This window comes from Anabas testudineus, chromosome 12 (assembly GCF_900324465.2).
Source record: "Anabas testudineus chromosome 12, fAnaTes1.2, whole genome shotgun sequence".
Taxonomy (NCBI): Eukaryota; Metazoa; Chordata; class Actinopteri; order Anabantiformes; family Anabantidae; genus Anabas; species Anabas testudineus.
The window spans coordinates 14,346,816-14,490,994 of NC_046621.1; the positions used below are offsets into that span (position 1 = coordinate 14,346,816).

Here is a 144,179-nt window from a genome sequence, read left to right on the forward strand (position 1 = left end):
CAAGTATTTTTGAGGAAACGAAAGCGTGGTCCTTTAAAATCCCAACATCCTTTTTTTTTTTGCCCTTTGGGTTTTGTATGATTTAACCAAATAAAATAATTTCGCATTACGTTAGCTATAGAGGTTCTGGACATTTTTCAACTTTGAACAGAGCCCCCTCTGTGCTGATGGCTTCATATTTAGCAGACATTATGCAATGGTTTGATTTTTCTTCACTTCAGGTTTCATATCACTTTCCATCTGTTCAAAGTTATAACACGTCATGAAGCTGAAAAGCTTCTCACGGGACCAGAAAGGCCCCAAGGATCTCACCGACTGTCGAAAAGGGGAGAAAAATAACTAGGAGCTAGTTTAAGATGTGCTTTAGAGGCAATCAATAAAATGTTAAAATCCATCTTACACTGCAGTGGGAGCCAGCAATATGAAGCTAACATAGGGATAATATGCTGGTTTTTCTTAGTGTCTGGCTTTACGGCTCAGACAGGTGCACAGAGAGTTGGATCAATACTGAAAACCCCACGACGTGAGCAATGATTGCTTTATACTGCATGATTGTGTTCTGTGCTCGTATGATGATGTAGTGTCTCGCGGGCCCTGCTACAGCCTCTTTATATGTTATGAGCTTTAAGTGTAATACAAGCATTCTCAATCACAAAGCCACAAAGTAGGCTAACTGCCTCTCTCATTACCATCTTCATTCATTTAATCTGGGTTAATGAATCCTGCAATTGATCCTTACTGGGAGAGAAATGAGCACCCAATGAACCCTGGGGAAATTGATCAGCCATCTACAGACTAGTGAGCTGATAAATCACTGAGCTGCACAAACTGCTGTGACGATCCTTTAGATGTAATGGCATTACACGATAATGTCCTAATTAAAGCTGCCGGCACTATAGACCATATGTAACACACATTGTTTTGATGTTAAACATGGGATGTAATTCCTTGTAGACACAGTTTCTCAGATTAGTAATAACCCAGCATGAAGAACCAGATTGTGAGTGGTTATATGACAACATAGCAACATAAAAACATCCTTGTTGATGTTTTATGCTTTTGCTGATTGTCTGAAATTCCCTCTTCACCTCTGCACACATAAAACATTTCTCAGCTCCTATTGATAGCAACATCCATTTTATTTTCCTGTGCTGCCTGATAGGAAATACCCGGACGTACCGACAAGACCACAGTGTGAACCACACGATGCAGAGCCCCTAAATCACTGCCTGTTAAGATGAAAGCCTGTAGGATGTAGACTTGGGGCTGTAAACACATCAATCCCTAAACTGCCCGTTGGCCTTAACAAACACCAGTTTAAAGTTAAATGGGGTTGCAGCTCCCTCCAGTGTAAAATGATGGACAGCAGTGAAGATTTTGTTACTAAAAACTGCTTGGAAACACGGCATCAACACAAATGCCCAATGCAGCCTTAAAACAAGTCAGATGGATACAAATTCCCCAGTAATAATATTTTGTGTTATGGTTGTGCTTGCTTTTCTGCACAATTCAAGTCAGAGATATAAAACAAACTGCTTTAGCAATATAAATATATTTTTTTATTTTGAAAGGCTGTGCTCATTTTATCATCTTCATTTTGGATTTCCTCTACTGGATATTGTCCTCCTGTCCAATTGATTTGACCCATTGTATCTTGCTGGAGGGTTTGGGATTTTCATAAATTGCCTCTGATTGGAAAAGAAGAAGGCCCTACAGCTAGAGGGGCTAACTGGAGACTGGAGAAACACGTTTACTGCCGCCAAGGTTAGTCTGTAACCCCATTTAATAAAGTGGCTATGTCAGTGGCCTTGCATTTACTCGTCTGTACACGCTGGAACATTTGGTTTTAATATGGTTCACAACAAAAAGATTAAAAATATTCTGTTCACCCGTGTTGGTGGGCAGTTTTCAATACAATACAGGAACAAACCTCAATTTATTTTTAACGACTGCAGGGAAATAGTTTCACTGTAAGCCATAACATTATAAATTAAACACCCTGCTTTACTACAGTGAATATATAAAATGTTATATGGAGGTGTTTTGAATATTTTATCCACCTCATTAATATCAGACGATAGATTTCTCAGTTTCAGATGATTTAATTATTAATTATTAAAAAAATTTAAGCCACATGAACTACAACCTGTAAAAGATTAATTAAGTTAAACCAACACAGCTCTGAACATTCCAACCTTCATGAACACAGGATTAATCGCAAGACCTTTGTATTGGGATTACTGTATTAAGGGACCTGATAAGAAAGAAAATGTTACTTATGTAATTCTAACTGAAATATTGTGATTAAATATGGACATTATGTGCTGTGTGTTCCTTTTTAGCTATATCAGACATTTAACTTCCTACCATGGTGAAAATATTAAATGCATTAATTGCGTCAAGACCTGTTTAATACATAGATATGTAATTTATAATTTATATGTAATTTATTTCTTTACTGTCCCCTTGACTGCACAGCTCTACTGTCCAATGGTACTTCAATTTACAAGTAAATATATATACCTAAAACATAATCAGACATATCCCTAATATTAACACATTCAAAATGGGGTGGAGTTTGGAGCAGGAGAAGTGGTCTGTGCCTAGACATTATATTCTAATGTGCAGAAAGTTGCATTAATCTGCATGTATGCACTGTTACATGCAGTATGAAGTATACTGTCTGGTTAATGCAAAGGATCTTACCTGAGAAATGAGTTGCCCTTTAAAGGTTGCTACCACAACCATGTCACAACTCCAACAAGGAGCTAAAGAAGCTTTTAAACTCACTTAACGCTTCATCAGATTAAGAAGGATCTGGTTGTGCCGTCGGCGCTTCGCCTGCTGGCTTAGAGAACGCCGATCCTTGAGAATGTGATGACATTTGTCATGTTGCACTGACATTTTTAAAACTGCCATGGTGGCAATAAACTGAGATGTGAAGTCATGTGACCAAAATAACCTTTTCTATACAAGTTCTTTTTATACTGACATTTTAATAGATCTTAGGATCAAGAGATGGGGAGGGCAGGGGTCTATTTGGCACTTTCACACCATGCATGGGAAAATGGTGAGTTCTAAACTGCTTGGAAACTAAGGCTGATTGTGAAATACCAAAAATCAATTATCCTACAAGGCAACGCAGGAATGTACAGGGCAAAACAAACAAACAAACAAAAAAAATGTTATAATTGCAAAACCAAGGTTTTAATTATATTAACACTCAAATGAATATGAGTCATGAAATACTTTAAAAAGGTTGATTACGTGCAACAGTTCAAGGCAAAAAAAAAAGAAAAAGCATAGGTCAACAAAGGCCTAACAATCTAATAATATGCAGGCAAATTAATGTAATAAATTAAAAGGGTTTAATGTCATTAAGATTACAGCAAACCAATAATGCTATAGAAAACGCAGGGGAGAAAAATACAATTTTTGCATTTTAGGACTCCCCGCCATTAAAAAACAAATAAATCAACTCAAATTGTCTTTAGTAGAGTACGCAGTGCTCTAAATGTCATTCACTATTCATACCTTTTATTGTTAGTGTTTTGGAAGATTCCTGTTCATCTGCTTTCCATGTTTTTTTTTCTTGTCGTGTAAGTCCTGGGCAGGTTATGGAAACATTTGGCATGTAGTCTTGGATTGGATTTTTTTTTCTTCCAGATTGCATTTCGCAGAGTCTTTGCAGCAAAGTAAACATATGCACCAACAACAAATAAGACAAGAAAATGAAAGAGGCACGTAGGGCATTTCTCAAACGACAAATTTGTTCTTGGTGGTTGACCCGCTTTTGGTAGCTGTGTCGGCGTGGGATTGGTAGCCAATGGTCATCTTCATGGGAAGCCCCAGGCGCTCCTTGTAAACTCTCCTGTTCAGGAGAGGAATGATAGCATAAAGAGGAGGCACAGAATAGTCAGAACCTGTAAAGATACTGAAGACCTGGCTCACCCTATGTGTGTTACAGCCTCACGGTTCTCATAGTCTGATGTCCAGACGGCTATTTTATCTCCTTTTGTGCGGATGTTGACCACGGCTCCACAGACATCATCGCTGTAGTCGTCAAAGGCCTCTCCGACTAAGCACAGGAGCTGATCATGGGATGGAGAGGAAGAAAAGCTGTCGTCATACCATGATGATTCACATCTTAGACGTTAAATTTAACTGCAAATCCTCAATACTCACACAAAAGAGGAAGGCCAAAGACATTCTTAGCTTTGTCACTCATTTCTCTGATACATCAGCCTTTCATTCGGGTTTACTAAAACCTTTTTCAGGTTACGCTGTCATTTCAGTTAACTTTTGTTTTCTCTGTACAAATATAATAATCAAAAGATCCACTCAGAACATCAGCTAAGTGAAAACTGTTGAAACTCACTGAGTGGTGGAACAGGTTATTAGCAAACTATAAGCAAGGAAAAGTAACAAAAATGATTCTGATACAAAAGAATCTTTTGTGTCAGTCAGTGAAAACCATGTGGATCAAAGAAGCAGCATGAATCCTTTCTTGCTCACCTGTTGGTGGGCTGCCCTGCAAAGCAGTGTTCATGCTGTATTCACGCAGTGGGAACACGCAATCAAAGAACAAGGAAAACTGGTGGCCAACTCGAGTGCTACCAGTGTCGTCACACCAGCTAAATACCCTGATTTACCTGCGTGTGTTGTGTTATTTATTGGCAGTCATTTAACACCAAGTGAAAGCAGATTCAATCAGTGTATACATCCTAGGAAACTAGGAAACTGATTATATTCGCGTTGATTTTAGATTTAATTTTGATTGAGCAGCCAGTGGTTGTGCATTTTGAGTCACACTGCCAACAGTTTGCTTATCTGTCTGTACTTCTTTCCTCCGAGCGGGAGATATCTATGTCAGAATATGTTCAGACATCTCCACATCGACTGACAGCTTGTTTAGTTGATATGATGTGAATAATCTTTTTTTTTTAGAATTCTTTCCATAATGCATTTTGTGAGTGGATCTCTGAGTGAAACAACAACAAAGACATTCATGCAGGTCCAGCATCAGGACTGAGCATCACCCTCCACGACAAGATGACTTTGGGACTCAAGAACTACTCATTTGATCTGTTCCCAGCCCAACATACACTGTGTCAAAAGTTTGGGATCACTTGCAAATGTCTTACATTTTCATGCAATTCAAAAACAATTTTATCCATTTCACAAACAATTAAAATGAATCAGATGATTTTTAAAGAATGATCTACATTTCTGCACAAAGGGATAGTCCTCTGCATCAATCTCATGGTGTGGCTGCTAATTCAAGTTAATCATTTTATAAGGCTAATTGATCATGAGAAAACCCTTTTGCAATTGTATTGCACAGTGGATAACCTTTGTACTAATGTAGCAAACAAGAGAGCATGGCGTTCTACAGTATATGTTAGATTAGTATCTGAACATCAGCAGTTGTTTGTTTACAGGTTCCGATAGTTACCAATAGCCAGAAACAAAGAACTGTCATTAGAGACCCGTCAGTGTATTGTTGTTCTTAGAATAGAAGGTTACTCAATGCTAGAAATTGTGCAAAAACTTACAATTTCTTATAATTCTGTTAACTATGCCCTTCAGAGAGAAGCACAAACTGACCCTGAAAAGGACAGTAAAGGAGTGGGAGGCCCTAATGCACAACTGTACAAGAAGACAAATACCCAAGAGTGTGTAGTTTAGGACAAAGACGCCTCACAGGTCCTCAACTGGCAGCTGCACTAAATAGCCAAACACCAGTGTCAGCATCAGCAGTGAGGAGGAGACTTCAGGATGCCGGACTTCAAGAAAAATCTCAGACTGACCAATAAACCAATAAAAACAAAAGACTGAGATGGGCAAAGGAGCAAAGACATTGGACACTGGAAAACTGGAAGAAGATGTCTACAGATGAGTCTAAGTTTGAGGTCTTCGGATAAAACAGAGGGAAATTTGTGAGCCGCAGAACAAATGAAAAGATGCTGGAACTGTATATATTATACAATACCTCGACATGGTCTGGGGGTGCTTTGGATGTGATAAAATAGGAGATCTATACAGAGTGGAAGGGACCTTGAGGAAAGAAAGCTATCACAAGATTTTGCACGCCAAGCCATACATAGTGGACAGCACCTGATTGGGGTCAATTTCATCCTAAAACACGATAATGACCCAAATAGTGTAGAAGAATAAGGAGTCAGTCGGAATTCAGACAGCAATGTGTGGCCAGCACAGTCTCCATATGTGAACTGTATTAAGCTGTTGTGGGACCAGCTTGACCGTATGGTAGGGAGGAAGACTCCATCAAGCCAATCAATCTTGTGGGAGATGCTCCAGGAAGCATGGGGTGAAATCTCATCAGATTATTTTAAAATATCCACAGCTCTAATGCTTAAGGTCTGCCAGGATGTAATTGCTGTAAAAGTTTATCTTGTTTTTTTTTTGATGAAGGCAAAGTTTGAAGAACACATTCATCATTTCAATCAAAATCATTATTTCCAACTCTGACAATTTCGGCATGTCCTGTTCTTTTCCTATATTTCATATTCAGACTAATTTCATGTGTTTCCATAGAAAACAATAACATTTTTAAGTCACCTTAAAACTTTGAGCGGTAGTGTACGACATGTTCAACAATTAGTACCGAAGTCACTTAAAGAGAAAGTGGCCTCTTATATATTCGGCAGCTCACTGACAATTCATAACTTGCTAGATGTCTGGGTCAATTACAGTGACCTTGAGAGCAGCACAGGAGTTCCCCACGACAAGGTAAGGGGTGCAGACTTATCTACAAAGAAACTAGTATTCAGTTGCTTTCGTTTGACTGTGCTCTGAACTCATCAGCTCAGCACACATTTAAGGCACATTTTCTTATAATAGAAGAAGATTTTATGATTTTTTAATAGAAGATTTTGTTGTGCAAAAAGACGATGAGAACATTACAACAATGCAGTCTGTGGCTCACTAATATCAGGTGTGTAACAAATAATGATTGTAAGTGGAACAACTAATTACGGCTGCTGATGCGTAATAAAAATACTACTTTTGGGAAGAGGTCCAAGCGGGGATTAATCTTATCAGTCGCATGAGTAACAACTCTGAACAGGATAAAAGAGCAGCAGCCACAGACAAAACCTACAGTTTCCAGCCAGAAGCGGTCCAGGTCTAATCTCCTCTGCTGCTTGGTGAGTGTGATGAGCCAGCGCCCGCCACGCTTGTTCCTCTCGTCCTCCCACATGGGTTCAATGCCATCCTGCAGCAATAGTTCAAATTGTCAATACTCACTGCAAACCATTGCACCACAACTTTGAAACTGCCATTTCAAGTGAGCTTTAAACAGGATTTCAACATTGACTGGAAGTAAAAAAAAAAAAAAAACAAGTTCTAACTTTTAAATAATCACAGTGGAAATTTTTGTGCAGCTTAATAGGTAGGAAAAAAACTCAATGCGTTTAAATATCATTGTTAAATATCCGATGTCAAATGTAAAATCTGTAAAACTAGCCTGCATTAGCTAGTGTTTCCCACTGTTAATGGTAAACACACTAATAATAAAAAACAGGCCTATTTGATTACTGCATTTTCTATTTATTGTCACCTCTCTTAAACACACAAAGCTGTATAATTAGTGGCTGCTAACAGCATCCTATCATTCCACTTACTGAAATGGGCCACCCACATTTCTCATTTTCTATTATCACATCTGGTTATATCAGCTCTTTTGAGCTGCTCAGCGCTGAGTTAGTACAGACAGGCTTAGGCAGAGGAGAATCCTACCTACCTCTGTCTTCCTTTGCCCCCCAGTAACTTTACATCAACAGCTCAGTTTGATGTTCTGTTTTCAGTTTTATTTGAATCTGTTGTCATAAAAATCTTGCAATCTGGCTTTATTGGTAAGGTGGTGATAAACTTCTTTTTACTGCGTTTTCAATTCAACACCAATTACAAGAATCAATCTGAAGCTGAAATGTGAAAGACCACAGTTTCTCAAATAAACACAATGGATTGTCCTAGAGAATGACTCAATATAATAAAAAAATGAATAAGGCAAATGTTTTGTTATTGTGATATTTTATGTTAATTTGAATAGGAACTTCAAATTCGATAGATAGAATTTTACAGCTACTAACATGGTTATTTTAGTTTCCCTGCATCAACATCACAAAGGGATGAGAGAAAACTGTTAAATAAACATGAAATACAGCAATTGTGAGCGCTGGGACTCTGGAGAAGATACCAATGTGCCAAAGTGACAAAACCCTGATTTTAACAATCCTTCAATGTGCATTTTCACTCCTCACTCCCTGCGTATTACTGGTAAATAAATCAAACCTACCTTAAAAAGAGAGTAATCACAGCCTGACATGAGGTTGCTTGACAACTGGATATGGTTGTAGAGACTAAATGGAAGAGAGGAAAGCCAGCTGTTCAAACAATATACAGTCATAATAGTTTACTGCTTCAGTCACTCCATGAAAGCACAAAAACAAAACAAAAGACCCATAGATTTATTGCTCCTTACGCCCAGAAGTCTTCCACTGTATCGAATTTAGAGATGAGTCGCAGGTTGGCCTGCCATGTTTTACTCTTGTCATTCTTGAAGAACCACAGAGACCATCTGTTGGGTGAAAACAGAAAAGAAGGGAATTTGCATAAATGTAACATGCCCCAAATTAAACACGAAGTAAACAAAAGTAACCCGAAGCCACCAAGTTTCAGAACAAAGTGGTGACGGATGGATGCACCTGAATGAAACACTATATTCTAGCTTAAGAACCATATCCCATCTGTGAAACATGTTAGTGGCAGTATTATGATTTAGATCCGCTTTGTTTGTTGTCGCTGAAGTAACAGTCCATCCTAACCTCACTGTCTTCAAGACCTTCTCTGTCAGATCTCTGTCATCAGATCAGTGGTTCAGGTTCCTTGCTACCACATGAGGGTATCATGATTGGATATAAAAATACTCAGTCTTTGAAAGCAAAAGTGGCTTGAGAGAAAATTCACAGAAGACTCTGTGAGAGACACAGGTGATAGACATAGAAAACATATGTAACATCTCTTCCTAAGTGAATTGGCCTTAAGCTGTACAAGCAAATTCTACAGGAAAATGTCAAGGTACCCAACTGTGAAGGAGAAAGTGGATCATACAGCAAGACAACGACCCTAAACACACAAGTCGTCCCACCAAAGGTTAATGCAGAGGAAATGTAACGTTTTGGAATAACAGAGTCAAAGTCCCGACCTTTAGCCTATAGAAATGCTCTGGAAAGAAGCTCAAGTTGTTCTGTAAAGAGGAATGGGCTAAAACTCCTCCAAGCAGATGTGCAGAGCTGATAAACAGTTACTCTAAAAATGTTTAACTCAAGTGATTGCTGCACAAGGCTTCACATACATTTACAAAACTCAAATATTTAAGACTGGATCATTTTCCACAATACAGTGAATAAGTAAGTCTATTTTTTTTATCTCTTTGTTTAACTGGGGTTCTTTTATCTATTTTTAGGACTTGGGATCACATTTTAGATCGTATGCATGCAGAAACATTTATGTGCCACTGTACATGCACATAACATATATAGAGTGTCTGTGTATTCCTCGATAACGTGTCCCATATAACATTTGAATGTTTCACTATAGGCATTAATCTAGAATATGGCAGCGCCTCATTAGAGGATCTCTACTCTGTGCTGCTTTGGCCTTCTAATACATGCTAAGATATACACATGCACCCCATCATCTTGTAGAGACATACAAGTATATGTGAGTCAAGAAAAGCAAAATAAACAGTGAGGCATCAATAAAGTGTTTAAGGCTCAACTTTTCTTTTAGCTGACTGGGTTTCTGTTGAATTTGGCTTTTGTATTTGACCTTTTTGGACATAAATATCGGTGTGGAATTTAAATATACATAAAATATTCATTCGTTGCTTATTGGTATTCAGCACCTAAGGGAGGTGGAACCTATTGGAGTATGGATTCAGAGGAAAAACAGGACAGGTCATCAGACATTCTCAGACTATCACAGTGTTACTGTGAGTAAATAAAAAAATCCACCAAGTCCACCAAGCTGCAACTGTTTGGACTGTGAGAGAAAATCTACTTGACCAAATAAAGAACATTAAAACACAGAGGTAACCACTGAACAACATATATCATAAACTTATGTTACACATAATATCATAGCTGCTTGGTCAAGTCTCCTCTTAGACCTTCATACTGATTTTCATATAAATTAACTTTAAACACATTTGACTTGCGAGAAAAGGAAAAAAAAGTGTTTTAATTTTGTGCCTTTATGTGTTTCACATGTTATTGTTAATCTTGTGCTGTGAACAAACAATTAGGGAAATTGTGCTGCTTCCTCTGCATGACCATGGCATCATTTCTCGTGAGTGGTCAACCTTATCTCACTTTCACTTCCATTTGAGTTGGTCCCATTCAGCTGCATAAAAAGAGTTTCACTGGACCCCTTATACTATGTCTGGAGATCAAACAATTTTAATCAACAGCCTTTTCTTTGAGGCTGATGATGTTTTTCCAGTGTCACATTCATACCCACACTCACATCTGGGAGCAACTACACTGGCAGTAATTAGATACCAGAATAACTGAATTTCATGTGTGAAAAGGGCACATTTCTTTATGTGCAACTTAGTTGGTTGAGCAAATAAATAATGTTCATATCTGTTTCACTTGACACTCTGTGTCAGTCAGAACCCAGCGGATTTATCAGAAAAGCCAAGACAATACATGTCTACTGGCAGCATTAGATGAAATATCTTTTGGTTTTAAAATTTAAACAACACATTTGAATATACAGTATCACGTTTAAGTTTCTTACGTTTTAAACAATTGACAGATTGATCAATCAATGAAAGCAAAAAATGTGAACCATGGCCATTTCTGCTATAGTAAGGATAAAAAATAAACTTTAAATATGCCAAGTTTGTCTCCTTGCTCAAGGAAACAAACCTGTAGTATGAGGCACGCCTCAGGTTCTGCAGTACTGACATGAATCATTCTTGGAGTTGATGCCACAGAGTAAATATGATTATACACTGGTTTAAAGCATGTCCTGTGGACATCTACATCAGAGTGAAACATTCGAGTGAAATATTAGATCCAATACTCTCTTGCTTGCCTTTATAAACCGGCTATGTGAAATAAAATGTAAACTGCAGAGCCTAACTTGTTCTGGAGGGGGTGTTTGATGTAGGCCTCTGGGCTCACAATCTCCAGGCTAGTCTCCTCAGCTCCATCTTCATCAGGATGGGTCGGACTTGGATTGGTTTCCTAAAACAGGAGTTGGGTAGAAGTGAGACATTATTATTATTATTATTATTATTTCCAATGCAAATGATCACGGATTTTAGTGCAGGTCTAACTGGAGAAATGATCTTTTAACAGTGACCTAATGCCTACTGTCCTTTCTAATGACTAAATTAAGTTTTACTGTGAAGTGAAGTTAGACTTTAACCAGATAGCATCATCTCTGCTGCTGCTTGTGTCGCTTATGGACAAACACTTCTGTGTCTTTCCCAATATGACTGATGATGATGATGATGATGATGATGAACACCACATAACTTCCATCCATGTATCTACAATAGTTGTTGCAGAGTTACACACCAGGTATAACACGACCTTAGGACAACGAACCAGACATATGGAGACAACTTTGAGTTCGGCGTGTGGCGTTATGTCCAACAGCAGATAACGTTAGTGTTCAGTCGAGATAAGGACTCTAGCGGTTTCACTCCAGTCTCATTTAACACTTATTATAACCACTAAAACAGCCACCGTCACTTCACGTAGTTGGAGGTCAGCTAAGAGCGCCGTCCACGCATTTTGACAGCTGAAATACTAGATGCAATACAAACTTCTTCTTGTCTAGGATGACTTATTCCACACGACGGACTTTCTAATAGTCTCAAATGAACATATGCGTTCTTCTCCGACATGTACTTTAACAAACAAGCTGAGCGGCGGCACGGTGAGTCATTAGCTCGGCTCTCTGCTGCTGAACTGTAACGTCAGCCTTAAAGTTGGGAGATGTCCACACACAAGCTTTGCGCTTTGGGTCGTGGCACACTAGACGAACTTAAAACTGGCCCAAAGCCACACGTGTGATAACAACGGCGGTACATTTGCGCTTTAACACTAATGTTAAAAATGAAACCTAAACTTCTGCTATGGTCTCGCCCACTAATTAAAGCAAGAAGTTCCCGAAATGTGTTGATGTGCTCTTTGAAGAAAGTGCTCACCGGTTCGGCGGTCGCCATCTTACAAATCTCTGTTAGGAAATTGTTCCTGTTGATTGGACCGAGACGTACAACGTGACGTCCCCGCTGCGCACATGCGCCGTGTGCCGCCGCTGGCTGGCTGCTTCTCGGCGACTCCACCCCCTCTGCTGCAGACGAAGGCATGGCGAGCACCGAGGCCAGGAGGGAGTGTGAGACAGAGGGCTGCAGCAGAGATGCCAAGCTTCAGTGTCCCACATGTATCAAGCTTGGCATTCAAGGCTCCTTTTTCTGTTCACAGGTACTGCTGCTTTGTTCTGCTCGTGTGATGTATTTATGGGCTGGAGCCGGGCACCTGGGGCCCTGTGTCTTTTCACGAGGCTGCTAACTGTCAAGCTAGCTAGATGTGTAGATGTGTATGTGCTTGGTAAACCGCTAATAACGCAGTAGCTTAACTTTAACAAATAGTGTTAGACTGTGTAAATCTATGTAGATTACTCAGGGTGAATAATGCAGTCAGTGACTGTAAGTGATACTGCCTCTCTAACAGCAACTTAGGCCCTGTGACAACGTTTAGCTGGCTAACTGCTGGCTAGTTAGCTAAAGTGAATGATGTGACGTGCCTGGTCTAAATGAAGAAGCCACTGTAAAAGGTTAATGTGCTGACAGGTCAGAGCTGTGAATGAAATCGTGTATATCATGTAGGGTTAGGAACTCTCCCAAAGCAACAGGCTGCAAGTAGTGATACTTGAGCTGTAAAGTACTACAGAGTTAATAGTGCGTGACAGATCACTTGGTGCCACGATGTTAAAGTCTCACCACGGTGTTTTCTTTCCTACGAAACCAAACCCCACTCACAAATGTGTCGGTTTAAAGATGAACTGCTTCTGGACAAGACTGCATACTTTGACTATTAATAGAAACCGCTCCCCACTTAGTAAGTTGCATAAAAACCTTTAATAATCCTAGAGAGAAATCGTTGCTTTTACTAGCCTACTTAATGGGGGTTGTAGCAAGACTTGATATTGTTGATTGTGGGAAGTTTGTGGCTGATAAAAGGCCAATAAAGCATTAAATAAAAAAACACTGCACGTCTGCCAGGAGGCCTCTTTCAGTAGATCCAACACAGTGTTTTTTGAGCTAAACACTTTAGATATAGTTGTGATGGGTCACAGCTTTTGTGAATGCCATGGTATTGAATCCTACAGGTCTTTGCTGTGATTTGCAGTTTTGGCTATTCAACTTGACCGTGCTTTCTGTCTCTGCCGTCTTATTAAGGCGCATACCACAACAACAAATTCGATGACTAGTTAAGTGTACTTTGGAGCATAAATGTCTACTGCATCAAAAATGATGTGTCTCGCTGTACTTTTTCATTTAGAGATTTTCTTTGTGTTTTGCATTTGCAGGAATGTTTCAAAGGAAGCTGGGCATCTCACAAGTTGCTGCACAAAAAAGCAAGTAGGTGTCGCAGACATTAAGCTCTTTTGGACTCATTCACATTTCGCTATATAAAATTTAATGTTACAGATGAACAAGTTGAGGTTTTAGAAGCTACTGCACCACAAAATGTTCTTTTGAAAGAATTTATGAAGAAGAGTAGACAATAACCTGTGAACTGACACAAAATGTACCAGATGCATTAGAGACCGTACTGTCTTTTGTCAGAGGAGGACAAGAACCAGAATGAATCCACAAACTGTGTGGAGAAGGATGTCAACACAGACCCATGGCCGGGCTACCGCTACACAGGAAAACTACATCCTCATTACCCATTAGTAAGTTATCATTGATCAAAGAAACTGTTATTTTGCTATTTATGATTTATTGAACAGAAAAATCAAAAGGCCACATTTTTGTCTACAACTGATTTGCAGATTCTTGTCACCATTTTTCATATCAAAAATGTACTAACTTGACAACATCTCAATATATTGACTTTTTTAATGTTTACCTATGAATCAATGTTTGGTAAGTCAGATGCTCCTTTGTGACACAGATCAGCACTGTATTCACTTGTAGGGTTGTCAGTTTTTTTCAGAGGCTTTGGATATTGCTTTAACTCTGTCAAGCTGATGATACGTGCTGGTTCAAATTTGTTAACTATTAATTACCTCATAAAAAGAATGGTGGACAATTTTGGGGAAAAAAGAGACGGACAGATAAAACAGAGGATTAGGAAATGTCATGTTGCGCCTTGCTTTAAGTCTTTTCTTACATAAGAGCTGAACTGTGTGAATTCCCTGATGTGACACGACATCTTCTTGACCCTTGGTGTAGACTCCTATGAGGCCAGTGCCCAGTGACATCCAAAGACCGGACTATGCTGATCATTCCAGAGGTAACCATGCATTCTTCTCACAGTTTATCTTTTGTTGATCATGTTGACTCATTCTTTACATGGATAGCTTAGCTTCTTTTAAATTCAGATGTTATTGAGTTGTCTCTTCTCTGAGAAATTCTGTATATTTTGGGATCATCACCTGAAACACAGTGCCAGTGCACCTGTTTGCAGGCTTCATTCTTTGTGTCATTTTGTGTCAGTAAAGACCGTCTTGCATGGTCAAGGTACTGTTGGCCAGTGCAACAATTTACAGAATAAAAATCACAGTTTTAATTACCTTTTTATTTTTAAAAAAGCCTTCGGACAAACCTACATTTTTGGCTTTAGTAGCTGCAGAAATCATCAGTATTATGTTTATTTATTACTGTGATCTGCAATGAGTACAGACTGTTAATAGTGATTTAAACTTTTTGAGCTCAGGCTTGTTGTGTGTAATTGATGGATAAGCAGATTTGAAAAACTGCTTTCCAGTGAACACTCTGCTTTACTTTGGGGAAAAGTGTTGAAAACCTAATTTAAATGACTTATGAGCTCCATAGAAATTCAGGTGATTATACATTATCTGTAACAGACACCTGTAGAAGATGCAGGCTTTTTTGAGAGTCAATTGACGAGATAACCATAACACCGCTGAGCTACAGTAACTTGATTGTTAGATTACGATTATGTTAGTTACCTTAGTCAGTGACGGCTTGGATTTGATAACGCAACAGTGCCTGTCTCACTGTGTTCCAATAATCTGGACAATGTGCTCATCCATGCATGTGTTTTATATACTTTTTGCATGACTACACAGATGAGGTGATATGTCTTGGGCTATTGGTTAGAGACCTCTCCAACAGCAGAATAGTCTAGGTATCACTAAAGACAGGTGTCGTAGCATTGGAAGGTGAAAACTAGTTGTTACTAAGTTCAGGTTTAAATGCTGCTTTATCACTAGTTTATTCTTCATTTGGCCTAGTTGAACATGTTATTTTACAGCAAGCCTGTTTTAATAATAGTTTTATTCTGAAAAGCAAACAAAGTTAAGACTACAGATGAAATGTATGATGAAATGTGTCATTATTAACAATCAGCAGTCTACAAATGAGCATTTGAATCATTATGTGGTTTTTAATCTGTAGTAAGATGCAGAGGGTAATGCTACTTTCATTAGAGCTTGTTTGAGTCAGTATTACACCTAAGTATACTACTTAATTGTGCTTATTAAACATTGATTTCTGAGTGAGTCATACACAAGTACATATAAATGCATGCAATTACTCGGTTGCTCTTTTGGTATTTTAATTATTGAATTGTATGAAGGTAGCTACATCCAGGATGACATTTCTCTCAAAGCTTAAACCAGCATCGATTTTCTTTCTATTAAACAGCCCAATAATATCTCACGGAGATCTCTTTAAACCACTGGATTTGTCAACAGAAAACTGCCATAGATTTATTGCAGGTAAAAGTCAAGCTGCTGCCAGGTCTGCTGTCACATTGTGCTTTTTTTTTAAATGTCCACTGGGCTTCCTCTGTGTTAATTACCAGACACCCATAATTGTAGCCCGTCTTATTTACGTCTATGTCTCTGGGCAAGTCATTCATTGTGCAACCATGGCAACCCCGACATCCTTGTCATCTAACTGCATAGATCCATACTCAGGTAGTCATGGTTACGCTCTCCTTTCATTCTGCTGTGATGCTTGTTCAGAAGCACAATTGTTACAGGCTAACGTTTGTTAGCTGTTGTTGAGCTCAAGTGAGACTTGTGGTTTCATTTATTCCTTTGTGAAGCACATTGTTGACTATTAGCACTGTTACATCTATAATAGAATGAACTATACCATCACGAGAATATTATAATGTGCACGCTTTCTCATACTTCCCTGAGCAGCTGTGTCAAAGCGTAAGTAAGTGTGATTGATTGTTGTGCTCCGTTACTGTTGGCTCTTTGGGTCAGTAAGAGGGCTGTATTTGACTTCTACACAAATGTGTCTAAAGTCCGAGTTGCTAGGCAACTGATCATGTTCATCCAGCAGTCATCTTGTTAAGTTAATAAATTATAGATTAGCAAACTTTTGATGAGTCCAGTGCTTTGACTACGACATTTTCAAATACTGTCCAACATTAGAATCAGAGGTTTTTAAATTTAGAAATGGATTGTCAAGTTGCACGCATTGGCATCTGTGCTTACGTTTTTCTCTATAAAACAGTCCTGCACTGTTCCACTGAGTCGACAGTATCAGGTGTCATTAGAGTCAGGTGCTGATGCTGCAGTGTGTTCTCTGTAGGAAGAGCTTATTATCAGTGGCAGCGTAGCACTGCAAGACACTTTTAGGTATTTTGAGACATTGAAATTAAAGTTGCACATGGTAATAGCATTAAATGCATAAGCCAGTAGAAAATGGACTTTAATTAAACACTGTGATAATGATGTTATAATTGAAATGATGTTTACAAACTAAGCTTAGCCTTAGACTCTAGTTGTGGCTTTCTGCAAGCAGACTTGGCTTTGCTGTAGAGGGTAGACTTCTTGCTGGGGTTTGTATTGATTCATTAGTGAAGCTCAGTCTTCTCTCATCACTTGTACTCGTGGTCTGAAGTTGAATTAATTGTGTACTGTTTGACCTGTTGAAGCTGCCCGGAGTCAGACACCACAGAAGGTAAAACCTGATACTAAGGTTGGATACGGTGTCAGGCTTGATTTGATTGCCTTCACATAAAGTATCTACATGGTATACTCTAGCACTCAGTACTGGCTGAAATTGCAGCAGGTGCTGTGTAACCGCATGCAGCTAGATAAATGATTCAGCTTCAGTCACTTTTGCTGGAAAAACAACTGATTAGGGCGATGTAAATCCCAGCTGTGATGGTCTGAGATGATGCTGCGTCTGAAAATTGATAGACTTGCTACAGCTGCTTTTCAAGGTCCTGTTTGAGTGAGCACTTTGGCTTCGCTCATTATTGACGTGTGAATGATGCCAGTTGTCTGTCCTTGTTTCTGTCCCCACAGGGATGTCTGAGTCTGAGCAGTTTCTGAAGGGGACATCACAGATCAAGATCCTTTCTCCTGAGGACATCGAAGGCATGAGAGTAGTGTGCAGGGTAACAAAATAAACTGTCATTGTTGTTCGTGCCGTTGCCATGGTTTGCATCTGTAGTCTTCCATTAACTGCATTTTTGGTTTTGACGTGTATTTTATTTGCAGCTGGCACGAGAAGTCCTGGACATTGCAGCCATAATGGTAAAACCGGGTGTAACAACGGAAGAAATCGACCATGCTGTGCATGTGGTAAATACACACCCACCCACACGTATATTCATGGTCCACAGAGAGAGAGATTCTCTTTTAACAACTATTGGATAGATCGTTGGTACAGACATGCAACTTAGTATGAGTTATAGCAACTGTGGTGAGCTCTTCATCATCTTCTTCATTTAGTGCCATTAACAGGTCACCGTTTTAAATGTGTCCAATACTTTAGTCTATTAATCTGTACCTTCAAAACTAATGACACTGCCATCAGCCTCAGCTGTATTCAGTTAGTGTTTATTGCTAATTATCAAATATTAACACTCTAACACACCAAAGTCAGATTATAACCGTGTGAACAGTCCAACCCAGCATCAGCCATCTGTTTGCCTACATCACGTTGCTTTCCTGTGTCTCTTTAACCAACATGCTTTGATTGTTTAGGCCTGTATAGCAAGAAACTGCTACCCCTCCCCACTCAATTACTACAACTTCCCCAAATCCTGCTGCACATCTGTCAATGAAGTCATCTGTCATGGCATCCCGGACAGAAGACCCCTACAAGAAGGAGATATTCTCAACGGTATGATCAACACACTGGATTTATGATTTTTGGCCCTAGCCTCACCACTAGACATTTCTCGTGATAAATAATTATAGATTTAGTGTTGTAATTTTTGATCACCAAAAATAAACATGTTAAGCATTACAGAAACACACAACAACCTCTTTTCTAGTCATCTTTTATATTTCTGTTCCCTAGAAATCTCTCTAGCAAACTTAACCTGAGCTTTCTTTTTTTAAACACACACTGTCTGTGGCATATTTATTGGCATATTTTCAGTGTCTGTAGACTGTGGAATCCCTGAGGTAAGTTTGCATGTGTGGAAATGTTTTATTAAAGAGACTGGAAAGGAAAAAAAAGTTCTCCTTCATGACAAATGGTTGTACCAGCATCCTGAAATGGTATCAGCGGGAGTTTGGCCAATTTTAGCCTCTTTATGAATATTCCTGGGAAGGCGATGTCTTCCATCCACCACTCCCCTCAGAGCAACTGATGGAGTACTTGCCAACAACTCATCTCTCGCTGCATGCTCTGACAAGACAAATTGTTTCATTAACCTTTACCAGTGGGACTTTGCTAGTCAGACTCTCATCTCTCTGTTCCTCACCTTAAGTGGGAAGAGTCCCAGTTAGCTGACTAGCACTTGCAATTTCATCAGCACTTTGAAAAAGCAGGGTTTGTGTTTTTCGGCCCTGCAAGTGGGTCGATGTTTTGTGAAAGCTCATGTTCAACCACTACACATGCCTAAAACGTTATTAAATGTTTTAGGCATATCATTCAGAACCGTTCTTTCTTTGTGTTGTACATAATAGAATCTAGTTTGTCATGTAACATAATGACTCTGACATAATTCTCCATCTCTTACGCAGTGGACATCACTGTCTACCACAACGGTTTCCATGGCGATCTCAACGAAACCTTTTTTGTCGGAGAGGTGGATGAGGGAGCCAAGAAGCTGGTTCAGACCACATATGAATGCCTTATGCAAGCCATTGACTCTGGTAGGAACTGTAACTTTGTGCTCTCACATTTTACTGACTTGCACACACACTGCAGGGACTGTAGTCTCCCCACACTATCTAAAGTTTAATTATATTTGACTATTAAGACCTTTAAGTTACACAAAGATGTTGTTTCAAATGAATAAGTGATGTGTAGGGCTATATATTGACTTGAAGTAATGAGAAAATGCCATTCCACGTATTACTTCTTTTAAAACTAATAAAAGATTCCAGCATCAACCATCCAGTGTTAAACCAAGCACTCTGTTATTTCATGCTTTTTCTTACAGTGAAGCCTGGTGTTCGCTACAGAGAACTAGGTAACATCATCCAGAAGCACGCTCAGGCCAACGGCTTCTCTGTGGTGCGGAGCTACTGTGGCCACGGCATCCACAGGCTTTTCCACACTGCTCCCAATGTGCCACACTATGCCAGTAAGTAGTCACATGTCGTCCCCATCTTCAAAGTCTTCGATTTCTGAAACCATTCCCTAGCAACAGCCTGATTTCTGTATTTATTTATTTCCCAGAAAATAAAGCAGTTGGAGTTATGAAGCCTGGCCATGTGTTCACCATTGAGCCCATGATATGTGAAGGTAAGTGTAACTAGTGCTTTATAAATAATGAGAACAGCAGTAATTGTATTATAATTTGAATTGATGCAAATGTAACATAATTGCCCTAATTGAACATTTTGCAAAGTGCCAGCAACCACATAAAACATCACACTTAGAGGTAAGTCAATTAAACATGCAAAGGTGGCGTTAAAACTGAATTAGAAGGTAACAAGTCTGTCAAAAAACGGATCTTTTCAGCTTTCCCTTAGCGAGGAACATGCTCAATTTCTCCTTATGTAACTAAACCACCAGACAGTAAAACCACCAGGTGGTGTTAATGTTGTGGGCTTAAAGCAAAAATGCTGAATGGCCTAAACCTAAGTGGTGTATTTAGAGTCAAAAACAAGGTCATGTCAGGTCTCTTACAAAGAATGAGGATTTGATGGATAGAACTTAAATGATGTGTAATGCAGCAAACCATGCTGTAAAACGGTTCATTACTTTCATCAAGTAGACATTTAATAGCTCACAGCTATTCAGTAAGTCAATGCCAGACGCCAGGAGTGTTTGTTTACATAACTGTTTAATTGATGGTGTCTAAGCCAAAGCTGTGTGTGTGTGTATGTGTGTGTGTAATGTTTCAGGTGGCTGGCAAGACGAGACGTGGCCCGACGGCTGGACGGCTGTGACCCGAGACGGGAAGCGCTCGGCTCAGTTTGAACACACCCTGCTGGTGACGGAGACCGGCTGCGAGATCCTCACCCGCCGCCTTGAGAACGGACGTGCTCACTTTCTGAGCCAAATGTAGGCCAGACCAGAACGTACCAAGGACTGGACTTTCCAGACACACCCATCACCTCTGGGTTTCCCAGATGTACACACTCGCGCACACACGTCAAACAAGAGGCACCGCTCCTAGAGCTCCGTGTAACTGCAGCGCTCATTGTACTTTGAATTAAATATTGGTTCCTCAAACTAAATGGAAGTACTTGAATGTGTCTTATATCAAATGTGGATTGCTTTATTAGTGAATACTGTATCCTCTGAAGGAAACAAGAGTATTTATGAGATCTGGTTTAGTGGTTGGACCTGACCTCTGGGTCATATCACTCAGAGCTTTTAGTGGCCGGTTAGTTGTTGTCTAGTGTGTGGAGCTCAGGACAAATCCAACAACCATGCCGCTCTTGCTTCTCTTCTCTCGGCCCCTGCTAACTTTAGACTTAATTTGAGTTTAACAGAAATGGACTGAAATGAACCTGGAGAGTTACAGAAAACGGGGTCAACAAGTTGCACAAGCTCACCAGCAAACAAATTAAAATATTTGAGTTAAAAACAGAACAACAGGCTGAAATGTTGTTTTACTGTGGATAATTTAATTAAATTTGATCTTGTTACTGTAACTTTTACTACCTGATTTCTAATATGTAATGTAAGCAGTTATAGGCATTTATTTGTCAACTCCAAGTACTCTCCTCCAGTATTATAGTAAAACACAGTTGAGTGTGTATATATATACAAATGTATGTACAACTATAATACAAAATATAGGTTCATAGGCATTAAAATGAAAATAAAAACAACGTTTGGCAGCCTTGTTGGATTCTTTTTAGTCCAAATAATTTTTCTAAAGAATAATAATAGTACAATTGGCTATTTTAGAAACATTTGTAATGATATAGTATAGATGAAATGGATCAATACCATCCTCATATTTGTCAATTAAACATCAAGCTGGAGCTAGTAGATTACCTTACAGTAGTTCAGTCTTAGAATAAAGACAGTAAGAGAGACAGTGCTACATTTGCTGTGTCCAAAGAAAAGAAAAAAAGCTCAGTAGTTAAAATTATCGTGTCTCATTTGTTGATTTGCACAAAAACCAAAGTGGGACTGTGTGCACCATGAAATAGAGAAGATACAGTGTGGACATTTGAGTGTGCTGAGAATAAAAACATTAAGTTTGAAGCTGTTGGAGCGCTGAACTTGTTCATCCTGCTTTAAGGAACACTCCGTTAGTGTCATGTTTCCAATAGCCCTGGTGTAGCAAATTGAGCCTTAATGTGTGAATCTAGGAATTAAAACCTGCTGGATTTCTCAAGGCATGGTTAACTGGTGTCCCCCCACACCCCCTCTGCTTCCTCTCCTTCCCCACATGCCGTCAGTCACCATTTACCTTGATGCGGGGGATCTCCTGGTGTGAGCGGCACTCATTGTTTCTACATTTTCAGAGGACTGATGTGATCATAGTTTCTCTGCCATCTTTGTATTTCTGCTAATGGAGAAATAAATGACTCTTCTGTAGCTCTGTGTAGGTGAGTTTGTCCTTGAATACACTGCTGATGTAAATCCCAAAACAGATTTAATTCACCAGCCTTTTAAAGTTGGGAATCACTATGTGGGTATCTCTCTTTCTTAATGCATTTTTAAATTCAGTGGAGGATGGTGATAGTCTGAACTGAGTTTTAATTTTAGCATAGATTTTGTCTGTTTACTCCACAAACATCACTTCATTCAAAACGATGCCGGTGTAGTATTTAGTCTGCACTGACTAATACATGATAAAGGTATACAAAGTTGGTGTTACACTAGTTGTTTTGCCAAAGAAATTGTGGCTCAGTTCCACTAGTGCACAGCTGTGATTGAGCAGAAAATAATTACTCACTGAAACATTGTGACATAATCAGTGACCAAATTTGCTGTCATTTCAACTTGTCACAACAAACAAATACAAAAATTGTCTGAGTAAATTACACAGATTAGCGACACTGAAAATTACTTTTTCATCATGTGGCCAAAACCATGAAAGTAAAGCTACACCTTCAGCTTTGTCTAAGGACGTTTCTTATTATATGAAATTAGTTTAACAGTATGACTGAAAAGAAAAAAAAAGATTTAAAGGATTTTAAAATGTAACATTTAAATTTCTGCAAGTGGATAAACTTACTGCAACATGCTTCTATATTTTTGATGTTTTATTTTGTAGGCTAAGTGAGATTTCGAAGCCTCTGTTAGGAGTCTTAAAAATACTGTAATAACAAATTATGGCTGAAGTTCACTTAGTTTGACCACCGTTACCATTACAATATCCCCCCGTTTGCTCCAATGCGCTCATTTTGAAATTACAATAAATATGAGTGCAGAAAGCAGAAATAACTGAAAACGTGTGATTGGTTTGAAGGGTGAGCCTCTCAGAAGCTTTCAAAAAACAAATACAGTATCTCTGCTTAGTGGTGCACAGACTCTCTCACGCCTCCATCCATCCATCTGTTAGGATAAGAGCTGTTGAAATGTGGATGGTGACATTTTATTGCCTAACTATGAAGGGTATAGTCAGCCATTTGGAAGTGAAAACGAATTAATCCTGCTTGAAGACACATTTAGATTGAAAAGCGTCCTCCCCTTTTGGAACCCGTCACATCTCGTCCTCGCACCAAGTGCTGAAAACAGCTCTGTGCCCATTTGGGAGAAAAATCAAAGAATGTTGTGGGGCCTGTGTTTAAGCGGGCTACACTTCATCTGCGGTGTCTACAGCGAGCTGCTAAACAGTTTCATCGGTGTGTGGTGACTCAGCAAGTCCTTATTGATTATCAGCTTTCCACCACTGATGCCACTGCGCAGTTTGTGATTGTGCTGCCTTATTAGTCATTCAGTCTAGATCAAAGAATATTTCTGAATAATCTTGTGTTTGGATCCTCAGTGTTTCCTTCTCACATTGCTCTCGCTGTGTACGTGTGCTTCTTCGGGTGGGGAAGCTGATCAAAGACGCGTCTACGACATTGTTCAAATAAAACCGAGCCGAACAGGGAATCATGAGATTATTTATTACACTGAGCAGAGTAAACAGGAGGAATTCTTTGTTCCTTTCCTAGAAATGAAGGATGACACACAAATGCTAAAAGGGAAAAAATGGAATGAGAACGTGGATATCAGATTTTTCCAGGCTTAAAAATGCATTAATGACACAATCGGTACTTGTGTATGAAGAAAGGCCTCCTGTCTTACACCACTGAGGACATTTTAGCTTTGCCCTCAACAGAGGTCAGCGATGACGCATAAGGTCTAAAGCAAGAGGGACCCGAGGGCCCCGCTCACATTGACATAACAAACAAATGCAACATGTATCTCAAATCGTGGCTTACTGTTCCCCACTGGACATGAGATCAAAACCACTGGTAATCTCCTCAAAGGGCAGCGCGTGACTCCGAAATTCAAGCACTTTTACACCTCCAGCAAACTGTCGACACTCGTGGGAAAAGAATAAATTAACTTGTTTATGAAGGCGAGCAAAGCTGCGATGTGCATTTCTTCAGATGGTTGCAGGATATTATTTATTTACCGCTTTCAACACTATCTCCTGTGTCCTATCAGCAAAAGTAATGAAAGTGTTAACACATCACGAGCGTGCATTTCTGAATAAGTCAGCCTCCATTCTTATTAATAATAGAGCCTTGTATTATGAAGGTTAATGTGTTTTTATATGTGAAAAAGCAGGCGAAGTACACAGTTTATAGAAGTTACACAACTGAGCTTCCACCAAAGTGGGAAACTGGAGTATAGTTCTAAATCTACACCCACGTTTTTGTCAGTGCAGCGCTTGTATAATAGCCAGGCTTCAAGCCAGAAGGCCACAAAGCATTTCTTTTAGAAAATGAGTTTTACTTTGTGCATCGTGCACTCAAGCATGAGAGCTGCCTTCTGTAATTGTTACTGTACTGAATGGACCTCTGGTGACACAGTTTCATTTATTTGCTGTTAGCAGCTTTTGAGGCTTTGAGCTCTTCTCTTCTCCTCGTCTATGTATTCAAATGCTACCATTTCATGTCATTAACTGCTTTTCTCTCTCCCGTATTTGTGTTTCCTCCTTTCTTTCTCCCTCTCTCTGTACTTTTCTGCAGGTATCCTCGGCCTTAGAGCTGCAAATCTGGTCCTACCGACCTGCCCCCAACCGGTCGAGGCAGATGGCCGACCACCCTGAGCCTGGTTCTGCTGGAGGTTTCTTCCCTTCCTCTTCACTGTCGCACTAGTGCTGCTCAAGTGGAGTTGTTGGGTTTTCTATATAACTATGTTTATGGGTTTGTTTTGTAAACCTTAAACACTGCGACGTGCCTTGAGATGACATCTGTTGTGATTTGGTGCTTGATCCTGTTAGCACGCTAACATTAACACCACACACAAAGCAGCACACAGCTGAAGCTAAAGGGATCTGAAGTGCAATACAGATTTGTAGGAAAAAACAGTGACAAAACAGCTGAGGATCTTCAGATGCCAATTACGAGCGCAGTTCAAACATGAACAAACGTAACAGTTATCAGCACAACTTACAGCCGCTTGTGTTCTGGAGATATAAATAGTCTGTCAAACTATCAGCACAGACTAATCAGGACAGGAGAAGACAGGACATGGTGCTCCACATGATCTCATCAACTGCCTGATCACTGGGTTTGCATGAAATGCAGGAAATTAACACTGAATGTTTGCACGTACGCAGCACTATGCTCCTTTAAAATCCTTACATGCACTCACACACACACACAAACACACATCATAGTATGTAGAATAAACTAAAGAATAACGATAATGTTAACCAGTGGCATAAGAGAAGGCGGTTACAGGAAACAGGATCTGTCTCTAAGACTGTTTAATCCTCATGAACAAGCACTTAGGCAAATGTTAACAGACCCCCAAGAGACAAACAAAACTTTACAATGACTCTTTTTCTGTCTGTTATCGACTGTGTAAGAGCGCGACACAGGGACTGTTCACGTTCAGACTGCTGCAAAACCTTCCTCTATAAACTTTTCCTTTACTAGATAGATCCAGAGCAGACGAAGAGTCCTGCCAGACATAGCTGTGTTTATGTGTTGTACAGCGTCCAACTTTAACATAAATGCACAAATGGAAGGTACGGCCCATGCTGTTTCACGACCTCTTACTCCAAGTGTTACGTAAGATTATAGGTCTTATCAAAGTTTAGACCAATCACAAACAAGCTATAGGTGCTGTGTCTCAACCCATGCTGTTAAAATTGAGTTCCAGATAACTGTTGGACCTATATGTACATATATGCACAAATAAAGTGGCAAGAAAAAGTAAGAGATTTATTTCTGTATACATTTGTCTGAAAGTATGAACAAACACATGTTAACACACAAATCTCAAACTAAAACCCACACGTTCACAGTGTCGGTTGAAAAAGTATGAAGACCAGTAGTCTAATGATGTTTGTGATGATAGGGTGTGCAGAGAGGGCTTGACAGAGGCAATGGCTTACTCACTTGATTACTTTATCATTAGGTGTGCTGGACAGATGTTATACTAAGATTATGTGTGATACAGCAGCAGAGTAGTAGTCCTGAAATACTTTGGCATTGCAGAAAGCAACGCAGACGTCTTACTGGGAAACACGCAGGATCGTCCGGATGCTGCGGAACAAAGAGAGAAACCGAACTGAGCAGGCATGCCTTGTGAAATTGATGAAAGACGTGTGATGGAGGAAAATATCAAAGTGTAAATCCACCATTTTCCAGTCTTCATCAGCTCAATGGCGTCATTGATCTGGTCCAACGTCATTTCATGAGTGATGAACTCATCCAGCTTCACCTTCTTGTCCATGTAGGCTTTAACCATCCCAGGTACACCAACCTTACCCTTAAATCCTACCTCACAAAATTGCAAAATGAGAGCACAACATTTTTTTTTAAGAATACAACTCCATAGTCTAAGAATATTACAAAACATAAGCCCAAAGCCATTTGGTTGTCAGTTATTACCTCCAAAGAAGGAGCCCTTCCAGGTGCGTCCAGCAATGAGCTGAACAGGTCGGGCAGCAAAGTCATGCAAGTCTGTCCAGCCAACAATCACACTGACGCCCCAACCCTCCACACAAGACTCTAAGGCACTGCGCTTTATGTAGAAACAGCACAAAGTAAAGGACTTTGCAGGAGGTGTTAGAATTAGAGTTATTATTTTATAGGCTTAAATGACATCTGCCTCACCATGACTTCTACATTCCCGACACATTCCAGGGAGAAGTCCACTCCTCCATTCGTCATCTCAGCCAACACTTTGCTGATTGGTTTATCGTGATCTTTGGGGTTCACACAGTCGGTTGCACCAAACACCTTGGCCTTCTCAAACTTCTCTGGATTGATGTCAACAGCGATGATCCTCTTGGCTCCTGCAGCACTGCAACCCATGACTGCAGCCAAACCCACAGCTCCCAAGCCAAACACAGCACATGTGGAGCCTGGTTCAACCTATAGAGATAGAGACTCTGATCAACATGGCACTTTAAAACTGACTTTAAAACTGACAAACATGTAGGCAAAAGAAGTCTAATCCATGTCCCATTCTTTTGTTTTGGTGTAATGAAAATGGTGCAAGCTATCAATCAAACATACACACCTTAGCAGTATTGACTGCTGCTCCATAGCCAGTACATATCCCACAGCCGAGGAGAAAGACTTTATCCAGAGGAGAGGCGGGGTCGATCTTAGCTACAGCCATCTGGTTAACCACAGTGTACTCTGAGAAGGTGCTGGTTCCCACAAACTGCTGAATCTTCTTCCCCTTACAGGTAAACCTGGACTCTAAGGGTGCCATTGCACCAGAGCGATTATTATCCCTGAACAAGAGAATTATTTCATCATAAGAAAACCTGAAACTAAATGAAGATAGTTTCTATACTAAATGATTTAAAGATCTGATCTTTTCTGAGGTGTGACCAGACGTCAAAGACGTGTTCAATAAAACATTTGTGTCGAATGGGGCTATAACTTAAAGGAAAACCTCGGTGAGGAATTAAAAGATGAGGATGAAGAGAAGATAGAGCATGAGGCAGCAGATGCACTCTCACCATGCTCGCTCACACTGGTTGGTCTTAGGACTCTTACAGAAGCGACATTGTTCACACTGGGCCAGGAACAGAGGAATCACCTTGTCTCCTAAAAAACACAAAACAATGTTGCTGCGCGATTATTAGACTTTTAGAAACAAAAAATGGGACGAATGCAACAGATAAGATTCAGTTACTTCTAATCTCGGACGACATGGAACATGGCAGTAGTGAGGAGAAGATACACAAGAGCATGAGTTCATTCCTACAAACACATCATGCAAATGTCATTTTAAGCCAAATTAAAAGCATTTAATGACTGGATAGTGACGACCGAAACACTTTATGTACATTTTAAACATCACAGTATGTTTGCTCCCACTGACTGGCCATGAAATGATGTTAATCTACTCATGTCACTCGCAGAAAGTATGCAAATAGGTGTATTTCCTAAAAAGATGAACAGCTGAAAACTGACCTGGCTGAAATTCAGTGACTCCTGGCCCAACGCTCTCCACGATACCAGCTGCCTCGTGGCCGAGGACTGTTGGAAAGCCATCTTTATGCATGTTCTCAAAAAGTTGGTAGAGGTCTGAATGGCAAACCCCGGTTGCCACAATCTGCATCACAGATAATAACGAGAGAGCTCACTCACTTTTAATGTAACAATTCATCTGCAGTGCAGTAAAACACACCTGTGTATGTCTGAGGCTGTGCTTTCATGTCCGTCACTCACCTTGATGCGGACCTCATTGGCCTGAGGGGGGTCCACCTCAATCTCCTCAATCACCAAAGGCTTGTTGGGCTCCCAGGCCACTGCAGCCTTGCACTTGATGACCTGGAAATATAAAATGACCGTGTACAGATGCAGCACTTCAAATGTGCCACATTAATTGGTCACTTTTACCACTTTTACCACATTTGTGCAGCAGCATGTCGTCTGTTACAGTGTAACGTCTGTAGGGGGCGCTCAGCTTGCAAACTCAACTCGGGACAAGAGCGCACCGCGGACACGGGGTTGTTTTATCCTAAGACGCAGCGTCTTGACGCACACTGATCTCTATTTACAACAATCAGAGGAGCTCAGCAAAAGGTGAGATAGAGGAGGAGGGATTCAGAGAGAGAGATAGACGTGTTTGCAGGAAGTCATTTTTATGATCTCAGCGATCCAACGACATTTAAATCTGTTTCTTAGCTGCGTGACGTTTCTGCAGCCGTGTGCGGACCAGGCCAGAAACGCAGCGTGAGGGACGACGTGCACGCAGCGCCAATAAAACTGGAACAGCATGGGTTTCGAGGAGAAAAAGTGCCACTACTTATTCCTGAAAGTCATGAAAGTATGAGTGAAACAGATGGATTTTACATTGCCCTGATGTTTTTGTTACATGTGAAAATCATGATCACGCACGGTTTGTGCACTGCCCTCATTTCTGAATGTATCAAGTTACAGCAGAACATGAAATATGTCACCACTGTAAAGTTGCCCTTAATCCTACCTATTACATAACCACCACACACTCCATGTCATTAAAGAAAGTCTTTAGTGTGCATGTCCTGCAAACACACTCTGCACATGAAGGCAAACGTTTTTAGAATAAAGTGATTTTGTTGCATTGATTTTTGGCATTTTTGTTGATTCGAACAGACAATATCCGATAACCATGAAGACAGCACAAACACACGACAGAAAACGTCCCAGAATTTCAAGCGCTCACAGGTTGGATCTTACCTTTCCAGCTGTGGCCATTTTCCCTGTTACTGTGAGAGGACACAGGAGCTGAAACAAGGCTGCAGTTAAAGGACTGGACAGATGGGAGGAGACAGGAAATACTGAGCTTAAAGTTCAGATTTTACTGAAACCAAAGATAGGCAGGGTCTTGGTTAATTGTTTCCTACCCCTCCCCCACCCCCTCCTATCTGTACCCCTCGATCGTATCATGACCCTGTGCAGACCCCAGTATCTATGTGTAAAGAGACCACACCTGTACAGCGACTCCCTGATCAAGTTGGTCGTCTTACATCCACAGACTCACACTGTGTCCGTAAGTTCGTCAGATGCTGGTAAAACTATAAACAGCCCCCTCCAACAAACCTCTGAGTACAGCTTTGGGTTTTTTCTTTAATTGGAACTGAGGAATAAGATATATTTTTAAAAACACTCTCGAGTTCCCTGTTACTCAAACCTGAGCAGCAGGTGTGACGCGTGCAGATGCTGCACCTGATTGAAAGCATGCAGATGTACTTCTACATCAAATTATTTTTTATTTATAATTGAAACAAGCTACATGTCAAATTTCCTATTGAAATGAACATTAGAGACAGGCTTTACACCTGCAGTAACTGATTTTATTGGCCACTTTAGGGCAGCAGAAACTAAATGTGAACATTATCAACAAACATGAAGCATCTTCCTTTTGTGTTTCTGTTTTTAATTTGTTTTTAATTTGAAACCATTTTTGTCTTGGAAAGCATTTTATAAACTATACATGCAGGCCGTGGCACTACTTGTGCTTTTGCCTGCAGTCTTAAGACTTTCTCCCAGAAGATATTTGGACGTGCCACAGGAGGAAAAGCCCAGGTGTACATGATAAGTACCTGAAGGTACTGTAGTTGTTAAATGGGCGAGCAAAGCCAGAGCAGTCAGAGCACATGGCCTGAACAATACCTGCTTGTTATGGAGTGAACAGAAGGCCTTCTTAAAGACTTCTACACATCTGTTAAAGAACATTGCGATATGACTAACTTCACGTTGGAAGTACCTCTTTTGAGAAAAGGAGCAACTAAACCATAAACAGTAAAAACAAAATCAGGTTAAAGTGAACCTCTGAAGTGACCTGTGACCTTATTTTCCTTCTCCTCTGTCTCTCCCACTTTTGAGATTACATATGTTGTACAATGTCTCCTTGTGCTTGTTTAAAACTACAGAGGAATTTAAAACTGACAGAAAAGTATACAGCTACTTACACTGAAAGAGTTTCATGTATAATCCATAAACAAACTGATAACATGCTTTGGATAAATAGGGAAAAGGGAATAACAATACGTAGATTTAGGTGTGGAAAAGCAGAATTCAAGTATATTCTTACTTCTACTCTTTTCTTCTAAGTAAAAATGCAAGTCATCCCTGTATCCAGAAATCGCTTACGGTGCAAAGTACATCGGAGTTTTAGCCTCTAAATATCACCATGGATAAGCTTTTTATGTGAGACGCTGTAGATTATTAACTTTGATTAGACTGTCAGTCCCTCGATATCTGGTCCAAATTTAATGATTTAGTTGCAGCTCCACAATTCATTTGATCTTCAGCAATAAACCAATAAAGACTGAACACAAAGATGGAGAACTCCTGTGAAACAACCAGAATGAAGGTAAATGTGGTCGTACACCAGGTTTGTAACTGAAATACTGTTTGTTTTATGATGAAGGGATAGCAGTGGATAGTAGTGGATAGTAGTGCCACTACTCCACACAGAATCCACTCCTGGTCTAGTGCCTGCAAAGTTAAGCAAATATTGATATAAATGGGTTGATGTGTGTCTAAGTGTCTTAACTAACATGGTTTCACTAGCAGAATACTTTGGTTCCAGATTTGTTAATGTAAATTGTTGAAAAAAAAAAAAAAAGCCTACAACATCCAGATTAATTTCCACATGGAACACTTTGACATCTTTACAATGGAGTTATATTAAGACTTGACACGACTCTATCAATAACAATCTGCACGTACTCCACTGCATAGGACTGGTTCAAGGTCAGGCATTTATACTGAGCGTGAAATGTTGCATGAATATTGTGTTGAGATGCAGCATAACACAGGTCCAGGACATTAAGTGATCTTGGTTTCACTGAAGGGAACTCAGTGGTCTCATTGTGGTGAAACACTCAGGACGGTCCGGATGCTGCGGAGCAAAAGCAAAGCAGAAGTTAGAAGACCTTCACTGTCTGTTTCTTTATGCCTGCCGCTAGTTAGCATATCATAAATGTTGGAATTGTAGGAATATAAATACCATTCTCCACGCTTCATCAGTTCAAAGGCATCGTTGATCTGGTCCAGAGTCATGTTGTGAGTGATGAACTCATCCAGCTTCACCTTCTTGTCCAGGTAGGCTTTGACCATCTCAGGTATACCATCCTTACACTTAAAACCTGACAGCCAGAGGACAGGCAGAAGGAAAATGCAAAGATAGTCTCATCTAAACAGAATTTGCTGATCAATTGAACAGATGTAGGCTTTAACCAACTGTGGTACACCGTCCTTACACTTAAAACCTGACAGCCAGAGAACAGACTAGAATAAAAATAGTGCAAACACACTCTTATCCAGATAATATTGGTTGATGAAACATAGATCAAGCCTACAGTGAAGTCAGTCAGTGGACATGCTTATATTAGTCTGAGGGATGTCACCTCCAAGCAGGGAGCCCTTCCATGTGCGTCCAGCGATGAGCTGAACAGGTCGGGCAGCAAAGTCAGCGACATCTGTCCAGCCAACAATCACACTGACGCCCCAACCCTCCACACAGGACTCCAAGGCAGTGCGCTGAGGAAAGATGGGCTTCAATATTTACGTATAAATACTTTTGGTAACCACCAAGTCTAAATATTGTATAATGAGCCTTTACTGTTTGTAGAAAATCACATCAATCATTGTTTGTCAAGCTCTATATCTGCCTCACCATGACTTCTACATTCCCGACACATTCCAGGGAGAAGTCCACGCCTCCATTCGTCATCTCAGCCAGCACTTTGCTGATTGGTTTATCGTGATCTTTGGGGTTCACACACTCGGTTGCACCAAACACCTTGGCCTTCTCAAACTTCTCTGGATTGATGTCAACAGCAATGATCCTCTTGGCTCCTGCAGCACTGCAACCCATGACTGCAGCCAAACCCACAGCCCCCAGGCCAAACACAGCACATGTGGAGCCTGGTTCAACCTATAGAGATAGAGACTCTGATTAACATGTCACTGCAGCACTTCGTAATAATTAGTTTAGAAAACAAAATGAAACATACAGTATGAGCGTTTGTAGATCCACAGTACAGAGTTGTGTGTGATAGTAGGTGTTTGCCTGTTAGCCTCCATCACAGCAGATACTAGTCCACATAAATTCAGGGACTATTCCCTGTAGTCACTTACACACCTTAGCAGTATTAACTGCAGCCCCAAATCCAGTGCAGACCCCACATCCCAGAAGACAGACTTTGTCCAGAGGAGCAGCGGGGTCGATCTTAGCCAAAGCGATCTGGTTAACCACAGTGTACTCTGAGAATGTACTGGTTCCCACATATTGCAACACCTTCTTCCCCTTACAAGTCAACCTGGAGTCCGGTGATGCCAGCACGACGGAACTATGAGCAAGCCTGAACAACACAATGCATTCAAGAGATACTTTAGTGTGAAAATAAAATTGTGTATCGCGACTGTCCTACAAGAGGCAGAAACATTTACTGTAAATGTATTAGACAGTTTTGCAGGAACATGAAGAAAAGACTGAATATGAATAAAAAGGTAACAGCTCACCATCCTTTCTCACACTGGTTTGTCTTTGGACTCTTGCAGAAACGACATTCTCTACACTGGGGGTTGCACAGAGGGATAACTTTGTCTCCTGTAGGAGAGAAAACGATGTTTTAATGTCAAATAGGTTTTAGTCCAAGTTCAATTATTAAAATACAAAAACAGTCACCGTATAATGTGTCGTTTAAATGTTAAGGTTGAAAGCTTCAACTGACCTGGCTGAAATTCGGTGACTCCAGACCCAACACTCTCTACGATACCGGCTCCTTCGTGGCCAAGGACTATTGGAAATCCATCCTCTAACTCAAAAACGTGGTACAGGTCTGTGTGGCACACGGCCGTTGCCACAATCTACAACCAAAGTAGAAACCATACAGTGAAAACACTGATGCTTGCTTCTTTTGAACTACTGATTATTGTAAATCACCTGTTTACTTTGATGAACCTAGTGTGTTTGTCTGACCCTCCTAACAGGCTTTAAACATTAAAATGATCATTAGAAATCTGCTTGAACTCAACCACATTTAGGAACCTGGTCTTAATTTATCCACATTTGCCAACAATAAATCAATTTCTTTCCAAACATAATGCCACTATAACTTAAGGTCATAAAGACCACATTTATCCATCTACTGTTCCATACTGTAGCAGACATTATCCTAATTATGTTAATAAATAATATTTTATGATTTATTTGCACTGTTCTATGTTTCTGTCGGAAACCTCAGTGCAATACTTGACCCCACGTTCTCATTTCCTGTCGACTGAATTACTACTGATAACAGTCTCTTAACTGGTATAAATCAGAAGCCAATTTGCAGACTCAAGATGTGATGGGAGATCATAGGTCATAGGTCTCCCCAGTTTCTGAAAAACTGCAGACTGATAAACACTTCTTCACCTTTCTTATCATTGCATTCACTAACAACCGTCGCAGCAGTCTTGTCAGAGAACATCACAGTTCTTGCTGTGGTATCTTTACAGCTGCCGTAGCCTTGACCTGTACTCACATGCTGTATGTGTTTAAGTCTTTTTTTAGTTAATGGCCAGCCTTGCTCTTTGTTTGCAGCAGGTTTGTAACCACTTAACAGTTTTTTCTCAAATTCTGTAAAACAAACCTGTGTACATACAGTACTTCTGGATTGAGGACATCTCTCACCTTGATGCGGACCTCGTTGGCCTGGGGGGGAGCTACCTCAACCTCCTCAATCACCAAAGGCTTGTTGGGCTCCCAGGCCACAGCTGCCTTGCACTTGATAACCTGGAGGGCAATGACACCAGTGTGAAGTTGCACACAAACATAACTAGGGGTTGGTGTGGCTAAACTGTACCGGCAGAGGAAAGTATGAGAGGTTCATGACCTCTTTCTGAATCCCCTCAGCCACTCACTTAACCATTTGTGTGTACTGTATTTGTAATTTCCTTAACATCAAGCAGCACAGAATGTGCTCCAGATGTTGTCATCTCAATGAGTTTTATTTAAGATGGACTACTTTGACTTCAGTTGCTTCCTGCACGGCCCCTTTGGCCTCTGACTGTTGCCAATAATAACTGTTATGTAAAGCTGTCTGCATAGTTTCACAAGTAAAAGCAGGACAAGCGGTTTCTCATAGAGCCAAAGCACATGGAAGGAGAAAACAGAAAAAACTTAAACATCAAATACAAATTTTGTCTTTTATGATTAGACATTTTTGTTGTTCTAAAAGTAACGGGTTTGATTATAAGTATAGTTACATTAAAAGACTGTATATAAGAATGAAACATGCTTATAGTTGTAGTGCAGTCAGGTGGCAGCATTGTACTTAAACCACTGAATCACATGCTCAACATACATGTATATAAACTACACAATGCACATAAGTAATATACCTTAAACTTTGCATATGTGAAAAACTCATGTAAACACAATGCACCTATGGGTACTCCTGCTGCACAGTTGTATCTACAAGTAGTCTTACGTTGAACTATGTACCTACCTTACCAGCTGTGGACATTTTTTGCAGCAAAGTAGAGCATAGGAAAAATGATTGGTGAGTTGAGAAAGAAAGAGCTGTTGGACCTGAAGTTCAAATACCGCTGCAAGGAAGAAGCAATTGCGCAAACCTTTAGATAGGCAGTCCCTTCCGACAGTGGTGGAGCCAAGGATTGGTTGGAGGAGACATGCACCCACTGACTCCAATGATCAATCCACACAGGACAAAATGAGTGTGTTTAGGCTCATCTAAACCAAATCACCTGGTGTTTAACAGTATATGAAAACTAGTGTAACATGTGGAAGCATTTTGTGAGGGAGAAATCCTAGATTCCATTGAGGCAGAATAAAACACTCTGTCTGCCAACTTAAGCAAACACTGACATACTAGACTGCAATAGTAAATATGAATTCAAGAACACTTATGTCACAATAAGTACAGTGTAGTTTGGAATTTGGTAACATGATGCAGTTTTATAGACAATGGTGTAGCATTTTGAAAACTAGTAAAATCCTCAGAGAATCCTATAAGAACAGTGCTTCCATTGTCTTCTTCCTGGTCCTCTGTTGTTACATAACAGCACATTTTCTCTCAGAAGTACAATACATAAAACATAAAAAAGTGTATCATTCAAGTTTTACTACAGACTAAATTCCCTCCATATGGAAGACTACTCAGGTGCTCCTGTTTCATCATATCATCCTGATAGAGTTGTTGCTGACGGTGTCAAATCAAGTTCCCAGAAGTGTTCCACAGTGATCAGTGTTAGGCCCACTGCTTTTTACTTTACATATAAATAATGTTTATTCTACAACTCAGCTCTTGAATGCATGTTTTTATGCTGATGATACCATTTTGCATCTTGGGTGCCACAACTACTTAGTTGAGCTCACAGCTCATAATCATATCACCAGATCACAGGAGAGACTGGCTTAGCTAATAATGGTATGTACCTCACTACTGGAATGAGCTTCAACAGGGCTTAAAGACACTCATACTCTCACTTTTGATGACTGCTGAACTTTGCAGTGCATTAGTGCAGATACCTAAGGACATCAATATTGTAATAAGACCAGCTTCAAAAATCAAGACACATTCTTTTAATCAACTAAATAAATCAATGTAGTTCCTATGACATAAAACAACACATTCGTTTCACCATTTAATTTGGTCCAAACACTTACATACATACACACTGATCCACATGCATGTGTTATATATTGTGCATAATTTGAAAGGTTTCTTCTAAAGCAACACAGTGTTTTCATTGTGGTTTCAAGACCGTCCGAATGCTGCAAAGCAAAAACAAAACAGAAATTAGAAGACTTGCCCTTCCCATTTCTTTATGTATGCAGCTATAGTACTTAGCTTATCATAAATGGTGGAATTAGAGGTGGAATATAAATACCATTCTCCACGCTTCATCAGACCAATGGCATCGTTTATCTTGTCCAAAGTCATGGTGTGAGTGATGAACTCATCCAGCTTCACTTTCTTGTCCATGTAGGCTTTAACCAACTGTGGTACACCGTCCTTACACTTAAAACCTGACAGCCAGAGAACAGACTAGAATAAAAATAGTGCAAACACACTCTTATCCAGATAATATTGGTTGATGAAACATAGATCAAGCCTTTAGTGAAGTCAATCAGTGGCGATGGGCATATTAGTCCGAGACATCTCACCTCCAACCAGGGAGCCCTTCCATGTGCGCCCAGCGATGAGCTGAACGGGCCGGGCAGCAAAGTCGGCAAAGTCTGTCCAGCCAACAATCACACTGACGCCCCAACCCTCCACACAGGACTCCAGGGCAGTGCGCTGAGGAAAGATGGGTTTGATAATTAAATAACAATGGCAAAAAAAAAATCTAATATAATGAACCCTCGCGTGCAAATTCACATCAAATCCTCTCGTTTTTCCTACCATGACGTCTACATTCCCAATACATTCCAGGGAAAAGTCCACTCCTCCATTCGTCATCTCAGCCAGCACTTTGCTGATTGGTTTATCATAATCTTTGGGGTTCACACAGTCGGTTGCACCAAACACCTTGGCCTTCTCAAACTTCTTTGGATTGATGTCAATAGCGAAGATCCTCTTGGCTCCTGCAAACTTACAGCCCATGACTGCAGCCAGACCCACAGCTCCCAGGCCAAACACAGCACATGTGGAGCCTGGTTCCACCTACAGTGACAGAGACTGTGATGAACATGGTATTTTAGACTGGTCTTCACTGAGTACTAACAGTAGTTAATCCTGACTATGGAAGAACTAAGACAATATTTCAGAATGGTGCAACAAGAATCTTTTACAGCAGGTGTTAACCTACAACAATACATACTGAACTATCCCCAACAAGCATACCCACCTTAGCAGTGTTAACTGCAGCTCCAAATCCAGTGCAGACCCCACATCCCAGAAGACAGACTTTGTCCAGAGGAGCATCGGGGTCAATCTTAGCCAAAGCGATCTGGTCCATCACAGTGTATTCGGAGAAGGTGCTGGTTCTCAGATACTGCAACACCTTTTTCCCCTTACAGGTAAACCTGGAGTCTGGTAATGCTAACACCTCAACATTACGAGAAGTCCTGAATAACAGAATGCAATAAAATGATGGTTTAGCTTGAAGAAAGTTTCTGAAGAGGCTGAAACAAACATTTGTTAACATGACCAACATGTCTAATACAGAAATTCAAAGATTTGCTATCTAGAACATGATTTAGAAGAACAAGAGTGGAGGAAAATCAGTCAGCTTTTAAAATTGTGGAAAAAATTGTCTTAAAAGCCAATAAACTCATCCTGGGTCAGTGAAATAGCTAATTTAGAAAAGCAAAAAAAGACTGATTAAGAATGAACTTTGACTCACCATCCTTCCTCACACTGGTTGCTCTTTGGATTCTTGCAGAAGCGACATTTTCCACACTGGGGGGTGGACAAAGGGATAACTTTGTCCCCTATATGACAGAAATAATGTTTCTTCGTTAAATGAGTTCAAAGAAGTCTTTGATAGTGTTACAGTGAATCAACTGTGAAACTGATGGAGTTGAATGAAACAGATGGTCCTTTGTTCAACCTGTGTTAATATACACAAAATCCAAACAGGTTTCAGTGTATAAGGTGAGATTGTGTGATTTTATTGTGTGATTTCATTGTGTGATTTCTGTGTTTACATGTTGAGGTTGAAAGCTTCAACTGACCTGGCTGAAATTCAGTGACTCCAGGTCCAACACTCTCTACAATACCGGCTGCCTCGTGGCCAAGGACTATTGGGAAGCCCTCTTTTTTCACACATTCAAAAAGGTGGTGCAAGTCCGTGTGGCACACTGCAGTCGCCACAATCTACAACCAAGGTAGTAACAGAATGGTGCATAAGTACAGTAAGAAAACACTCATAGGAAGTTAAAATCTGAATATTGTGGCTCAGTAGTTTACATAGAGCTTCAAAAAAACGGATGTTCATTTATCCACATTCAGCAACTATAAACCAATGTCTAAACAGCCTTTTTCACAAAGTGATGGTCCTAAAGGTTCATCAAACTGAACTTCTAACTGTCTCAGCAGTAATCGATCGGTGTCGGTGTTACTGGGCAGACACGGTGTCTGCTTTTTTAGGATTTGTTGCTGTGCTGTAAGCACTCAAGCGTTTTCTGAAACGCATTGAAACCAACCTGTACGTGTACATGTATGTGTCTCGATTGTGGGTGTCTCTCACCTTGATGCGGACCTCGTTGGCCTGGGGTGGGGCCACCTCAATCTCTTCAATCACCAAAGGCTTGTTGGGCTCCCAGGCTACGGCTGCCTTGCACTTGATGACCTAAAGGGCAGTGACATCATGAAATTACCCAGCTTGGGATCCCAGGAAGTGCCACAAACTCTTCCTGACACCACTCAAGTAGCTAATAAATGATAATTCTGTACACAGCTGTATGCTCATACATCTACCTGATAAACATATAATGGATTTTAGATGTTATGTGATACATAGTTTGCACATATCAGCTACTACACACCTAAAAACACACAGCTGTTGCAAAACATGCATGAATTATGCTGTAACGTGCTGAGTACAACAGAGTAAAGTGTGAATGATAGTGTATACAAAGTTTGTTTATCTGAAAAGCACAAAGAAGTGAGATTGGGAGCTCTGTGTGTGTTTATTGTAGTTAACATTACTGTTCCTCAGCTCTAAATATCTGAGGGTTGAATATAGCACAGCTACAGCAGGCCATATGTGTGTCATGTGTTTACTGCTACTGCAGAGAAATAAATCACATACAAAGTTTTTCCCTGCTGGTGCATGTCAGCCTTGTTAATGCTGAACAACCCACAGCTATGTGTGAGAGGCCCAAACTGGAGTTATGTTTAACCAGCAGTCTTGTTTTACACAGTGGACGTGACGCAGCAGCTGCCACCACATTTAGGAGGTAGGGAGGCAAAACATATAGCGTTTGGGAGCGAAGAGAGAATTCAACTGAATCAGTGAAACTTTCATCTGGAATATCCAGAGCAGCTCTAACAGTGTATTCATGTAATACCCGATCCATTTGAATGCTAATGCCCTTTGAGGATGCCCTGCACACCTTTTAAGAATTTATAGGAAAGTGTTTAAGCTCAACTAAACTAAATAACTTGGTGTGTAACAGTATATGAAAACTAGTGTAACATGTGGAAGCACTTTGTGAGGGAGAAACTCTAGATTCCATTGAGGCAGAATAAAACACTCTGTCTGCCAACTTAAGCAAACACTGACATACTAGACTGCAATAGTAAATATGAATTCAAGAACACTTATGTCACAATAAGTACAGTGCAGTTTGGAATTTGGTAACATGATGCAGTTTTATAGACAACGGTGTAGCATTTTGAAAACTAGTAAAATCCCCAGAGAATCCTATAAGAACAGTGCTTCCATTGTCTTCTATCTAGTGCTGTTACATAACAGCACATTTTCTCTCAGAAGTACAATACATAAAACATAAAAAAGTGTTTCATTCAAGTTTTACTTCGACTAAATCTCCTCAGTATGGAAGACTGCGGGGCATTTATATCAACTAGCACATGTTCAGAGATTTGAAGCACCTCTTTGCATTTGCCATAAAAGAAAGAAAACTCTTAAGATTTTTCTGAACACATCATTTACTCAATTCTTTTATATGCTACATTGCTCTGACTGCTAGAAATGAGTAAAAGCCAGAACAAAGGTACAATGTTATTGTTCTTACGTGCTGAGTAAAACTGCATAAAGCCGGCTCACTAGCCACTGCTGGTTGCCAGTACAGTAGTTACGTAAAGCTGTCTGTATGGATTCACTGCATACTTTGACAGCCCATGGGCTATATGCATAATTTCATAGCTTATAGATCATTTCAGGAAATGCAACATCTCACTATGGCCGAGGATGGAGGAGGAAAGCAGATCCCCATGTTTTTTAACTTATTATTCTGGATTTCTGTAGCAGTAAAAATAACAAATTTACATTGATTCAGTGATTATAGTTAAATAATCCATGCATGTGCAGACAGGTTTACAGGTATTTTCCAGTATGTTCTCACTTAAACATACATGCAATGCACTCTAATCTAAAAACATCTTGTGATTACTCAAGAATCCCATAGTAAGCAAGTGTAGAAAAATATACAATGTCAAGTGTGAATGATAATGCCTATAAAGTTTGTTCTCAATCTGAAAAGCTCAATAAAACACATTTGCACATTTGAGCAGTTGTGTTTTAATGAGCTGTGCAGTTGCTTGTACAAGTGCTCCTAGTCTGAAATATGCACCTACCTTACCAGCTGTGGCCATTTTTGCTGCACAGATGTGTGAAAGAAAGTGAAAAATGAGAGATTAGTTGAGAAAGAAAGACCGGCTTGACCCGACGTCAGTACTGCTGCAAGGGAAAAGCAATTACATATAAATTCAAGTGGGCTGAGACTTATATGTTTTTTTCATTGCACTTTGTTCACAGTGGTAGAACTAAAGGGGGCCAACAGGGTGGAGCCATTTAGCCACTGATCCACCAGTTGGTTGTACAGCTGAGTTTTGCTGATGTGGGTTAAATCAAAGTCCCTCCTGGTTCAATTATTAGCAGAATGATGTTTTATTGATGAGTTTCAACTGTTGTGTTTGGTATGATTATTTAACCATTTAGTCACCAGTGAGGATTTGTGCATTAGGCCATCAAGAAAATCACTGTGAACAATGAACCTTACTTAAAAATCCCAACAGCTGCAGCAGCAGCAGCAGCTGTTTATTGTAAAGTAAGTATAGAAGCTAAACAAAAAAGAGCTGGGATTCAGGTACAAGTTGGACCTACTGAGAGGGAAGCTGGAATTCAATATAACCAACCAAAAAAGAAAGAGCTATTTTTTACCTGTTATGAAAATGCTAGTAAGGGATACGTGTAGGCAGTTGGATTGCCTCCCAGGCAAAGCAAGCACCTACACCTGGGACCCAGACCTTACCCAAGAGCTCTTAACATAGAGCTAGAAAACAGAGATACTGGGGATAATAAAGCATTTTTAGTCATATAAATGAAATCACCTGGTGTTTAACTGATACACTGACAGTACATTAGAGTAGAGTGCAAACAAACTTGTGGGGGACAAATCATGGATTCAGTCCTGGCAGAAAGAGATACACGCTGCCTGCCAAGCTAAGCAAACACTGAGATACTAAGCTGTGATCATAAATCTGAACTCAAGAGCAGTCGCACGATGCAATATGGAATTTAATGACTTGATCTAGACGGCTTCATAGATGCTTCTATTGGATGCAGTTTCCATGACATCCGGCACAATAAAAACCACAGCACATCTGTTTCAAACATTTATTGTGCTCCATGAACACGGACATGCAGATGAGTCTTACATTCACATAAAATCCACGGACACACAAAGACATATGTATTGGGCATAATCTGACAGATGTATTGATTTGATGCATTAGAATACGGAGCTGAGGTTCGGTCCAACACAGCTGCAGGTCCTTAAATGATCTTGGCTTTGTTGAAAGCACCACAATGTTTTCACTGTTGAGTAACACTCAAAACAGTGCGGATGCTGTTGGGGGAAAAACAAAAGAGAAATGAGAAGCCTTGTGCTCATTGATTCCTCGTGTTTGGATAGTTGCTAATTCATGAACAGTAAAATAGAATAATAAGAATATAAATACCATTCTCCACGCTTCATCATTTCAATGGCATTGTTGATCTGGTCCAGAGTCATGTTGTGAGTGATGAACTCATCCAGCTTCACCTTCTTGTCCAGGTAGGCTTTGACCATCTCAGGCACACCGTCCTTACTCTTAAAACCTGAAGCATAATCGAATCATATCAAATAACGTCACTACATACAATAAATGCATTGGTTGCGGGTCAACAAGGACGCCGGTCTCTCTGAAACCTGGATGAGCTTGACTAACCTTGTGTAATTGCTTTACTTCTGCCTTTTGTTCTTCCAAGTTTCTCTTGCTTGAAAACCACTTAACTCACTGTGCACACATGATATTTTGCCAATTCCCAGCAAGCAGTGAGTGGAAATACTTAGGTGGAACTGCTAACCACTTGATACAGTGCACGCTCATATCTACATCTGGCTTTAGTCTTTTAGAGGAGATAAATACAACTCATATTTGACCGACATGCATCTCACCTCCAAAGAAGGAGCCCTTCCAAGTGCGTCCACTGATGAGCTGAATGGGTCGTGCAGCAAAGTCATGCATGTCAGTCCAGCCAACCAGCACGCTGACACCCCAACCTTTCGTACAGGATTCCAAAGCACTGCGCTACATGTTGAAACAGGTTTTTAATCACAGTGGTTCAAAATGAAGCAAAAGTCTGTTTTGACAGATTCTTCTTTTTTTGATCCATTTTACATCAAGTCTTTACATGAATCTTTATATCTGCCTCACCATGACTCCCACATTCCCCACACATTCCAGGGAGAAGTCCACGCCTCCATTCGTCATCCCAGCCAGCACTTCGCTGATAGGTTTTTTGTGATCCTTGGGGTTCACATATTCAGTTGCACCAAACACCTTGGCCTTCTCAAACTTCTCTGGATTGATGTCAACAGCGATGATCCTCTTGGCTCCCGCAAACTTACAGCCCATGACTGCAGCCAAACCCACAGCCCCCAGGCCAAACACAGCACATGTGGAGCCTGGTTCAACCTATAGAGACACACTCCAGTTAATATGGCATTTTGTGAGTTTTTATTCAGTCGTAACTTCAGCAACATGTTGGACTAGACAATAGTCAGTCACACCTTAGCAGTATTGACTGCTGCTCCAAATCCAGTGCAGACCCCACATCCCAGAAGACAGACTTTATCCAGAGGAGCAGCGGGGTCGATCTTAGCCACAGCCATCTGGTTGATCACAGTGTACTGAGAGAAGGTGCTGGTTCCCATAAACTGCAGTATCTTTTTCCCCTTACAGGTAAACCTGGTGTCTGGCGTTGCCATCACATCATAATGATCTGCAGCCCTGAACAATGAATTACAGTGAAGTCACAAACTGCATCAACATTTATGCACCTAAAGTTGTGCCACAGACACGGTGTGAGTTAAAATGTACCTGAGTATTACTGAACAAACATGGGGTTAAACATGTGTTAGCATATTTTAAAATGTGGTTAATGTTCTGCTTTCGGCTAGAGTACTGATGGCTGCTGTACAGGCAGGTGGGAGTAATGCAATGGCTGGAAAACCCACAACATGATGAATGTTTCTCCTGGAAGAATGAAATTAGGAGCTAAGGCGACAATGTGCTCACCATCCTTTTTCACACTGGTTGGCCTTAGGATTCTTACAAAAGCGACATTCTCTACACTGGGAGACGAACAGAGGAATCACCTTGTCTCCTGGAATTCAAAAACAGGTTTTCAAATGTAAATCTGATCCGTTTTCTTTGCCTGGACTGAACACTGGTACACTTTTTATCGTAATCAAATTAGCTGGCATCTTGTAGAGATGAAAACCATTTGACTGAATGCCGAATGAAGCGGAGGTTGGAAACTTTAACTGGCCTGGCTGAAATTCAGTGACTCCAGGCCCGACGCTCTCCACGATGCCGGCTCCCTCGTGGCCGAGGACTGCTGGAAAGCCATCTTTGTGCATACTCTCAAACAGGTGGTACAGGTCCGTGTGGCACACACTGGTTGCCACAATCTGCACATAACACAATAAAAAAATCACTGACGGACGATTTATTTGAACAGGCTGATATTGTTGTGTCTTGGCGTTGTTTGTTTCTCACCTTGATGCGGACCTCGTTGGCCTGAGGTGGAGCCACCTCAATCTCCTCAATCACCAAAGGCTTGTTGGGCTCCCAGGCCACTGCTGCCTTGCATTTGATAACCTAGAGGATTAAATCTCACATCAGTGGGCACTGCCATAGGTAAACTACACCACAAGTGGTATCTGGAAAGGCGTAGCAGCATTATTGTAAAAACCTTCAAGCAGCCACTGAAGTAGCAAGTGAATTTTTATCGACCTGGCACAGTTTCAAAAATTATAAGAGTGCCTTTGTATTTTAATATGCGCTCTACATGTAGTTACTGTAGAGAACAGTGGTTTAAATGGTTCTGATACAGCTGCTACTGGAACAAGAAAACATCACATGGGAGGCAAGAGTGTAAAGTCCATAAAAAAATTATTTGACAGTCATAAATTTTATTACAAGTACGAGTATAATTTAATGTTAGTTTGTCAAATTAGTTATTACCAGGGGCACAATTGATTAAATAAGTTGCTGTCGCACTTGATGAATGAAGTAGTTAGACTCAAATGTTTGCATTTTTCTATTTAGTCATTTGTATCTTTCCACTGTAGTTGTGCAGTGCAATTTGTTTTTGGCCCACTACCCCAATCAGCTTTGCCAAAATCCACAGTTGCGCAAGTGACCGTCTGGATAGTTTCAAACGTTTGAGGATGTAATTTTAATAAAATCGTTTATGCACAGCAAAGCAAATAACAATTTGTGAGAACAATATATTCACACACAAACACGACATGCACATAAATCAGACAAACATTTTAAGAATTGAAAACAATTAAAATCTAGACATTAGGTGAGATGCATTACTTTGTTTTCTTACCTTCTGTTATTCTACCTAAAGCAAGACTCTGAAAACCTCACTGAATCTCATACATACCTTACCAACTGTGGCCATTTCTGCAGGAGATGAGAACTAAGAAATGCGAGAGGCGCTGAGAAAGAACAAAGTGCTGCAAGAGTGTCGAGAGAGGAGGAGAGAACGTGCAGAGACCCAGAGGTTTAAATGCTGCAAGATAAAAAAAAAAAAAAAAAGGTTATGCAAACATTCTGGGCAGGGACTTCTTTCCCGTTTCTACTTGAACGATAAAACTAGCTCAGAATGATAGAGCGAATCAAAAGAACAGTCTTTAAAAATGATCTATGAAATGCTTGGTTTTAATGTCATATATTGCCCCACTCCCAGTTTATTATGTACAAGGTATAGTCTTGTTGGGTGAAATATGGTAAAATCTTCCACTTTTAACCACTCAGCTAATCAACAATAGTGTCCTCACATGTAAAACGTGTTTTTTTTTTTTTTTTTGTATAATTTTCATGAAATGTGTCACAGCCCGACCTGAAGATGGCAGGCTACATTTGAGTTGTAACTAAATGTGCTTGGCTTACGTAACTAAAAAGATAAGACAAAGACAAATAGAGCAACCCAATCCAACAGCACGGAGGTCTGGCCGGCTGCCACCAGCTTTTACACAGAAGCCCGAACAGGTGATGTGACTCTCACTGATGACCCCGACTCCACCTACCGGAGCCCAGAGGGGGCATTTATCAACTGATCAGCATTTATCAACTGTTTTGTCTTTTTTTTTTTTTTTTTTAAAGATGAGGCTTCCAGTGAAGGCATGAATAGCTTTTATTGTTTTAAATATCCACTATAATCAACATGGGTGCAACTGTACATATTTACAATTTGCTGATATGTTGCAAAGAGGGCATCTTTCTATGTTTAAATGCATGGCGTGGATTATTTAACACACTCTGTGATGATTAGAAGTACTGCTGAAGACAAAATAGTAAAAGATGTCAAAACTATAAATTCATACTACCAAGTCCATTGGTACTATTGAAACTTTCTGACAATATTATCTGAAAATCAACTGCTTCAAAGGCACTATATCAGAAATAATGATGACGACCATCATTCTTAGGTTAACTCACAGTAAACAAAATATTCCAAACAGCTTCTTGTCAATATAAACTCTGTCTCTATCTTTCATAGTTTTATTTCACGTCCTCTTCTGTCAGCAAACCTTTTCCTGCATCTCTGTTCTAACTGGAGACACAGGCAGAATGAGATCGAGGATCGAATCCTTAAAAAATTCACAATAGGTCACCTGGTTATTAATTAATAAAGTGCCAATACTGCTGAGGGGAACTGTAGAGTAGCTCTGTAAAAATGTTTCTTTCAATATTTGTGTGCAAACAAAAAGACATTCTGTATTTAGTTGAATAACATTGGAACTCTTATAGAACATAGACAATCATTTGTGGTTCAGATTGAGACTTCTTTACAGTAAAGTAACCAAGTAAGTTTGTGTTAGATGAACATCTTACTTTCACAGTCAGCTGCCTTCATCAAGGAGTGTTACTGAGTCAAACCTCAGACAGACAGCACAACAAAAAGACAGGAGTTCAAACCAAACAGAAAAAAAAAAAAAACAGATTTGTTCGCAAAAAGAGAAGCAAGGCAAAAGTGCAATAATGCACATGTCAATATCCAAAACCATGCAAGCAAACACACACACACACACACACACACACACACACACACACACACACACACACACACACACACACACACACACACACACACACACACACACACACACACACACACACACACACACACACACCCAGTCACACACTCATTAAATTATTAAAGACTTCTGAGTCATATCACACTTTGTGATTTACAGTGCATCAGACAAAGCAATGAAGTTATCGCCAATAATCACCCAAGAGATACAGTGGTAAATAAGAAAATGCTGAATCAGCTAAGTTAGCTAAGTTCAAGTAATCCTTTAGATATGAGATAACATCTAAACTGCTTTCCTGAAGTGTAAAACCGGAGCTTACAGCTGAACTACACTGGGCAGATACTGGCTTTCTAGGAAAACGCCCACTTTTGCTTTCTGAAAGCGTGGTCCATAAAGACAGTCGTCCATAAACACCTTCTCACACAGTGTGATTGGAGTAGTGAGATTTAATTAAGCTCTAATTATGTTAAATTAGAGGGAATTCTAAATGCTAAAATGTCAATGTATGCAACACAATAATTCAAAATGATAATTCAATTAGTGCACAAAAAAGAGCCAATTAAATGTTTGGAATGACTAATTAGCTGTTGATGTACGAGTGCTACTTTACAGATGAGGGTTTTATTGTTTTGATTTAGATTAGAATGGATAAAGATATGCTTGATAAGGTTTTAGCATTTAGTGTTAAGTAGATAAGAATTGTTGGCGTTATGATAACGGGCCTAGTGTCATATACTCAGTTCCCATATTCACACTCACATTTGGCACAACTTAATTAAGACAACATAAGTTCTCAAGCTGTAGTTCATGAAAACATTATGCAAAGAAACTTAGTCATTATCTCACTGGACAAAACAGTTTGGAAATTAGGCTTATTTGCTTTCTTGTTGAGAGATAAATAATTGGCACAGGAAAAAGTCAATGTGCTTATCAGAGTAACTGTCTGCTGTACATCTCTGTACTGCTGAGTCCATGTTGATGAGGTACCACATTTAATTCTGTGGTTCTGTAGATTTAGCTGTGTAGAAGAACCAAGGTTGGAATGATAACTATGCCATGTGGTTAAAACGTTGACTGATTTAGAAATGTTTAAGCAACAATATGACCTCTCCCTGTTGACACGGGTAAAATTCTCAAGGTTAACAAAACAAATAATACAGATGGATGCTTGAACAAGGACAGTCTTTGTATTTCAGCCAGTTCATTTTTAAGTAATGTTCTTTAACAAACAGATGGGGTGAAGTGTTTTCTGCTTTCAGACTCATCTGAATTGTTCTGGACTAAAGATGGAGCTGCTTTTATTCCTTATTTTGATGGATATTTAAAATATATCTAACTTTACACTGTTTAAATTCACTGCAGAAGCTGATGTTTGTCCACAAACGTAACAAGGCTCAACATGACAAATGCTACAAGGACTACATACAGACATACCCACTCCACCCTAGCAATAAAAAAACAAACAAACAAGAGTAATAAAAAGAACAGATGAAGAAGCAGACATGCCGTTTTCAGTGTGTTCGTCTGAAGTTGTGCATGTTTTTATGTAAGGCAAAGTAGAATTAGATGACAGTCTTGAGTGTTTTTCTTTTGTTAGGTAGTTACACGGCAAGCTAGTGACATGGGGCACCTGTGCACATCTCATTCCTTGTGGAAGACTTGGGATCAATCTTGAACCGTGCTGTATTTTCTGGGGTTATTCTGGTTCACGCCACTTCAAGACAGGAGTGGTTCATCAGTCGTCAATGTCCTCATACACGTCATTGTCCAAGTGCCGCAGCAGAGAAGGCAGTTTTCTGTGTCTGGAGTACTTGAGTTGAAGAAGGTCCCCTACCTCACTGATGACGCTCAGAGCCTGTGGGGACATTTATACAATAAAACAAACTGTCAACATGAAGGGCAATACGCGGCTCCAGGAAATTTGAAGTTGCAACAAGCAAGGATTTTAATGGGGAAAAAAAAAAACACACCTGTCGTGTAAGATTAAATCGGAGTAGTGTTGAAACACCACCGACTTCAATGCTGCAGTTGTACCCAATTTTTCATTCCTATTACTTGGGTGTTAAAGTCACCAGTAGGACGCATGTTTTTACTGATATGTCATGTAAACAGCAGAAAGTGTTCCTTCTGCCTGAAACCATTTTAAAAAGAAGATATTCAGGATTTCTATGTAATGTAATTCACACTTTCTAAGTTTCAACTGGTTCAGCACTGTAGTCAACAATAGAAAATCACTGTGTGTACGGGTCCTTGGCTAGATTGAAACAAAGGACATGGCAGTTACGTCTATAAGTCTGCTCTTGCAGCAGATCTTCATCCATTCATATCTCCATTATTATCTTACCATTGACTATAGACATTTATGCAAATGCTTGCCAGACCACTTGGCCACAGAATCACACAGACTCCCAATGAAGTCCTTTTGTCTGTCTTCACTTCTTTAGGTTGGTTTGGACTGAGAGCTGACATTATGTTTAGTAGCAGGATATTGATGTGGTCAATGAAATGAAATGAAAGGTCTTTAGAAGGATAAAAATACAACAAGTGCAGTTTATATGTGCTGGGGCATGTGTGTGAATGACAAGATAAAACTGCACAAGCTCACAAGCAGATGAAAGAAACACAGAAATCAACATGACACATCAAAGTAAAAGAGAATGATACAGAGAGGAAGGCTAACAGAGGGAGATTTTAACATCATGACAGATAAAAGCACTAGAGCTCTACAATACTCCCACTCCCTGTCTCCTATTTTCCCTTTTCTTTTCACTTTTTTTCCCGAAGCACAAGAAAAATAATAGGACCCAAAAACAGCCCTTAATAGACAGCACTTCCTGGAGACACAGTCTGCGTCTGAGCCAACTTTGCCACAAGAGCACCCCAATTAGATAGGAAACGCACGTTGAACCACTGTGTGAGATGATCTAAACCTCATGTTAAAATGAGAGAAACACCGAGACAGGGGCTGGGAGAGGAAGAGCATGCAGGTCTACAGTGAGCTCGTTTCAGCAGAAGAGCCCTTGTTGAGATGAGTGGGCGGCTTTTTGATGTGTTACCAAGAGCAATCAAAGCTCTGCACTTACACAGACCAATTCAATGAGTAAAGGGGACGGTTAAAGTGGAGCGATGACCTCCAACACAGGGAATATAGTGCGGATACACTGGAAATTAACTTGCAGCTGACACTTGACTGTAGATTTTGAATGGAGTCAACAATCAACTGGACTTTTTCTGGCTCTCTTCATCCCAGGGTGACACGTCTTTTTTCTGGCCTCCAATTACCGACTGTTTTTCCACTTATTAGACTGCCCTCCTTCCCTGCAATGTCACCACAATCTCTTGGCTTAGTTTCAAACAACTTGAAGGTCGTTACACTATCTTGGAACAATCCTTTAAACTGTATAGCTCTTGATGGTAGCAGCTACTACAGAAATGAGCCTGCAGAGTGTTGAATATTTGGATTTGCACTCTACTCCACTGTGTGGACTCTGAGTCTAGTTAAAAAGCCTAATGTTGGGCAACTTTGATAAAATTCTGGTGTGTGCAATTAGTCAGAGCCCCCCTGAAACTATATTTAGCAAAGCACCAATGAGCTTAATGCTAAGTAAAGAAATTCTCACAACTCAGAGAACTTAACTGAAGTTTTTTGCTGAATATGGTTTCAGCAAGACTTTTCTCCTGCGTGGAGGTCTTTGTAAAAAGACAGATGAGACGCTGAACACAAGTTGTGTTCAGCATTCAGCAAGGAGCTGGAAAACTATACAGATTATAGAAAAAAAGAATTCATCAATTTGTCATTAAGAGACAAAAATTGAGTTACCCTGTCCAGCATGTCTTTTGTGTGTGCGGCTGAGATGCAGAACCGTGCCCGGGACTCGATGATAGGTGTAGCGGGGAAGCCCACGACCACCACCCCGATGTTCCTCTTCAACATCTCCCTGCCAAACGCTCTGGAGGAACATGTGAAGACAAAAATGATTAAAGGACAAGAACTTCTTATTGTCCTCGTTGATTAAAATGCTCCAGCTGGAGTTAGTGTATCATCTCTAAAGCCCGGTGCTCACCCTATCTTTGCAGGCATGTAGAGCATCATAGGTACAACAGGAGAGTCGTTGTTGCCGTAGGTGATGAAGCCCATTTCTCGAAGCCTCTTACGGAAATAGACCGTGTTGTCTGCCAGCTGTCGCACACGATCTCTGCCTGGTGACGGTGAGAAGAGATGTCGGAGACATGATAGCAAATGCAAAACATAAAAGCAATCATAAAGTTTGTTGTCCAGCACCTGCTACAACACTTAACTGTGAACATGTTGAACGTACAGTCTCTTGTTTATCTCAGGCATTTGTTCGTAACTGAATCATGCCGTATATTTTCTCACATGCTGATGTGTTATTAATGCAGCGTGTGGATATTTATAGAGCAGCACTGAAAGGCCTATATCTCTATCTGGTTTAAAAGTTTCATCAAAACACCAAAAAAACTCTGGATTGAAAATAAATGTATACCAAGTGTCAGCTAAACAAAGACTGCTCGCCCTCCATCGTGTTTTTTTGTTTTCCTTTTACCAGATTTGATATTTCTGGTTGGGAAAAAAAACAGAAAAGAAAAGGAATTATTTGGATTCGAGGTAATGATGCTTTGAAAAGATGAAAAACAAGGAAGTTTGACAAGCAGCTGAATACAATCGCAATTCATGAGACGAGTGTTACAGCATCCAGGCACATGGGAAGACGAGTTCTTAGTTTCGCTATAATGTTTCTCTTCTCCCACAGGAAATCACTTCACTGGGTTCTTTGAAAAGCAAGGTTTGCCTCAAACACAAGACTGCAAACTCTTTTTAGTGTGCATACAAATTTAGATTCACAGCTACCAACAGAAAGTTACTGGAGATAGCTGCAAAGACGTACCAGATTCACAGTGTTTTTCTGACCAGACAAATGATGTGAGTCTATGCTACGACAGAAATGTGTTCAAAGACAGCGCAAGGACTAAATAATAGCTCTCTAATAGTAAGAGCCTCAACCAATCCAAAGCCTGGCGATCCTTCACAACCATCCACTCATAAACAAGTTATCTTAGGTTTTAGATCGAGGTCAGATTTTCTTCAAATCAACATAAACATTTTGCAGGTGGACGACAGATACTATTAGCTCCTCTTCTTTACAGAATAACTTACAGCTGTGCTGTTGGATGCATCTTTGATTTTACTAGTTTGCACTGACACCTGGTGGCTAATAATGACCAATACAGCATCTATGATTAGCATGAAAAACACTGGTATTTAGCAAGTCCCAAATAAAAAACAACAACAAAAACAAAAACAAAAACACACAATATAAACTATAAAACACAAGCTGACTATATAGTACATTTATTAGTTTTATAAGAAAAAGCAGAAAAAAGTAGAAAAAAAAAAGTAGAAATGGCATTTAAATGAGTACCATTGTTCAGTTTTCATTTGAAAACATCAAGGGATGGTAAAGACATGCGAAAATATCAATATTGTGATAAACAGATGTAATTGTGAACTCACCTATCGTTGTGCCATCCTCTCCCATAATGCACTTCATAGAAGTGATGATTTGCTCCACCACAGGAGGAGACATAGAGGTGGCGTAGACAGCACTGTGGGAATTGCAGCGCAGGTACTCTATAAGCTCCTAAAGCCAGCAGATACACAGGAGATGTAAGGAGATACGCATAAACAATGCTGTTTTTATTACTCTTTAATCTCCACAGTCATGACTGATTTGGGACTGTTTGTAGCTGAGACTTGGTGAGGATTAGGACGGACTTACTTCTAGCTTTACTTGCTGATATGATATGAGTTGGTTAGTCAATAAAATTCCCCCAAAACATGACTGTAATACAAAATATACAGTCAGACGTATCTGGTTCATCCAGTATGGTGGATTTAGTACGAAGCAATCAAGATGTGATTTATGTGCACACTGTCTTCTTTGATTGTGTATGAATTCAACCATTTTGATGGACAGATCTCCAAATTCAGAGCTTGTAAGACAAACCAACAGAATTATGAATTAAATTGGCAGTTTTAATATTTGGTTGCAAATCCAGTGCAGCCAGTGAGTCTGGAACACACAGATATCACCAGATGCTAGGATTCTTCCCTGATGATGCTCTGGCAGGCATTTACGGCAGCTGTCTTCACTTCCTGTTTGTTCTGAGGGTGCTCTGCCTTTGGTTTTGCAAAGTTGAATGTTCTGCGGTAGCCAAGTCAATCGTCTGGCGCGAATCCAGTTAATCAAGCGCTGCATTTGCTGAAAGCTCAACTGAATGCAGAACGCCCCAAAAACACACAGGAGCTGTACACAGCTGCAGTAAAGGCCTGGCAGAGCATCACCAGGGAAGAAACCCAGCATCTAGTAATGCCTGTGGGTGTGTTCAGAGCCAAAATAAAGAACACTGTGACGCTGTCCAATTATATATGGACCCACTAGGCTAATACATGTAATGCTATGTGTTTTGTGTGCATTAAAGATGAGGAAAAATGTCATTCTGACAAAACTCAAAAGACTTCTCAGAGTTTTTTTTTTTCCAAATGTCAACATTCAATGTTTGCTGACACGCCGGTTAACACCCTATCCTGAAACATGCTTTGTTCATAAAAAAATAAAAAAAATAAAACAGAGCACGTGCTGAAGGTGGTGAGAGTACTGTGACACAAAGCCATTTCACATTTTCACTCTTTTTAAACTGCTCGCCTGCTCGGACTTACACATACATTCATATGTATATGCACTGTGTTTAAAACCTTATCAGTTGAGAGATGTCACCATCCTCTTAGCATTTCAAGTTGTTTATGTTATGAGGTCAGCGTCTCTGTGTTTTTAAAGTTGGTGTTAACATAGCGATGAATTGAACAGGGCTTATATGTCAGGAATGCAGCATACATCAACGGCAAGGCTGTGAATCCACATTGCTGGGATGACAGACGTCCTGTTGTCCCAGGACACTGAAGGCTCTGACGCTGATAAACTGTTTGCACTTACAGCATTCACAGTGGGATTCTGAACTGGAAAACTCCCTGCATCTTACGAGTTCAGGATGTTCTATGCTGCCACTGGTCTCTCATATGTGCACAGCTTGCCCAAACCAAATGAAAGAAAACAGTTCTTCATCCTCACCCGTTTCCCTGCGATGTATCCCCCAGCAGCTCCGAAGCTCTTGGTAAAGGTTCCCATCATGACATCCACATCGCTGGTGTCAAGGCCAAAGTAATCGACCACACCTCTTCCCCTTGGGCCCAGAGCCCCTATGCTGTGGGCCTCATCTAAATAAAGGTATGCCTGGTAGCGTTTCTTCAAGGCAATCACCTCTGGCAGGCGTACTATGCTTCCCTCCATGCTACAGGGAGGAAAAGGCAAAGTAGAATGTGTCAAAGCTAGTGTCATTTTTTTCCTGAAAACCCAGAAAATTTGAGCTAAAGAGAGCTAAAGCTGCCGGAGCCTGTCAAGCAGAGCGACCTTTATTTGACTAATGAGCTCAGATGTCATGTTAACATATGAAATATGATGGTAATAATGTTTACAATGTCACAGCAACTCGTAGCTGCAGAATATAGTGCACCACTGAACCGGGCAAAGAAAAGTAACCCATTAAAGTAGCTCCCTGTGTGTATGAACAGTAAGAGATAACCAAGCACTGAATCAGCTCTCTCAACCAGCAATCCAGTCCCAGAGGCGTTGACACTGCTGAACCTAGTGGAATCACATGAACCATCAATTGAAGATGTTAACTGCTTCTACTGGAAACCTGTTTTTGCTTGTGTTTGTGTGCATGCATGCTTTGTCTAGTTTCTAAACTAAAATTAAAAACAAGCTTAAAGTAAATCACTGGAATAAAAGTGAGAGCTTTTGTTTAGTATGCAACTTACTGAGTTTTCTATTTGTTGAAGTCAGTTGATTTATGACGTTTGACAACACCCTAAATCTGATCTGAAGTCAGGTAGTCGACATGTTGAGATCAGGAATGAAATCATGAGGACAACACCACTTTTTGCATGGTTTACAGTAACAAGAAATGCCATAAATACTCTAGACAGGCTACCTGTAAATGCCCTCCACCACTATAAGGATCTTCTTCCACGGTCTGTGCGTCCTGGGCTGCCCGTGAACTATGGCTTCGCTCAGCAGTTTCTCAAGGCTCTGCATATCTGAAAAGAAAATCAAGAGAGTGTCACACTCCAAACTACTGTTGTGGTACCAGAAGTGGTTGCACGAAACCTCTTGCAGCTGTTGTGAACTGGAAAGTTATTCAAAAGCAGTTTGAACATAATATGGAGAGGTTTGGAAGCTAATGGTTAGAACCAGCGTCCAAAAGAAGTAACTTTTTGACCCACTGGTCAAGGTGGCTGGTAGATTTTTTTATTGTGCCAGTTCTCAATTTTCAGAGTTCTATACTTAGTGTTTGTAAAACAAGCATGACCTACTCTCTAGTTGGTCTCTGAATACCTCACCCAAAAGCATACACAAAACAAAGATGATCTATATTCTGTATGTTCCATGAATGCCTCGCTTTTACAATATGCTTCTGGCAGGCAGAAGTAGACTAGATGCTACGCAGGGATATATTTAATGTATTGTAAAACCAGTGCACAAAGGCAAGAGAGTAAAGCACTTACAACAGGAAGAAATGAAATATGCAACATCCCACACCATTCACGCAAATGTTCAACCAACCTGATTGACAGGTCATGTTGCAAGCTTACCTTCTGTGCTTGTGTGTTTGTGTCAAATTCCAATACAAAAGACAGAAGAAAAGCAACGCCGGCATTGTCATTACTGTATTTCAGAAAACGGACACAACAGTGCCACGTGTGAATATTATGAGATATGTGTTAATGAAAACACGTTATAGCAGAAGAAGACACACTATACTTAATGAGAACATAACTTTTCAACAGCACACATGTTGACTTTTGCTCTGAGTAGATGTTACTCACACCATTAAAAAAGGCTTTTCTATCTGTTCTACATCTAGTTCAGGGTGACAGCATTCACAGTAGCTGACAGACTTAATATGAAACTGAAACACTTGGGTTGGTCAGGTTTTCCCAAAATACTCTACATTATTATCTAAAGACTACAACAGAGAGAGAGCATGGAGGAAAAAATTCCATCTACTGGAATGAAGACAAAGGCAAATCACTTCAACTGCGGGACTGGCAAACAGAAAGAGATACACTAATGCATGTGTACAGAGAAAATACATGCAGGTAGGAAATAAACTGGCAAGAGAACTTATTAGTCACTGACTCACTGTTGTGTTTGAAGACTCTGATGGTGGACCCGGAGAGTCTGGCTCCCAGTACCAGAGAGGCATGGTTCAGTTCATCACTCAATATCAGACAGCCCTGCAGGACATCAGACCAGCATGAACTGGCATAAATTATTCATACATGTGATTTGTTTTTAACTATTTGAAGTGGCAGATACTTTAGAATCACAAGTACACACCTCCTTAAAAATCACTTTATTGATTATGTTATTTTATAATTAAGCAAGACAACTCAACGACTACTCTGATGTAAAAAATGAAGCCCTTTTCACCAACAGGTCTGCATCATTTCACAAGAACAGCAGAGTTTAGAGCAGTAGTTCCACACGACACTGTTTCAACTCAACATAGTGAAGTATAAACTTTGCAAATGTCAGCAGCAACATGACAAAACTGAACTCCTCTGTACTTTTCACACTGACACACAGTCAGTGACAACAGGAAGCATGTTCTCCTGATATGAGGACAGAGGCTGGTTGTGTGTCTGTATCTGGTGCTAGTGGCGATCTGTTTGAGTGTGTAAGGGAAGTTGAGACTGAACTCAATGTTACACAAAAAAAGGCTGTGCTTAACACTGCAAAAACAAAAAAGCTAGGTAGTAAACTTATTCCATCTTTGGCAATTATACAGAGTTCACAGGCCAATACAAACATACATTTACGTAATATACAGAGAGGGAGAGAGGAACACAAAGGAAATAGTGCTGGGAGAACAGAAAGGAAATCTGCTGGGGTAATAAATAGGAAGTTAAAGAGTAGAGATAAGCACTGTATGCTGCAAGAACAACTCACAGCTCTACTGAGGTCACCTGTGGTCTTACCTTGCCAGCCAATGCTGGTATGTTCATGGAGTTGGTTGCAAACCCCATTCCGAATGCCATGGCTGACTCCACGCCTAGGAACCTAGCTACCACTTTCTCCATCTCCTCATGTCTGTCCAGGTTGCCTAAGGTGCAGACATGCAGGTTGTAGCTATACAGTACACACACACACACACATACCAGAAAATGTGACATTTTGGAAATGATGCTTATTTCTTTTCTTGATGACTTTCAGATGAGACATCCAGGTGTAAAAACAACCACTGGTGTTTTTATGTTGGATATTATTTGAATGTCTCTACAGTGGCTTTTTTGAATGTTGTCATCACTGAGACCAGTGGTGCCCGTTGACTGATTATTTATAACAATAACAGAGCCAGCTGAACTATAGCTTAATGTTAAGAAGAACTAATCACTTTGACTGATCCTCAGTAACACCACCAACAGAAGTAGCCACAATTTTCTCTGAATTACCTTAAATGAATGAATGTTTTAAAAAAAAGAAAGAAATATTAGGCTTTGCTTGTTTTTGGTTTTTATTTCAGTAGAATATTTCAAATGACTCAGGGAAATGGCCTAAACTAAAATGATGGTACCTTTAATCTAATATTCTGTTGCTTTTGTGAAAATCACTGCAAACGAGCAAATCCTGTAGTTTTCAATTAGATGTCTGCACTTTTCAGCAGGAAGTTTGGCTATTTTTGCCCTTATTTGAGAGTAAAGAGGCAGAGGTCAACTATAACATGGGAGAAGAGAGGTGAGCCCAACATGCAGCACCCTTCCTAATCAAACTGACCCTGATATTTCAGGGTTGAAAGCTGCTTCCTCCTGATTTCAGTAAAATTCACCTCAGGGCTCACTGAACGCCACCTCAGAATAGTCCAATGTTTAGTTCCTAGCCATACTGGGGTGCTTTTTTAAGATTCACCGCACCCAGCGCCACACGAAGTGAAGTAGACCCAAAACAGAGAGTGATACAAACAGGCCTTGATGTAGCCTGGCCATGGACTTCAGCTAATATTTATTTGGAAGTTGTCCTTGGCTCTTTGTCTACCATCTACACGATACTACTATTCTATTTGGGGTTGATGTTCTTCCTACTGCCACATCCAGGGGATAGGCTACAGTCCCATGGACCAAACATGTCTTAATATTTGCAACAGCAGTCAACCCACTATAATTTACTCTAACTCTCTTTGCTTTCTCAAAGTGACTGTTTTTCCCATTTAATAAGCTGAATGACTAATTACAAGATTGAAGACAAAACATATATAATATTAATAATATGGAATACATAACAACTTGTGTTTTCTTCTGTTTTTGTAGATGGGTACCAATGAATTCATTCACGTCAACATATGTTACACATGTTTAATTAAGTTCAAAGTATATTCAAAATTGTCATAAAGAAAACATGATATCTGCACTGCACTCAGAAGTTATCTGTGCTGTGCAACACTGAACAGACTGCTTTGTTTATGTTGATATATATATATATGTCACACTCCAGTGGCAGCAATACCTGTGGGGGTGTCTAATGTGTTTCAGTGTGTGTTTATACCAGTCTCCTGCCTCGTGCTTGCTACTCCGACACCGTACTTCATGGTGACCTCGGCTACAGAGTCAGCACATGGACCTGTATTCTCAGCGAACCCGAGGTAATTATATGAGCCCAAGTTAATCACATCCTGCACTACCCGACCTGTGTACCTGCATGGACAGGGAGAGAGATAATCACACAGGAAGTAATCAATACGAGGAAGTTAATGTTTTGTAGGCTTATTGACACCCTTAATAATAGTTATTGGTGCAGCTAATTAAAGACTAGATTGAAGTTGTGTGAAACGCTGGACAGCATGAAAGTCTTTTTTTCTCCAATTTTTCTTTTTCAATCTCAAGCGGGGCCGACCACGCTGTTTGTTGCAGCAGTCTCCTTTTGCAATGTGTCATGTCCGACTTCACACACTTCAGCGAACACCTTCCACTGCAGCTGCACTCCATCTTTCTCCAAACAGGAGTGAGGAGTCAACGTGACAAATGTTACGTGGGAGTGATGTTAACGCATAAACTTCAATCACGTTGTTCAGTATAAGGTTTCACTGGAACACAACCCAACATCACACTTAGGAGAAAATGTGAAAGCCCATAACAGAATTGATAGGACTGTCGCAGATGCTCCTTATTATGTCTATTTATTAGGATGTTATGAGCAGGTTATTTAACAATGTCAAAATAAACTTGTCAGAGGTCTCAGGTGGACAAATAATGTGAGGACCACACTCTTTCTTAGTTTGAAATACACACTAATACGATAGAACCACAATAAGCCAATACTGTAAATACTTATTATAATAATATAATAATTATTAGTTTAACTCATTCATTTTTCCTGTTTTTTCCATAGCAGAGACCAAATGCCTTAAATGGCCGATGACCACAGGAAGCAATTTCACACATATAAAAAAAGATCACTTCCACTCAGAGCCAGGTGCCTCTTTCACATTATATTATTGTGTTTTTATATATTGTCTATTGTGGCAGGTCTGACCAGTCTATGGCTGTGTAACCTTGCTCACTGTTTTTACAGACTAGTAACATTATCCAGTCCTTTGTCTAAAGTGAAATATGAACCTTTGTATTTGTGGGAGATAAGACTGTTAGCACAGTAAGTGGGGCATGAACCAAACTTCTCCTTTCTATTGACTCACTGTGGACTGCTGTCTGAATACATTGATGTTCATTCAAATCAATTTATATATATATATTTTACAGTCTTGAATAAAGGTATGTCTTGCTCACTTAAAGGTCCAGTTGTAGTCATGGGACTCTCGTTCTAATAAATCCATTTTGGCCCCAGGGACGCTGCATATCGGCCTGTTCCAGTTGTCCCTGATCCGCATGTAAAGATTCCTGGTGTAAAAGTTCTCAAAATCCTGGTAGAGTGGCACAAAGTCCTGAATAAATGGAGAAAACACAATGAAAGAGGTGCATAATCTTGAGTGTCTAAGATAGAAAGAATTCCACCATTAATCATGCATGTTTAAAGTTAGTGGAACTGCATGCCATTCATTCTTTTGAAAAGCTTAGCCAGAAAAGAATTTAATCTCGAGAAATATAATCTTTCCATTTTAACACATGCCTCAGGGAGCTGGATAATTTTCCTTGGTTCTTGGAGGAAGCATCCGTGGGATACGCTTGGGGTGACTTCCTCTAATGTACCCCAGTAACTTCCTTTCTTTAATATAACCAAATACTTAAAACAATGGACTTCTCTATCACACATTACATAACATGTGGAAAACAATCTGAGTAGTCAAGGAAATGTTCCAAATGTGCTGATAACTCTGCCACCATTAGGCAAAAATGCAAGAAAGTTTCATATAGTAGAAGGAAAAGCAAATTTAGCTATTAACTTCACTCAGCTCAAGACATACAATCTCTCAGCATCAAATGTGAGAGCATGTATCACGGCTTCTAGAGCTGGAAAGATTTGTGATTATGCACATAACACTTTGGTTCAACGTGGTTAACAAAACAGTAAATGGATCAGCCCTGTGTGTGCAGTTGCTATTACTATTGTGTTACTATAATGTTTCTACATTTAGTCATGTAATTAGAGTTCAGTCTACCAAATCAGTTCCATTTAACACCTGAAACACAATTATTCTCACGCCATTGTCCCTGTGCAGCCAAAACAGTGATGACATTCCAGTCATTATGAAAATAGTCCCTCAAATTACACAGCGTAGTTATTGTCGAGACAAGTGAAAGCTTTTCTAGACATGCCTGATGACGTGTGTATACTCATTCCTGAATTTATTGTGTTTATTGGTTGGGTATTTCACATTGTTCTGGTAAATGACTACATTTCGTCTGTGGCTTCTTTAACCTTTTGTTCCTCCTTCTCTGTGGCGATGTAGCACTTTTCGATCTTCCAGTGACGGAGATAGTCACGGAAGTAGCCGAAGATGGTCAGGATGCCATAACCCATGTAGGTGAGAACTGCCACCAGCATGGGCGTCTCCTCAAAAGACTCAATGAAGGGCCGGCTGTACAGGCTGTCATGAGGTGACGTTGCATAAACCTAAGCAATGTGGAAACAAGAACATTTACTGACACATCATTAAAGGGATTGCATATAAAAAAACACAATAATGTTGAACTACTGTGATCGGGACAGAACAACTGAAGTTTTTGTTTCTGATTTAAGTCAGTATTAATGTTCACTTGTCACAGTTTTAAACCAAGATTGATCGCTTTGTTCTTTTTTTGTTCCTATATTTCTGGTTCTTTTTTTCTTTTACATAAATCAAAACCGAAAGAACCCCAATTATTTTGTTTCTTGTGGATAGAAATGTTAAGGAACCCAAATGTTCAGGCTGCATTATCCTTGTTTGAGTCATTTTAACCAAACAATTTACATATTAGATTATGGCTTCTATATTTGGGCATGTAAACACAGTATTATGTTTGCCTTCGTGTTTGATAAATAGTGAAATGACATCATGTAGAAGAAAATGCAGAGCCTCTGTAAAGCATAGTGGCAAGAAAACAGTACAAGGTTACACCTTCTGTGTGTACACAAGACAGCCTATAAAAACACTTTCCTCAATAATGTTTAGCTGGAATAGTTTGGTATTTGGAATACTCTTTATGTAAAGTTATACCCTGATTTACTGTGATGACAACTCATTTCCCCTTTTTGGAAAATTTAAGTTTGCAGAAATGTCTGCGACTCACTTTAAGATGTATTGTAGATGTGGCCAAATAGTTTTAAGTTCCGGTGTAGACTTCACAGAAAAGACAACACTGTGTGACATAGGTGAACAAGGGAAGATCTGACTAACAAACACTGTAAGTGAAGACCTGGTTGTGCTAAATAAATTTGTATCACAGAACAAAGCCATCATGCACTTGTCTCTATGCTCATGACCATTACATGCTAGAAGTGATGCTTACCCACAATCTAACCACATAATGTGAGGGGATCTGCTAATTGGGCTGGTGACATAGCATGCATCCAAGGGTGGAAATATCATTAGCCTGTCTGGAAAAGGCTGGTTAACGGCACGCATGGACAGCTTTCAGTAAATGGATGCACTGTTTCAGTTTCTTCCTGAACATTCATTTACCACAGCTTCACTCCCAGTTCTAAAAGAGGGAAACTCGCTCCAACAAAATGGACATTTTCCAACATTTTCCTGCCAAACATTTGCAGCTTTAAAGCTTGCAGCCAATAGAAGATGAAACTGGAGAGGGTTTAATAGGTCAATCAGAGATGAATGAGGGTAGGGGTGGCCGATTAGAAGTATACAGTGAAACACACACTACTCTAAACAGCACTACCTACACTCAGCTGATAAAATATGAATGAAACCTGCAAAGTTATTGACATAATGAAGTTGTCTGATCAACTCCGATGTATCTACATTTTGAGATACTGTATGGTTATTTAAATAGACATGTTATAAGTCATATATTCGGCACAGATATAATGCACTGAACCGTCATGGAAATCAGTGCAATGTACTGTACAACAATCGGGACGACTGAGAGCAGTAGGAACCTCATTCACAAAGTTGGGATTTTAATGTATTCAAGATGCTGCCTGGACCGATTCTGATTATGCCGAATTAAAGGAGGTCTTGAAAAGATTCAGAGACACTTTCTGGTTCGCGTTTTTAGGTAGAAGATACCAGTAAGAATGAGCGAAAGGTAAATCTGAATGTTTTTTTTCAATGGAGTTTGACGTGTACTCTGTTTCGATGACAGCATGTCAGGTTTTAGCAGCAGGACCGGGTCATAACACTAATAATAACACGAACAGGTAATGTCAGTGGCAATGGCAGCAATTGCTGTGTCGCCACGGTTGTTTCGGGTACGTACGGCAGATGCTACCCTGCCTCTCCCCGTCCCATCCCGGGCCTCACCTCCTCCTCCTCCTCCTCCTCCTCCTCCTCGGCTTGGCAGCGGTGGAGACTCTTCACCAAACCGTTTCTCTCCGGTTTCAGTCCGTTTTCCAGCCGCTGACACGCTCCCCCGTTGGCTGATTGGGTCGCGGGGCTTTCAGTCATTGCTGCCCGGCGGTGGTGGAGCCGCGACGGCAACTTGCGTGTAGGAGCGCGGAGCGTGGCTGCGGTGCAAAGCGGCGACAGTGACCGAGCTGGGAGCGTTTTACAACCGCACTGCAAACTCTCCGTCTGACACATGCAACACTCGCACTCATCACACACACACACACACTCTCTCTCACACACACACACACACACACACACACACACACACACACACACACACACTGTGAAACCTGAAAATCCAGACTAATACCGGAAATCAGCACCTATCAATCAAACAAAGGGGGCGGTGCCTCATGAATAAGGCTCATTAAAATATAAAGTCATCACCAACATACTGACTGTTATATCCAAAGAATACACCGCTATTAGATATATTATTAGTTTTGACAACATTTCATATATACTGAAATAATGAAATTCACTAATCCGACAACATTATAGGAAAACCCACACACAAGAGTCCCAGAGGGTTAAAATAAGGGGTACTGGATCTTAATTTTCCATTTCAATTTGTCAGGTCCCGAACATGTGAACATACATTATGGGCTATATTGTGATATAAAAATATGAGCTACTCAGGAACTGCATGTCATTTTGCCATAGTGTGAAAACCCCTGTCTCACTCCTCCCTCTAGCGGGTTAATGTGCATCATTTAAAACAAAGACAAAAAAAACAAAACAAAAACAAACTAATTTTAGAGGTAGGGGCAACGTAGTCTCTCTTTAGTTGGGTTAAAACGTTTCTTTGCCTTCTTAGCACATGATGAAGCACAACAGGGTAGTAGCATTGAGAAGTTGGACAGATGTTTGCGCTGTGTCTACAGTACATTCAAAACCAAATGGCATGGTGAGAGACGGAAGCTTTTAAACAAGATTAGGCTTCAATTCAGTTATCATCTTTTAAATACAATTATCTGGTGGGCATAAAACCACAGTAATCCTGGTTTGTTTTGTTAGACCGTTTTGTTTGTCCGAGTGTAAGACGTGCGCATTTACGCAATGGCGACTCAATGCGCCTTCTGTACAATTCGTGCTGTCCGAGTTCAGATATAGTTTATTGCTATATACCAATAATAAATAAACCGATCAGATCTGTTTTGGTGCATTGTCTCTTACCCTCTTAACGTTAACTCTTCCTTTCGGCCCAACTTCTGTTTGGATCCGGGGTCTCCACACCATAGTCTCACTATGCTGTGCATTCTGATTTCCATTGATAACTGCACGTTACATGCGCCCATATTAGTCACTAATTGAAACACCAAATGAACATAACATTAAGTCAATTAAAAGAGATTCTGAACAGAGAGCAACTCAGCTTCTATGCGCACCATATAAAGGCGTTTTTCTTTTTGTGTCTTAAAGGACAAGATGAGCCCTCCTGTGGCGATCTTTTATCTGCTCCTCATCATGAAGGATGGCCTTGTAATTGGCAGCAAAGTACGCAGAACTGTTTTCTTCCAAGGTACAACATCATATATCATCCTGCAGATGATCAGAATGCAGCTGGCACTTTGAAGGGACATCCCATCTGAAATGAGACTGTCTCACTACATTGACATCTATCATCTCTATGTTCTGAACTATACATATGACTCCATAGAGACAATAAATTGCATGAAATAATATACATAGCAATAGTCTAACTATATAGCTGAATGCTGCATTAGTCCACATAGTGCTTAGACAGACACATTTGGAAAAGTAAGGAATAGAATACAGCAAAATTGTATTAAAACATAAATCAGAAACCTGTATTAACCTCCAGCCTCTTGTCCTCTCTCTCCATTAGATATGAACTTGAAGCAGTTCAGAGAGTCTGCCAGTCTGAGCTCTTTGACCATAAGAGATGATGTGGGCCAGCTGGTTGTCGGAGCCAGAGGGAAAGTGTTCACCCTCAGTTTGGAGGATATCACTAAAAAGACTAGTGAGGTAAGGCAGTTAGGATTGGCCAGGCTTTACAGGTTTAGGCATCATTGAATGTGCAGGACATAACCTATGAGTTTCACATACTGAAACATATAACTGAAACCCAAAGAGACATGGGGTACTACGTATCAGTATCTGTTCTTCATTATACTGACTTCATACATGACAACACTGAGGGAAAAACAATGAGGAAAGCACAGACAACCTTTCAGTAATTCTTAAAAGGTTTTTTTCATCTAAATTTTAATCCATTATCTTTTCTAGGTCAAATGGACAGTGAGCTCACGAGAGAAAGTCCTTTGCCAAATGAAGGGCAAAGATAGTAAGGTACAAAAAGAAGCGAATATCACTAGATATCAGTGTATTTTTTTTTATCATTCTGCACTTTTATCCCTTTATATGTAATTTCTACAGGAATGTGATAACTTCATCCGAACTGTACATACAATGGAGGATGGTAAAATGCTCATCTGTGGGACAAACGCTTTCAACCCAGTATGTGACTTCATGGTAAGTAATAAACCATGTACCATTGTAGTTAGTGAACCTCTGAGGTCTAGTAGCTGGAGATTTCCCTACCTTTGGACACTATCAAGCAAGATGCTAGCTTCATATTGTATTTCTCCAACAGACCTCACAGAGAAGTGCATTTCCCTAAATGTGAAGTTTTTTCCTTCTGTTTAAAACAACCCCGGATTTTCCTTTTACAGAATTTTAAAAATGGAAAAGTCTCCTTGGATGGAAACAAACATTCTGCAAGGGGGAAGGTTCCTTTTGACCCCTACCAACGCTTTGCTTCCTTTATGGATGGTGAGGAAACATCATTTAACATAAGGCCTACTCTTCACTTGTTGACATTTCGTGTCCTCTGTCGTGGCTTATCTCACTAACAAATATCTGGCAGTCAAAAACTGAGGGCTTTGCTACAACACTGCTTCCTTTCTGACAGGAAACACTTTGTACTCTGCTTCTTCCTCCAACTTTCTGGGCACAGAGGTGTTCTTTCAGAGACATGGACTAAACCCTCTCAAGACTGAGATGAAACGTTCCTGGTTAAATGGTAAGCAGTTTTTTTGTGGGGGCATATAGTACCTAAATCATCCTGATTACGATAAGGTGCTGAGAACACACTGTTTCATGTCACAGATCTTAATTGACACAGATTCACGAGTTGTATGCTGTTATTTGCTTTCAGATAGTTAAAATCCTAATAAACCTTTACATGTTAAATTTTGTCAGAGCCTAGCATGATTTCCATAGACCTGGTTAAAGTAAGCAAACACAATGTTGATGGTGAAGACGACCAGGTGTTCCTGTTCTTCACCGAGAATGCTGTGGAGGAACGTCTCAACATTAAGGTGTCAAGGATTGCCCGTGTGTGCAAAGTATGTCTCTAATGTCCTTAGATGCTACAATGAAATACTCCTTAACTATACACACACTAGATGTCAGTGTAAATCAATGAATATGTTGTTTTAGAGTGACTTGGGGGGTAAAAGGACCCTGCAGAAAAAGTGGACGACTTTCTTGAAGGCCCGTCTGGACTGTCCATTTGGTGATGTCGGCTCACCCACACTTGTTCAGGATGTTTTCTTGGTCGAACACCAAACCCACTGGAGGGATAGTGTCTTCTATGCTGCATTCACCTCCAACTCGTAAGTTGCATGTCTGCACAGAAGGTAACACATCTGCACAACAACGCTATGTCACGAGTGATACATACTGTAGGAGCAGGAACAGACAGCAACAGAAAACATTTTTTGTATTTGTCACAGGGAGCCCTTAGGTGGTTGCAGCAAGTCTGCAGTCTGTGCATACAAGCTGTCAGACATCAGCCAGGTGTTCAGTGGAAAGTTTCTGACTGAAAGGGATACTGGGAGCTGGAACACATACACAGAAGAGCAGCCTTTCCCCCACCCTGGCTCAGTAAGTCTCAGACCAAGAAGGATTATTATATTTGGGTTACATTTTATCTGTCATAACGTTGTTATCAATCTGTTTTTGCCTAATTCTCACAGTGCATTAATGATGGAATACGGGCCAAAGGTGTGATGACCTCTCTTGACCTCTCTGACAAAACCCTGCTGTTTGTCAGGAATCACCCCCTGATGGATGGGGCAGTTACACCCATAACTGGTAGGCCTCTGTTGGTGCAGACGGAGATTCGATTCTCCAAAATTGTTGTGGACCAAGTCACATCATTAGATGGGCGACAACATCAAGTAATGTTTATTGGCACAGGTATGCAATTAGAATGTGCAGACATCATGCATTGACAATTGGCAATGATACAAATCACGAGCTACACTGACATATCAACTTCATGTTGAATCAATTCTTCTCCCCCTCAGACTCTGGCTGGCTGCAGAAGGCAGTGAGATTTGATGGTGAGGACAGTCGCATCATCGAAGAGCTGCAGCTCTTCCAAACTCCTCAGCCAGTCAACTTTCTCCAGCTCTCTCTCAAAACAGTAAGCCCCAGTTCATATGCAAAATGCTGAAATACCCGCATCTCATTTAGATTTGAGTTTTATGAATGTCTTTGCTGTTTTTTTGGATAATAATGATAAGTCTAAATTCTTTTATGTCTGCAGGGCCAGTTATACAGTGGGAGCCATAATGTTGCTGTTCAGGTTAATGTAAGGGAGTGCAGCCGCTACACATCATGTGATGACTGCCTTTTTGCCAGAGACCCATACTGTGGCTGGCACCAGATCAGAAGCCAATGCATGTCTATTGCAGGAACCTCAGCTAGGTCTATGTAAGCAGAACATGTTGTTGATGATCTGTTACTTACCAGAACACTGGTTTTAGGTAAATCTGTGTGTGAGCTTTGTTGTGAAAGCGGTATTCTTTATCTTGTAGGATTCAGAATTTGACTGATGGAGACATTCGAATGTGCCCAACCTCTGACTGTAAGTTAAACATCTGTGCAGATGAATAGATAGTTTTATATTAACGTTACATTATGGTAGTGAGAGATACAAATTTAAATATTATACATTAAACAAGCCTGAATAATCTCTCTAGTGAAACCCACAATCGTACACCTTGCCACTGGGAGAGCGCAGTTTCTGCCATGTTCCCCTGAGACCAACCTTCCAGTCAGCTGGCGGTTCTCTTCTAGCGTCCTGTATCCTGGTCCTCAGCACACTCTGATCAGCCAGGGTCTTGTCATCAGACCCTCCTATTCTGATGCTGGCCTTTACACCTGTGAAACGGTGGAGACAGTGAAGGGTAAAGAGCACCATAAGACTGTGGTCCAGTACTTTGTCCAGATTCAGGACACTAACAATATTATCAGGAACCTGAAGGTGACTGTGATCACCTTGGCTGGTTTTGCCACCGTGCTGATATTGGTCATTTGTCGCCTCTTCCTGATCAGGCAAATGGCAAAAAAGCAGAACCACATTGGCTGTGCCAATGAGAACACAAACAACAGTCAAGGGATCCCTGTAAAACCTTTCTGTCACAGTGACAAGACCAAATATAGGAGGATGCCAAAAGGTCACATCTGGCAGAGGAGTGCCCCTTCGCACACACAGGTCAACAGAAAGAGTGATGCTGAGAGTGTTATATCTATACTTATTCTCCCAGAAGTCACTGTGGCAAAAGTTGCTGAGGAGGGGATGGCGGAAAATGATGGCGATGACTGCGTAGTTATTGCTATCGAAGAGTGACTCCACTCTATTACACTTTTATTGTATTGCATTACACGTATGTTTGAATAAACACAAAAAAGAAAGATAATCCTGCATGTAGAGGGACTTGATAATGAGGGACAGGGAATGATATCACTGGTGTTTACAGTGTTTACCAGATCTATTGTTTGCTATTGAGAAAACACAATCCTCATAAATAATCTATTTGCAATACATGGAATTAGTTGTTTGTTAATTGTTTGGAATCTTACTTGTAATATTAAACGTTAACTATATCTTTTAACCTATTAGATATGTAAGTTATTATTGGAAAATGAAAAGTGACTAAAGGTTTCTCTACTTGTGGTATACTATAATATACAATACACATGGCCGCTCAAAACATTCAACAAAAACATTCCTGTTGGTGTAAGAAAAATAAATCAACTACTACTACTTTCCATATTAGTTACCTAGTTATCTATCTTAACATTTTGATCTTTTCATTGTGCTAGTTTAAATGAGATTAAATGAAAATAGATGAACTATTTGGCGTATTGTTAGCATCATCTATATGCAGGCCCTTAAGTAATTTAACAGGAGTAGGAGTCATTTATTTCTATCTAATAAAATTCCATCAGCACTCATAGAATGTTTTTTGTCCATCCACATAGCTTGGTCGGGACTAACTTTTGCTTTAAGCATTTCTTCTATCTGATCTTGACTCATCTTAACTATCGTACCCTTTCTTCAATAACAGACACACGCTGTATATAAAACCAGTAACTCTGACCGAACACGTCACCTCTTCCATGAATGCTGATCGCATCACACTGGATGGCAGCAACAGGTGTGTGTGGAGAAGCTGTACCTGGTTGATCACATGTTGCAGAGAAAGTGTATGAAGACAAAAAAAGAAGAAGAAATCAAACCATTACGATTTCCCAAAGCAGCCTTGAACTGAGCTCTGTGTGGTGATGGTATAATTAGTTCTCAGGGGACTGAATCTGCTTCCTGGCTGCCTCCTGGTTCTCCCTTTTCTACCTCTCTCTTACTCTCTGTCCTCCTATGAGTCTTTCTCTTTCGCTGCCCAGCCTTTCCCTCACTCCTTAACCCATATTTCCCTTTCCCTCATTGTCCTTCCAAGGCAGAGGTGTGGACTGTGGACACATTGAATGGATGATCAATACACCAATGGTGCACACATGATAACTAGATGCGTATACATCCACATACTGGACCCACACTAACAAATTGCACAGCCATCAGTCACAAGTGATGACAAGAAATCGTATGTTTCTATCACAAAAAAGGTATGTGATGCCAAATTCAAAATTCCAACACAGCAGCTTGTAAACCAGAATTTGTTTACTTCGCTCACTGAGTTTGGATTTAAGACTGAGCAGAAACATTCCTTAACTGAGATTTGTTTAATAATCTGGAACATCTGGAACCATATGGCAATATGATGTGCTGCCACAAGATGGCAGTCATGTATAATTAATAAGTAGACACAGTTTCAGTTATGGGATTGTGTGGACAGGCCTTAAGCCTGCTCAGCAATTAAAAAACACTGGTGTGTAATCTATCTTCTGACTCGAGACTGCATGTCTGCATGCACGACCTAATAATTACACGGGCACCTTTAAACACCGAGGCATTTCGACACGGCGTGCACCTCATCAGAAATCACGCCGTAGGCCTTTAAAGTGGCCGTCAACACTGCATCACACACAAAAACAAACACTCCAAAAAAGAGCGACGCTTCATTTATGCAAAACTAATCTCCACACAACACTAACTCTCATCTTCTAACTCCCACGACTCTCCTGCTTTCTCTTCTTTCCCTTCTCTCTCTCTCTCTCTCTCTCCTTCCTCGTCTGTCGGTCTGAACCCATTCAACTTGCAAATCAGGGCAGGCCCACGATACACCCCCCCCCCTCCTCTATCAATGATAGATTGCAGTGATAACTTTAATCAATTTTAATAGTCAGAACTTTATGGATATTAAAAAGCTGATCTCTGCACCTATAGCACCCCTGAGTGTAGACCTTTAGCTGGTGGCGAGCAAAAAGGAGACAAATGAAGACGTAGAGAAAGGGTAAAGACCTTTATTATATTTAGCCGTCTCTTCCTTTCTCTGCTCCTTTACTATTCCACAGTGGCCCCTGTATAAGGGTAAAAGCCAAGAATAACCCACCATATCCCTGGACCAGAAAGCTCCCTTCCTCAGATCACATCACTTCTATCAAAGCCTCTGTTCGACCCTTGTATCTACCAGCGCCGTGATTACTAATTACAGCTAGATAAATCCCAAGGGCAGCTTCTGTTGGGTTCTGCAGCCTCTGTGGTGGCCACAGTGGGTGTTAAACTAACTCAAGGCCCTTTTATGATCCTGTCGTGATATGGCGAACCGTGCAGCACTTCTGTTCACATGTAACATAAGAAGTGTTAAACCCCTCAGGATAGTAGCACATTTATTAAATACGGGCCCACTGCAGCTTCTATATGGCTCCAACTTGTTGTTGACTTTGTGGGATATTATGGAAAATGAGTCTAAGACAGGGAAGGTCAGGAAACTTGATCATTTCATAAGAGGATTCTTGAAATGATCCACCACCCAGCAGATTGAACTCATTTTCAAAACCACACTGTTTACCCCTTTTAACTTTTCAAACTCATAAAGGATTATATCTTTGGTTGGTGCACTCTGAAAAGTCGTTGGATTTTATATGACGGCCACAGTGGGGATTCCATGATAACTAATAGATTAACATTTGCAGAGGAAACTTGGTACACTAGGCCAGCATCAGTCCTCCATCAGTTCCTATTTTTCAGCAGGGCCCCTCAGGGATTGTCGGGGAGAGTAGTGAAGTGAGGTCAGGCTCAGGAAACGTGAGACACAGGAAAGAGGCAGGCAGAGACAGTAATGGGGAGAAACCTGGTTGATCTGGAAATGTGAAGAAAAGGGGGAGATGAAAGCATGAGAAGAGCATCCTATCAAACACTGCTACCTGCAGTTTTCCCCCACGGCCGCCCGTGTCTGCCTGGTGTGTCTCATTCAAGCCAGCTGTAACAGTAAATAGCTTTTAAAATGGGTCGACCAATGACAGCCTGAAATGACTCAACACACGGCAACAAGCCCACGTTGTTGATGTTCTCCACTGATGTGGTTTTTTTTTAAATTTATTTTCACATCAATTTCAATCCCCTGTTTCCAGGCGTGTTTTGCTAAATAAAGCTTCAGGTAAAAAAAAAAAAAAAAATCAGATCCAGTGACGACATTTCAATGTGAACTCTTCTGTATTTTTCTGTATGTGCATATTTTATAATTATTGTATTTAATTTGAATCTATCCTGCAGTATTTTTAAAAAGCCTCACCTTCATAAGCTGCGTTAATGTAATGATACAGATGCTACATTTTTAATGTAGGTCACTTAGAAATGTCTTGTTTTCACCTATATCAGCCATTTACAACATTACCAGTGTTATTAACCCTAATAAAGAAATCACTCACATGATTCCAAATCTTTGGAATCTGGACAGTCGGAGGAAGCTGGAGTAGAGAAGATCGACACAGACCGAACTAAAACCCACACAGACATGGGGAGAACATGCAAACTCCACACAGAGAGGCACCTGTCTGACCGGTGGACTGGGATGGGATGAACTTATTGCATTGCACATTTCTACACCTACATATGACTTTCGTGGTCAGAAGTTTGATATTTAAGCATAAAAGGTCCAGAGAAGCTATCCCACTGGTTCTCTCAGGGCCATGTGTTAGAACTCAGCATGCTGTCAGCGCCACAGGAGCTGTCCGGGGTAATGAAACTAATTTGCATCAGCTAGAAATATTTGGTGGAAATGGAGGAATCCCAGCCAATGAATGAGTGCGTTTAATCATCAAATACATCTGTTAATGTGGTCACACAGTGGCCTCCTCTGTATTTGTGTTTAGTGAGTCATTAACTAGGGAGCTTTTGCCATATATTGCATAGTACATATGCACTCGTAGTGCTCCGAGTTTGTGCTGCTTTAGTGTGAAGACTGAAGCGCTACACTTTAGTATCTCATGAAATTTGTTCAGCATAATAATGCTTTTGAATGCATCCTCTTTTTTTCAGCTTTTCCTTTGCACTTTGGTCTGTACCTGAGCAGAGTTTACAGTTACCAGAACAGTGTTCTGAATGCGAACACAAAAAACATCCGCGACATACAGCAAGTGCTTACTTAAACATGAAATCTGATATCGGATCCTCGGATTTCATTACAAGCACGGAGCTCAAAGAAACAGTCACTTCTAACAGGCTTTGAAAGTTAGAGGTTAGCCTGACTCAGTTTACATTAAACAGCACTGAGATACAGTAATAAACACCAGATCAGCAATGTAACAACAGAGACATACTGTCAAACCTGAAAGGTTCTGAGGATTGTTTGCAGTACACAACATGCTGTAACCTACAATACAAATACAGTCAGTATTTACCACCATTTATGACTGTGTTAGACATACAGCTTTCTTTAGAATTAATTTTATCTTGCAGTACAGGACATTGTCAAAAGTATGCAGACACTCATGACTGTATACTACGTAACAGGTTATGGTCTTGGCGTCTCTGTCTTATACCTAGTGCATCACTAATGTCAGCATTTTCAAAAAATCCGACTGCCTAGCATAGTGAAAGAAGCATTTCAATAGAGCAGCAGCAGCTTCAGTTTTGCATCTGTGCACAGGATGCATTCAGGCATCATCCTGAGGGTAGGTCACCTGCGTTTTGCCACCTAGCACACATCAGTGTATTATGTAAAATGCGTCACGTGGAATAATATAGATTTGATGTGTAAAAATACACTTTGGGTTGTTCTAATGCACTTGTAGCATAGATGAGATGTATGCGGCACCTGTGACGACTGGATTTTATAATACGAGCACATAAGTCTGACCATGCAACCTATTTCAAAATTAGCCTGCAATATAGGTCTGAAAGCAAGCGAGGAAAACATGAACATGTGTTACTACAGAGGGAGTTTCATGCTGCTACATGTGCTGAACAATGGGGTGATTGCCAGCAAACTAATCCTATATCAGAACCTGTGTGCTGCAGAGCGTGCACTATTTGGCAAACCAAGTACAATTATTAATGCACTGGCTTTGAATAGTTTGAATTTAGTAGTAGTTATCCACAAAGTGTGGACGTAGTGTACACAACAGACTCTCAGAGCAAAGATGTGTAGACAGATCTAAAGTGAACTGTAGCAGTCGGCACATCTTAGTCCCATGGTTTAGAGCCATATTACTTTTTCCTGTTGATGAATATAAACCCATCCAGTAGCTGTTATGGCTAACCCAAACCTACCTAAGGTGATGATATTAGCCATACTTTTAAATATTTAAGGAGTGTAAAATACAGGTGGTGCAGCTCAATAAAATGAATCCGCTTGACATCTTGCAGTTTAAACTTTAATGGCTGCAACTGAAAGTGAAAGTGTCTGCACACGCCCATAAGCTGCGTGTGTGTGTGTGTGTATGTGTGTGTTTGTGAATCTATTGGACACCCGGTGTATTAAACTTTCACGGGCGCTTAATCTGAGCGGGTTATTTCTCTTGCAGCATGCGAACGAGTGCAGTGTCGTACGTATACGTGGGTAGGGGTGCATTCAAGTGCGTAAGACAGAGGGGTGCAAAAGCAAGCTCGTGTGCAGTTCAGTCTGTATCCGAACCTGTGTGTGTGTGTGTGTGTGTGTGTACTATGAATATTTGATGTACTGTTCAGTATTCATGAGGCTGAAAGATATAGAGAAGCAACAACCAGAGGAGTTGCAGAGGCGGGGGTGTTGTTGTTGGATTTAAATCATCCTACAACAACATATGGTTACTATGACTATGACACTGGATGTCTTTAACATGAGTAGTATGGCCACAGTAGTGAGTGCCTATCAAAAACAAACAAACAAACAAACAAACAAACAAACAAACAAACAAATGGAAATACAGGCTGCAGCAAGGTAAGACCCTCTGCCATTTTCCCGTTTTACCAAATAATGGGAATTTAACACGATTGAGATTAGATTTCACTCCAGCCGTTATTATGAGAATTCTGATTATTCAGATGAAAAAGGAAATTAACAAGCGGGATTGAACAGCACGTGGTAAACCCTAATTAAATAACACGAGGAGGAATAAATAAATGATGGCTCCCCATCGCCCTGGGAAATGAATCATTTAATCTCATTACACAACACAACACAATAGCACTAGCACCACTACTGGACTATATATACATGAGGTTTTAACCAGCTGTAGTGATGATGCTATATTGAACATATTAAGAATAACAACAATTACCTTTATTGAATTGGCAAAATTTATGGTCATACTTATTCACATCCATAGATATAGTACAATTTTTACCTGTTACATTACTATAATTTTCTATAGATGTACTGACTAAATGCTTAGTAATTAGGGGACTGTAAAATGTATGTATAGAGCAAAGTTGTGGATCAACTGACTGACCAACCGGCTGGCACTGCCATCTCTAAGCCTGCACTTCTACTTCCTAAACAGACTTTTCATGCCTGGGAGAAATAAAATGCCTTGTTTAATAGGGTATAAGGTGTTACAGAGGCTGTCAGTGCCAATACCGATTTTGCCTGAGCTGTACAGCAAATTAACATACGGAGAGCAGCTCTGACTAAAGCACGCACAGAGTGAAATAGGTTGCTGTATTGGATTTTACCTCACTTCTCCATCATTTAAAAAGTCCAACAGAGCTCTGCTTTAATGTAACTGCAGTAACTGTTGCACTCCCATTAGTGCTGCTGTCTGGTTTCATTATGCAAACAGGAAAGAAGGAGACTCACATTCACTATAGCAAACCGTTCACAAAGTTCAGAGTCAACCCATCAGCAATTATCTCAAACTAAAGACAATATCACCTCGCAGCTCTATAGAACGATTTTTTCAGTTTTTAATAAACAACAAACATTTCACTTTTCTATATAATTCATAACTTTGTTCAGTGAGTCTACAAATTCACATTTACATTTTCTACTTCTCCTAAAATAACCTCTTTTTGCTCTTTTTGTTTTAATGTTTGTTGAACCCTGTTTGAAATACAGTTGACTACTACTGTATGCTTTTTCACTACTTTCACCATGCTTCCCAGATGAGTTTGTATGTTGGGATCAAGTACAAACTTGCTTTGACCTTTTTCTCACCATGGGTAGAAGTGAATCTTGATCTCATCAATTCATAACACTTGGTAATTTGTATAGGTTTACTAGAACATTCTGTAATTTAGTGTCAAAAGTAAAGTGAGTGTAAAGCAGTGCTGGATTGTTAGTACCCAACATGTAAAGTGAAAATGCAACAATCCAATGAATAATGGCATAACCAGTACATGCTTTCTATGCTACTAAATATACCATCATATATCATATCATAGTAGCTGTAGGTAATTGAGAATCTGATGATTTAACCAGGCAGTGGACCCAGATGCAAAACACAAAGACAAGAGAAGGTGATTTAATGAGATAAATGCAAAACAAGTGAACACACGATGAAAAGGAGAAAACACATTTCTTAAAAACAAAGTCATGCTAGTCTTTCTTAAATTAAAAAGAGAAAATGATCGGTCACACAGCCAGGCTCAGTTTGAGAACAAACAACTTAAAAACTCTCAATAACAAGGTAAACTAGTCTTTCTCTCTTCCAGGCAAAACAAGGTAGCATATAGTCACCAAACAGACGAGTAGGTGTCCAGAAAGATCCACACAGCACCATGAGAAATGAACTGGAAGCTTGGAGATCTGAAGTACTACCTACTACAACCTACTGGATGGGAGTGGCATTGAAAGTGCATTATTAAAATACATTCTAGTGAAGGGTGGTGTGGTGGTGTAGTGGTTAGCACTCACACATAGTAGGACTGGGGTTTGAATCCACAGGTTGGCCGAGTACCTTTCTGTGTGGAGTTTATATGTTGTCCCAGTGTCAGCATGGGTTTTCTCTCCAGCTTCCTCAAACCATCTACAGATATGCACGTCAGGTCACATGCACAGGCGTGTGTATGTTTGTCTCTCTAAGTGTCAGACAATAGAATAAGGATCTGGCCCCTTAACCTTTTGAATGCAATTCATGGTTTACGTATTGTAACTGTAATGTCTGAGCAGTGAAGGTAATTAATAGAGGGTCATGCACCAGTACTACACACGACCTTCAGTCAGTTCTTGTTGTTGTGCTGAGGATTGATTTCAGTGTGTAACCTGTAACTCCCTTCCTTCTGCAGATGTGCTTTCTTTCTTTAGAATAGTGAGTGCATCGGTTTTTAATACATGGCTCACACTCTCTGCCTCGGCACAGCTGCATTTTCCATCCGGGTGCTTCTGGGTGGCAGCCCATGTTTCAGAGCACAAAAGCACAGTCTCAGCTTAGTTATCAAGACACTTCTGCCTCTGCCCATTTTTCAATTGAAACGATGCTTCAGTCTTGTTGAACTGGAAACAAAATCCTCTTACAATCTGTCCCCACATACAGCACTTCCAGATCTACTTTCAGCTCATTCTGCTGCATTGCCTGTCATTTCCCTTTATACCTACAGTATGTGAGTTATCCTGCTGAACACAGTCATTTCAGGATTTCGAGCAATAGCTCTGACGTAGCCCCACCTTTCCAACCCTTCGGTGTTGATAGTGCTGCAGCGGAATCGCTTTTCCTGACCTGATTTCTTTCTTTCTAAGCGGCCTCAATATTGCTCCAAGTGATTTTCCATTTCCTATATTGTATGTGTAACTGAGGGATGCATATACCTATTGCCTTCCAAACACTTGGTCAACACATATTCCTCCAGATGTCAACCCATACTGTGCTTTTGCTTTATTAAATACAACGTGAAAGCTTTACTGCTGATTTATTTTCCCCCCTGTCATATAAAAAAACATCTCCCTCATAGGAACTTCCAGTGTGAACACACAGCAACTACAGAAACTGGGCTCTGGACTCTAGAGTGGTTTGAGCCATTATTGAATTAACTGATTTTGACCTGAAATCAATTTGGCAGGCTACTGGAACCTGGCAACCTGATGTTTAAGTGTGACAACTAATGGCTGGCTTTTACACACACACACACACACACACACACACACACACACACACACACACACACACACACACACACACACACACACACACACACACACACACACACACACACTTAAAAAACGTTGCCAACCCTGTTTTTGTCTATGTAGGCAAAGAAAATGGACATTTAATTCTAGAGCAATCAAGGCAGAGAGCTTAATGAGACTTTTATAGCGTTCTATCGCTAAACCACTCTCCCACCCTGCCCGCTCTCACTCCCTGTTGCCATGTGTTTCTCTTTTATCTATATTTTCCATCCATTTGCATCAAATAGCTACAAAGATGTGAGACCCTTCTTGTGCCACTACTGAACATTCAGTTTTCCCTCCTTCTGTTTTTTTTTTTTCCCCCCCTCTCAACCTCCAAATTTCTCTTTCTTAGCTTCTCAAACCCAATCAACATAAATCACAGCACATATTTGGCAAAAAAAGCAACAATTTCGTCTCGTCGTCTCATCTGTGCTCGTTGGCTGTGGTTGTTTAGTCCTCTGGTGTGTGCAGATTGACGTCGTTCTGCCTGGGAGCAGAAACAAGCATAACTTTCTTCAGTAAAGCTTTTTTTAGAACAAAACTAATTTGTTCAGACAAAAATTCATTTGAGTTTGATTTCAAATATATATTAGTCCCACACAGCAAAGAGTGGACATTGTCCTTATGTTCTGTTAATGTTTAGCCGTGCTGATAGTGAATGGCTGCACCAGTTAATTAGTTTTCCATGAAATCTATGCTTCCCACATGGTTTATAATAAACAATTATAACAGTGTTAGTAGTCTCTTAACATTCTTACATCTGTTGTAATCTGTGTGTGATACTAACTGGTTACCATGCTAACACTCTAACTAGAGAAACAAGACGTCAAATGAGAGCTGACCGTGTCCTGTCTCTGCTGGATTAGTTCGCCAACTATTTGTCATATTAACTTTTTAGGTGATAAACTGTCAAAATGCTTCAAACCTGTGGAAAAGCAAACATTAAAGTGCAAAATGGACTTTCGGGTTCTGGTTTGTTCTTCAGTTTAGTTAACCTGTGTACACAGTTGCTGGAGCTGTTTTTTTTTTTTTTTTTAATCTAATGTTTATTCCAGGCACCAGCTGTTGGTAGCAGGGGTCAAACCAAGTCTCCCTGAATCCACAACACTATTCTCACAGGAGAGATTGACTTCTGGCACACACACACACACACACACACACACACACACACACACACACACACACACACTACAACTACAGATACAGACTCTTGAAGTGGCACAATTAAAAAGCACCACAGTGGAAAGTTTCATCCTCTGGGTCGCATTTCCCATCACACACTTCTACCCATCCCTGTTGCGGCCGCGGTAATGGACAGTACATACCTTCCCCTCCCTCCTTCTCTTCCTCTTTCTTCTCAGATTAGAGTCGACTGAAATGAGATTCCCCTGGAAATCCAATCTAGTCGGCCTCATTCCATTCCAACAAATCTCGACTGTCCATTAATGTGCACCTGTGTGGGGCGTCTTTGAGAGACAGCGAGCGTGTGTGTGTGTGTGTGTGTGTGTGTGTGTGTGTGTGAGTGGCCACAGACAGGACCCCTCTTACCCCGACACCACTCAGACTTCACACTGGTTCAAACCACAAAACCTTTGATACACAAGCATCATAATAATGTCTCCTGTTGGTAAATTATAATATTTTCAATATTTCTGCAAAGCAATTATTGATCTTCTAAACCACAAACCAACCATAAAGTCATGTGTTAAACAGGAAGCTGAACAGTGACAGTGCAAAGTCTTTAGAGGAAGAGAAATTGTAAAAATCATTTACCTAGGTGTTTTCACTTGTAAGTCGCTTTGGATAAAAGCGTCTGCCAAATAACTACATGTAAATGTTAAGGATTTCATCATGATACGACAGGTTATGTTCAGTGCAGTAAGTGTTTTGGATTGTGTGAAGCGAGGAGCAAAATTTATGCGACTGATCCAGCCTATAATTTGTAATTCAGTACCATCATCAAATTGTCACTTGATCTTTCACAAGATGTTATGTGAATAGCCAAATGAAAAGCAATAGAAACCAAAAATGAATTCAACCACTTCATCAGCTGGATAGAAGAGTTGAGAGGTTACACTGTATTCCACTGAACCTGACAGATTTGCACATACATAAGAGCGCCATATTGTTACTGAGCTTAAAGGAGAAAAGTTGAAAGATAGGATAGGAAACTACGGAAGCCCTAAAGGGACATTTTTGTTTTAATTAATATAATTTTTCCCAATATCCCTTTAAGCGCTCCATAGGAAACTGAGAAAGTAATGTGAAAGTTTCACTTTACCACCTTTACTCTCCCCTTCAGTGTAGGGAGCATCACACTTTATGGTTTCACATTTCAGCTGAACATAAGCAGCCTGCAGGTCTAACTAAACATTCAAAGTGAAAACCTAAGAGAAACCTTGTTGCAGCCTGTCTTTTAAAACACAACTGCCACTGTCTGCATGTAAGATATGTACATCGATTAAGGAGGTTTGAGGGATTCTTCCTCCATTCACACTGATGCAAGTGGCAGCAAACCGGTGACAGACATAAAGTGTGTTGTTCGGGATTATTCTGTCATGTACATGAGCTACAAAGAAGAATCTGCATGTGCGTCTTTGTGCATGACTAAAAAGTCCAATATTTTACCAATACAAAAAGGTGTAGTCCACTTTAAAACACAATGTCTCTATGGAAGCACAAAACATTTGAAATGCACTGCTGTGCTCGTGTTGGAGTACAAAGAGATCACAAGCGGTGGACTGTGTGCCAACAACATTTAAAAGAGTAGCAGTAGTTCAGTGAATTTTCCTTTTTAAGTGTGAAAATGTACCTTGTTTGTCTGTGCGATCAGTGTGTGGAGCCAATTAGAGCACGGATTACTCAGTTGGCAGCATCTAGAATATTGTTGATAGTAAAGGCCCATTCATAAAAAGCAACTGATTTTGTAGCTTCAGTTATTCCGTATGGTTATTCACACCTCAATATACCTTGTTACTCACAAATGTGAAAAACATACGAGTAATGCATTATTCACTCTACTGTCAGTCTGTGTCAGAGCAGCTGCTCCTGTGTGGAAACTTCACAAATGATGAAATTTACGTGACACAGAACCGTGGGAAACGAAAGCCACCGAACTGGCCCTGAGACCCGTGCGTAAGGGCACGCACCAGCTCATAGCTCAGAGAGCTGCGGAGCGTATCTGCGGCCGGGCTTCTGATGACGCAGCCAGCGTGACGCCCGCACAGCAAGCCCAGTGAGTTGACTGACAAGATGCAAGTCGACTGATGCATCGACTCATTGACTTTTATGAGGCGGCCCTGCAGGGGACCTTTGTTACCGATGTCACTCCCCATCTTTCTCTTCCCAATTATGTGTTACTTACTTTCGGACGTCGTTACTTTCAAAATCAGGATCCACTGTCATATTTTTTTTAGGTCAACGTCGTCTCTCACTATGTAATGCAGAGATTAGCATATGCTGATTTCATATTTACTCTTACTGCACATATCTAATGATTAGATCTCAGTGATGTTTAAACAAGTGGATATTGACCATTGATTGGATTATTGTTTGTTTAGACTGAGCAGAAATCGTTCCATGAAGCCTACATGAGGAGTGTATTGTGGTGCAGAAATCAATCAATGTTTTTGATTATTCATTGTTAAGTAAACATGACAACCATTCTCTGGCTTTATCTGTTCAAATGTGAGGATTTGCTGCTGTTGGAAGTTTTATGTCATTGTAAACTGAATATGTTTGGACAAAACAAACAGTAATGTTAACAAGGTCTGTATGCCACGTGTTCCTCCATGTGGTGGCTCCAACGCTGACCAGGACAAAAGAGGAATGAGTAATTGCAACGAACAAAAGGTAACACAGAGAGAACAAAGTAACAAACAGATAATGGCTCCAAACAGAGCAAAACAACGTAGGAAAAAATAGATGGTAACGAATCGCACAAAGGGCAGTCTACTAAACAGAAGGGAGGAAAACTAAAGAACAAAACTACAGGGCCTGAACTGGAAACGGAAACACAGGAGTTAAGTTCAAAACCTCCGTCCACGAGCAACTTAGGCAGCACCAGAGGAGAAACTGAGCTTAAAGATAACAGAGGCAGGGGGTTCACACAAGGCACAAGCACATTGAGACACGAGTGGACTAAACAACAACGGGAGGATCTGGCAATCTGTTGACTAGGAGAGGAGAGGAGGGTATTTACGTGTGGCCAATCGTCTAATTGGCTGGATCTGGGCAAGGCAAGCAGCGAGTGTGTGCGTGTGTGTGTGTGTGAAACCATCAAGCACCAGACATCACAGAGCAGGGGCGTAGCCAGGTCAGTATGAGTGTAAAACAGAGAGAAGCAGCCTAGAGGTACCGTAGCTTTGGAGCGAAACACTCCCTGACATGCTACTTTGACTTGACTGATAAATGGGTTTCTGGTAAGTTTTTCGTGATCTTTGCTCTTCATTACGAAGATAAAAAACTACAACAACACATTCTGGACTCACGTAGCTCCGAGCCAGCAAACGCCCCTGATTAACAGCTCTGCCCTCACTACATCCTAATGAGCTGTAAAACTTTTCACTCGACTATTAAAGCAGAGAGAGATACAGCGAGCCACGTTCTCAAGGTGATGTAAGCTCACACACACACGCAGTTCCTGTTTTGCTGAAGATCAGTTAATTAACATGATCCATCTAGGTATGTTTTGTACAATGTTAACCCAAGTGGGTTACGTTTTATTTGGTTGGACCCGCCGTCCACACAGGCTGCTCTACACCACACACATGCACGAGTGCACGATTGTCACTGTTAGAACAGTGTTTCAGTTGTCGCTGAGTACTCTCTGTAGCTGGGGTTTGTAGTATATCTTTATAACCAAAGATTGTTTGTTAGTGAAGATGCTTCACTCTGTTGACAATTGCTAATATTACCAGCTATAGGATCGTATCATAGGATCACGATCATCTTTAACTTGACTGCGGGCAATAAACGTTTTTTGCCTTATCTCTTCTGACAGTTTAATTGTGAGTCTGGTCTCATACTTATATTTGCATGCAAACTATGTTTGGCTGTGTACTGACACTGCCCACAGAGAGAGACGTTTAACCGAGAAGTTACTAGCAGAATTGATGTTCGATGTGACTGCTGGAGCAGCCTGCCAGCTGCGAAGAAGCACCGCACTGCAACGCTAGTAGAATGAGATGGACAAAAACACATTGGAGCACAATTACAGATTAGATTTGGATCCAATTTGATTCCTAAAGTGTGCCCAGACCAGCCCTAACACTTATCCAAGAACAGGGCATTTGGTGGAGGAAACTCATTGAACAGCACAAATACACACATCCAGGTTGAAGGTAAAATTTGAGAAGGAAAACTCAAGATGATGGGTTTCAAGTGTACATCACCTTGGCATGAAGAGAGATAAACAGCTCCCCTACAGTGTATTTTCACCTCCACCTTTCTTTCCTTTAATGCTGTTTCCCCCATGCCCCTGTTCTTGTTCATTTAAAGTGGACTTTATACAGTTGTTGAAGATGTGGGAGAGTGAAACCAGAAAGAGGACTAGTGGAAAAGGGAACACTGTTTCTGATCTATTCCCTGTGTCAACTCTCCACTCTGTTCTGGAGCTGAACCCACCTTCCTCTCTCTTTTAAAAGTCGGTCATCAGACGGCTTAAAAGGGGATTTTAAACCTTTGATGTCGGGAAACAAAAGAGTGACTTTGTTCTGCAGAGAACCTTTCATGTGCGTGAAATTAACAAGATGCAGAAAGAGAGAGCGAGCGGCGGAGAGGCAGCAGAGGGAGGGAGACGGTTCGACGTTTGCCTCGCTTGACGTGTTTGCAAGCTCTCACTTTCTTGAACTTTTAAAAGCTTTTAAGTTTTTTTTTAAAAAATGGAGTCGTTGTCTTATCTGTACTAAAAACATCAAGTTTCTTCATGCTGCATAACAAAGTTCTGTCTCAAACAATAAGTGTCTGCTTGTTTTGCTTCTTTAAAAACCTTATTTAAGGGCAGGGTGGATGTCATCTGTTCATAAAAGGACATTATAATTATGACACAAAAGCCTCACACAGACTGCCTCGCCAGCTTGACTTCCTGTCTCCTAATAAACTGTCAGAGAAGGATATAAACTATATAGACTTCACAATCTGTCCAACCAAATTCAATGGAAACAAACGTTACAATTGCGATGCCACAGACAGATAGTAAATGCCTCCATGTGTCAGACTGCTTGTCCGGTTGTCAAGAACACAACAAAAGTTACCAACATTTTCCATAAGACCTTTTTTTTTTTCTATTATCACGTCTCTGAGCTGTTCACAAAGCATCAAAAAGGAACTGAATGAAAGCTTTTAGGAATTGTCATCATTTAATAAAATACTTCCACTTTCTGTCGGAGGAGTTGACACGAAGAAGGTTACTCCCAGAGTTAACTGTCAAGTGTGTGAGGAAAACACACACTCAGAGACACAAAGCTACACACAAAGTGCTTTTGTTTCACATTTAAATAAGTTTTAAATTGTTTTTAACTTTATCCCCAAGTGAGGTTGTGGATGACGTGACCTTTCTACTTGCATGTTCAACACGGTGTCTCACTGTTTCTCAGGTGGACACATCAGAAACACATGCATGTGCTCTTTTACAGTTCACACTGTGTCTTAGTAGTCCTACAGTTGTGTTAGAGAGATGCACAGCATGTGCTCAAGGGTCTGTCCGCATGAAGACATATGGGCTTTCACTCCTGGGACTTTAAATAGTTGTTTCTGCATCAAGACATGGATGATGAATCGAGTGTGCTCTGGGCCTTTGTGAGTGCAGCGTGGTGAAGTATGTTTGGTTTGATTACTGATGTTGCACTTCCTGCCTCTCTGTTCCAGTAGGTTAGGTAAAAAGGGCCGTCCAGCCGTGTCATGAATCATGGCTTTTACATAACGGGGAATGAAAATCGAAAGTCAGCTCACTTGAGGGCGTCCATCCTGTCCACCTGTCCACCTGTCCAGGACATCAGATGGCTTTGGTGAAATGTTACATGTGCCTAAGACGTGTTTAACGTGTTTAATTTTGAGAAGATGTCACACGGCATGGAGCTACCTAGCATCCATTTCAAAATGCACGGTTGTAAGTAAAGCTGCTACTTGTATCAGTTCTAAACTATAAATCACTGTCAAAAGTTCATTTTGATTCCTGGGTATAAGTAAAGTAAACAAAGGGACGTGGTCACAATGATTTATGGCTCCTGTTTCACACCAGGGCACATAATGAAAAATGCAGAGAGAGGAAGTTATTAGACGATACTATCCTTCTCAGTGATGGTTTGGGATATTTCCTATTAATGTATCAAAGTTAATGTTGTACACATTGCCTGCAGTTGATTTCTACTGCTGACTGATGGAGCCCCATCCATAACGAGAGTCCTCCTAAATCCTAAACCCTAACCCTAACCCCAACCCCAAACAGTACGTCACTGCTCTTCATGATAACAGTTAGATAGTTCAAATGACCTGCTAACTAATAGATGGTACACTGCATTCAAACTGAGAGGATGCAGCCATATTTCTGTGAGAGAATTGATGTTAAATACACACAATAAACGAGTTGATACTATAGGCATCTATGTCTATATTGTTACCTACTGTATGTGCAATTGTGCAATATTTTATTGATAATTTACCCGTATGACAGATCTTTAGAGAAACAACATGCAACAGTTTAGTACGATGACTGGGTATAAAAAGAGAATCTTAGAGAGGCCTTATCTTCAGGCTCTCAGGCAGCAGTGCATTGATTCTGTCATGGAAATCTGTGCTCAGGAACACCTCTGAAACCCACAAGTTTGTTGCTACATCCACAAAGACAAATTAAAACTCGACCATGCAAAGAAAAAAATAAAATAAACAAGATCCAGAAATACTGCTTAATTCTCTTAGCTTGAGCTCATTTAAAATGAACTGAGGTGAAGCTGAAAACTGCCTTAGTCTGAAATCACTCTTGGAAATAATGGACCCTCCATCATCCATGTTAAAGAGGAGAGGGCCCATCTGACTTGTTATCAGTGCACAGGTCAAAAGCCGGCATCGTAGATTGTATACGGGTGCATCAATGCCCACAGAGTGGATAATTTGCACATCTGTACATCCTCCTCTGAATACATCTGAAGGCATCATAAATGCTTAACGACCTATACAGGCACTCAGGTAACTCTTCAGCTTCAAACTTCAGCAGTACGATGGTAAACCACACTGTGCATGTAATTACAGACTGTTGCTAAAAGACGAGGTGACACAACACTGTGGTAAACACGCCCCTGTCCCAGCTCGAGATGTGTTGCTGGTGTCAAATTCAAAATGCCTTTGCACCTCCTATTGTTGGAAAAGTGATACTTTAAAATGCACGGAGCAGCAGCACGAGTGGCGCTGATGCTGAATTTGTGTGGCATCATAACAAAGACCCAACAAACCCGGAAGTGACTGTGAAGAAGAACTGCTACTGTACACAGCAGACCGTGATTGATGTCATGGATTATTATATCTTTAGTTGCTGTGACTGACGGGGAGAAAAAAACACCTTATAAACTATATGATGAGAGAGACAGTCAGCACAGGAAATGTGCTCTGGCAGGGTTAAAGTGCTGCTGCATAAAGGCATGAGATAAATCTGTGTGTGTTACATAAACGTATCCTTGAGCTCGAGAGTTCATTAATCAGAGGAAGCAGAATCTTGCAGGAGTGAGAGAGGAGAGGATGAGGAGGAGTAGCCAGCACTCTTTCTTTCTTTCTTTCTTTCTTTCTTTCTTTCTTTCTTTCTTTCTTTCTTTCTTTCTTTCTTTCTTCCATTTCATCACAAATCAGATGTACTTTATTTTTGTAATGTCTCTTTAGGAATACAAGGATTTGTCTGCCTCCACATTTCACATTCACAGGCCCAAAATGTATATTTCTTCATTACTCAACCTCAGATTTACAAGATGACAAATGTCATTTTAAAAATAAAATAATAAACATGGAAGCCAGCTGAGTAAATGTTGTCAAGGGTGTGAACAGAGTGAAAAAAGTCTGTAAAAAAAAAAAAAAAATCTTTCAAAGCTTGGCAAGGTTTTTTGACACCTTCACATATCAAACACCAAAACGTGAAGGTTGTGTGTCCTCAGGGAAACAGTCCATAACATAGAAGAATGGGTTAGATTAATTGAAAATAGAAACATATGTGAGGGAGACAAAGAATTGAATGATAAGTGGAAAAAAACAGAGGATTTATGAATGCATGGATAAGACGAGACCAATGGCTGAGAGTAAAGTGAAGGAGGAGACGACCGGATTAACAAAAGAAACGATGAGGGAGTTCAAAGGGAAATGAAACCTTGGAAAGCTCTGACAAATAGGGGGCAAAACAGCTAAGTAAAATCTAAAAAGAGTGAATAAGTAACAATACTGGCGTGAGAGAATGAACATGATGGTCTTTTTGGGATAAACTGCAGTGATGGAGCAGAGGACAGGTTGAGACAGAGCACATCGGCGAAGATGTGGGAGAAGAAAAGATGCAAGCAAAGTGTTTCAGACACGTGCAACGCTGCTAAGTGTCATTTGCATTTTGAACGGGTAATTTGAAGCTTACGCCGAAAAGGGAAAAACGACAGGTTGGGTTAATTTCAAAGTGAAATCAGTTCCTAAATTAAAGCTGCACTTTAATCCAGCACATCAATCATCTGGCCACAAACTGGAAAATCTGATCTGATGACATCGGGAGAACAGAAAAAAGGTGGAGGGTTCACACTCTTCTCGGCAGATAACATGTTCAAAACGGCATCATTTCACAGCTAAAAATAGCAAATTTAAGTACATGATGACAGGCGCATAATCACACACACACACACACACACACACACACACACACTTCTCTGGTGCTGGAGGTAAGCTTGTGCTGCAGAATTGTGTGTGTCATGAAATACCAGCTTTGCACTGAGTTAGTCACTTTCTGTTTTGCCAGCGCATGATGCCAGTTTGCTGACCTGCCATGCCAAATTTAAGGCTTAAGACACAAAACCTCAAAGGAAAGTCAATATAAACTTATGAAACCACCGAGTATTACAGCTTTTTCAAATACTCCACAGATTCACTTGTGACTTTCTGGAACTAAACCTGTATTGTGATAATCCTCATTATTATGCAGAGAAAAGTTCTTTCTTTATATTTTTTTCAAGTTTACTCAAACAAATTGTCACTGTTACAATATTCTGGCGAGTTTTAGACGTATCTGAAGAGTTAAGAGTTGAGGAATTTTGGAGCTCAGACAGTCTGAAGAACAATCCAATTCTGAATCAGACACAACAGAGGTTGGTCAATAAAGAGCTGCGGAGACAGACAGCGGGTCAATATTTGAGTTTACCCAACAAATCATAGGCAACATGGGCAGAAAACACTTTTGACACATGCTGTCACCTAACTCAGAAGGAAAAAAGAATAGATTTATATGAGCACATGAAGAGTCATGCAGAAATACACAAAGGTCTTGTTTGCTGGCAAAATAGATCTTGTCAGTCATGTCATGTCATGTCAAGGCACGTTGCAGTGTTTAAGGTTTAAGACCTTAATACTGTAAACAGAATTATATAGAAAACCCAACAACTTCATTTGAGCAGCATGAGGCAACAGTGGAGAGGAAAAACTCCCTTTAGAGGTAGAAACCTCCAGCAGAACCAGGCTCAGGGTGGGCGGCCATCTGCCTCGACCGGTTGGGGTGAGTGGAAAGAGGAGAGAGAAAAGAACAGCAGGCAACAAAAACAATTAATAACTAATTTTACCAATATTATAAAAAGTGGCAGTTAGAGTGTAGCAGAGCCGATAATCAGAAATGTACACAGTGTTTACTTCAGGAGGAATCAGCAAGGTGAAGGAAGGCGAGAGTAAAGAAAGACTCAGCCTTCAGTTTCAATGTCAGTGAACTGTTTATTGGATGAGACAAGTGCTTTGCTCATAGGTTCAGGGTTAGGACTCCGAAATAACACGTCAGTTTTCCAGTTTGACAGACAGGTTTCAGCAAGTGTGTGTGTGTGAAGGCTGCTCCTCCTACGGTAGGCGTATCGTATCTCTTCCTGTTGTTGACGCTGACGCTGACTCGCTTTTCAGTTGCTCTGTTTGTTTTGCTAGATTTAACAAACTTTAAGCTAAATTCATATTGTTAGTGAAAAGCACTACTGGCGTAAGAGTTATAACATACACCTGTGTTGCTTAAGGACCATTCATAATACTTATTACTCTTGTTTTCTTGTGTTGTGAGGTCTGCTAGCTTAACTCTGTTAGCCATGGCTGCTTCTCCCTCTTCTTCTTCTCCCTCTTCTCCTCCTGCTCTCTCTTGCTCGGTGTGTCATATGTTTAGTTTTTCCTCTGCCTCCTTTAGTGAGAAGGGGATTTGTAATAAATGTAGTTTATTTGCAGCTTTGGAGGCGAGGCTGACTGATTTGGAGACTCGGCTCCGCACCGTGGAAAACAAGCCAGCTAGCCAGGTCCCGGTAGTCGGTGTGGAGCCAGCTAGCGTAGCTCCTGTTAGCATAGCTCCTGTTAGCATAGCTCCTGTTAGCATAGCTCCTGTTAGCATAGCTCCTGTTAGCTGTCCCCCGGCAGTTCCCGAGCAGCCGGGAAGTCAGGCCGGCTGGGTGACGGTTCGTAGGAAGCATAACCCTAGACACTCGCCCAAGGTTCACCACGACCAGGTTCACGTTTCTAACCGGTTTTCCCCACTCAGCAACACACCTGCTGAGAAACCCACTCTGGTTATTGGCAGCTCTATAGTCAGAAACGTGAAGTTAGAGACTCCAGCGGCCATAGTCAAGTGTATTCCTGGGGCCAGAGCGGGCGACGTCGAATCCTATTTAAAACTCCTGTGTAAGGATAAACGTAAATATAGTAAGATAATAATTCACACAGGAGTTAATGACGCCCGATTACGCCAATCGGAAGTCACTAAAATTAATGTTGAATCGGTGTGTAACTTTGCTAAGACGATGTCGGACTCCGTAGTTTTCTCTGGACCCCTTCCCAATCTGACCAGTGACGACATGTTTAGCCGCATGACGTCATTCAACCGCTGGCTGTCTAAGTGGTGTCCCGCTAACAACGTGGGCTACATAGACAATTGGAAAACGTTTTGGAGAAAACCTGGGCTGATTAGAAGAGACGGCATCCATCCCACTTTAGATGGTTCGTCTCAACTCTCTAGGAATATGACAGAGTTTATTAGACGACCTAAACCCTGACATGTCAGAGTGGAGCCCAGGACGCAGAGACGCAGTCTTACACACCTCTCTGCAGCTTCCTTACAGCCGTCACCCCCCAAAAACTACTATAACCCTATAGAGACAGTGTCTGCTCCCCGAGTACCTAAATTATTTATATCTAAAACTAACACAAGAGGAGTAATTCATAAAAACCTAATAAAAATAAAGACGACTCCTCTCTTAGAACAAAATAACAAGAAAACAATCAAATGTGGACTGTTAAATATCAGATCTCTCTCGTCTAAATCCCTGTTAGTAAATGATTTGATAACTGACCATCAAATAGACTTATTTTGTCTTACTGAAACCTGGCTGCAGCAGGATGAATATGTCTCTCTGAATGAGTCGACCCCCTCAAGTCATGTTAATTATCATGTTCCTAGAAGCACAGGTCGGGGTGGAGGAGTAGCAGCAATCTTCCACTCAAGTTTGTTAATCAACCCCAGACCTAAACATAGTTTTAATTCATTTGAGAGCCTCACTCTTAGCCTCTCTGATCCTAACCTGAAAAATCAAAAACCAGTCCTGTTTGTTATTGTGTACCGTCCTCCTGTCCCTTACTCTGAGTTTTTAACTGAATTCTCAGAGTTTCTATCTGATTTAGTTCTTAGTGCAGATAAAGTCATTATAGTGGGTGACTTTAATATCCATGTAGATGTTGATGATAACTGCCTCAACACTGCATTTAATTCACTATTAGACTCCATTGGTTTTACCCAAAATGTAAATAAACCCACTCACTGTTTTAATCACACCCTTGATCTTATTCTGACATACGGTGTGGAAGTTGATCAGTTAATAGTTTTTCCCCAAAACCCTCTTTTATCTGACCATTTCTTAATTACATTTGAATTTACAGTACCAGACTTTACTAAACCTACAGATAAGATTCACTACAGTAGATGTTTATGTGAAAATGCTGTTGACAAATTTAAGGAACTGATTCCATCTTTTATTTCAGAGCCATGTACCAACACAGAGGAAGGCAGTTATTTCAATGTTACTCCAGCACAATTGGACTATCTTGTTAATAGTACTGGTGCTTCACTTGGAACAATACTTGATACTGTTGCTCCTCTGAAAAAGAAACTAGTGAGTCAGAGGAAGTTAGTTCCATGGTACAATTCACAAATCCGTAGCTTAAAGCAGAAATCACGTAAGTTGGAAAGGAGGTGGCGTTCCACCAATTTAGATGAATATTGCCTAGCCTGGAAAGATAGTTTAATAATATATAAAAAAGCCCTGCGTAAAGCTAGAACTTCATATTACTCCTCATTAATAGAGGCAAATAAGAACAACCCTAGGTTTCTTTTCAGCACTGTAGCCAGGCTGACAAAGAGTCATAGCTCGGTTGACCCTAGTATTCCCTCAACTCTCAGCAGCAATGACTTCATGAATTTCTTTACAAATAAAATCATAACTATTAGAGAAAAAATTGATCAGATCATCCCTGCATATAGCATGGATTGTACAACAACTCTAGATCCACGCTCGTACTTAGACTGCTTCCTCCCTGTAGATCATTCTGAATTAATTTCAGTAATTAATTCCTCTAAACCATCAACATGTGTCTTAGATCCCATCCCAACTAGACTCCTCAAGGATGTCTTACCTTTGATCAGCACGTCCATATTAGATCAGATCAATCTGTCTTTACAAATAGGCTACGTACCACAGGCTTTTAAGGTTGCTGTAGTCAAGCCCCTACTCAAAAAGCCTACTCTGGACTCAGGGGTCTTAGCGAATTATAGACCAATATCCAATCTGCCCTTTATCTCTAAAATCCTTGAAAAGATAGTTTCTAAGCAATTGTACGACCACCTACGTAGCAATAACTTGTATGAAGATTTCCAGTCAGGATTTAGAGTACATCATAGTACAGAAACAGCACTGGTAAAGGTCACTAATGATCTTCTATTAGCATCAGACAATGGTCTACTCTCTATACTCGTCTTGTTAGATCTTAGTGCTGCATTCGACACTATAGATCACAACATTTTATTACACAGACTGGAACATGTCATTGGAATCAAAGGAACAGCACTAGAGTGGTTTAAATCGTATCTATCGGATAGATTTCAGTTTGTACACGTTAATGATGAGTCTTCCATGCACAGCAAAGTCAGCTATGGAGTTCCACAGGGATCTGTGCTTGGACCGATTCTTTTCACGTTATATATGTCCCCTTTAGGCAATATTATTAGGAAACACTCTATAAATTTCCATTGTTATGCAGATGATACCCAGCTATATTTATCTATGAAACCAGGAGAAACTAATCAATTAGTCAAACTTCAGGAATGCTTAAAAGACATAAAGGCCTGGATGACCTCCAATTTCCTTCTCCTAAATCCGGACAAGACAGAGGTTATACTGTTTGGGCCTAAAAATCTCAGAGACACTATGTCTAAACACATTCTCACCATTGATGACTTAGTTCTGGCCTCAAGTAATACTGTAAGAAACCTCGGAGTTATCTTTGATCAGGATATCTCCTTCACTTCATACATAAAAGAAATCTCTAGAACTGCCTTTTTTCACCTAAGAAACATTGCTAAAATTAGGAGCATCCTGTCCCAAAGTGATGCTGAAAAACTAGTCCATGCATTTGTTACTTCCAGGCTGGACTATTGTAATTCATTATTAATAGGATGTCCCAATAACTCATTAAAGAGCCTCCAGTTAATCCAAAATGCTGCAGCCAGAGTTCTGACTGGAATTAGCAAGAGAGATCATATTTCTCCAACGTTAGCTTCTCTCCATTGGCTCCCTGTTAAATCCAGAATTGAATTTAAAATTCTTCTCCTAACTTATAAATCCCTTAATAATCAGGCTCCATCTTATCTTAAAGACCTCATAGTTCCTTATCTTCCAAGCAGAACTCTCCGTTCTCAGACTGCAGGTTTACTTGTGGTTCCTAGAGTTTCCAAATGTAGAATGGGAGGCAGAGCCTTTAGCTACCAAGCCCCTCTCCTGTGGAACCAGCTCCCAGTTCAGGTTCGGGAGGCAGACACCGTCTCTACATTTAAGACTAGACTTAAAACTTTCCTTTTTTATAAAGCTTATAGTTAGAGATGGATCAGGTGACTCTGAACCATCTCTTAGTTATGCTGATATAGGTTATTCTGCTGGGGGACCTCTACTGATAAACTGAGCTCCTCTCCTCTCTCCTTTCTCCTGTATCAATGCAAATGCCACCATTGCATGTCATTAACTTTGTGTCTTCTCTCTCTTTTAGTTGTGTTTCCTCCTCTCTGTCTCCCTCTCTCTGTACTTTTCTGCAGGTATCCTCGGCCTGGAGCTGTACATCTCCAGAATCCAGTTCATCTGCCCAATGTTCTTGATGCTTGTTGTTGTCTTTATTGCCTGCTGTTCTTTTCTCTCTTCTCTTTACACTCACCCCAACCGGTCGAGGCAGATGGCCGCCCACTATGAGCCTGGTTCTGCTGGAGGTTTCTTCCTCTAAAGGGAGTTTTTCCTCTCCACTGTTGCCTAAAGCTTGCTCAAATGGGATTGTTGGGTTTTCTCTATACTTTTTTGTATAAATATTTTCTGTAAGGTCTTAAACCTTACACTGTAAAGTGCCTTGAGATAACTTCTGTTGTAAATTGGCGCTATACAAATAAAATTGAATTGAATTGAATTGAATTGAAATTGAATTGTAACTGTGGGTCTTTAAATGACAAGATCTCACTCTGATGATATCATCCCACACTATTCACTTTCCATACAGTTATATTGTAACTGACCACAACATACAGAGATAACAAAACACTTCTGAAAGACCAAAACAAATATCAACATAAGATTGAGGGCTGCAACAATTTGAGTACAAAAACCAGCACTTCTATCACAGAATATGAGAATATAGGAATTTTGTTGACTGGCACTTCTGGGCCACTGCACCCTGCTGTCTCTGTCCAATAACAGTCCTCTCTCCCTCGTGTATTTACACTGAACCCAGAATCCACACTTCTACTTAAAAGTACAATGACCATCACTCGGTTACTCGTGCTGAATGCTGTTGTCCCAGCAGTCTCCAAATACAATCAAAGATCACGTCTTTAAGTGACAATAAAGTTGACATTCTATAAAAATTGAATCAAAAGTCTCTAATGCGCAGCATACAAAGACAAAACACATCACAGTGCTCAGGCTTGCCCCAAGCTCATGAACTTTCTGTCATTTTGGCTTCTCTTCTTTTCTGCTCTTTATTCTCTCAGCTCTCTCTTTCTCTCACACATGGCTGCAGGTTGTGAATTAATGAGCGGGGTTGGAAACCCAAGACGTGGGAGACGGATCGAGAGAAAGTTGAACGGGAGGAAGGCGAGCGACGGAGGGAGGGTAGGGAGGGTAGGGAGGGAGATGAGAAGACAGAGCGCGTGAGTCAAGTCTTTACGACGTACTGTAGATGGGTGCGGAGCCTTTGATAGAAATAGCAACAGCCTTGGAGCAGAACTGCAGAGCTTACACATGTCCTGCTGAAAACCTTTGAGAGAAATACGGCCGACAATTACGGCTAACAGGCTGTACCTCCAGGAGAAGCTGGAGCGTGGCAGAGGAGGGAGCACTTTATTCCAGGAAAATGGCCGTTGAAGGCCTTTAGCTTCATAAAGATATACGGACCAGCAGGTATGCGGGTTTCATTTGAGGTTTAGTGCGGACAAATTGTTTATGTTGCTTCCAAACTACTGCAGGGCTGACTCCCTGCAGACATTCAGTATGTCAATCTTATGGGACGCTGTGTTTGTCCAACGTCCCACTAACTTTTATCTGTGCAGGAATGTTGCCTGAATGTAGAAGTCTACATTCAGCCGCAGTAGAAAAAAGAAGTGGAAAAATGCCCATCACATACTGGAAGGTGCTAGTTCTACGTGGTACCTACACTGTTACAGGGGGAGAACACACACACACACACGCACACACACAAGCTGCTTCTATTATCTCTCCCTAGCAGCTGTTAGATAGCCCACCTACTGTTTAGGTTGCCTTGGGCATCAACAGCATTTCAGTGGCCCACAGCGTTTTAGATAGACCCTACGAGACACTGTAATAACACTACAAATGACACTTTGTGAGTATGGAAGTGTGACAGTGTCCACAGCCTCTTTATCTGCGTCACTTTCATTCCTCCACTCCTACGGAGTGTCCATGTCAGAGTATTATTTCTGAGGCTACGAGTGAAACCTGATTTCACGCTCTTCACTAAAAATGTTAAATTACACACTCTTCCTTCAGCTGCTGAATATTTGAGGATGAGGGATCCAGTTGGACGGCAGAAGACATTCATTTGAGCTATAAATAAAAACAAAAACAGTTATTACTGGTGGTAATCTGACCAAACTGAATTAAAACACAGTGAAGAACAGTTTTACAGGGTGTAGCTGTTGCACACTTCAAACTTCCATCTTTGTGAGGCAACTATGAAGCTCATTGATAATGTCAGTTAATAAATGTTAAATCACAAGTGATCATTTTATAATTTACTAGTTGTTTTCTGCCAAACCTGAGTGACCTTATTGTCAAGTTTAACTCACTTCAAGTTAATACAGTGGATCATCACTGGACAACTCAACCGGCTTCAATAATCAGTATATCCAGTAGTCTAACACAGGCAGAAGCTAAGTTGCTAACTACAAGAGTCCCTAATTATAGCTCACCGTTGAACACAATGGGAACAACACACTCTTACTGGAGCAGAGTGACTATTGAGAAGCAGTCCTAATTAGAAGAACTACAAGAAACTCTGTTGAAAGACCTCATCGCTGCCAAAGCTGCACATGCAGCTACAACGTGCACCATGCTCACTCCGTTATCCTCTTGTTCTGCTCTTTTCCAACCCATTCAGTCTTCTGGCAGAGACTGGGAGATTTGTAATGAGAGTGTCGGCCTGAGTGCTTCTTTGCTCTTATCAGCCCTTTTGGAAAATTTCAGTTGAAAACAAGCTGGGAGGGACTTTTTTTTCTGGCTTTTCATACAAATTCTATCATTTCTCTTTAAAAACACATCTCAGAAAGTGGCCAGAGGGCCCTGTTCAATTTCCTGTTTATGTGGAGATAGAAGTAGAGTACAATCATGTGATGTTGTTACATCTGGTTTCACCTGTGTTTACTTTGTCAACCAGCTTCTAAACAATGTTTCTACAGTAAATTACAGTACTCAGTCAACTCTTACTGAGTCCTGATATATGGATGTACAGTGAGGGAAAAAATTATTTGAACCCCAGCTGATTTTGTAAGTTTGCCCACTAACAAAGAAATGATCAGTCTATAATTTCAATGGTAGGTGTATTTGAACAGTGAGACACAACAATGACAAAAAAAATCCAGAAAAATGCGTTTCAAAAAGAGTTATAAATTAATTTGCATTTCCACGAAGGAAAGAAGTATTTGATCCCTTCGAAAAACGTGCTTTAGTACTTGGTGGCAAAACCTTTGTTGGCAATCACAGAGGTCAGCCGTTTCTTGTAGTTGGCCACAAGGTTTGCACACATCTCAGGGGGGATTTTGGCCCACTCCTCTTTGCAGATCCTCTCCAATGTTTGGCAACTCGAACCTTCAGCTCCCTCCACAGATTTTCTATGGGATTAAGGTCTGGAGACTGACTAGGCCACTCCATGACCTTAATATGCTTCTTCTTGAGCCAGTGATTTGTTGCCTTAGCCGTGTGTTGTGGATCATTGTCATGCTGGAGTACCCAACCACGACCCTTTTCAATGCCCTGACTGAGGGAAGGAGGTTCTCACCCAACATTTGACGGTACATGGCCCCATCCATCCTCCCTTTGATGCGGTGCAATTGTCCTGTCCCCTTGGCAGAAAAACACCCCCAAAGCATAATGTTTCCACCTCCATATTTGACAGTGGGGATGGTGTTTTTGGAGTCATAGGTAGCCTTCCTCCTCCTCCAAACACAGCGAGTTGAGTTGATGCCAAAGAGCTCGATTTTGGTCTTATCTGACCACAACACTTTCACCCAGTCTTCCTCTGAATCAGTCAGATGTTCAGTGGCAAACTTCAAACGGCCCTGTAGATGGGCTTTCTTGAGCAGGGGGACCTTGCGGGCACAGCAGGATTTCAGTCCTTCACGGCGTAGTGTGTTACCAACTGTTTTTTTGGTGACTATGGTCCCAGCTGCCTTGAGATCATTGACAAGTTCCTCCCGAGTGGTTCTTGGCTGATTCCTCACCGTTCTCATTATCATTGAAACTCCACGAGGTGAGATCTTGCATGGAGCTCCAGACCAAGGGAGATTGGCAGTTAATTTATGTTTCTTCCATTTGCGAATAATTGCACCAACTGTTGTCACCTTCTCACCCAGCTGCTTGGCGATGGTCTTGTAGCCCATTCCAGCCTTGTGTAGGTCCACAATCTTGTCCCTGACATCCTTGGAAAGCTCTTTGGTCTTGGCCATGGTGAAGAGTTTGGAATCTGGATTGATTGATTGCTTCTGTGGACAGGTCTCTTTTATACAGGTAACGAGCTGAGAGGGCTGCCAATGTCAGCTCGTTACCTGTATAAGATCCACCTGGGAGCTCGAGATCTTGCTGACGGATAGGGCATCAAATACTTATTTCCTTCATGGAAATGCAAATTAATTTATAACTCTTTTTGAAACGCATTTTTCTGGATTTTTTTTGTCATTGTTGTGTCTCACTGTTCAAATAAACCTACCATTGAAATTATAGCCTGATCATTTCTTTGTTAGTGGGCAAACTTACAAAATCAGCTGGGGTTCAAATAATTTTTTCCCTCACTGTATATGGAACACAAACATGGATGTGGTTGAACAACCAGCAATCTAATGCAAAATGTAGTTCACCACTCTGCAGCACTATACATGGCAGCACCCTCCTTTCAAATTAAACCTGTGGAGCCTCATTACTCAATTACGTACACATAGTTTTGTGTTTAAACCATGCATTGCATCCACTCAAAAGAGAACCGAACAGCTAAACTACTGTTCATCAAGCAGAGCAGGGAGCAGCTTAGAAGGAGGTTGCATTGTTATCAACATTATTCAGGATCTGGCAGAAGTGAGTGATTCTGATCAGTCACAGCAGACTGGCAGTCGTCAGTCCATCCCAGTTGAAGTCGCACCAGGAAGTGTGAGTGCTGGTTTTTAATCCAGTGCAGCACCAGTTTCAGCACCATGGACAGCGATCGCTCATGACACTCGTCTTGCAGAGGTGCATTAAATCATGAATCTTATTAATTATTCTTTATAGTTGTTATAAAGATAAGAACTAAATGCACAATACTCCACCTGTGTTTCCCATAAAGGTCCATGAAAACTAGAAAATTAGATTTGTTTTGTAAATATTATGATGCTAACATGCTAACAAATGTTCTTTAAGGCAGGTTGTAGCTGCAGTTTCTGTTCAGTATGCTTCAATCAGAAGTACGAATGCTTTATTAGTTTATTCCAGCTTGTGTAGTAAAGCTAATGATGTTTCAAGGGAGTGAAAAATCTGTAAAACCCACATTATTTGCAGTTCTCCCACATTCAGACTGACACCCTGAGTAAAGGAGACACTGTAACTGCTCTATTTTTTGACTTTTTGCTATTTAATTTCAGGAAAGGATTTGGAAAATGTGAGAGGAAAATGTAAAAGCCTTCAGGTAGTTTTTTTTTCACAGCTCTGTTATTAAAAAAAAAAAAAAAAAGCCTTGAAGCAAAGCTGTGTTTCATCCCACTGGTGTAGTCAAGTTGAGGCCAGGTCCTGCCTGTAGTCAGGACGGAGCACTGGGGACAGTTCATACTCACATTTGTACTGTGTACGTGTGTGTTTGTTGAGTGTGTCTGTCATCTATCAGTCCGCCAAGCCCACAGACAAGCAGGAGAGAATTGAGAGACAGGGAATTGACCCAAAACTCCGAACGCAGCCTCAGGCATCCTCTCTGTGTCTGTTTCTGTTTTCTCTTTCTCTCACAGTCTGCTGCTGCTGGGTTGCTCTTACTCGCCTTCTATTTATGTCATTTTATCTCTCATCCTCTTTTGTCTTTTTTTCCTGCTTCTTTATCTGTCCATCTCTCCGTCTGACGGATGCGTCGTTTTTTTTATAACACACACACACAGACACGAAACATGAGCACTCTCGTGAGCAAAATGAGAGCAGACTGATGCATGTATTAATTTCATGTATTCATGTGTTCATGAATTCATGTATAAGCGGAGGACCCCGGCTTTGGAGAATTTCCCCTCGTCCTTCTCTGCGTGTCAAGACATTTGATCCTCACTATGGCAACAGTCAGAGGGACTGAACCGAGCCTCCACATTGTTGTTGAAGCTCTAAAGACACAAACACCCTTTCAGCTCAGTGCGCACGGCTCCGCTTCTCTCACTTCACCTCAGCTTTTACAGATTTAGAGCTTTCTACCTTTGAGTAAAGGTTAAAAACAAGAAAATACGAAAATCAATCAAATGAGTCAGACTGTTGTGGAACAGCACATCACCTGTGTCCAACATATCTGATCTATTAAAGCCAGACATTACTATGTGAACCGAATGCTTAAAGCTCTAAATCAGTTCTAATGCACGACAGCACACACTGATCACAACAGCGGCACTGCATGAGCAACATAACAAATAATGAGTCATTAGTATCTTAATCATCACCTTGACAAGAGATGGAGCCATGATGGAGACGCACTACTAAAAGGCAGGCATATTAAAACGTCTACTCTCTGCATCATGAGTTAATCAAGGCTGAGCACACAGACGTGAAACACATATTTTTAGATTCAATATGAGGTTATTCAAGATATTCAAATGTTTGTCCACAAACACTCCTTACCCTTCAGTTTCAGAGTAATCCATTCAATCAGTGTATTATGGATTCCACTGCAAACTGGAGTTGTTAACAGCGAATTCATTCTGACTTTTAATGATGCTAATTTGTCAAATTGTGGAGAAATATACTGAAGGATAATAAAACAAAAGGCTAAATTTTCAGCCCACAAAGGGACACAGTGTAAATACTGACTGAGTTTTTTTTAATTACAGGCATCACAAGTATTTCTTAAATCAGAATGAGGGATGCTGACTGACTTGATTTGTGTGTTCCAGAGTTTCAAATTTGCAGCCTATAGCTGTTTGCCATCGTGGCAGATGGGGTCTGTGTGGGCAGGAATTTGATGCCAGCGTCACTGAACTAGTTCACTCGTTGGGCCACTGTAGGTGACAGCACATTCAGTGAGAGGGCAGCGAGCACATCAACATTACGGAGCCTAAACAAAAATAGTGACTTTACAGATTTCAATAAACTTTTGATACTTTATCAAGTTCTAGACTAGAAGAACGTATGTTGTACCAAAAGACTGGCGTGACATACTTGTAGACTCTCTGCAGCCCTAAGTTGCAGGAATGTAAAAATTCATGTCAATGGTCTTGACACTATTCTTCTGAAGTAGTTAAACTTACTCTTACATTTGTTTACTTCAATGCACTGTGTTCAACAAGCAACAACACAAACAGGATTTGTTTCGCTGTCATGTTTTGTACTGAGCATGTCTGCGTAGGTATCCCCAGTCCAAGTGTGAATAGAAACATGTGTGTGTTTGCCGTGGAGCCGTGGAGCCATCAACGAGCAAGCAGTTACTGGACCTTGGCAGCAAAGGTTAAAAACCTGACCCGCTGTCTCTGGCACAAAACACAGCATCCCCACCTTGCATTTAAAGTCTATAAGCCTCCTACCAACCCAACCAATGCTCAAGGGTACATGACAACCAATTAAATGACCCTGTTGTATTTACAGGGTAACCTTAATAATATTTACACATATACATATACAACATACAAAAAACTCGTACAATAAAAAATCTAACAAGCTGCAACAATCCCAACTTAATTAACTCACTCTAACTGTCTCAGGACTGGTCCAGCCCCACTGGATTATTGCCTACAGCTGGAAACCTGAGACTGCATTCACCTGTGCAGTCCATAACAAGCTGGAACCGGCCTCGCTGTTCCAATACTTTTGGAGACGAGTGTAACTTTCCAAAGTAAAGTAAATTTGTCTGTGTACAGTGCAGTTTAAAGAGCTTTAAAATGAAAGAAGGACCAGACAATTTGAGTTCCTTCATCACTGCTGTGATGTATTTGGTCCTAGAATAGAGAGAGAGAGAGAGAGAGAGAGAGAGAGAGAGAGAGAGAGAGAGAGAGAGAGAGAGAGTCTTCAGCTGTTTCAATACTTTCTTTGTACGTCACTGAGACAATTCACATGCTGAAGATGAAAATTTATACTGAGGATAAACCGGTGTCAAGGAATAATATTCTGATGTCAAGGCTGTGTTTCAATGCGAAGCAGAAAAACAACAGCGGGGAGAGATCAATCACACACACACACACACACACACACACACACACACACACACACACACACACACACACACCACACACAGGCACCACACTCAGGCACCACACACAGGCACCACACTCAGGCACTGCAGATGAGTGCTGAGCTGGTGGGTGAAAGGTAGGAGCGGATGATAGGGAGTAGGTGAGTCAGAGAGCTTAGCACGACAGTCGCAACTTCTTCTTCTTCTTCTTCGCTTTTTGTTTCAGTTGCCATATTTAACATTTAGGATAATGAAACAACTGCGCACCACTTTTCAACGTTCAGCGTTTCCAAGCTTGATAACATTAAGTTACCAAATGTCACCCTGTCGCCCTCTGCATGCTGATCTGAACAAGATGTTCGCCTCCGTGTCCTCATGCCCGACATGTGACCCGCTCAGCTCTGAAAATAACACACTAACCATCATTCAGTCTTCAGCCTCGCCCCCCTCTTCCACCCAAACCTCCCATCTTCTCTCTTCTCTCCTCCGCTTCTAAATCCCACCCTGGCACTCGCTTCAACAAATTTTCTGTTTGTCTCACAGCCAAATCCAGCCTGTCAATAATACTCGTAACTCCAGGCGCACACACACACACACACACACACACACACACACACACACACACACACACACACACACACACACACACACACACACACACACCATGACATTCCTTTGTATTCTGTATGTGACTTGAACATGGGGGCACACTGAAAAAAATAAACTGTAACTCCTACATGAATACTGTTGGAGGTCCTGACCTGATATCAGCTGACACCTGAGCGGTATCCTTGTTCGGCTTTGCTGAGGTGGTGGTAAAAAAACGAAAAACACAAAAACAAAGTTTTACAAAAAGTGCATGTAATTTCTTGAAACACCATTAATTTGAATTTAGGATCCTGTGCAACTGAGTAAAGGAGAGATCAGCAACCAAGCATATTTATAGCATAGCAGATATTGTTTCGTTGCATGACTTGTACCTGTCACTTGTAAGGAAAAGAGTATAAATGGAAATGTGCAATGGCAACCTGGTGCGTTGAAGTGCTGCGTGGAACTACGGACATCACAGCAAACATGTTAAGCAGCACTACAGATGTCAACTTAATAAATTGTCCCATAAAATTATAAGTTGTGGTCACAGGATGCCATGGGATGCTGGTCCACTGCATGATGTCATGGTATCCTGGTTTATGTTGCATTTTCCAGGAGATTTGATTTCTTAGTCACTGTTGTCTAACCTGAATAATTTAGAGATGCTCCCTAAATCCAATAAGACGACACTCAGTCTAAATACAGCTGGAGCATTTGATCATGTACAATAAGATTCAAGGTATTTGAAGCAGATTTTGAAAGCACAGTTTTTCTATGGCAAATCCACAAATGAACTATTTCGGTTTCCAACAATTAGGATGATGTGGATGGTGATGAACCCCGAGGAGAAGACAAAAAGTGTAACATATTAAACACAATAAAGCATTGAGTAGGAATTCATTCATTACTACAAACTACCAGATAAATGTGTAGAGAGCTTTTACGAATAGCTGCAGATATGTGTTCAGAAAACAAGCAGCTTGTTAAGATGAATCACCACAGCAACAAAAACTGGAAGCTGAATAATTAACCACTGTTTCATGTGTGAGGGCCACACCCATGATGTGCACGAGGGTGTTACAAGGGTTACGTAGGAACATAAAGTGTAACAGACAAATGTTCCTGGGAGGGGTACTAAATAATTCATTTACTTATAGTCTCACACAGAGGCAGCGATTCAGAGACTACACTCAAAGAAACGTTTGTGGTCGAGGATAAACTGCATCCCAGATGAAGTAAGCTGAGTGCAGGATAAAGCCACACGTTAAGCTTGTTTTTATGCATTCACATTTTTTACACTTCAGAAACTCTTGAGGATGCAATAAAATGTCACTTTGACATTTTTACAGTAAGCTGCAAAGTAGCTCAACACGTGTCAGTCAAAACCAGCAAATCACAAAGACTGATGAGTGCTGGAAAATAAGATGTTTGCTGTGTTTTTCCCTTTTTTCTCCACCTGTTGACATCCAGAGAAGCTTAAAATGCTTTCAAATACTAACACACACACAAGCCTCTGCAATTCTGTACTGAAAAGAGCGGTGCGTAATTGAGTTTAAGTAAAAATAGCAATATCCCATTAAAGAAATACCAAATTATAAGTCAGGATTTTAAGCACCTGTGGCAACATGTAGTTAAAAGACAAAAGACTTATAACGTGTCTCTTGTGGTACGTCCCACTAGGGCAGTGCCTGGATGTTATGTGTTTCTGACACCCATGCAGTGAAGAGCAGTTCCTATTTTGTAACAGGTACTTTGGTTAATGCTGGATTTGCAGGGAGGCACACATTAAATTAAGCTTATTTAGAGTTGAAATTCTCACTTGCACGTGTTTACATAACCCAATTTGTCACGATCCCCATTCATTAGCCTGTTTGCTATTTCAACAGCTGTTTTCCCATCAGAGATTATTAAACCATCTACTGCTTTTTTTATCTGTGTTTTCTTCTGTTCTCTCCTCACTCTCTCAAAGCCCATGGCTCTCGCTGATTGAAGGTTATGTCAAGAACACACCGGTTTTCCCACATATAAATGATAATCCTATGGAAATAACATGTAAATGAATGTTGTGCTCCCAGCATCGTGTGGCCTGCGACTGAGGTCCATTATTGAGCTGCAGATGCAGGAGAGTAGATTGAAGTTGCCCTCGTGACGACCTTCACTAAGCAGTTCTTCACCTTGTTTTAATGGCGTTCCTTTCATAGAACTGAGCAAAGGTGAAACATAATCACAGATGTGATTACGGTAAACTTGACCTCATAAATGATTCAGAGTGATGCTGCCACTGGATAGCGGTGTTGTGGTTGATCATTAGACTATGTCAATGTCAAACACATCCAGTGCATATGAACTGACTCTGCAGAATAAACAAGCAGCAGACACTCAGCAGCCAGCGAAGGCCTCACGCCGTCAGCTTTTAGTGACGTCTGCTTGAGTTTAAGTGGAAAGATTCCATGGTTCTTCGGTTTGTGACAAGTCGCTGACCTGTGACCATATGACTGTCCTTTCAAAGATGTGATGAACATAGTTGTCAAGCTATACTATATCCTGTTTTGCTTAAAAACAAGACGCCCAATTAATATTCATTCCTGCCTCATTTACTGTATATCCCCTTAAAAAGACGTCATGTTTCTTTAAAATGACCCATAAATTAGCTGCATTTGATGCTTTGCGTGTTTTTTATAGTCACATTATAACAGTTATTGAATCTGATAAGACTCCTCAGTCATTAGTTATTAGCTCTAAATGCTCCGTATGTTTGGCTGGTATTCTGCAAACTGCACTGACTTTTTGAGATTAGTAGCAATAGTGACACTATATAAATCCAAAGGTTCTTTTTATTATATTAATATGAAATATAGAAATATAGAATCAGAAACTTTTCATATTAGGCAGCACCAGTTTTTCCATTTTTGTGATTAACTGATTAGCAAAGTAGAGCTGATTGGATACAACAGCATCCTAATGGTTTCTATATACCTACTCCGCTTTTTTAAATATGTCAAGTACAACTTTTTAACCCTTAATAAACTGTGCTGTGTTAGGAAGTGGTAGGCTACTTATTCATCTTCAAATCCCCAATGATAAAGATCATATTCAGACCCCAGGGGGAAAAAAAACAGGCAGAAGGTAATGTTAGAGGATTTGCATGTTCATCTAGCAGATAAAAGAGATTCGTAATAATATACTCTGTACCAGCACATTACAAAGCTGCCTTCACTAATAACAGTATTCTAATGAGTGCCTTCCTTAGCCTGGCCTTTCCACTAAAACATACATGACATAGCCGTAAATTTGCATTGTGATACAATAGAAGTCTTTCTTAAAGTATTCTAATTTAGTACTTTTACACACAATCGTTCTACTAGAAGGAGAAACAGTAGAAAGGAAGTAATCTAAGGAATGTGGTAGGTGTCATGATGCTTCCCAAAGGGAACTTAAAGAGCACTGAATGTTTTAATGTTCACAAGTATTCCATATATAACCAATGTCACTGGTTATTGTTGAGCCTGATGCATGCATATCCTTACAGCAGCAGCACAGTTCTTCAGCAGGGAGTCTGAATACCCAGCTTTAAAATCAGTAATAAGCTGCTAAAGGTGCTTCATGAAGACTATCTCAGGGAACGTGTGCACACGTGAACTTCTCATATATATTTTTAGGCCATTTAGAGCTGTAGTTAATTCAGATCAGTGGGCAGGGGCAATTATTATGCAGAGAAGGTGACAAAAAGAGGGAGAGGCATGTTAATTATACTGAGATTTGAGTGTGTGTATGTGTGTGTGTGTGTGAGTGAGTGAGAGAGAGACAGCAGATTGCATATGAATTAAACACACTGTGTAACCTCATGCCCTGCTCCTCTCATATTTCACTGCAGGTTATCCACTGGTAAAATTACCGTGTAGATTTATGTAACTGTATCTTTATCAAATCCCACAGTGACACTAACACTGAATTAACATTGACTCTTCCAGGCAACCCCACTCTACTATGTGACATAATAACATCATTCACCGCATATAAAGCTGAGCGTTTTCTGTTATAACTGATTTACTGAAACGCACTCCGGGTTTTTAAAGTAGCGAAAGGTTAGTTAAAACATAATGTCTCTTGGATTAGTTTGTGCCGCGTGTCAGTAAACAGACGACGTGCAGTCTTTTACATTGAGGACTGATGATGTGAGACACTTTTTGTCTCCTCTCAGTGGACTCAGAACTCCCATTCTGTCAGGGTGGATATATCAAACACATCACACTGGATCTGAGAGAGAAGCAGACTTCAATGAAAAAACAAAAAAGGTCTAGTATCTCTTTACCCAGGATGAAAATATGTCCTCACGTGGAGAGCAGTTAATCCAGGTAGCACAAGATAAAGTGGACGCTCTCCGCTCTCGCTATGATTTTGTCCTTTATGCTCACTTTACACAAGTGAATGCACACAAGCACACTGCATGCATATATGCATACCCACCCAGAGAGCACCACTATAAAAGTTTTGGTTGCATTAACGGTGGTGTAACACTGTTTCGCAGCTTTGGCGTCGACGGCTACTATCTTGACGATCCACACATTCACAGTTTAGTGAATGATATATTCTGATGTCTAAGCTGGAGTTAAACACTCTCTCAAGCGCTGATTGCTTGCTGAGAGAAGGTCTGTTTAATCTGCAACACAAAGCACCACACAATATTATTTTAGGTTAATAACTCAAACATATGGACTCAAAATGCCATTGGCAGAGCAGCATTTTGAGCTGCTGCCTGTTTTTTCAGATTGGCCTGGCTTTTAGTAAGCTGAATTGGGCCCAGCTGCAGCTGCAGCTCAAGTAAAAGTGTCTCTGTGGTTGTGAAAGTGAAGTTTTTCCACAAAAAAAAGTAAATGTGGGAGAAGATTTCTGTGAATTCTCTCCTTTTCCAATGATTTCTTGCCACATGCCGAACATGACAAATCCCAGACACTGACTGTTGCACCTAGAACGATCAAGTTGCCTTTAACTCATGGAATTATAGTTAAAAAACTGCTGAATTTTGGACGAACAAATCCTTTCTAGAGGCTGCTGGACTCTAGAAATGTCTATAAACTTGAATTGTCTGAAGTTCCAGCGTGTTTGTCTTGCTGCTAGAAGCACACAGCACAGTTTGGCCAGGTTTCCAGTTTTCACAGGTGATGGTGACTATTTTCAGTCACTGGCTTTGTGGATAAATAATCAAGAAAAGTGTTTTTTTTGCAATTAGAGCTGTGGTGGTTCTGGCAGCTGTTAAATGAGCTCTGCTGGATACAGAGGTCTATAAATACTGGGAGAGTTAAATGAACACTGAGAAATAAGTAAACTGGCACAGTGTTGATACTAACATTTAACAAACTCAACTATTATCCACGATTTTTACAATCTAATCATTACAAATCAGCTATACATGCTTATTTGGAATAGGGGGTGTAAATATCTCTGTGATAACCAATTCAATCAGCTGTGTCAGTTACATCCAGCTTACCGTCTGCTCCAGTTTATGAGCTGCTGCTAATGCCCACTCTCTCGCAGGTGAGCTGCCAAATGCCAAATGTGTTACCATCATTCCATTATTTATGGACCTTAGTGTTCACTTCACACATGGACCCAAAAAAAAGGAAATTGAAGCTGAGCTGCTAAGCGTGGATACCTGTGTGCCATTAGGTAGCATGAAGAGAAAGGTGCACGTTATGTAGAGCAGGATGAAGCTGCCTCCAGACCAGACTGGCTCTGCAGTGGTTGGAAGTTTTGCAAGTGAATGCAAAACAGAAGTTGGGTGCCATTAATCACATGAACACATAAATGTACAAACGTCTAAGAAGCTGGCCACGGCTGGAGATTTAGAAAATCCCACCAAGGGGTGTATCTTAATCAGGAAGGAAATATAGTAAATCAGTTATAATGGCCTAGTCCTAGTTATAATGACAATCCACTAATAAGATTTGGAGATTCTGCTCCACAGTACACTCAATACTCAACAGTATATTTACACGACGTCAAGGATTTCAGTCAAATTCACGAGTGTGATTTACTGCAGACAGTTAATAAAAATACAGTGAATGTGATAAAAATGACGCACTTTAGAAAAAGGGTGTATTGCAAGTTAATTTGGGAGAACATACACTGACGATAGCTCAGGTATGCGTGAGTGTTTATCCAACTTTAACTAAGTAGTACGTCTCATTTCTCACTTCTTCTTCTCCCTTTGGTCCGTCTGCATTCAATTAATCTCTTGTCATTTACATTGTTCATATTGTTGTATGGACACACTGACTATGTATTTAAAAGATCTAATACCCAGTCAGAGTGTTGAATAATCATCCACTATACATAACAAGTACAGACAAAACAATATGCTAAGCTAAATAATACACACAATCACAAACTCCATGTCTGGAAAATTTGGAAAAATGCAGTATAAAAAATTATAAATTAGATTTGGGATTTGCTTGAACCTTCATTTATCTGACAATCCGACGTCTCTTTGTGTTGACTGTTAAATATGCTGGGGTAGCGGTCAACAGATCACGCTCACACAGGACACCTATGTGCACTCACGCTATTGCTCTCTGATCACAGGGCTGCTGGCCATGTGTTCCTCCATTAAACCAGGGTGTAGACATGTTTGACTCTATTGTAGAGTGCATGGAAGAGACTCAAAGAGACTCAAATCATGAGTATAGTATCACAACAGCTGGATTTCTGGCTAGGCTGTAGCTGAAGGACAGTGGTCTTCTAACTGTACCTGGGCAGGTGGAGGAATCATTAGTGGGGCGTGGACTATGACTTGTGTATGAACAGCTTGCTGTACTTTAGTAAGCTGAGCGCCACCTACAGATGTTTCACTGTTTCACATACTTTACCACGCTGCAGCACATATGATGAGCAACTGCAGTGAAAGTGGCCAATTATTGCGGCAGAGTCTGACACTTTAAAAGCTCACATCTCTATCTATGACTGTCTTATTGTGTAAACTGCTAAAACTGTTTCTTCACTTGAGAACTCCAGAATTAGGTGATATTTCTCTGTGACTTTGTTATTTTGACAAACACCTTTCATAATACATTCAATCCAATGCTATTATTAATACATTTAAATCATTAACTCCTGGTTGATTTGCATATGTGGATGTTTGAAGCTGCATCTTTAGCAGCTTCTTTGTCAGAAATAAAACAGACGAGCACTGTCTGCATGTATCTGCCTGCAGACAAACAACAAATTCATGTTATTTAAATAAATAGGTCAGTCAAAGGTTGTCAAATATAATAACAGTTGGAATCTAATTTCATGCTGCACAACTCATACGTAGTTTTCCACACAACAGGGCACAGTGGAAATAGCCAGTTTCTATGCTGAGAAGTTGGAAGTGCACATCCTGTCACCTGCAATTCTTTATTCAACATCAAAGTGTGGGTGCATCTAACACTTAATCTAACTCTTGAATTTTACAGCACATCTTATATTGTAGTCCAACAGTGTCAAAAAAAGACTGAAAAGCCTCAGGCCACCCTTACTCTGGGTTCACCTGTGATATTACTTTGGTTGTGATATTTATTTTTATTAGGTGTCTGATATTTAGATGGTAATGGAAATCCTCATTTTGTGTTAGCAAATATTGGACTAGTCAGTGAAGGTAATTTCTTAGTAATATCACAGTCTGATAGCTATGCTGACTATGTCAAGATTTATTTCAGCTGTATTCTACATAATATTTCTTTTTTCTCATGTTTACTTGGTTTGTTTGCTGTTTTACAACACATAATTTAGGAGCCAACAAATAAAAAACCTGTATTAAAAAAAAAAAAACGTTTGACAAAGCAAAAGTGAATGTTTATGGAGGGCAGGATAGATTGTCATACATGAAGTGGTGTCATTGTCGTTATGCATAAAATAATAATAGTTTATTTTTTTGGTAAAAAAAATAAGCAATCCTATAAAGAAATTAAATATAGAGTACATGATATACACAGAGTTAATCAATAAAATCAATTCACAAGTAGGCACTTTACACAGTAAGGTTAAGACCTTACAGATTTAAGAAAACAACAAATTTCCCCTGAACAAGCATTAGGTGACAGTGGAGAGGAAAAAAAAATCCTTTCAGCATAACTTGGCTCAGGGTGGGCGCCCATGTGCCTCGACCGGCTGAGGTGAGTGGGAAGCAGAGAGAGAGAAGCATAATAAACAACAGACAGAACACTGGACAGGCTGGCAGGGTCAGTAAGGTTTGATGCTGTGTATTCTTGCAGAAAGGTACAAAGACAGCGAGACAGAGAGGGTGGAGCATGAATTAGGGAGAAAGACAGCATAAAGTTAATAATGTGAAAAGTTAAATAGTAAGTAAAACATTTTAGGACGAGAAAAAAACTATTATTATACTTTAATATTATATATGAACAACACTGGCTAGCTAACCAGAGAAAATCCGATGATCACTGGACGATATATAATGGAAATTATTACACTTTTTACTTTTGCATTTTTCATCAAACTGTTATTCTGGTGTGTATGAAATATTCCTCTCTTTGACTGCCGGGTAAAATATATAAATTGATTTCTCCGCATGACGCGGTGACTAGATTTCCACCGTCCACCATCTCCTACTCTGTTCCCAAGCTGTCAGCTGTTTGTCATGTAGTTTAAAAGACAGAAAAACAAATAAAGCATAGAGGAGGATGACAGAAAAGGAGAAAAAAGAAAAAATGAAATCCATGGAAACAATTCGTCTGATCTAATTTTACACCGATGACTGGAGGAAGCAAAGTAACTCTGCTTTGTTTCATCCTGTTTCCTTCACATGTGATCTTCTGTCATGCAGATTTGTGCCTTCCCTCCTGCTGACAATGCCTTCAGTGACTAAAAGACCTCCAGCTGTACGGCATGCCATCTGCCTCTGCACAAACATGTGGAGAAATACAATAGTGCATGTGACAAAATGCTGAACATGACGAAAAGATATATTTTTCATAACAGTTCTGGATGAACAAGAGACAAAACGTTCACAACTGAGGAAGCTGACAGTACACATTGAATAAGTTGACTTCATTATGTATTTCTCAGAAATATCCTGTGTTACTTGGTTGAGGTCGGGAAGGAAGTGCATTTTAAAACTTACTTTCCATTTTATCATAATATACATTCATATATGTAATGAAAATCATAATTTTGCTATTTCTTTCCTTATAGCACGTCAGAGTGAACACATTCTGACATATTTGACAGACAAACTGTCAAATACGTCTCTTATTTGCTTCATATGATATAACATGTATGTTTTTTTTTTTTTTTTTCCCCACAGATGGTGTTTGCTTCTGCTCTGTCACTGCTTTGTGAGACGAGATCTGTTGTCATATCACAAAAGTCATAAATACCTTTGACAGATGAAAGCAGCTTTGTTTCGGATAAAAGGTTTCAGATGGTGCTCGCTTGTTCCATTTGGCATGATAATGCAATGAAAAGGAAAACAAAGCAACTCTTGTACGTATTTATGAATTATTAATATTGAATCACTCCATTATGAATTACTGCATAACATGGCTTCAAAGTATTGTCTCCTTTTTATAGGTCTGATGAGTATCATTTATGTATGTATTTCCTGTCACGAAGACACATGATGTTCATGGTCATTATCAAAAAGAATAACTTTGTTGGTGTTCACAGAGCTTTTATATTTCTTTTCATTTTTATATGTCGTGACATGATAAAAAGGCTCTGAAAGGACAGTAGCCCCAGAGGAACAAATTACCCCCAGCTGTTTTCAGACCTTCATCAAAAAGCAAGTAACCCCTTCTGAAACAGAAACAGGAAACCACCTCTTTGCTGTGTATTGTGTATTACAGGCTGCAGGGAAAAGTTTAAAATGCTTGGACCTATCTGGTGTGTAGCTTAAAACAATAATCCACCAATTTGGCACTGCACTCCACCAACATTATCAGACCCACAGCAGGAGGATAGGATTTATAGTAAGGATCTGAATGAATGCAGTAGAACTCGAGGTAATTCATCTATCTATCATCTTCTGCTTTATCTGAGGCCGGGTCGTGGGCGCCCCAGTCCAAGCAAAGATGCCCAGACCCTCTCGCTACACACCTCCTCCAGCTGAGATGGTCCTTCCAACATGTCCTGAGTCTTCCCTGGGGCCTCCTTCCCGTAAGACATGTCTGGAACACCTCTCCTAGGAGGCATCCCAGACAACTCAGTGTCCTCAGTCTATCTCAGCCACCCTATGGAGGAAACTAATTTCGTCTGCTTGTATCTGGGACTTCATACTTTTGGACATGACCCGGATGCTCATGAGTAGGTGAGAATAGGAAGGTAGATTGGCTGGCCTCTAGCTCCTTCTTCACCATGACAGACCTGTACATCAACCACGTTGCTGCTTCAGATTAACTGATCTTTCTGTCAATGTCATGCTCGATTCTTAGCTCACTTGTTAACAAGACACTTAAACTCCTTCACTTGAGGAAGGATCTCTCCTCCAACCTGAAAAGGGGCAAATCGCTCATCCCAACTGCTTCACACTTGACTGCAAACCGCCCCAGTACACACACAACATCATGTGCAAAATACAGGGATGAAATCCTGTCCTCCCTGAATTACACACCATCAAGCCCCTGGCTGCCAAACCACTGATCACTGGTCACAGAACTGGTGGCCAAGTGCAGCCCTGTCCAACATGCACTGGAAACCAGTCTGATTTACTGCCGGCAATAGGAACCAGATTCTTGCTGTGGTTGTATGGAGCCTGAAGCACCCCCCACAGTAAGCAACGAGGGACACTGTCAAATATGGTAAAAAGTCCATAAAGCACATGTGGACTGGTTGGACGAACTCCTGAATCTGAGGTTTGACTATTAGCCTAATCCTCCTCTCCAGCACTCTGGAAGAGACTTTCCCGAGAAGGCTGAGAACTGTGATCCACCTATAGTTGGAACACAGGCTCTGGTCCCCTTTTCTTAAAATAAGATACCACCACCCCAGTGTCCCAGTCCAGAAGTACTGTCCATGAATAGTCCAAACAAAAGAAACCAACAGGAAAAACCACAAAGACAACGTGAAGAAATTCACAGAGGAACAAGGGCAGAAAGCCAAACAGGGAGACATGAGGAGCTGACTGTGGGAAAGAGGAGCGTATACTGTGGCCCTCAATTGCCAAAGTGAGTTTGGGTGAGTGTGTGTGCAGGACAGAGGCAGGAGGCAGCTAAGGCCATGCTTCCACCTTCAACTGGTCAGAAATTCATGACATCTGGCACAAACGTCCACTTGTACTCGCGGATGAACTGATTAGAATAAAAGTCTGCACATAAACATCGACTACACAACACATTGTGCTGTTGACTTGACTCTCTGTCGCTCAGAGGCATTCATCTTCAGTATCCCCTTCATTGTTTTGCTGGTACAGTACATGGTAACATATATTTAACTATTTTTGAGGCAAGTTGCTGTCTTAGATTCCAAGGTGTTTGTAAAAACCCTACCCAATTAGTACAGGTCAGAAATGTCAATAAAGGCCAATAAAATGTGGTCTTTTGGGCTCTGGGCAGGCTCACAGAATTCAGAGAGCTTGAGGAATGAAGGATTTTACTGACAGAAGTAATTTGTACTGCAACTTGCAAAAGCCCACACACACACACATACACACACACTTTACTGTTTTGTGATAAATACAAAATGACATTTCAATTTGGCTTTTTCCTGTTGTGATGGTACTTGCATACAAAATCAGCTCCTTCATTCATTTCCCATCTCTGTCTCTCTCATCATCTCACAAAATGAAGAAATGCAAATAAGGGGTGAAACATACAAGGGTGGGTTGAATTCAAATAAATGCAAACTGTGAATGTTAGCACGTTACATTGAGAAAAGTCTGGGGGGCCTGGGGTGTGTATTTGATGTTATATTTGCCATGTACAGTGTATATGTGTGTGTGTCTTTTTGCATATGTGTCCAGAAACCAATGGGCTTAGTTGTCCGTTTCAACTTGGAACTTTTGAACTGTGTGTGTGCATCTTGTATTGGTTAAGCCAACTTGCTCTGTGTGTGTGTGTGTGTGTGTGTGTGTGTGCATTCATGGCCTGCTGGAAATCAGTCCATGCCTGGTATCAGCTCCCTCACCAATCAGTGCCTGTTGTTCAGAGGAAAATGTCAAACCAGTCAGAGCTCACCATTTAGAATAAAATGACAGCCAGTGTCGGCTGCTTTTTGTAGAAAATGGCAGCCAGATGGCTCGATTGGACCAGAGTCTTTTGAATGAGAAATCAAAGCCCCCCCTTTTTTTAACAGGGGTGATTCAATCAGGGAACAAGTTATACTAGTCATTATTTAGTCCAGCCTGACTGCATACGCTTCATGACACACTTTGTCACTGCACTATTTAGTTTCTTGTATATGTATGAAGGTGACACAGTTTGAGATGTTTATAGTACATTAATGACATACACTTATAATAGAAAATAGATGTATAATATTCATTAACAATGTATTATTGAGTTTCTTGGGAAGTCAAAGAATATTTGTCAAAATCTTGATGGGCATGTGTTTACTGCAGGAAAATAAATGTCATTCATGTATGATATGTTTTTTTATTTCTTGCAGTATTCTCAAGTTTTTCTTGTTTATGGAGAAACACCATGACACTACAGAGAATGATGCCAATGTAAAGGCACTGTGGAACAGTTTTCAGAATCTGTAAAATCTATCTGGATGATAACACATAAAAAATACATTTTATTGTGGTGAGATAGATTTGATCTAACTGCGAATGAGGCTCATTAACAAACATCTTTATTTTAGCCAGCTAGGATCCAGTCTGTCAGTCTCAGAACCATCCAGTTGAGTTTAAATCATTTAGCCAGCCAGTCCCACGCTGAGCTAGTCAATTAGTGAACCAGTCAGCTGCTAAGCCAGTCACTCGGCCAAACAGCCAGCCTCGCCTCAGACAGTCAACCAAGCCTAAAGTCAGTCAATTACACAGTGAAGCAGAGGGTCACTGTGTGTAAGTATGCGCACGTGTGTGTAAAGAGAACCTAGGAAGAATGAACCCACCAGTTTTAAAATCAATCAGCTGATTGCACACACACACACACACACACGCACACACACACACACACACAAATATATCAAACTGCAAGTCGTGGCTGAGCAGCTATTTAGGATGTAGAGGGCAAAGGCTGAATTTCTAAAATCACGTAATTCAGTTCACATGGTGTGCCAGGTGAAAATCAGTCCCAGATTTGTTCAAATGAAAACCAGCAGGGCTCACAGTCCTGAGGGACACTATTAAAGACCAGAAAGTTCACATTAGTTCTAGCAAGCCAATATATAGTGCCCAAATTGGTCTTCTATTAAAAAGTGGTCACGGTCCAGTTAAGACCTTTCTCCTCTGTTGTGATGGGAATGGTACAGTTTGTGTCGCTGTAGTTAGTGCTGCACTGGCTGACTGATCGACAGAGAGATCACTATCAACTACGTTAAGACAACATCTTACATGGCATAAGAGATCACAGGTATAGAGTTCATTGTTACAACACACTATGTCTCCAAATGGGTCAAACCTTCTGTCTCTTGTGGAAAAGTCCTCCATGTTGTCCACCCATTGACAGACATCGTGGATGGATGGCATGTAGCATCCAGGACTGGCAAACTGTGGAGCCAAGTCCAGGTTGCTGTGTGAGGACTTCGCTTTTTGAGAGGGGCTGTTCATTTCCAGACTTGTCATGCACTATAAGCTACAAAGTTTTTGAACATAACAGTATTAAGGCACAGTTTGGGAACTTCAGGGACCTTTAGGCTCCAAAAAGGGCGTAATATGGGCACTTTGATTAGATTGTCAATCAATGTGTTTGTGACTTGTAGTTTTTAATAACAGAAATAGAAAATGTAATTTATAGTTATATCACTTGTTCTGTAGATGTAATGTAGAAAACGTCTGACGACAACAAAAGCAACACGTAACAGTTTGATCTTTGTGTAAGCAGTCAGGTTGGAACAGTGGACAGAGACAGGCTTAGCCTGACTGGAGAAGAGTTAAGCCTGATACTACATGCAGGCTCAGTGTGTTTGTTTGGCTCAAAGTGTCAAAGACAGTGTTGTGTTTTTACAGGTTTAGCGGTTTGCTTGCCATATATAATTCACTGTGTTTTTTTATCTACCTGCAGTATATGCAGAACGGAGTAATAGTAATATGTATGTGTGAAGCAAAGTAGAATGTGTCAGTCATTGTACTCAGTATGAAAAAAAAAAAAAAAGAATTAATAAATGTTTGCCTGAAAATGAAACTGACTTGTTTTCATATGTCTGGCAGCGATATCTTTCAAATTGATATCATTTTCTCTTATTATTCGGAGCAGGAGTTTCTGGCACACGTCCACCTGCTGCCGTGCAACACAGATAAAGGAAAAACTGGAAAGGTCAAAACTCCAGTAACACTCGCAATGCAAAGAACAACTTCATTGGCAGACTAACGTGTTTCAGCCTGCGGTTTTAATCTAACCCTGCGAAAAGCACACAACAAAGAGAATTTCAATAAAAAGAGTGTAGAACAGAAAAATCACTAAGGAAAAGTTTCTCCCATCACACACAGTAACATCACTCGGTAAGATGCATACACATCATTGAGTGGGGTATGTGGTTATGTGGTTTGTGGATTCAAATGAAGCATCATCAGAGGCTGCACTGCTCTGTGTTAACCAGGCAGCTTGTTTACTGAAACTGTGTGGATGGAAGTTCAGGTGAGAGCAGCACTGATATTGATTGGGAGTAAAGCACACAGGTGCAGGGCTATTCCGTTCATTCAGACACATGCACCTAATGAATGAAAGTGCCTGAAGGATATCCAAGGATACCTTTTAAGTACTAGTCTTTCATGCAACAATCCTGTAACATATTAATAGCACTTTGGGAATGCGGAAGGGTAAAATTAAACAAGCAAAAAAAAAAATGCCAAATGCAAACTAGTTCCCTTGGGTTTGACATGTTTGCTTTTCAGGAACAAAATAAAAAGCTCTTTCAAAGAGATTATTATGCGTTTGAAAAAAAAAAAAAAAAAAAAAAAAAACATAGTCAGGGATGTTTAAAAGCTTGTGATTTTATTCCTAAATTACATGAAAATACCCCAAAACTAATCAAAAACAGTAGAAAAGCATCAACAGAACCTGTGTTCACACAAAAAAAATGGAACGTGACCTTGTAATCCACAACACGGGCAGACATTGTTGATTTTTATCAGAACTGTGGGACGTATCTACAAATAATTAACAGAACAAACATCCCATTCGACTGCAGTAAACGCTTTGGTGACTTTAGGAGCTGAACATCAGACGGGCTTCCGTGCGTTTCTCATCCAAAAGGCCAGCGCTGTCTCGCCGCCTTCTCTCTGAAACCCTATTTCTCCCTTTCGCTATTTGTCATGGAGCCCGGGGAGGCAGTGTCAACAGCACTAAGTATTTACTAAGTATTTAACATGTTAATAGGAATGTAATCCATTTGGTAGCACTGCTATTAGTCATGCTAAGCACACCAGCCACAGGCAGTCAGGAAAACAAGGTACCACCCAAGGGAAGAAATGCAAAGGAAACTTTTAAAGCTCGTTTTAAATTAGACCCCGCTGGTTTGCCAAGCTTTGGTTATCTGAAGATCTGCACATTTGTAATTTCATATTACATTACACAAAATGACACCCCAGCAACTAGTCTGACATTCTTCATTTTTGGCAGCATCTGTCAATCATTAGTACGTGAACACCTGCTGGATGGTTTATCCTGATTTCTGATTCGTGGATTCTTGATTTCTGGTGATGCAGGTTTTCTGTTAAACTCGTGGTCTGGAAGACGTGAACTGGATTGAACCCGTTACCCTGAGTTTAGTTGACAACCTGATCTACATTCATGACTAAGATGCTTTTTGACTGCTGTATTTTTTTTTTTTTTACCTACAAACGCTTTTAAAAAAAGCCTCATATGCACCACATATTCCTCAATTTCCAAGAATTAAGCACCTGTTTAGCCATATGTTTTTTTATTTTATTGCAGTGGCAGATTATGATTATGTACATGTAATCACCATAGATAACAACATCATCACCATCATAATGCTTTCGGCTCGATACATAATAAGTTTATCGCGACTTCCTAATAAGAAAGCCGATTAGAGTAATTCACAACTTAATTCCAGATTAATGGAGGTTGGAGAAAGAGACTGGATGTGATTGCAAGGAGTCCAGGGGCTGTGGACCCATGGGGGAAGTGAGGATGTGGTTAATCAGACGCTATTGTTATCTTACTACACATACACACAGTCTCAGACGCGTTCACACACACACACACACACACACACACAACAGTTTAGGTTACCAAGTGTAATCAGTCCAACTCTGAAGCAACAGGGCCACTCAGCTGATTTTCTTAAGAGGTTTGTTCCACTGAACTTGCCACTTTCTTCCTTTTGCTTTGCTTTCTTGCCTTTTTATCATTATTCTTTTTCTCTTTGGATGATTTTTTTAAAATCCATCCCTCTTTATCCATCATCATACTGATAATGGCACATTCGGATGTAATGACTTTTTCAGCTTCACTCAAGTGCAGCATAAAATGGATGAGTACATCATCTCCACTATTTTAAATGTATTGTGCATCCACACTCCTCCAGATGCTCAAATCATCATCTGGTGTCGGAACAGTCACTACTTTTTAGTTTGGTCACAACTTTGGCTTGATCTAATTTCAGTGCTTCTATCATGTGTCGAGTTAGTTGTTTCTGATTGGTTATACTGTTTATATGATTACAGGTAGATCCGATTAGATTAGCCTAGATTACACTTCACTGATCCCAGAAGGGAGTCGCGTCACAGCAGCAAAGTCAAAATGACATAAAAAGCCATGTCCCGTTCTGGTCTGATGCCTGAATAAGTTTTGCTATTCAATAAAGGATTTCCAATGTAGAACCATATAATTTCTCATCCTGGCTGCATCAGATTAAAAACCTTAATCTGGCAAAATGTGATGATTTTATTGCGAAGCAGTCAAATGAATGCTTTGCCACATGGGTTAAGATTATTATATTATTATATGTTTTCATGGGTCAAAATGAAAATAACTAAGGTGTACTGGTGCATATCTGTTGCTATAGCAACAAATGTTGCTAATTGCTTAATTCGTTTTTTTTATAGTGTAGTGCACATTTTGATTAAGGCATCTATTTGAGGCGCACAGCTACTAACAGACATATTCTAGACACACGTGTAAAGTGTAATTCAACAACAAAGGGAAACCAACGCCCAGCAGCTTCAAAGGTAACTATCACTTTAAAAGTCTTCAGATAGTTTCTTTGGCAGGTTATAGCCACATTCAGTGTAAAGCTGCTAAATCTGACCCCTTCCTGCATGCATTAGTAGCATTTTTGTTCGGCTTAACTTAACATGTAAACACATCTTACTGCTTTGATATGTTATCTTTTGGCTTGATTTCCAAAATAAATCCCTCCAACCGAATTCTGCGAGGACTCCTTTCTAGGATTCATGAATGCTCTCGGCACCTCTGTGTGTGCATGTGTGTCTCCTGTAGGTGTGCTTCCTTACCACTGGATGTGCATGTGTGCCTTAAGTGTGTGTGTTTGCGTGTGCAAATCTCCCAGCAGCCAGAGATGGAGTTATCTCAAAACCCAGACTCCCCTAGTTACCGTGAGCTGCCGGGCATAGTGATGTTTTCCCCACTTAAAGTTTCAGTGAATCAGTAGAGCATTTGAATCACACACACACACACACACACACACACACACTTAAACGCTGTGTAAGGTTAATATTAATTAAGGATGCATTTATACTGCAGTTTCTTTTATACTTACAGTGTTTTGGTGATTTTCTCTACTTCAGTATTAAATAATGCATCAGCTCAAGTATTAGGTTCTTAAACATTATTCTTATTAATCATTTTTATTATTTACTTACTTTATGACAGTCTCTTGAGATGCATTCTTATTTACGCTTGGCCAAATAAGGCAACAAATGATTTCACAACAAAGACCGCCCTGAAAGGTACTAAATGTTAAGAGTGTACAGACAAATAATTACAATTGATTAAAGATATTCTTGTTTCCCAAACATAACACATCTTCCACTCATAAAAAACATAAGGCTAGGTTCAGGCCTAAAAAAAACAAGAGCTAGAAAGCAGAACAAGGTCTGAAGAATGAACTGGAGGCAACTCATAAAGAGACAAGGAGGGCAAGGTGGGAATAATCAGGGATACTTAAATAAAAGGAGACAGGAAGGACAGGGAAGAAAGTGGAAGTGAAACAAAATAAAAGCACAAAACAGGAAGTGGAACTGGGCTCATAGCCCTCCACTGGATATGAACACCTGTCTCTGTCCAATGTGGGGAATTCACATCATTGTGTGACGCAACCACCATTCGCAACCAGCAGCAAGATTTCCCTGAAAATATTATTTTCATGCAACATATTTGAATGAAGAAGAATACAGGTGTCTCCTGGTATGTTACAGGAGCCCCCCCTATTTGTAAATCTCTTAGGATTTTTTCTTGTTTGCATTGCAGGCCTTTCAAGTTGAGAGCGTAATGTGCTACATCAATTCTAACCCTGACAATCAACACTGCCCTCACCTTTGAAATGGTAAACACACACCACTCCAGTAGCACAGAAAGAGAGATATAATAAGATATTATTATTACTGAACGTTATTTCATGCCCCGGGCAGCCTGAATTTAAAGCTGATTGGGTTCCAATTGACGATTTGGTTTTAAATAATCACTCAGACTAAGGCGATCACAAAACACCTGCTGCAAAGTATAGGGCTAACAGGTATCCCTAATCGAGAATGATGTTCATCATAACTGTGTTGTGCAGCACTGCATGGGCCCTGTTTTGTCCACAGAGACACCATTCATCCTCATTTTCTAACTGGCAGCTTTGAAATTTGCTGCAGTAAGCTAAATTTAGAAAAAACATGTGGTGCCATGTTCTGACCATACAAACAATTGAATATAAGGAAGTTAAATACATGGTATGTTACGAACATGTGTTCATTAGTTGTGCTTTATGACCGCTGTACTTCTCTGTGGCACTGTTTTCTTGAGAGAAATGGGACAAGATTTTCTCCACTAGCTGGAAAATCTCCCCCCAAAGACATCCAAAATACACCACAAAGGATGAGAGTGGGATCTATTCTTTGCTACTTATATTTTCACTGGAGCAATTTCAATAAGTTATTTCAAGTGTGTTGGCTGGGACACAGGGTGGTCTCTGCCAGTATTTGGACACATTTTATTTTATTATTTTCTTATCTCTGCAGTGTTTAGTTTGGATGCGAAATGATTAGTTGACTTTGAAGTCTATGTACATGGTAACAGCTTAGGTTGAATTTAGACAAATTACAATAAATGTCTTAATGATATTGTGATATATTTATATTTTTCATATCCTACACTAGCAATCAAATGACTTTGTTTTGTGATCAGGGTCTATTGTAGTGATAAAATCAGTGAATTATTACCCAACTCTGCAGTTGCACTAAATTTAGGATCCCTTTGCCGTTGTTGACTCACTTGATTTGTTTTATGACCTGCAGCTTTAATGTGTTACTCTCACCAGTCTCATAAGCTGTGTTCAGCAAAGCACTGATAGATGTATTTTACCTGGCCAACACCATCCTAAAGACAAATTTAACCATTAAACAGGGCTGATAGGAGACTGAATTTTTGACTTATCCGACCTTAGTTGCAAAAAAGAACACCATTCTTAAACACATAGATGTATTATTATTTATTTGTTTTGTAATAATTAAAAATCCTAATCCTAAATTCATTTCATCCCTAAAACGGTTCAACAGATGACTGGTTAGACAGTGACATGCTGACTCATTTTCAGTACTACTTTAGCTTAAAGTCTTGTTCTAGATAGATATTTAAGACAAACTGAATAACCTGTGACTTAAAAAGTGACTTATTCATGTAATGTGGTGACAAGAGTACCTCACACAGGTTAGGCAAAGGTCATATAATGATGTTTTTGTATCAGTATAAGATGTTAATCATCCTAGGTGCATCCTAATATCTAATAAATTAGGCCAAGAGTCCACATAGGGAGGTGGACAGGGTGATGGTCAACAATACACAGGACCTTAGCACAGGAGACTGTAAAATTGAGGTGTTTGTGCACATTAGCTATTCATATGTAGGTTCATGAGAAGTACAACTTAAAGCCAGTTTAGCTACTGAGTGCAAATAGAAGCATAGTGTATGCGCAAATAACTATGTTTCCTACAACTTTAGGAGATAATATGCCAGTGCTGTGTTTACTGCCTCTTGTGCTGCATCTGGCCAAAACACATGGATTTTTACTGCTTTTAAGTAGTTGGCAAGGCATAGATAAACATTTCATCATGAAAAAAACCTCAGGAATGAAGTTAACACCACAGGTGAGAAGTATGAAGGTGTTAGTGTAGTTGCTTTAGTTGGGGCCTTTTTAAAATGTTCAAAAAAAGAGGGAATTTATTAATTTTATGTAATTAATTTAATGCAGTCTGACAAGAATAAAGTTTAGAACTTGTTTCAGACAGAATACAAACACACACACACACACACACACACAATTACAAAATCCAATATGCATCACATCCTTTCACATTCAGACCAATTACTCCTCTCTCATGAGCTCCTGCATACTGCCGGGGACAGAGTGCCCTAAATAAAATATCTATAGTTACATTTTTGCACACAGCTACACAAAACAGCGACCCATGGGAGGTAGGCTGGAAAATTGCTGAGGTGTAGTAGCACTTTTTATTTACTAACCAATTTTCTGGGAAAAAAACCTTAACGTGTGCTGTTACTGTTCATTTCTTTATCCACAGTGAGTCCCTCTTTAGCTTCTTTAGCTTTATATTATATAAAGTTAGGTATCTGACATCCTGGTCTAATATGCAGATGGATTGCAAAGCATAAATGAGTAACTTTGGTTCTAAAAATGATCCCTAACAAGTGAGAGAATTAGCAGCATGCATGTGTGTTTATATTCTCAACAGTGTTTACAGTCAACAGAGGCTTTCCTAAATCAGTCTAATGAGATTTTCTCCCATTGGATACTCCCCTGTCTGATTATTTTCACAGCCACAGAGGAGACATGACGAGAATACAAATCGTTGCCGGCGGGGAGGAGGGAGAGAGAAATTATTGTTATCAGCAAAAGAGAGAAAATTACCATCTTAAGCAGAGCAGATGATTGGTGTCCTGCTGAACGGAAGGCTTCGCTTCAACAATCGAATCATATCAACACTTAGATTCTAGAGCCACTGAACTCATATCAACACAGCAGAGTCTATTCAGTCCTTACTCTATGGAAATAAGTCGCCACCAACAAATCCACAGAAATTAGGCTTTCTAAGGGCTTTCGTGAAATTAGATAGTACAGTTCTACTTTTCTCCAAGAGCCCTCGACTGTAAACGCTCAGGGTAATTTCCCTGGGAAAAAAAAAAAAGGAGAAAGATCTGCCTTTCAGGCAATTGTGATGTGCATTTGTGCATTTTGGCTGCAACTCCCAGTCGGTTGAGTCGGTTCTACTGAGATATGTGGGGGAAAATTATCCACATTCAGGAAAATGTTGAAATCAATCGACTACTGCATCTGCCCTCCAGGATACCATGTTCTTTCTCAATCTTTTTCAGGAAAAGTGTTTTCAGTATAGTAATTAAGTGCTTGAACTGCCTAATAAGCTTTATTAATGAATTTCTGACCATGTAAGTCTCATGTTTCCTTCTTTATACAAGGTTACTGATGTTTGCACTAAAACGATTTTTACAGCTTGCATCAAGGTAAATGATGTCCCAAAAAACATTTCTATTTCTGAGTTAGAGATAGATAGATAGAGATTCCTAATGACCTTGTTAATCTTGTGTTCTTTAACCCAGGGCTATCAGCAGGTTGCATATGTGAATTATGCAGTGAACTCTCTCATCATCTACTAGATGGATTCAAGGTTCCCAGACAATACACAAGCACTGTATCCTGTAGACTGAAGAGGCATCAGCTAAAATGTTTGTATACATTATAATAACGGCATACTTTAAGTATACCAGCGCAGACTCCACTTTGATTTTCAATTAAAAAGGGCCGTTTTTCACTTGATTTAAAAATTATGTGTGTGATACTGTATCAAAAATCTAAAGAGGTCATAATTTGCCTGTTTGGACAACGTGAAAACATAATGCCTAGCTGGGTCTGGCTTTTGCTGGCATGGAGGTAATTAAACAAAATAAACATTAGTGATGAAATAATGCAACCTGTCAGTCAACAACGACGACTGTCCCAGCCCCTTTCTGTCCCCCTCCTGTTGAATCTGACACGCCCAACTGCTTTACGGATGATGGTGAATCAAAAAGAACAAGCCCCCTGGGGGCTGAGATGTAGCTATGAATTTGTGTTGCAACACAAGCCATCACCATGCACGGCCTGTCAGAGCATGGGAGCCATTTGAATATTTATGCCTTGCACAGAATCTCCCTGTGGGGCTCAGCAAGACAGGGAGACAGGGAAGACAGGGCTCATACTGGAGGTCAACTATGTGTCATTTGCTTGTGTGTGGATGTGTGTGCGCGAGGGAAATATAGACAGCCCTATAAGTCAGGCCACATGTTAGCTGTTAATATTGATAAAGTGATGTGAAAAGGAGGCGGTGTGGCCTGCATGCTGAGACACACACAAAAACACACACTATAAGTACATGTTATTGGCAAAGAAAAAAAAACTTTAATTCAAACCATCTCGAGTAATAGTGTTTTATTAAGTATTTAATTAAATCATGTTCAGTAGGCAGAAACACATCTGATCATTGTAAAACAGTTACACACAGGCATAAATGTCAGCATAATAATGTTTTAACAGCCAAATCACCTAGCCCTGTTTAACTTAACAAAACTTACACCAAGTTTTATGTTGTTTTATTAATAATTAATAATATCATAACTATATAAAGTTAAGCAGTCCAGCAGTATTTTCCTGGTGGTAGTTTAAGATTAATATACTGGAAATCACAACTAAAGTCTTTTCAAGGCACTTTAAAGTTTAAGACCTTACAAAATATAGCTGTATATACCGATAACTGTTTGTTAGCTTTATGCCATAGTGTAATAGAACACTATTAGTGCCTGTGATTTTCCAAGACAAATCAAACAAGAGCAAAATGCCCCAAAATATTAATAAATAATATTCTCTTAGGTATTATCCAGTTTTGTTAATATTAGAAATTCACCACCAAAAAAGAAGCACTGAAGCCGTTTCTCCATCTGCATAATATTACTAGAGGGCTGTCCCAGTCACTGATTGTGTAATGGGCTGCTGCCATAGTAAATCAGACACTAATTACAGTACATACAATTGGAACACAAACTGAATGACAGGATGCAAATCTTGTGTCTGGAAGGTCTTCCCTGGAGAAAATACTGTGACATGTGATGTGAAAAGATGTGATCCGCTCTTAGCGAGTCTGTGGAATAAATAAAATAACTTGTAGAATAGCTGGCATAAGAGTTGTTTAACAACCCCCCCCTGTAAATGCAGCAAATTACACAAAAGCTGCTCCAGTATGTTACAGATCACCACTTAAAACCACATTTCCAATGAATATATAATGTGCTATGTGCATAATGAAGGTTAGAATGGAAAGTCTACTCCATCATGCTGAATAATGTGTTAAATGCTGCATGTATGCTGTGTGTGAGTTTTTGACCCAAATTATTCTCAGACCAGCTCTCAATGTGTTTCCTTCCATGGATGCATGTTAGGGAGTGGAAGGATGCTACTCTTATTCTCTTCTCTGTACTCCAGAACCAAATACAAACATTATAACATCCATAAAATGTACTGTATATTTAAAAAAACTGGAGAAACCTCTACTTTCCCGATCAGCCGTACTGCAAACAATCCAATTCAGGGCTTTGATTAGCTTGTTAAGGAGCTGCTTAAACCCTACTGGTCCTCCTCTGGTTTGGCTTGACGCGTGCCTCCACGCCATCGACTCACTGGCTCCTTCTCTTGATGAAAGCAGACAGCGCTCATTAAAAAGTCTAGTTAAGAGTTAATTGAAAGTCTCCGTGTGCCGGCAGCCAGATATTGTGGCTACTCCACACGAGTGTGTGTGTTACTGTCGGTGTATAAGAGCACAGAGGAAAGTATGATTAAACGAGTGAGACTTAAATTGTGAGCGAGCGGGTGCGTTTCTTTTAGTACAGACTAGCAAAACAGGTTTTCTCACACCTACACATTTTTTCTAGTATCATTTTAAAAGCTCTTCTCGTGTGTCGCTCAACGGAGGCATTTAACTTTTACTGTTTAATAAAAAGAAATCTGAATGACTGCTAGTCATAGAGGCACCGCTGCCAATCTCACTATGCTGGTGCAGATCAGAACACATTTGATGGTGTTTGGCCATCACTAAAAACATTAACCAGACCCGACCCAGTGTGTGTTTCAACCCAACTGACTCAATATTGACTCAAACTTGTGTATCTGACATGAAATAGAGGTGTACGTGTTATTACTGTTAAGCGTGTGCTTTTATCAAGCAACTGGTGGACTGCAGAGGAAGTCTATGTGTCTGTTTGAACGCTTCAAATAATTACAAGCACAGAGCTGAACAGAATGAAACTGGCAAGTGGAAGCAACGAGAGCTGCAGAGCAACAGCGAGATGGAAGCCATAGTGATTCATCAAGCAGGCAGAAGTGTCTTGGCAACAACATGGTGTTGTTGCCTTGCTACAATAAAATGGTTATGGCAGCTCACCAAATAACAACAGGGATTTGAGAAGCACTCACTGGTAGGAAGCGGTGATGTTGACGGATATACCTGGAATCAGGTGAGTTGTTTGGAGGGCAGTGTTTGCAGATATGTACGTGACAAACAATGTTATAGCACTATTACATGCAGTAAACATTTCATGGATTGAGAGTCTCCATACTCTGCCAGAAATGTACTTTTCTGATTGGCTCGCACTCTCACTTGCATCATCTTTGCCTGCATCTGCAGCAGGCACCTGTTGTCAGCAAAAAATGAAATTCAAACACCAACTGCGCGCTGTTTCACAGTACTAAATGGCACAGCGACTGTAGCGGGCGAATAAGCCGATTCGACTGTTATCACGCTGTTCAGCGGTCAGTTATCAGTGAGCATCGTACTCAGAGCTATGGTTCAGTGGATTTTAAAAGTGATGAAGTGAAGCTTACATATTCGCCCATTACTGGAGCATTAAATCTCCTAATGGTCTTCCTCTGGAAGAGTATTATGACATGACACATTGCACTAGCAAAGGCACAAAACTAAGTCACCTTCAGTCTTTGTCAGCAATAAGTAACAAATCCCCAAGTTTGCCTCTAAAGTTATGGTCTTATCTCTCCCTATCCCTTAAGTACAATTTCAGTTTCATAGAAACATCGCTTTTTTTCTGGTTGTTACCCTTGGGCGGCGTCAGTATCATTCTCTACATGCAGCTCTGACACAAATCTCCTGATGCAGTCGCATCCTTTGCAGCAGCCTGCCTCTCCCGTTGAGAGCATGAGGAATTTTACAAGATCGTTTTCTTCTTCTTCCCCTTTAACATTCGGAATGAAACCACAAGTGTGAAACGCATGTGCAATTGAAATGTCTCAAGTGAGCATATTGGTATATACAGGGGTGGAATGAAAGAAAAAGTTTTTTCCCAGAGAGAAGAAAATAGATTTGTAAATACCACAGGGTAAAGGAAGTTTATAAAAAAAACAAAAAAACAAAAACACTTCTCTCTTATGTTAGGTGTTGTTTATAGTAACATATATTATATTACTTATCTCACTGTCATGCTGCAGCTATGTAGTTTGTTTTCCCCCAAAGATGCACAGTAGCTTTAATTGAAGCTCATAACCTGTTTTAAGCAGTAAATATAATCAGATATTCGTCTAGTCGACAGTTACTTGCATCAGCACCTCTACTTTTATAGCTTTGAAACATGTCAGACTATCTACTGTGCTTACTTTTTATTTTTAGATTTACATGTAAAAGCAAACTGTGCTTTAGTATCATGAAGGAGGAACAGACCGAAGTCTCCAATCTATCAGTGCATGAGTGTTGGGATGGACTGTCCATGGACGTCAGCATGCAGGCGTGTCTGAATCTGTCTTCAGCGCCAGAAAAGTAAAGCAGCATTTCATACATCAAAGGTGTGTAACATTTATTTCAACATCTTGTGAAGTGGTTTCCACATACCATCCCATTCCATTCCCTTTTTCACGCTGTTCAGTCAAACAATGGTGCGCTTCATCTCATTGTTCTGCTGTCCAGAGCGGCTGTCATGTTTTGTAGTGCTCATACGTGCATCTATAGTGTGGGTACCGAGTAGTAGGACAGTGTGAACTGGCCTTTGCTTAAACCTGTGCTTTTTCTGAAATGGGATTGTATGTGCATTACTCTGACATATGAACCTGTTTCTACAAACAAAGACTGGCAAAGCCTGGACTCTTCTTAATGTCTTTGACAGCTTCTCTTTAGAATTTAATTAGAGTGCTCTGCTCCCATCAGTCACCCTGGATGGCTCTAAGCTTCAGCAAGCAACTAACATAGTGTGTGTTTGGGTAAATGTACGTGCCGTTCCTTTTTGACTGTACTGTATGTATGGGTTCGTGCAAGTAACTCTTTAAACCGTGGCTTAGTAACACCAAGTTTAAATTGTGTTTTGCAGGCTGTCGTGATGTGCAATACGAGACTAAACATATGCAGGGGTTTCCATGACAAGAGAAGAATGGTGCACCATCTGCAATTAAGGTGCTATTTCTGTCTGCTCCCAAAGGGGTGCCATTTTCCCATTTTAGAAGAGACATCTGCTGGGGTGGGGGGGGGTGGGGGGGTAACAGCAGTGTAGTGGTTAGCACTGTCGCCTTACAGCAAGAAAGACCATAGGTGTGAATGTTTCTGTCTCTATATGTCAGCCCTGGCGACCTGTCCAGAGTGTACGCTGCCTCTCACCCAAAGACAGCTGTGTCAGGCTCCAGCACTCCTGGTTAGGATAATGGATGGATGGATCTGCTCGGGTGGTTAACACAGAGGTGCTTTTTCATCATATGTTAAGTAAAGCCTGCTAGCCACCATGAGGGTGCTACTGCAATACATTCCTCCTGCCTTATAGTAGGGGTGCCATTTTAAGAGACGTTCCTGGGACTTGTAACGGGAACTGCACAGTATGAAGTAAGTATCTTTCTGCGTAATCACAGAAACAATTGGCTAATGACAAGAATATTCCACTACACTGTTTTCACACTGCAAACTTTTCGGATGATTAAAGTCTTCCTATTCTATGTACCAATTACATTCAGCTAACTGAAACTAGAGCAGACGTGTTCTGTAAAACAGAGCTGTTTGTTGTCTCATTTCTTTGTAGCTGCATAACAATGCAAAAGGCAAATACGGTAAATGCTGGAGTTACTGACATGCTCCCCGTCATTGCCAGCTTTTTTTTTTTTTTTTTTTTAATAAGCTGTTTATACTGACGATTCTCTGTGCATGATAGCATTTGATGGGGTCGAGCCTTTGTAGTCAGTTAATGTCAGCTCCACTAACACATCTGCCTTCCAACAACAAGAAGCATTAGGATGCTCTGTGTGTGAAATGCTTTCCATGTTGGTCAGTTTGAAAAGACATTCATTAATAATACCACCCAGCAATTATACATTCTCACAAATCTACCTTACAGGGAGAAGAGAAGCTATGCGTTTTCCTTACTGACCCCCTCATGTGCTTTTGTTTTTACATGGACTTAGAAAGGGAATGTAAGGGACCTTGGATCCTGGAAGATGCACAATATATTAAAGCTACGATATGCAAATTCAGGGAATCAAGCCAGTACAGCACAAGAGCCCAAAATCAATCTGCTTCACCATGCCTTGGCCTACACACATCTGCTCTTCTGGTATTAGTAAATTAAAATAAATCAGAATGCTGCAATATTTACCAGTCAAGCAGAAATAATTGACCTCTGCTTAGAAGGACGGGCCTTGCTCACAAATAAGAAAGTCTTTGCTTTGCTTATCATTGCTGCCAGGCTCTTGAATAAGGCGAGGTCACAGAAGCCTTTGGCTGCATCTCCCAACATTAAAATACACGATGAAACGTATTCCTACTAAAATAATATTTGACACATATTTTGAAGGTCATGACAAATCTCAGTTAACAAATAAAAAAAAACCAACAAACTGTTTAAATGCATCTTTGAATCATGTCACTGGTGTTATCAGTGCTTGCAGCATCTGTTTGCAAATGGATTTTATACTCGACCCTCTTAAACAACAGCTTGCTTACTGTATAAACAGGCTAAAATTAACACATGAAGCACTGTAAACTGAACCATCTTTGGGCTAGGATACAGTCTGTCATGTGATAAGTAAGCATGAGATGAGTTGTGTCACATTAACCTGTTTAAAAATTTAACAGCACTAAATGCATTTAAATTAATCTGATCACAAACCAATATAAAAAGGTTTGTGTTAAGGGTTAGAAAAATCAGAGACAGACTTCATGAGGGTGGCCTGAGAGGCTGACATCCTCTAGTTGGCCCTGTGCTCACAGCCCCGCACCGTGGAGTGTCACGAGCTGAAGGAAGGACTCCATGGCCAGAGATAACAGGTCAGAACTGAGAAGTCACTATTTATTTAAAACGACAGAACAACAGTGGATCAATGAATGCAACAGTCACTAGATGGGAGGAGACGAGGTAGGGCGAGTATGGTGGTCTGGTTGGAAACCGGAAAGGACGTCAAAACCAAGATGGCCGACCAACAGAGAGCACATGGACAAAATGGAGGACAATGGAGATGGTGAATGGTGGCGACTGATGACCAGTGGAGAGTGTCCAGGAGTGTAACCAGACCAACACAGAATCACAATAAGAAAACAGTCACAGAATGTGATGAAACCCAATGTCCAAAGCAATGCAATAAATGTCTAAAACCGGTGTGGAAAAACAGGCTGGGGTAATGAACACAGGCAGTCCAAACAATGAATCCAAAAGACTACACTCAGGTCAAGCGTAATCCAGGTCATACACGGTTATGGCAGTTCAGAGGCAAGTAAGGCAGGCAAGATCCACAACGGAAAGACAATCCAGGTCAAAAACACAAAGGGGTCCAAACAATCTGAGCGGGGAAAAGAACAACGAGGGACAAAACAGAACAGAGAAAAACACTCACCGAACCAAAGGGGCGGACAAGAAGCAGAGTCAGGTCAGGCTGGTCCAGTGAGGGGGAATCCAGGGTAGACAGGGCAGAAGAGGTACAGGTCTGAGAAGGGGAATCAAGCAGGCACAGGTACAAGTCTGGTACCGTGAGCAGGGGGAATGACAGGGAATAAACAGAACTCACAGCACCAGGGGGTCAGGCAAGAGACGGGGTCCAGGGCAGGCAGAGTCCGAAAAATCCAAAATGAGTCAGTCAAGCAGAAACACCAGATAGTGTTCAGGAGTCTAAAACAAACTATCTGGCAGGGGAAATACGTGAGCAGGCCGGTTTTTATACTGTGGGGGAAACCAGGTGTAACCAATTAGGTAAGTGCATGTGATCAGACTGGGAAGGGGAAACAGGAAGCTGTCAAAATAAGAGCTCGGGGGAAATACAAGCAGCAGCGAGGCTGAAACCATGACAGTGGACCTCCACTGGTTTTTGCCATAAAACACTAGAAGTCACAGATCGGCCACTGGTGCCCCTGTGTTTTTCACAGATGAGAGCAGGTCCACCCTGTACACATGTGACAGACATAAAAGGTCCTGGAGAAGCCGATGAGAACGTTATGCTGCCTGTCACATGGTTCAGCATGACTGGTTTCTGGGTCATGCTGAACCATCATCACCAGATGACCTGACCCAGTCAGTTATGGGGAGTCTCTGGGGAGGCAGAGCCATGGAGGGACACACAGACCCTAGACAACAGCACCCTGAGTACCAATCAGTAAATCCTTGGACCTACTGTCAGAATATACGTTGGTGCGGTTGTTCCTGGGTTCCTCCTGCTGTATGACAATATCCGGGCTCATGTGATGAGAGTATGATGACAGTTCCTGAAGGATGAAGGAATTAATACCACTGACCGGCCCTCACGCTCACCTGACCTAAATCCAATCCCAATACATATACATATACAAATACAAAAACCCACCTTTAGTTTAAATACTGTCGATTTGATGTTAGAGTTGTTACATAGTTAAATGTTAACCTTAAATTAACCCTTTAAATTAGGTCATGTCCTGTGGTTTTGGTGACAGACAGGCAGGGAAGTAGATGTTAAATATGTATGTATGTGCGCTACAGGATAAATTGCATCGACACTCCCTGCTAGCGCAGTGTTTTGACAGGCTTACATCATCAAATAATGCATTTCATACATATTAATTTGCCAGCTAGTAAAACTGATATATGTTCTGTAATAAGAACTCTGGCTAGGTGTGGTGCAGAATATATGAATCCGTGATGTGTTGTTCATATGTTGGACGTCGATCATCAGCCTCCAGCACACAGCATGAACGTGTGTGGAGATGGATCTTTGATAGGGGAATACTTTGACAACGCTTGATGCAATGGAGCTGGAGAGGCATTGTTTGTTGAGATGTGAAGTCTGACACACTGATCATGTGTGTACATATTCCTTGCTCACGCAGGCACCAGGAGAAGATGCAGGTTATATCTAGACAGTTCAATGTAACATCTTAATTAACATTATGGTGCAAATATTTCCTAAATGAATTAACTTTGTATGTTTATGGTTTATTGACACTGGGTTAGCTTGGTGTATAAAGGATGAGGGACATATTTAATGTGTTTTAAATATAGGCTCAGTCAATGTAGAGTTACACTTGAGTGATGGAGAGTCAGTGGATTTCCATTGCTATGACCTCATTAACCTCCACTAACAACACAATCAATAGGGGTTCATTAAGTTAATACTATTTAATATAATATTACACTGCAGAATAAGCTTCACACTGTTAATGGTCTTATTTAAGACTACAGCTGAACAACCACCTGTAATCTGACCGACTTGCATATCTTGCTGAAAACCACACATATGACAAATGAACAATTATCTTTGCCTGCTGCTGCACTTTTGAAACAGTGTTTAGTTAATGATAGTTGGTATGTGTAAAGACATTATCATCACATTTACAGCATTTAAATGATGCTTTTATCCACAGCTACTTACCCCGCAGTGCAACAGTAGATTAAGCTGCATTTCTAGATCATCAACACTACAAACAACTGCTGTAAATAGACAAGCAGAGTTTTTACTGTGCTGTGACCGTGGAATTAAATAAGTGTTAGGAGACTATAATTGAATCATAGGGTAGGTAAACAGACAGAATGGGACTTTCTTTTTATAGAGTGCAAAGTGAGTTAGCAGAAAGACGCAAACAGTCTCTCTAGTCACATCAACTTAAACACAGGTACTTTTGCATACTGTGACTAAATAGACCCACTTAGGTTTGAGATGCAAGAAGCTATGCAGTAAGAAGCTGTGCATATATTTCCAATATATATATATATATATATATATATATATATATATATATATATATATATATATATATATAGTTTTTGAATGACATACGCTTCCTTATAAGGTATGGAAACACTAATGTAAGCTGTGAACACAATAGCTGCTGTTGACTCTTATAGCGTTGGCTTCTACTATCTGACTGCCTTGGTATTTACTTTGTTTTTGTGTCTTGCTTCCACGCTGTTGTCAGAGAAATGTGATTGCTCTTGTCACTGCTGTCAAGGCATAAATAATGTATGGTTGTTTAATACAATCTGCCATCCTGTAAAAAAAGCCCATTTCTGAGATATTACTTGAGAGCCTGTCAAGTAATATTAATATCACTCTAGCTTTGTTTTTGTTTTTCTGTTTTTGTGTTTTTTCTTGGTCTTTAAATCTGCCTTTAACTCTGTTTATAGTTCTTTTTCTCTCTGTGCTTTCTGCTAAATAAAGCTCAACCTAAACCAGGTTTCCTCGAAGTTATTCTTTGCTGTAATTAGGTTACTTTGAACCCATTATGTGTAATCCGTTATCGTCCAGACCTGGTAAAGCTGCTGTCTACTGAAGAATAGTTGCATGTGCATGTTGAGTGTGTGTGTGTGTGTGTGCCGTCTCAGTGTAAATACCAGCAGGAATATTTAGACTGAAGGCCAGACTTTTACACTGACCTTTAGACCCCCATCAACCTTTCTGTCTAACTACACGCATGCCCTGTCTGTCTCACACTCGCACACAGTCTGCCTGTGTGACAGCTAGAAAGCCTCAGTGTTCACCTCCACTTAACCTGGAGGTAAATATCACCCAGTCCACTTACAACAGTGCCAGCACTCCTCCCTCTTCACCTTCTGTGTCGGTTTGGCTCAGTTTGTTAACGTTAAATTCAGCAGACAATTAAATTGCAGAAGCTCAGAAATGTCATTTAGTGAGACGGACTCCTTTTCCAAAATGCTACAAATGAACCAGAGCCATTACTCCCAAGCAGCTTTTACGCAGCTATATAAAGGTCTTATCATGTTTTTCATACATCAATCAACCACCTGGTGACCTGAGAATCTTCAAAATGTGTAGTTTTCATCTGCATCAAAGTAAATCTAGCTTTAGCTATAGCTCTCCACATTTAATAAACTAGTTTGATATTTTGGGATTTTTATATTCTGTGGGTAGCAGCTATAAATCCAGATGCGTTCTCCTGGAATTTCTTGATGGATTGATCCATTAGTGATCTGTATATACAGTATATACTGATCCTATAGGTCTTAGCCTCTAAACACTCCTTTGAAGTTGTGAGGACTGAGCGTCCTGGTGCACTCTTCACTACAATGTTGGAAAACTGCAATGGGTTCCCACAAAGTTGGCAATGCCAGCCACAGTTACGCATATACAGACAACGGGAGAAAGAATATTTTATCTGTCATCTTGCAGCTGTTGAGCTGTGAAACTGATTTCAGGGTTTGCAGTTATTTAATATAGATGGTATCCTGCAGGAAAATACCAGTATTTGCATTTTCAATATTAGCTGATGTTGAGCCCAAAATGTATTGAAAATACCCTGGTAAATGTGGTGGACAGATGAAAGTCAAAGCAGAAACCAGGTCACTTCAGTTCAGTTCAGGGTTTTTTATTTTCAGTCTTCAATGTGATGCTTTGCTAACATTATACATGCAGCTTCACTTCAGTGTCATTACAGACGTAAAATCTGTTGTGATGCTTAAATACTAATAACATTTGGAGAATGGATCACAGATTAAAGTCATTTACATTTAGGAGGCTATGTTCTCACCAGGGACCTCTTTTACTGGGATCACACCAGTTGTACACATGCCAACATGCAGCATGTACAGGATAAGGGAGTCACAGCAGCATCAGTGCAGACCTGTACCCGCAGGAATGTTTGGAGTTTGTCTTTGTTGATACTTTAACTTAAATTATTGTGGAGTGTCTTAAATTTAGTCAAACATGAACTTTTCAGTCTGGATGTTGTATTACTGCAGCTGGGCTTTTTCCTGTTTAGTGCCAGTGGGCAAGTGATTATATAAATTGTCACTACTGAAGGCAAAAATGACTCTAGTCTTGATCTTGTTGTACTTTATTCCCACTGGGTTTTGTAGTTTGCTTTTCCTTCCTGTCAGACCTTGATACCATTGATGCTAAACACAGTGTTCAGTATCAGTTGAAATAGTCTTTTTTCCAACCCCTCCCTTGACCTAACACCAAACACAGCAATGACTTTTTCTTATTCTTATTAGTCATATTTTGTTGCTCAGCTGTAATCACTCAGTATCCTCCCACCCATTACCTTTTGATTGAGTCACTTGAGAAGTCTTAGTCACCACTCTCTGAACTTCAGTCCAAGATGATTTCACGTTTGATTGCAGTTGTTATATTTGTTTTATATTCTCTGTCTTCACTTTATCACTTTGGTACAGCTGTGACATGTTGTGATAGACAGCTTCTGCCATAAAGCCGCAGACACCAGTGTCCCAGTTTCTAAGTTTTAGTCAAGCTTCTATTATTAATATCAACTGTTACGTTTTTTAGCTATTCCAGGAAATGTTTTTTTCATCTCCACCTTTTTTAACTTCCCTGCAAGTGCTTCTGACTAAAAAGATAATAAATATCTTTAATTTCCCATTAACTCCAGCCCTGTAAATGCACGCTTTATTCCATATAATTTCTTTTAATGTCTCATTTGGTGAGTAGCTTTCACCTCACAGAGTTAGGCTTTGTCATTTTAAGAACAAGGCAAATGAAGTGACAGGGATTTTCTGACGGGAAGGACCCAAATTTTTAAAAGTCCAGACCTGCAGTATTTAGCTTACAGTGGGAATAGAACAATCCTTTTTGCATAGCTTACTTCTCAACACATCCTCAGATGACCCGTCTAGAAATGTATTGCAAATACAAATACAAAAAATGTATGTGGCAACAGTGAGTCTGTCTGCAACTCACGTCTGAATCTAGACTCAGTTCATAGCAGCACTTGGAAACAGGAAATTATGCAGCTTTCATGTGGTGCGTTTGCTGCTGTTTGTGCATGTTCCTTTAAAATCAAATACATTTCATTTTATTGATCCTAATATAATTATTTATTAATCAACACTCAGAGTCAGAAATAAGAGCAGACAACAGTAAAAGAAGAGACTTGAAAACGTTGATTTTGTTAATTGGTTGTTTTTAAGATGCATTTATCAAATATTGACTAAATCTTGTTTTCATCATCTCCTCCACGGCCATTTATGTGAAAGGGAGGTGAGGGAAGCTATTGTCCTATTACTGGTATTATCTTATTTAGAAGCTTTAATCAAGTACAACAGGAGAGACACTTCCATGTGTGTCGTTTTGGGTTTCCTCTTTATGCTTAAAATCCTTTTCTCCATGCTGTATATGAACTGAATTCCAAAATAAAAACCGTATCATAAACATATGAAGATAGGAGTCTTTTCCTCAACCGTGACAGTAAAGGATAATTATTTTTCAGTGCATGTTTTAGGATTAATTTTATTAATAATAAGGAACTGCTGCAGCTGAGTGATGTGATCAGACGCTCGTTAAAATGTACAGTTATTGAGCACAAACTATATTTAAACATTGCCCATCACCAGTCTACCAGTGAGTAGTTTTTAGGGCTCTTGTTAGTGAAAAGTGATCTTTTCTTTAGTGAAAAGCTGTCTCAGTTATCTAATGTACTTTCACTTCAAGGACAGTCAGAGACTTGTCCCAAAGCCGCTCCAGTCCTGTCTTGGCTGTGCGCTTTAGGTTACTTTGCTAAAAGGTGAACTGTCGCCCCGGTCTCAGGTCACGAGCACGTTGTCGCAGGTTTTCGTCAAGGTCCTCTCTGTATTTTGCTGCATCCAGCTCTCCCTGAAGGAAGGACCAAAGAAGATCATCTCTTGCCAGACTGATGTCTCAATGTCATCATTCTAGGTATATTTATTAAACTACATAGTCACACTCCATTTAAGTTTGTCTATCATGACAAAATGAATGCAAATGGTTCCAGCGAATCCAATTGAATTAACTGGGAGTTACCCCACTAGCATCAGCATTTTCATTTCATCAACAGTTCCAACCTCAGCTGTCATTATCTAAACAGTTTTGAAAATAAACAAGTTCAGAATAAAGCACGCTGGACGCTGAAAGGGGTCTAATTTTTGTCGCCAGTATGAGCTGTGGAGAAGCTCTGCACAAAAGGGAACTAAATTGAATTAGGTTCTGAAGTGTTATTTTGATGGTAAAATAACAGTCTCTTTCATCTCGATTGTCCTCCTCTTGTCTTTCTTGCTCTCTGCTGCACTTTATCCATGACCTGCTCTATGAAAAAGCAATAAAGAAGCACTTAGTGTACTCTCATTCGCTCTCTCTCTCTCTCACACACATGCACATAAACACAGGGAAACACATATAGCCCAAAGCAGCCTCACTGGGTATGTTGTACATCAAAAACGCTTTAAACATTGATCAATAGTGGTACAACTGGACGTTTATTGCAGGCTTTCTCAGAGAGATGTAACAAAGAAGATCATACACATATCACACACATGACCACACAAACATACTTCCCTTTTAAGCCGTAGCCTTCCATCACGTTGGAGCCTACAATTTACAGCTACGCTGTCTGTTGTCGTTCTGTTCAGCTTTGTGTTCTCAGACCATTGTTTTCCTCTCCTTTATTCTTGTTTTCTTTTTTACTACTTTACATTTGCACAATGTTGGGGCCCTTGAGAGATTCCTGGATGTTGTCTGTCTATAGCTTTATGTACATTTTAGTGAAGATATTAATTTAACATCAGAACTTTGCTGTTGCAAACTCCAGCAGTTACAGGTCATTTCTTATCAAATCTGTGACATAAAGATGCAGCAGATAATATAATATCATACCAATCTTTCTATTGTTTATTATAGGCTAATGTCATCACTATCATGATGTTTGACTAATAAAAGCTGAATGTATTGATTCTTGTGTCATGAATCCTTTTATAATCTCCAGTATCTACATAGCTATTTAAACAGCTTTACTAATTACAGATATATTTATAACGTTTCTCCCCTAAAAGTTTTCTGTGTGTCTTAGTTAAATAACTATGGTGAAAGCACATCCCTTTTCCATGTTTATGTCCATTTTGCAGTCGATATCTTTTACTTTCCCGCCTTTTACTGGTGCATTGCTACAATAATTATAATATTGAACAAGAAACCTATGCACATACAATGACAACAACATAATATTCATAACTTAAGGTGTCCGAAGAATTTGCGATTTTTTTATTTATACATTCATGTATCTCTTAATTTGCTTGTTGATGTTACCAACCTTTTATACTTTTATAGTTTTCTTCTTTTCTGGTACTTTTCAAACTGCTGAGTGCAAAGTTACTTTTATAAAGTTTTAAAAGCACAACCACTCCTTAGGTCTGCAGTTCAAGATCTTCCTCAGAGATCTTCTCTTATTATCCTCTAACAGAGAGATCAAGGCCACAGATATTAGACCTTTACATTAGATACATTACTGCAGCTGTGAATGAAATGGCCACTGCTCTGTCTTAGTGACAAGACTTGTGGCATTGCAACAGTATTGTGGTAGTTGTGGTTTTAGACGCTTTCACCAAGAAACATGTCCTGTCTCAAGTAAAGCACTAGTTTGTACTAATACACCAATTTGTGGTCAAATCATTATTATTGTTTTAAATTTCAATGTATTGCACATAAGAGTAGAAGATGGAAACCCAGAAGTTTCTCCTCTTTGCTGTCAAAGTGAAGCTTCGGTCCTCTGGGGTCACAATTTTTAAAGCTGGCTTGAAATCAGCTGATTTGAGATGATGCCACCCAAACATCCCATATAAAATCCTATTTTTAACATGCTGCAGCAAAGCTGGGATCAGTGGCCCTGGAGGTTGATGACATCGACTTTTCTCCAGGAGTGATGGTCATGCAGGGTGCTACTGAAGAACATGACCTTTTTTGTGGCCTCTGGCAGAGTTGAGCATTCTGCTATAGCCCAGTCATTTCTGTTTTATGATTTCTATTTATTTGGTTCAACTAGGTGTCAGACTGTAAAGTTACCTTAATAAAGTTACATATGTTTTGTGGTTATTCAAATCAGTTGTGCATTATAAATAAATATGCAAGGAGTTGAACGTACTTTTCCAATATGTGAAACATTTGACCATTTAAACCAACTTTAAAGCACCGTTTTATGCAGATGATGTTGTTGTATTTAGCTCAGTCGAAACATAATATAGAATAGGAATACCCCACAAAATAACGCTTCCTACTGGGTATAATGTGCATAACAAATGAGACAACAGTACTATTACTATTAATGAATCAGATTTTGTTTTTTCTGACGTTTTCTACTTGAGTGCTGGCTGCACACCATAATGCACACACTTACAAATGAAACCGTTTTTACTAGCTAATTTCCAAGGTTCAGGCAGCTTTACATTCAGACAAATAAAGCAATTAGAATTCTTACGTAGCTGATGTGCAGCCTGAATAAACAAGCTTCTGCAGTCTAAAAATAGGCCACTTCCCGTGTCTTCAGAGTATTGTATATGGGGCTGTTTAACAAGCGCTCTCATAATGCCTTTTTCCTCCTCCTCATCCCTCTCTCCATACCCTTATCTTCTCCTCTCATAGCCTCATACCTGCATTACAAATTTTCCTTCCCTCCTTTGACCGTTCAGTCTCTCTTTTGAGGTGAATGTAAAGTCGATCCCACAAAGCGGTTTCTTAGCCTCCCTGCCTATTGTAAAGCTGCTCCCTGTTGGCCCTCTACTTCCCACCCTAATTACCTTCTCTCATCCCATCCTTCAGTTCCTTCCTTCTTTGCGCACTCTCTTCTTATCTTATCTTTTCACTCTGTGTAGCTTCCTCTTGCCTTCTGCCTGGCTATCCCATCCTCTCGTCTCATTTTCTCAGACATTGACGATATTGTTCAGCCACACTTCTGGGGCACTTAAGATCCACTGGCAAGAGCATATGGGCAAGTTAGTATATTCCTAACCGTGAAACTGTCATGTTTTTCACCAACAGCATAGAAATTTTGTAATCTTATGTCCCCAAAACCCAATAAAATAACGTCAAGAAAATGAAGGACGCAGGCACAGTGGGATCTACTCGAACATGATGATTGCTTTGCCTCTTATGGCATTAACAGAATATAAGATTGTGTATGTCTTATATTCTTGATATACAGCAGTCAGATTTGACAAGACACACCCTCTACACACACATACACATATACACACATTCAAGCTTATAATGTATGTCCTGTTTCTATAGGTTTACAAAAAGTTCAAGGCGAGTAATGCAATCATCCTCACAGGCTGACAGTTTTCTTTTGCTGCATATATTTAGTCATTATTTGACATAAATCTGAAATTACACTAAAGGTGTGTCTATAGTATATGTAAGCCAGCTTACCCGTTAGGCTTTTGCATATTTATGTATAACTCCGCACCCCAGTGCTTGTTGCTTGTAATCTCTACCTTCGGTAAAGCTCTACTGACTGTTCAGGCTGCAAAACGATCGCTAAGCGAGCTGAAGTTCATTCCTCAGCAGCTCACTGACTGTGAATACTCGGCTGATGTGTCACCAGTCAATAAGCTTGTCAGCCCAGAGATCTGATTTAGCTCCACTTTTAGCAGTGAATTGATAGCTATTTTGGTTCGGGTATTTCTTTTTTTTTTTTCTTTTCCAGTAAGTCTGGTTTTATTTTTGGAAATGTAATAGACAGACAGTATATGCCCCTGAGCAGTATCAGCCAATTTAGACTGTAAACATAGCGAGCCAATTTTTCTTTGTCCAAAATCCATTCAGTCTCTGACACAGTGCATTTTGCTGATAGAATTTAAAGTACAACCCCGTCTTCTAAAAGGAATATTTCTATACAACTAAACTGCAATCACAAATACATTTTTGCGGAGAACGTAATTGCAAACCAGTTGCCTTTTTTAATAAATCTAGAGTAATGACCCTATGTTCAAAATTAACTAATGACACAAATAAATTAAATGTCGACAGGCAACAAGTTTTTGTCTTTTTGACAAATCATTTTCCTTTTATGCAAAAACATCCAACATTAGAGTTCAGTCTTAAGTTTTGTGACTCAAACAATAAAGTGTTTTTTTAATCGGTTGGGTTCAGGCACTATCAGCACTGGGTTAAGGTCAGGGATAATGGCCAGTCACTTCATACACATTGTCTCTGTTAAGCCTAAAATGTATACAAATCACAGTGTTTCTCTAGCCCTTCTTTCATAATCTAAGCTCATGAAAAACTCTGTATTTAAATTTGGGTCAGTGGTTTGTCATTACTGCACATTATATACCTTCCATCCACCTCCTTGAAACTCAGCTTCCATTAACAAATGTATTAATTCATTCATTTAAAAATCCATTGCATCACATCATACTTATTATATGGTTATGTTGGCTACCAAAACATAATTGTGTTTGCAATTAAGTTGCAGGAATGTAATTTTTAAAAGGCAGAATTGTCAAACTACTGAAATGTTTTGTTGCTAACAGGTAGAATATGTAATCTTAACCCAGCGCTCTGCTCTTTTTTTAACATTTACTTTTATTCATGTAGACTGGTATTAGTACTTCTACTAATTGCTGATTGGGTCGGGGCATAGGTTTGGTGAGCAGAAGTTTTTTTTAACATTTTTTCCTCAATGAAAATATTACGACTCTATTTCCAACCAACCTTACCAATTGTGTATTCTCCAATATAAAAATACATGCATCAAGCATTTGATGATTAATTTCACTGTCCAAAAGCAACGTGAAATATTCCTTTAAAATATATTTGGTTTTAAAAAACGAGACCAGTTTTTTTTTATTGAATGTGAACATGGTATCAAACTGCGCTAGTTCAATACTTACATAAAGTTGCTAAGAAACCATGACATCCTCATTAGCATCATCGAAATCACTGAACCAACTCATCTCCTCAGGATAATGTTTATGTCTGTTTGTGTTCAACCTGCATGAATATGCGTGTCCAGTTTGTGTGTTTGTTCAACACAATCATTATGGTATTTAATGATCTGTGGCAATCAATAGTGAAGTGTACTGTGGCTGGACATGCACATATGCACAGACACACACACACACACACACACACAGAGAAACAAGATACGGTAAGTTAATGTCCTTCTACCAGGCAGTGTTGCAATTCGTACACATCCAGAAACAATTGCATGCATATCAACAAAGCAGTTCAGTGCTTCTCATTTTACAGTAGTAGTTTCATGAGTCTGGTCCACAGAGGAAACCTGCAGGGCCCCCTGCTGTGACATGGGTCTACTAGTGAAATATAATGAGGATTTGCTGCAGAATTTTTGAAGTCCTCAGCTAGAGCATTTCTACGTGAAACCACAGGATCACGGGCATCATATAGTCCATTATTCACAGCCCGATGGTCAGCGGGAGACTAGAGGAGGCAGTTCAAACATCAGCAAGGTAACAGCAGGCGTGGAAGTCTGCAATCAAATCGGAGGATTTTGGCCTGCTGAAGCTAAACTGCAGCTCATTATACTAAAGGTAGAGATCAACATCAGATATTGAAGACAGAAAGGGGAAAGAAAACAAGAGTTCAAATGAAACATGTGAGACAAATACTGTACATGTGACTTGCATTGCTTAGCAGGAAAAAGTTGTTAATGCCACTGCTTCTGAAGATAAAATAAAACACAAAAGTACAAAATAAAAAGTTGTTATCCCACAGGGACATTAATCAGTGCAGTGAGAAACAGGAAGACACCAATTCACATTGCACTCTACCCGTATCTGAGATGTTATCTTCCAGCTTGTGACTGATCCAGGTAATCAGCAGTGAGACAGGAGTATTTGGAAAAGCTGCACTGGAGGAGCACTGCTTTAGAGGCTGTCTGAAAATTAAGAAGGCAGCTAAGTTTATTATTGTTGGTAGCTAAAGACGTATGTTCATTATGAAATGTGCCAAAATCCACCCAAATATGACTCAGTGGAAGTTTAATTCACATGCTTCAAGTATTCGAATGCTCGAGTACTTTACTAACTCAGTGCCGTCAGTGAAATATTCAGCTTTGATATACCAACCTATTCAAATCCAAAAAATAGCTATTTGCTAAATGCATCACTTTCAAAACATAAAAAGTGATAATGAGAGGAACAAAGAACATTACAGACAGGGGTGAGACCAGTGACAATAGTAAAAATAAATCTATGAATTAGCGTTCCAACACTGGAACAACTGGAAGCCATTGTTACAAATTGAAGCTCATTTATTTACCAAAGAGCTGAGGGGAGATGACTGCAATTACTACGGCTCCCTTCCCGCCTTTCTTTCTCTCCTCCTCGATCGACTCATCTTTTTTTTTTTATATTTTGATGCTATCAATCTCTTTCCAGCTGTTTGTTGTTTATCCCCCCCCTCCCCCCCCCCCCTTT

At 40.2% G+C, this 144,179-nt stretch overlaps 8 protein-coding genes across 9 annotated transcripts; 2 read left to right on the plus strand and 6 right to left on the minus strand.

The window, feature by feature from the left end:
- Positions 1 to 3,354: 3,354 nt before the first annotated feature.
- On the minus strand, positions 3,355 to 12,328 carry eif4eb (eukaryotic translation initiation factor 4eb). The gene is made up of 7 exons (XM_026355916.1): positions 12,251 to 12,328; positions 11,176 to 11,279; positions 8,507 to 8,602; positions 8,321 to 8,384; positions 7,124 to 7,237; positions 3,952 to 4,091; positions 3,355 to 3,871 (listed from the first exon to the last, which is right to left on the minus strand). Exons 1-7 carry the CDS (start codon positions 12,266 to 12,268, stop codon positions 3,757 to 3,759), a joined length of 651 nt encoding a protein of 216 aa, XP_026211701.1. The 5' UTR covers positions 12,269 to 12,328; the 3' UTR covers positions 3,355 to 3,756.
- A 44-nt stretch (positions 12,329 to 12,372) lies between these two features.
- On the plus strand, positions 12,373 to 22,228 carry metap1 (methionyl aminopeptidase 1). The gene is made up of 11 exons (XM_026356236.2): positions 12,373 to 12,527; positions 13,636 to 13,687; positions 13,895 to 14,004; positions 14,507 to 14,567; positions 17,569 to 17,660; positions 17,764 to 17,847; positions 18,253 to 18,391; positions 19,243 to 19,374; positions 19,665 to 19,808; positions 19,904 to 19,969; positions 20,575 to 22,228. The coding sequence occupies exons 1-11, from the start codon at positions 12,411 to 12,413 to the stop codon at positions 20,736 to 20,738; spliced, it is 1,161 nt and encodes a 386-aa protein (XP_026212021.1). The 5' UTR covers positions 12,373 to 12,410; the 3' UTR covers positions 20,739 to 22,228.
- Positions 22,229 to 26,004: 3,776 nt separating this feature from the next.
- Positions 26,005 to 29,597, minus strand: LOC113159892 (alcohol dehydrogenase 1-like). Its single transcript, XM_026356877.1, has 9 exons — positions 29,491 to 29,597; positions 28,498 to 28,599; positions 28,240 to 28,381; positions 27,783 to 27,870; positions 27,332 to 27,551; positions 26,923 to 27,183; positions 26,698 to 26,830; positions 26,445 to 26,583; positions 26,005 to 26,349 (listed from the first exon to the last, which is right to left on the minus strand). The coding sequence occupies exons 1-9, from the start codon at positions 29,506 to 29,508 to the stop codon at positions 26,319 to 26,321; spliced, it is 1,134 nt and encodes a 377-aa protein (XP_026212662.1). The 5' UTR covers positions 29,509 to 29,597; the 3' UTR covers positions 26,005 to 26,318.
- A 1,413-nt stretch (positions 29,598 to 31,010) lies between these two features.
- On the minus strand, positions 31,011 to 35,345 carry LOC113158079 (alcohol dehydrogenase 1-like). The gene is made up of 9 exons (XM_026353753.1): positions 35,259 to 35,345; positions 34,442 to 34,543; positions 33,498 to 33,633; positions 33,286 to 33,373; positions 32,906 to 33,125; positions 32,438 to 32,698; positions 32,169 to 32,301; positions 31,769 to 31,907; positions 31,011 to 31,660 (listed from the first exon to the last, which is right to left on the minus strand). Exons 1-9 carry the CDS (start codon positions 35,274 to 35,276, stop codon positions 31,627 to 31,629), a joined length of 1,131 nt encoding a protein of 376 aa, XP_026209538.1. The 5' UTR covers positions 35,277 to 35,345; the 3' UTR covers positions 31,011 to 31,626.
- Positions 35,346 to 36,386: 1,041 nt separating this feature from the next.
- Positions 36,387 to 41,175, minus strand: LOC113158077 (alcohol dehydrogenase 1-like). Its single transcript, XM_026353752.1, has 9 exons — positions 41,040 to 41,175; positions 38,968 to 39,069; positions 38,453 to 38,594; positions 38,122 to 38,209; positions 37,624 to 37,843; positions 37,179 to 37,439; positions 36,941 to 37,073; positions 36,664 to 36,802; positions 36,387 to 36,547 (listed from the first exon to the last, which is right to left on the minus strand). Exons 1-9 carry the CDS (start codon positions 41,055 to 41,057, stop codon positions 36,520 to 36,522), a joined length of 1,131 nt encoding a protein of 376 aa, XP_026209537.1. The 5' UTR covers positions 41,058 to 41,175; the 3' UTR covers positions 36,387 to 36,519.
- Positions 41,176 to 42,067: 892 nt separating this feature from the next.
- On the minus strand, positions 42,068 to 45,551 carry LOC113159794 (alcohol dehydrogenase 1-like). Its single transcript, XM_026356704.1, has 9 exons — positions 45,409 to 45,551; positions 44,511 to 44,612; positions 44,281 to 44,422; positions 44,028 to 44,115; positions 43,520 to 43,739; positions 43,164 to 43,424; positions 42,905 to 43,037; positions 42,426 to 42,564; positions 42,068 to 42,313 (listed from the first exon to the last, which is right to left on the minus strand). Exons 1-9 carry the CDS (start codon positions 45,424 to 45,426, stop codon positions 42,280 to 42,282), a joined length of 1,137 nt encoding a protein of 378 aa, XP_026212489.1. The 5' UTR covers positions 45,427 to 45,551; the 3' UTR covers positions 42,068 to 42,279.
- A 1,590-nt stretch (positions 45,552 to 47,141) lies between these two features.
- Positions 47,142 to 63,443, minus strand: LOC113159188 (serine palmitoyltransferase 2-like). 2 transcript variants are annotated; one of them, XM_026355742.1, is made up of 12 exons: positions 63,119 to 63,443; positions 61,075 to 61,269; positions 59,985 to 60,139; positions 58,747 to 58,895; positions 57,186 to 57,310; positions 56,348 to 56,441; positions 55,136 to 55,241; positions 54,214 to 54,433; positions 52,599 to 52,725; positions 51,130 to 51,265; positions 50,886 to 51,015; positions 47,142 to 48,920 (listed from the first exon to the last, which is right to left on the minus strand). In XM_026355742.1, exons 1-12 carry the CDS (start codon positions 63,392 to 63,394, stop codon positions 48,801 to 48,803), a joined length of 1,833 nt encoding a protein of 610 aa, XP_026211527.1. In that variant the 5' UTR covers positions 63,395 to 63,443; the 3' UTR covers positions 47,142 to 48,800. The 2 variants fall into 2 exon arrangements, with proteins under 2 accessions (XP_026211527.1, XP_026211526.1); XM_026355741.1 differs by having other exon boundaries at positions 63,116 to 63,443.
- Positions 63,444 to 63,780: 337 nt separating this feature from the next.
- On the plus strand, positions 63,781 to 69,127 carry LOC113159187 (semaphorin-4E-like). Its single transcript, XM_026355740.1, has 15 exons — positions 63,781 to 64,109; positions 64,625 to 64,724; positions 65,052 to 65,191; positions 65,453 to 65,515; positions 65,603 to 65,698; positions 65,899 to 65,998; positions 66,138 to 66,248; positions 66,428 to 66,573; positions 66,668 to 66,843; positions 66,964 to 67,114; positions 67,207 to 67,429; positions 67,540 to 67,658; positions 67,782 to 67,948; positions 68,053 to 68,102; positions 68,218 to 69,127. The coding sequence occupies exons 1-15, from the start codon at positions 64,023 to 64,025 to the stop codon at positions 68,865 to 68,867; spliced, it is 2,379 nt and encodes a 792-aa protein (XP_026211525.1). The 5' UTR covers positions 63,781 to 64,022; the 3' UTR covers positions 68,868 to 69,127.
- The last annotated feature ends 75,052 nt before the right edge of the window (positions 69,128 to 144,179 follow it).

Bases quoted from the DNA above. Each gene is read 5' to 3' on its own strand.
- eif4eb (XM_026355916.1), bottom strand. The intron at 7,238-8,320 runs GTAGGTTTGATT...CTATTGCTGCAG, and splicing joins GTGATTACTCTCTTTTTAAG to GATGGCATTGAACCCATGTG. The intron at 3,872-3,951 runs GTGAGCCAGGTC...TCTCCTGAACAG, and splicing joins GAGGCTGTAACACACATAGG to GAGAGTTTACAAGGAGCGCC.
- metap1 (XM_026356236.2), top strand. From the start codon at position 12,411: ATGGCGAGCACCGAGGCCAGGAGGGAGTGTGAGACAGAGGGCTGCAGC. The intron at 18,392-19,242 runs GTATGATCAACA...TCTCTTACGCAG, and splicing joins AGAAGGAGATATTCTCAACG to TGGACATCACTGTCTACCAC. The intron at 19,970-20,574 runs GTAAGTGTAACT...GTAATGTTTCAG, and splicing joins TGAGCCCATGATATGTGAAG to GTGGCTGGCAAGACGAGACG.
- LOC113159892 (XM_026356877.1), bottom strand. The intron at 26,831-26,922 runs GTGAGGCAGATG...TTCTACATAAAG, and splicing joins TCGGGAATGTAGAAGTCATG to CGCAGTGCCTTAGAGTCTTG. The intron at 26,350-26,444 runs GTGGATTTACAC...TTTGTTCCGCAG, and splicing joins CTGATGAAGACTGGAAAATG to CATCCGGACGATCCTGCGTG.
- LOC113158079 (XM_026353753.1), bottom strand. The intron at 32,302-32,437 runs GTGAGGCAGATA...ATCTTTCCTCAG, and splicing joins TCGGGAATGTAGAAGTCATG to CGCACTGCCTTGGAGTCCTG. The intron at 31,908-32,168 runs GTGACATCCCTC...TCTGGCTGTCAG, and splicing joins GAAGGGCTCCCTGCTTGGAG to GTTTTAAGTGTAAGGATGGT.
- LOC113158077 (XM_026353752.1), bottom strand. The intron at 36,803-36,940 runs GTGAGATGTCTC...TCTGGCTGTCAG, and splicing joins GAAGGGCTCCCTGGTTGGAG to GTTTTAAGTGTAAGGACGGT. The intron at 36,548-36,663 runs GTATTTATATTC...TTTGCTTTGCAG, and splicing joins CTGATGAAGCGTGGAGAATG to CATTCGGACGGTCTTGAAAC.
- LOC113159794 (XM_026356704.1), bottom strand. The intron at 43,425-43,519 runs GTGTGACTGACT...GTGTCTCTATAG, and splicing joins CAGCAGTCAATACTGCTAAG to GTTGAACCAGGCTCCACATG. The intron at 43,038-43,163 runs GTGAGGCAGATA...TTCAACATGTAG, and splicing joins TGGGGAATGTGGGAGTCATG to CGCAGTGCTTTGGAATCCTG.
- LOC113159188 (XM_026355741.1), bottom strand. From the start codon at position 63,394: ATGTGTCAGACGGAGAGTTTGCAGTGCGGTTGTAAAACGCTCCCAGCT. The intron at 60,140-61,074 runs GTTAAAGAAGCC...CCATTTATTCAG, and splicing joins CAGAGAAGGAGGAACAAAAG to GACTTTGTGCCACTCTACCA. The intron at 56,442-57,185 runs GTAAGACCACAG...GATGTCCTGCAG, and splicing joins TACCAGCATTGGCTGGCAAG to GGCTGTCTGATATTGAGTGA.
- LOC113159187 (XM_026355740.1), top strand. From the start codon at position 64,023: ATGATGAAGCACAACAGGGTAGTAGCATTGAGAAGTTGGACAGATGTT. The intron at 64,110-64,624 runs GTGAGAGACGGA...TGTGTCTTAAAG, and splicing joins ATTCAAAACCAAATGGCATG to GACAAGATGAGCCCTCCTGT. The intron at 67,659-67,781 runs GTAAGCCCCAGT...TTATGTCTGCAG, and splicing joins TCCAGCTCTCTCTCAAAACA to GGCCAGTTATACAGTGGGAG.